This window comes from Synchiropus splendidus, chromosome 5, assembly GCF_027744825.2.
Source record: "Synchiropus splendidus isolate RoL2022-P1 chromosome 5, RoL_Sspl_1.0, whole genome shotgun sequence".
Lineage (NCBI taxonomy): Eukaryota > Metazoa > Chordata > Actinopteri > Syngnathiformes > Callionymidae > Synchiropus > Synchiropus splendidus.
In genome coordinates, this window is record NC_071338.1 from 15,036,083 (window position 1) to 15,157,130 (window position 121,048).

General features: G+C 41.3%; 4 protein-coding genes across 7 annotated transcripts; 3 read left to right on the forward strand and 1 right to left on the reverse strand.

The window, feature by feature from the left end:
- The first annotated feature begins 253 nt into the window (after nucleotides 1-253).
- kcnq1.1 (potassium voltage-gated channel, KQT-like subfamily, member 1.1) lies at nucleotides 254-67,939 on the forward strand. Its single transcript, XM_053866298.1, has 16 exons — nucleotides 254-535; nucleotides 16,130-16,220; nucleotides 26,405-26,531; nucleotides 26,834-26,912; nucleotides 29,673-29,769; nucleotides 38,974-39,099; nucleotides 41,155-41,265; nucleotides 41,876-41,971; nucleotides 42,068-42,178; nucleotides 44,325-44,451; nucleotides 53,025-53,127; nucleotides 60,796-60,871; nucleotides 62,374-62,468; nucleotides 62,556-62,602; nucleotides 62,675-62,736; nucleotides 63,839-67,939. The coding sequence occupies exons 1-16, from the start codon at nucleotides 261-263 to the stop codon at nucleotides 64,046-64,048; spliced, it is 1,833 nt and encodes a 610-aa protein (XP_053722273.1). The 5' UTR covers nucleotides 254-260; the 3' UTR covers nucleotides 64,049-67,939.
- Nucleotides 67,940-69,579: 1,640 nt separating this feature from the next.
- Nucleotides 69,580-94,510, forward strand: trpm5 (transient receptor potential cation channel, subfamily M, member 5). The gene is made up of 26 exons (XM_053865914.1): nucleotides 69,580-69,629; nucleotides 70,718-70,785; nucleotides 71,582-71,738; nucleotides 71,805-71,985; nucleotides 73,068-73,234; nucleotides 73,352-73,529; nucleotides 74,878-74,942; nucleotides 75,325-75,510; nucleotides 77,559-77,658; nucleotides 77,782-77,900; nucleotides 82,648-82,995; nucleotides 84,056-84,199; nucleotides 86,067-86,190; nucleotides 86,311-86,456; nucleotides 86,886-86,998; nucleotides 87,072-87,182; nucleotides 88,774-89,032; nucleotides 91,260-91,378; nucleotides 91,454-91,586; nucleotides 91,657-91,831; nucleotides 92,043-92,211; nucleotides 92,297-92,475; nucleotides 92,553-92,685; nucleotides 92,765-92,837; nucleotides 93,599-93,689; nucleotides 93,774-94,510. The coding sequence occupies exons 1-26, from the start codon at nucleotides 69,603-69,605 to the stop codon at nucleotides 93,839-93,841; spliced, it is 3,633 nt and encodes a 1,210-aa protein (XP_053721889.1). The 5' UTR covers nucleotides 69,580-69,602; the 3' UTR covers nucleotides 93,842-94,510.
- On the reverse strand, nucleotides 93,753-98,903 carry traf6 (TNF receptor-associated factor 6). Of its 4 annotated transcripts, none has more exons than XM_053865910.1 (9): nucleotides 98,796-98,874; nucleotides 98,642-98,715; nucleotides 98,104-98,432; nucleotides 97,816-97,966; nucleotides 97,490-97,648; nucleotides 97,339-97,410; nucleotides 97,106-97,183; nucleotides 96,644-96,955; nucleotides 93,753-95,458 (listed from the first exon to the last, which is right to left on the reverse strand). In XM_053865910.1, the coding sequence occupies exons 3-9, from the start codon at nucleotides 98,430-98,432 to the stop codon at nucleotides 94,841-94,843; spliced, it is 1,719 nt and encodes a 572-aa protein (XP_053721885.1). In that variant the 5' UTR covers nucleotides 98,642-98,715; nucleotides 98,796-98,874; the 3' UTR covers nucleotides 93,753-94,840. The 4 variants fall into 4 exon arrangements, with proteins under 4 accessions (XP_053721885.1, XP_053721886.1, XP_053721887.1 ...); XM_053865911.1 differs by having other exon boundaries at nucleotides 98,642-98,729; nucleotides 98,796-98,838; XM_053865912.1 differs by having other exon boundaries at nucleotides 98,642-98,711; nucleotides 98,796-98,829.
- A 205-nt stretch (nucleotides 98,904-99,108) lies between these two features.
- On the forward strand, nucleotides 99,109-113,405 carry ttc17 (tetratricopeptide repeat domain 17). The gene is made up of 25 exons (XM_053865070.1): nucleotides 99,109-99,284; nucleotides 99,677-99,766; nucleotides 100,339-100,508; nucleotides 100,596-100,707; nucleotides 101,155-101,286; nucleotides 101,476-101,585; nucleotides 101,687-101,834; nucleotides 102,451-102,590; nucleotides 102,834-102,994; nucleotides 103,728-103,840; nucleotides 103,931-104,080; nucleotides 104,211-104,326; nucleotides 104,437-104,593; nucleotides 104,927-104,998; nucleotides 105,564-105,788; nucleotides 105,863-106,082; nucleotides 106,765-106,875; nucleotides 108,083-108,372; nucleotides 108,469-108,622; nucleotides 108,709-108,829; nucleotides 110,344-110,503; nucleotides 110,576-110,659; nucleotides 110,821-110,940; nucleotides 111,012-111,155; nucleotides 111,239-113,405. The coding sequence occupies exons 1-25, from the start codon at nucleotides 99,123-99,125 to the stop codon at nucleotides 111,368-111,370; spliced, it is 3,594 nt and encodes a 1,197-aa protein (XP_053721045.1). The 5' UTR covers nucleotides 99,109-99,122; the 3' UTR covers nucleotides 111,371-113,405.
- The last annotated feature ends 7,643 nt before the right edge of the window (nucleotides 113,406-121,048 follow it).

Below are 121,048 nucleotides of genomic sequence, written 5' to 3' on the forward strand. Positions count from 1 at the left end.
TACTTTATTATTTATTATTATAAGTACTTATTTATCATTATATTATTATTATTATGTATAATTATTTATTTAATAAATACTTTGACACGAAGAAGATCACTCATTCACACACGCAGCTTCAGTCGAGTTGGCTTCAGTTCGGAGCAGAGAGGGCAGCTGCAGACCCTGATCCCCATGTGGGCGTTCCAGTCCCAGTAGTTGACCGAGCGGAGGATCCGGGGGCGGACCGTGTGTATAAGAGCGTGTTCTATCAAGTGACCATGGAGCTGAAGGAGACAACTTTTGAAGTCACCGATCGGACTTTCAGCAACGAATCGCATTCCAGACGAGCTCGGATGGCAGTGGACAAGACTCCCCCGGCCACTCACGGGGTTTACCTCCACCCCTACTTGTCTCATCCGCGAATGTCCGTCCGCACGTCGGTGTACAGCACGGGAGCGCGTCCTCCGCTGACCTGCGCCTCCATCCAGGGACGAGTCTACAACTTCTTGGAGAGGCCGTCAGGATGGACGTGCTTTGCCTATCACTTCCTCGTGTGAGTGATCTTCATTTGCCTGACGACTTTGGTCATCGCGAGATTGATTTTAGACACAACTGTCTGTCTCACAGCACAAGTATATTTGCCCGCCATCATGTTCACGTGTTTGCAGTTGGTGTTTTGTTACTTAGCTCTGTACCATTAGTTATTCTCTTTGAATTGCATTTGCCTTTTTTGTGTATAATAATAATAATAATAATAATAATATATATATATATATATATATATATATATATATATATATATATATATATATATATATATATATATATATATATATATATATATATATATATATCATTATTAATAAACAGACTGGCAGTGAACAGGTGAATGGCATTTATCTTCTCAAGGTAATGTGATACCTTGGGCCAAGGGCATCAGTTTGTTTTGAGAAGAGTGGTTGACAAACACTAATAGCAAAAGGAACTTTTTAGAAGAGGTGAGGAAGATGATTATAATAGGTTCTTACTTACGACCCCGGGTTGTTACATGTTTCAAGTGAAATATATGTTTACTCGTGTGAATATTTGTCCTCTCTCCTACTTTTTGTCCACTTCAGGCCACCGTAGATCAAGCTACTTGTGCTACCTGTTTCTGCTGATCAGGCTGAAATAAGGGAGGAATATGTTTCTTTTCCTCGTGATGGTCTGCGGGAGAGCGCACGTCATGGTGCTTCCGCTCCTTGTCGCCATTTCTTTCTCTGTTTCGAGCAAAGTGCTGGCCTGTCGGGTGTGTGCGGATGATGCATTGGATTTTCAATAGTTCTGAAAATATCCAGGACTATGATGGCTTTTAGGATTTGTGTGTGGTGAAGCTTGGCAAGAGAAGTCCCTCCCTCCCCTTCTAAACTGACACTTTGACAGATGGGTTTATTTGGTTTGGTGACTGAATCATGACTCAACTGGTTTGTCCTTGTTGTTGGAGCAGCCCGAGCTTGTGTTAAATGGCTTTGCTGAAGAACCCGAGTGAGGGCCTGGGGTCTGTTGCAGCAATCAGCACATGTGGCTGGCGGCGTCTAATACACTGTCATGACACCTCCTGCAAGCTGCTTCTCTGTCATCCACACCTCTATCTCCAAGTCTGTTTTTCAACGATTACATCCTTTAATTAAATGGCCGTCATCCTGTTCTTCTTGGCTGTCAATCTCTTCGGGGACTGTGGTGAGGAAAAGTGGATCCAAACTTGCTAGCTGGCTCAAAATGGCCCAAAAAACTGAATCGCTTACTTACTTCCAGTTAGTATCTTGGGAGTTATTAGACCTGCATGTAACTGTTTAGCTCGATGTTAATGTCGCGGCCTACGTAAAAGTGCACACACCTCTACAGGAAGGAGTAACAATGAGCATATGACATAGTAGTAATAATTGTATACAGAAGTTATTTTCTTGTTCGTCGTGACTTGGAGTGATTCCTGCAGTGGATACACAAACCTGACATCAGCTGTGTTGTGAATTGTGATGATGCTGATCTGCAGATGTATGGATTTGGAGCTTAAAACTTCACTCAGGTCCAGTTATTGGCTGTTAGTTACAGTATCACAAGCAAGGTTTGTTGGTTAAAAGAATGGCATACTACTGAGATTAGATAATCAAATTCAGACACAGTGGCGGTTCTAGCCAAAGTTTGACATGACAATAAAACTATATTAAACAGTAAAACATTTATTTATCACCAACATGCTGTGAACCACAGAACAAATAAACGTCAAAACTCTGCAGTAGAATGTGTCCAAACTCAATCATGTGATAGATACTACCTTGATCAAAGATATATAATGTTACTTTTTTTTAGATTTTTGTAAAAAGGCCATAAATTGAAGCTCAAACTTACTCACTAGTTTTTAACAAGTAACATACCTCACAGTGAATTGACAATGATCCCTTTTTGATGCTAATATGTTGCCATTTGGGTTTGCATAAAATGTCTGACTTAAATGACTTAATGAGGATCAGCAGTCCAACAGAATTGTTTACATGTATAATGAAATTACATGCTGCCATATATTCATTCATAGAAAATCTGCAAAATGGATTGATTATTTTCATTTATTTGGAGTTGTGGTCCACTCAGGTTCAGTGCGACCACAGGTCCTGATTCTGTGGGTCCTTTCGAGGCTTGACTACCCACAGACATTGTGGTTTACTTCTGCTGGTAAAATGTCTGTGTTCGTGTCACCTCATGTGAACTGGTGGTCTGTGAAAATCTACTTAAAACCACGTGCTTCTAATTTGTCAAACTACTATTCCACTGTCTCTCAGTAGTTCTGTGGCTCAGGCATTTTTCCATTTGATACAGTCAACATGCGCTTCATGGTGGAGGGAACTATACAGTATATGCAACTAAAACAGGCAGAAATAAAACAATGACATTGTTTACGCTGGATGTTTTATTTGTTGTTTGAAACTTTACTCATTTAAATTAATCCAGGATGTTGAATACATTGAACCATTGCTCCGATGTACATATTCTGGATCGATTTAGTTAAGTGAGTTGTGTCTTTTGGCAACCATTGTGTAACAAGTACAATAAAGCTGTCACAGAAATGCTCCTCACTGGCTGTTAGCACAGTGATCCTTCTGGCAGTTCAGATATTGAGAGCTGAACTGGAAGGACTCAAGAGATCGGGGCCATTTTTTCAGGGTGTGCCCTTGTTTTTGTTCTAAATTTTACATGTATTTTACAAGTATTGATGTGAAGATTTTGTTTGCCTACTAGGCGTGTTGCACTGCATCAGATGAAGAGCAAGTGTATGAGACATGGGTCGGACTTTTTTCGTTACAGTCCACTTCACCTCTTGCGATCATCACGCAACTCTCTCATATATATATATATATATATATATATATATATATATATACACAACACAAACAGAAGACAATAGTTAATGCACTGCAGGGTTCTGCGACATGTTAACAAGTCAGCAAAAAAGGGATCTCTTTTTAAAGATGAACCCTCACGTGATCAAACACACTTACACAAAGTGGAAACATCGGAATAAACTGATAACACATAATGCATCATTATGGACAAAAAAGTTATCATGATGAATGTTATAATTTCGTTGATAACGGTAATTATCATGATAAATACATTTTCATTCTATTCCATGTATTGTACACTCTACAGTCTCTCTTGAAAATGTTTTATGATTAAACTTATGGGTGGAGTTAGTCTCCAACATCATCATTTGTTTATGTTTAAATAATAGTTAACTGAAGTTAACTAAAGTGTAGAGATGAGAAATTCAATGTTTCACGTCTCAAGTAGAACCGTGTAGTGTCTGACCAAAGGTTATCATAGGTTCTCTGTGTTGAAAATAAGTTTAAAACTACGTTTGTGAACCAAAAACAACCACACTCTCCGCAACTGTCACACGCCGGTGTCGGCTGTCAAATGCCGTGGAGCTGGAGAGCGCTGTGCTATGTTCATGTATGCAAGTCCAATGCAGCGAGTGAGCTGGGCGTTTATCAAATTTATCGTGAGATGCAGAATTGTCATTGTGGAGATTGTGTTTGGAGGTATATTGTGTACTATAGGTTATCGCCCATCCCTACATGACATGAGACCTTGATGGTGGATTAGGATTCTGGGATCAATGGATGTCCGCTTAAAATGTTTAATCTACTGTAAACGTATTTTGAGCTGTCTTCATTGGGCCACTCACCAGTTTAAATGTGGTGGATCGGTAGAGTCCATTTATACCGTATCCTGTCCAAACCACGTAACCCTAGTATTGTCTACCAGCTCATTGACTTATAGTAAAGATTAGGGATGTCCCGATACCGACACCAGTATCAGCACTCGCTCCAATGCTGGCCTATTTCGCTGTAATCTTACTGTTCAAGTACTCGTTCATGACAATACCCGATGTCTACTGCTCTGTTCTCTCACCATATTCCCCGGATTCAGTGCATCGGGTTTTACGGGGCGGTCTACTCTCACGCAAATGAGGGTGGTTCGCTCATGCCTCACTCACCCTCTCTGATGCGCGTCACGGTGACGGACCTTGCTCCGCTTGTGATCAGCGAGGGTTGTATTTCTATTGAGCACCACTGGCACCGGGTGTCCCTCTGACAGGAAATCAGCCTGTGAAAAGTGACCCGAAAAGGACCCGAATAGTCTTTTACTGTAAAAGAGATCCACCGGTGCGTCTGAGATTGGTGACTCGGCCTCATCTGATTTCTGCCCAGCTCTGGCTCTGCTGCAAGTGAAACGACTCAGATGCGTCAAGTTGTTTAATTCAAGAAAACGATCAATAAATTCCATCCAATGACATTAGTAGTTACAGAGATTCTGACTTTATCGGATGATCTACCCCGCGCTAACATGGTGTTACATCATGGTGCTGCTACTTCCTTCCATTGTGGTGCTTCAAAGATAGCGTGTGGTCCCGGAACATAACCCCCCAGTGATAAATGAGGGAACAATCTGCAGTATATGTAAACCAGCTAGCTGCAGCATATTATATATCAGCATATACACAGATAGCCAAGGCAGAACTTGAAATGTTCAAAGTGAAATCTGTGGCAGTGGGGTTTGTTCACGGAACATGTGCGGAAAAACATGAAACATGGTTGTTATAATAATATTAAGCACTCGTATCGATACTCAGTATTTCAGATTGTCAGTACTCGGTCTGCACAAAAGTGGTATCGGGACATCCGCAGTTAAGATGGTCTATTGATTTGTCGACTGTCAAAGTAGGCCAAGTAAGAAGTAAGACAGAAAAAGTTGGAAATTGCTGTTTGTGTGTCTGAGAGCACTGGCATGTGAGTGCTGTGTGGATGCGGCGTGCATCCCGAACCAATTTAGACCATCGCTGCACCAGGGGGCACCTCATGTGGAGAGGCAGGACACGAGGTTAGGGAGGCCAGACTCAGAGGGTTTGGACACATAAAGAGCAGAGATTTAGGGCGAGAAATATTGCTAATGCATGTACCAACTAATAGCACTGAAAACCAAGGGGAAGAGAACAGAGAAAGAAGAAGATTTCCACTTCGGACTTGAGTTATTGAGTCTTGTTGGCTGTTATTTCATCCTAATATACAGTAGGTCTGTATCGTCCAGAACCGTGACTCTTCTGCATTACTGTGAGGGCAGCATAAATCATACCTGCTGAATATTTATCACTTTCCTCTTTGATGGTTTGGGATGAAGGCTTGGATCACTGCAGCGTTCCCTGATGGAAGTGGACGAAGTGTCAGGATTTTCTCTTGGGGCAGGTGCAATGACATAACAGGCATTAATTATATGTATTAAAAATACACTTCCCTTTATGAGGATCAAGTAGATTTGCTTGGTGTGCATGACTCTGTAACAACAAAAAAGATTGGATTACAAATACTACGCTCCAGTCATGCGTTTTGCCTGTTATCAGCCGCATTTTAAACGTTTGACAGTCGAGTGGCTGCAGCCTGAATGCAGCCAGCGCTTTGGGAATGTGGGTTATGATCCGCCAGCTCACCTCGATGCGTGCTGTCTCTCTCTTCTCACTGGTAGTGATAGCAGGCAGCTAAACTTGGCAACGTGCGCGACTGTATGTGTGTGTGTGTGGCACTGCCACCCAGTGACCCCGCAGTGGTGGAGGGAGACGTAGGGGATTGTAGCCTGTCGAAGCGGGTTTGAGTCTTGGTGACTCAAGGGAGAAGTAAAAGCATCACGGTCATCTCTCTGTGATGTATGCAGACACCATGTGTTTTGATTTTAACGCAAATGTAACCCAACATAATATAATGTGCGTCTAAAACTCTCTGAAGATACATATACATGTATTTTTTTACATAGGAGTGTTAGCGTGAGAGAATACCATGTCTCTTTTGTTTGTTAGTAGAGTTGCGTAGAAAACTTTCTATGTAATAAATATGTCCGAGTAGGTAAAATAGCTTACAGTTACAGTCACAGTGGACTTTTTTGTGAATGTGATTTTAAATTGTGTTTCTTATTTATGTGCTCCACTGGCTTCCAGTGGTCGTCTGTGACATGCTAAGTTGTTAAGTCAGTTATTAGTCATTGCCATTGTGTCCAGGGGATACAATGTGTAAAGTAGTGGTTATTAATCTTGACAGCTAACGCTAAATAATAGAGAAGCAGCGGATTACTTGGACCTGAGCGTGTGCGGAGAGACATTGGCGGAGTTTGTCAGCACAGGAAGCACCTCAAATCATCCAACAGTTAGGATACAGAAAGGACAGGAGGAGAAATACATGGAGATTCTAGGAATCTGCGATTGGCGACATGGTTGACAGGAGACTGCTTTGTCTCTGAGATTGACATTGGAGTGTCATGGCTGTCCGTGAAGGTCTGGCCTCTGTGGAGTGTCACAGCAGTGAGAGAAGAACTGCCAAGGTGTCTGGAGCTTGGTGTGGCTGAGGGCACCGTCTGGTCATTCTCATCAAAATGTGTAGACAGAAAAGTCATTGACCTGGACACTTTCTATGTGCAAGGTGCCGATGGTGACGGCATAGTCGTGGTTAGTCAAACACTTTTTGTTTTTTCCGGACATCTCTCTGAAGTTTAGTGCTAAATTTATTTTGCACTTTCTATTCCTATTGTAGGTTTAAAAGTCACTTCTCAACTGTCTCAGAAACACATTGGCAATGTTAACACATAACATTACCAGATTTCTCTTCACCTATTCACCAGTACAATACCTAATATTATGGTTAATGGGTCAATGCCCATTAACCCGCTACCAGGCAACGGACTAGGGGATATGGATGGATGGATGGATGGATGGGTCAGCGCTCTGCAAACAACCATTTCAACTCATATAGTGTACACAAAATATGTATTTAGATAAGGTCTGAACAATTTCTGATTAAAATAAACATTCCTTTCATGGCTGTCTATGGAGTCAGAGATGCAGTGTGATTGCTGGCTGACAGAAAACTCGAGAGAGCAAGGTTAAATTCAAAGATTTATTAAACACAGACGAGTAAGTACAAAGACAAACAGGAACGGAGAACCAAGAGCGCCGACAACAGAATATGGAACGGGAAATACGCTCAAGGGCTGAGGAAAAACCTGGTACAGAAAATAGGTGAATTACTTACTCAAGCCTGACAAAAGGGGGACAACACAAACACACTCGAAAACTAACTCACGGGGCCCAATAAACAAAAAGTGTACGGTGGTAAACACACACACGCACGATAGCGAGAGGAAAACGAAAGGTAAGTTTTACAAAACACTCACACGCGATCTAACTAAATAAAATAACATTTTTCACATTGTGATACATTTTCAAATTATTTAAAGATATGGAATAATCATGAATGCAAAGACTTAAATGATATTATTGTATACAGTAATATAATTTACTGTATACAAGTAAATGATATTATTGTATACAGTAATATAATTTACTGTATACAAGTAAATGATATTACTGTATACAGTAATATCAGTGTAAATTCGTTCTGTCAAGTAGGTTGCCCGCAGGGACTTTTAATGTCCAGCAGGTGTCATTATTCAGTGACACAGTCAGTCAACACAGTGTGTTACTGTGTTGAAACACTTTATGATGCCTCATTTACCTATCACTGATAACTAGAGAACGAACAAGGAACAGAAATGGAGCGAGAAGAATGAAACTAAGGCGGCGGCTGAAAAGGAAATCAAGAACTCAGGGAGACAAAACGATGGAGTCGCAGGAGAGTTTAGGAACGCAACACAGAAACATGGAACCAAATAGGAATTCACACAAATAAAAGCACGAAAGAAACCAACATGACAATTTCAATGCAATAGAATGCACTTTCAGAATTGCAAAGTCTGCTGTGTAAAAAACAAAAATGTGCTAGAGAGCTGAAGAAAATTTGACAATCCGTTCCAGAAGAAATCTAGAAAACTAGTGGTTTCAGCGGTGACACCACCATCTGATGACCAAGCAGGAGCGGCTCAACAACAGTCAGAGATTATCTACACTGTCCGACCCATGTCACGTTTGCACTTTAGTTGATCCCTTTCCCGGTTGCCTGTGGTGTCAAGCATCAAGCGCTGCCGGCTCAAGAAGGAGAAGCCCCAAGTTTTGTGGACGGGTGTGTGTCTCAACACTGTGACCAGGGTTGGATTTATACATTTATTTTCATGTCATGCAGTACTTCCTTCTTTACTCTGATTTACGTGAATTATTATTATGCTTGATGTTTACAAACCATAAAGTCAATATTCTGCAGTGACTAAAGTTTTTTTTTTTTAAGTTTGATAGTTAAATAAAGATAGCTTATAAATGCATTATGTATACATTGTAACAATGCAATAATGTGTCAATTCATCTCAATCCATCATAATGTGCAGCCCTGGGGTACAGAGAAGGAGTGTTTATTTGACTGGATTTAAAAAAGAATTAGAATTAGAATAGAATTAAAAAAGGAGAAAAGAAAAATCACGATACGTTTAAAAGTACATTTCAGTCGACGAGGCAATGAAAGATGTCAGGTTGTGCCATCAAGCTTGTTGTTAAACCTCACAAATGGCCTCCGTGGCCATCAACTGTTTTATTGGCTTCCCATCATACAGAAATCAGTCTTCGGAATAATAGCCGTCTTTGATTTACGATCTTGCTCAGGAGCAGTTTGCCATCTGCCCAGTATCTTCCTCACGTCAGCGTTGCCTGTGTCTATAAAGAAGCTGATGTGTTCTTTTGTCAGTCATCACTTGCAGTGTTTGGTTAAAGTCTGTAATTTGCGAGGCTGGTATGTGATGCAGGGCTGTGAGGATGGTTTTGAACAGGAAACGTTACAGTGTAGTACATGGTGCAGCACGACTTTTTTATGAAATAATTAATGCTTAAATGATTCCAAACACCTATTTTGGGAAGAGAGGACTTCAGGGACTTAACAGTCTTTTATATTTTGAGCCAAATTAAAGTTATTATCCTTTATGCCTTCTCTTGAGGCTTTTCTATAATTAATAAATCTCGGTTGTTTTTGCACACTCGAAGTCTGATAAGAGGATTATATACTAATTAATTAAAAGGCATTTTTAAAGTACAGTTTTGATAAAGAAAGTTGATCTGAGAAACCGAAACGATAACAAATTCATAGGAAACAATGGCCACCGTGAGTCGAGCCACACAATAAAGTCTGTGGTCTACAAACCTGCTTTGCATACAAACAGACCACACATTGAACTGAAAACTGTCAGAGTTTCCAGGTGTTTATTGTCACAGCGTGCTATTAACGTATACAGATCAGCAGATACATCCTTCAGCTTAACTTGTGTAACATTGATAGCGGTCAGAATTGTACTCCAAACATAAGCACAGCCTTATTGATTACCTGTTTTCTTATCTGTGTGTGTGGAGCCAAACATTAGAGAAGCCAGTGGGAGTTGTACTGCTAGCCATCTTAATCTGACCCTGGATACAGCACATGGTTATGGGTTATACATAAACCTACAGGCCAGTTTTTGTTTGTGTATCTGTTGTCTTTTTATTTATTTATTTTACTTTTACTCCTATGTGAGTCCACAAATCTTTTGAGGGATTTATTACCTTCTGTCAAGGTAATAACTGTGAGTGTTGGAGCAAAATAAGGTGGAAGTGTAGCTTGAAAAGAGATACACCGATACACAAACCCAGGGAACTTTTATACACAGTAATTGTATTTTTAAACAATTAAAATCCAATTACTTCCCACCCTCACCTATGGTCTCGAGCTTTGGATAATGACCGAAAGGATGAGATCGCGGATGAAAGAGGCTGAGATGAGTTTCCTCGGCAGGGTGGCTGGGCGCACCCTTAGAGATAGGGTGAGGAGTTCGGTCATCCGGGAGGAGCTCGGGGTGGAGCCGCTGCTCCTCCACATCGAGAGGAACCAGCTGAGGTGGCTCGGGCATCTGATCCGGATGCCCCCTGGACGCCTCCCTAGGGAGGTGTTCCAGGCATATCCTACCGGGAGGAGACCCCGTGGAAGACCCAGGACTCGCTGGAGAGATTATGTCTCCAGTCTGGCCTGGGAACGCCTCGGGATCCCCCGGGAGGAGCTGGAGGAGGTTTGTGCGGACCGGGAAGTTTGGGCTTCCCTGCTCCGAATGCTGCCTCCGCGACCCGACCCCGGATAAGCGGTAGAAGAAGGTGAAGGTGAAGGTAAAATCCAATTAAACGTGAACACTGTTTTGTTTAGTGGCATGTAGTCCCACGGCGTGAAGCCATTACCCAAACATCTAGCATGACAGAAACCAAAACTGTCTGCCATAATCTACTCTTATGGTTTTATCCTGTTTAGCCTGTTAATGGCACACACCTGGAACAGAATCAGCAAGATCACCTGCTCATTCTTCAACTGGATGAGTAAAATTCTCTCGACTTCTCGACTGCCTCATGCTTTCTCTTTCTTCCTATGACACTTAACACTAGTTTGCTCCCGGTGATTCAGATGGTCCACACCGTTGTGTTGGGCTGTTGAAGGAACTAACAAAAACGCCATACCAATGCTGAAACATGTGTCATGATGGGACCAATGTAAGGGTGTTGTTCCACCAACAGGTCGATGAATACGGTCAGTGCAGTGGTCACACCATGTCTGCTGGTGACGCATGGTACCGAAGGTGGTGCCGAACAGTGTCTCGATAAGAGGTGGTAGCACCTTACTCGTCCCCTGGTGGTTGCAGTTTGATGATACCTGTTGACAAGGGTCAGGATAACGGAATGATGGCGCCCAAATCAACAATTCTGCTTGATGTTCTGACCCGAGACATGCCCCCGGTCTTTATAGGGCTGCAACGAATGATTATTTTCATTGTCACCTAAACTATTAATTTTATTTTTTTCAAATAATCGTGATCATCTTTGTTACCACCCATTTTGAATTTGTGTTTAAACTTAAGTTGCTTAAATTTTCTTGTCTGTGAAAGTGACTCAGACAGCATACATTAAGAAAAAGGTCAACATTTCTCGATACATCACACTCTTGACTCTGTATGTTTGAGTGTCTGCCTCGCTCGCTGCGCTTCTTCCCAGGAGGTTGTCATTGGCTGACTTCAGCTGTCAATCCATGGCAAACTTGATAGGAGGTTTGTGATTGGCTGGTTGCAGCTGCACATTGAAGTGCTGGCCCAGTAACAATGGTCATGGTTGGTTTTACATACTTGGTTTTACATTGCAGGACGAGCAGGGGAAGATTTGATATTGTTTTTAATTCTTCATATCGATATAGACATATAGATACAATAATATATTGTTCAGCCCTAATAAGTATTGTTTAATTTGAGCCATTCCACGTCCAGTTCTACTTAATGAGACTGGTTTGTATCCGACAGTTTTAAAGCATTAACTCAGGTTCTATACTGTTATAGAGAAAACATATTTCTAAACTTCTCGGTTTTCTGCTCTACTTCTTTCACATCGATCTTGTGATTCCATCCCCTCCTGACTTTACACCTTCACTGGCTAACGCACTGCTCAAGAACGAACCTTCTTAGTGCTGAATATCATGTGTCTTAAAAATAAAGTAGAAAAAAAGTAATGTATCACATGGCTTTAAGCATGTTTGGGTCTGTGCCCCAGTACCCCACTGGCCGACCTCCTTCGCTGAAACTATTCTCATTTGGTTTGGTCCTAGTCTCTGTCCTCTCTTTTACGTCTGACTTTGTTCTACTAAAACCTGGTTAGAAGGCAGGGTTACAGTCCGCAGACACATTTTGAAGAGGCTCAAGACTAAGAGGATCGAAAAATCCAGGATTAGTGCCGAATACTGGGTGTGATTGCGTTTTAGCCTGTGAAAAGTTTCGGAACCACTCAACAGTTAAGTGTCTTGAAGGTGTGTGATAAGAGAAATGCAGCACCAGCTTCGTAAGCGTCTGCAATGTGATTACTGAAGAGGGACCTTCCACCATTATATAACCTGGAGCGTTTTTATTCCACCTCTGATCAGTTACTTTGTTGCGCTTAACCCTGCTTTGGTTATTCACTGCTGTGGTTTTGGTGAAGTGAATAAGATTTGGACTCCACTGACAAATATTTGATCCGTGAAAACGGAATCTAAAACGGAATTCATTTAACCAGCAACATGAAAACAGTCTTTTATAGGAAATAATGATCAGCCTGGGATGTAATCTCGCCACAGACCCCAGGGTCTGCCCTGTGGCTTTCTCCGAGGTGGAGAGGAAATGGCATGGAATGAGAAACAGTGACCAAATATAGAGCAGACACATGAGACGTGGGTTGGACTAGCTGAATAAACTTTTGCTGTTATTTTCTTTTTGTTCCCTTTAAATCCCTGTTGTGCAGCAATCCTGGGTGGATTGAGAGTGCGAGATCATCCAGCCATGGCGGAGACAATGGTGCTCCTGGTGGGTCAGTGTCACAGGCGTTGTTTGCTAGTTTGATGTGGCAGAGATGGTTTCAGCGGAACCAACGGGTTGCATCTGTCTGCTGCCCCTAGTGTAATATATACTGTAGTTTCTTGCCACAGTACATTCTCAACTACCCATGGTGTGAATGGGGTTTTCTTTAGATTGATCCTTTTATTGCCTGGGCACAAATATAAATGACATTTCTATATAGGGTTTAGTGACACCAAGAAGTTTCCCGCAGCTTTCATAACACATGTGAAGTATAACAATGAGACCATATGCCGTGAGATTCAATCCAGTGGAGACTCGCAGACTTGTCAGATCCAAGCATGTCCTTTGCACGTCAGCTCTCACCAATGCACGGCCATATATTGAAACAACCAAAGCAATTTGGTCAGCTGCATTATCAGTGACTCCCAGTCCGTCCTCTACCATGACTTTACTCTGACCGCACAGCCGGCTGCAAGGAATCTGTCCATCAATAATAGATGGCAGAGAAGCTTTGAGCTTTTGTTTAGTGTTCAGCTACGCCTTTGTAGCTAAGCCTGTGTATTATTGTGGCTGTTCGCAGTCCAAGCCCATGGGTGCCGGGTGTATTATCTATCGGCAGCCGGGTAAGGGAGGTGAAATATGACAGTTCGGTTGGCATCAGAGACAGATATCCTCAGATGGATTAAAGATCAAGAAGCGTTGTGTGTTCTGCATACTGAGTGTGTGTATTTAGTGGTATTAAAATGGCCTCCGTAATAAGTTTTTCACAATATCTTTGGCACATCTGACTGAGCTGTTCGGATACCTAAAATCCTTTGGCATCATCTATTGAATGTTTAAACCATGATGAGGCTCATGGCAGGAAAGTGTTGCTGTCAAGGCCATCTCTGGTGACGTGTGGCCTGAATGTACAAACCAGTGGCAGTGGAATTCAGACCAGGCCTCTTCCCCAAACACTGGCCGTTGTTTATGCTGATAAGAGTCCAAAATATTTCTCTGACATGTGGGCTACATGCTGAATTATGTGTTACTGTATGTGTGTCAAGATGATAAAATGTTACCAAATAAAGGGCTTCTTTTTTCTCTGTGAATGTTGAATGACCTAATATTTCTTTGTAAAAAAATTCATAGCTATCTTGCCTTTATGTTTTCATGTGATGTCTTGTCACATGTGCTTATGTGGTTGTTAGATGCTCATCATAAATAAATAATCACACTGCTAATGTGTTATATACTCCATGAGTTTGCACAAATCAAAATTACTTCCTTGTTCCCCTGAGAATGAATTTGAAGGCCCAACCATTGAATAACAATGAACCAATTTCACCAGGTAGATACCGACCTCAAAATCATTTGCCGCACCCCTGCTGAAGCAATAAACCTGGCTATTTGTGGTGACACTCCAACAGAGGAAAAGTTGTTCTTTATCAAGTAAAAAGTATTATAAGCCTAAAGTCAGTGGGTGGTGAGATGGATATACTGAGCTTTGCTCTTGAAGTGTAGAAATGTGTTAACCTTAATTAAAAGTGCTTAAATGATTGAGATTGGAACCTATTTAACCTTTTACAACAGGCCACTGAATGGAAAATGACATTCACGCTGTGTTTAATTCCAGTTTAAAAATATACCCTGAATAAATAGTCGGAGTTCAGAAGTTTGGAAAGCAGCAGCATTCATCTGGGAGCTCAAGTAAGTTCAATAATTTAATACGAGAGAGAAGCTCTGCCAGAAGAAGGACAAACAAACAAATAAATAAGAACACATGAATTGTTAAAGGTTTTGGTAAGCATTGAAAAGTAAATATTGCTGAGAAAGAAAAGAGCAGCTGCGTGTTGTCAGAGGCTGAAGTCTTCATTCTGGCAGGAAAAAAAAAGGAATGTCAATGACGATTTCGGGGTCAAATACATTACAAAATTTGTTTTTAATGATTTGAATATGTCAGAATTATTAATACATCAAACTCCTAAAATACCAATAAAATAGCAAAAGAAAAATACAAATAGAAATGTAAAGCTTTGCTCATGCTTCTATTCTAATCTTTGCTTCTTAAGAAAAAACAATATGCATATACAATATGTAAGGATTTGTAATGCATCTTATGTAAAATATTAAAGATGACATTTTTACCTTGGTTGATTTGTGGATGAAGATGGCGAGTAAATCTGCCTGCGGGGGAAAATTCATAAATGGAAATATGCTTCAGAAAGAGCAGAATATATGGAGGATGTGGCAGATTTGGTGAGGATTACTGATTCGTGTAATGCCAAAGCCCTGGAGTTGGATAAAAAAAAACTGGCGAACTGGCAAAGTCAACATATATTATCATAAAGAAACTACAAATTCATACTGTATGTGTGTTACAGTAGCAGCATGTGTGCCAGTTATTAATCATCGTGAAGTAGTTGTTTATTATTATTGTATGTTTATTAGTATTTTACACGGTAAATATCCAAGGTATAACCATTAAAACATATTTTTTCTTATTTTGCTGAATTATCAGACCTCAGAAAAATCTACTCTAAAATAGTCATGTCAGTATCAACACAGGTTGTAGACTCAACAATCCAGGAAGAATTGACATCTAAGCATAGACATTCTTGAGCAAATAGCAGTGCAGCATATGGTTTTTGATCTTGAGAAAAATGGGACATTTGCGAAGAAACTCCCTCCATCCTGAGAGAATTGATCATAATTATTAATGTATGACACGTTTTGAATTTTTCATTTTGTCAGATTTTATTTTTTTTATTGGTTTGTTTAAATGAGAACCATAGAGAATAAAAATATTTCTCATCTCTACCGGAGATAAAAATCTTTTGACCTTAGTGAGAATACATTGGGACTCATTTGTCTGTGGGTTTGTGTGTGTCCTCTAAAGTCTGTGCCGACACATTTGTTTACTGTTACATGCGTTTATCAACCGCGTGCATTTTAAAAGGTGAAGTTCAAAAGGCCTCAGCACATTTCATCTGTCGCTGGCTGCTTGCTGAAGCTGACTTAGGTGAGGATACATGTATCAAGTAGATTTATGCTCACTGGAAACTTTATTTTGGAAGTTACAGTTCAAACCTGCGCCAGACAGCGAAGCTGACTGAAGCTTGACTATGAAATCAAAGACAAAAATATTGAGATATCGTGGAAGCAGGAATCTTCTGGCAAATGGGGAGGGAATAAATAGAGCAGGTTAAATATTTATCAGGCTGATTCATGCTGCAGTGACCTTTGTTGCAATGGTTTCAAGGTCATCGCTGCAAAAGAAAAAAAAAGCCAAAAGTCATTTTCATGTTTTGCTCTTTTCCAGGTTCCTGATGGTTCTTGCTTGTCTGGTTCTGAGTGTTCTCACTACAACCCCGGAGTTTCATGTACTGGCTCACATGTACCTCTTCTGGGTGGTAAGTGCCAAAACTGAGATGAAATACTTAACCAAAAGTACAATAACTGACTGCATCAGGGTTTGAGTGTTTACTGTTCTGATTCTCAATAGCAGCCGTCCCTTTTTTTTTTTCATTTAAATGTAACACTCTGTTTAGCGACTAAATGGAGCAGGGAAACTGTTACGTGTTTTTTTTCTTTGCTTACATTCTGAGCTAAGTCACAACATGCTCTTGTTCCTGTATTTTAAAAATTAATCGCCCACTGTGTCAGTAAGCCCACAACGAAACAGACACACCAAGTACCAACTTGTCTCCCAGAGCAAAGTAAAACCTTATCGAGCGTATAATACCTAGCCTTAGCCACCTCTCCAACTTGACATTTTTGTCTTGTTGGAGAGGTGGTTAAGGCCTTTTAATATTGCCATGAAATAAAATTCAATTTCAGTTCATGGTGAACATTGAAGAGAAACTGCATCTCACGCAATGCATGTCGGCTATGTCACCTTGAAATGTTTTGCAGTTAGATATTAAATCCAGAAATGGAAATTGTGTCAATGAGAGAAATAGATGTATGTTGGTGCTTCAGGGAAAAGGAAAGGGGAAAGTGCTGAACTTCAATGTGTTTGTACATTTTGACATGGTTTTAAACACAACTCTCTATAACAGTGGGGGTTGCTGAGACACTGAACCAGAGTCGGGTTTAGATCGAGCCGTGCCGATGAGTCATTTCTGATGTCATCATCTGACTTGGATCTTATCAGCAATCACATGATATAACATCACTTCGTTCAGCATTTCACGTTGTTATCTGAACTAGAATTGCGGTACTGTAGTGTGTAGTATTTTTATTCACTGTAGCAGAGACTGCGTCAAACCCCACGGACACACGGCATTGACAGCCTTGCAGATATTAACAAGTCTGTAGTCTGTTTCTGGTCACTGAAAATGCATAAGAGTCATGATACGTCATTATAAGTTGACCCCGGAGTCCGCTGATGTTACACACGCGTGCAAGTAAGCGGCCTCTTTTTCCCCAACATAAATCTTCATCTGCTCACGACTTATTATGCAGGCTGACATGAAGGGACCTGGTTTAGACATGACATTGTTCCAAAATGTTTGGTGAGGTTGATCGATGTTTCCAAGAGGAAAGAAATCCGTGCAATTCAGTCTTTCTTTCTTGAAATAGAACCTACATGGATCATTTTACTTCTCCCTATCCACAAATAAGTCTAAATTTTGTTTTCAGATTTTTTTACAAGTCAGTATGTGAGGTGACATGCCACAAATCAATTAACATCAACACCTGTCCATTTCTATTTTATTTATTATTTTTTTACAGGGGGTGGTCGGGAACAGTTACAGAGAGTTCAGTATACAGTATGTCTGTGTGTGGTTATGCTTTTTTTTCATGACCTATATTTAAGTCACTCAATTCAAGCATTCATCTTGGGCAAAAAAAACATGTGTTGTATCTTGTACATTCTGCTATCTGACCTATTCGCAAGCTTATAAAAGCCCTTACACCCCCATGTTCTGCGACACAGCTTAGTTTAGCCATGACACATGTGACGTCTTCCTCACAGTTCACAACTTGCAGCAGCAAAACAATGCAACAATTGAAGTCCTATGATGAACCCACTGATGACCAGTTGGGCAAAGAACTAAACACTTATCCACATCCGTTTCAAATACCGTGACAATACCGTTCATTCATGAGTGTGTTAGAGACCTTCTCATGGATGACAACACGTCGTGTCATGTCCTCTCTTCACTTTTCATTGACATATATTGAATGGGGGACCCTGATTCAGTGGGATGTTGTGTCCAATTCTGGCTCAAAGGTCAAAGTGTCAGGCATTTTGGAGTGATTGTGCTGAAATGAAAGGTTTCCATGGTAATTACCCCCATCACTGACATCACTGAATGGCATCATTATATGACTGAGCTGCTCTGAATACATGACTTGAGGCGTTGAGAACGTTAAGATCAAAGTGGTTTTAATATTTCAGTTTCCAAGCAATTGCTGACTGCAGATTTCACAGATATCCCGTTTTTTTCTTTCAGTAAGTTTGATTCTGACAGAAATACAGACTTGCCAGTGTTTTGTTGTGCTGTCGTATTTGCAGTAGTCATGGTAACGCAGAGCTTGATGGAACATCGTGCTCGCAAACACGGTCCCACACGCGCGCACGGAGTGACACCTTCGCACGCCATTATTACTACCTGCTATATGAGTTGCAGGCTGTCTCTGTGGGCAGCAGTTGTAATTCTGCACATGATGATATAATCGTAAAAACAGAGTGCTTTCTGGACTCGTGCAACCTTGTAATCTAATTCAGACCTCTGCTGTTGGTGGTGTGCATCAGAATGATCACATTTTCTGGGAAACTGTTTTCTCTAATTTGATCTTCACATCAACACATGATCGACTATTGCTATGGAAAGCTAAATTTATTGCTTCACTGGAATTGCCCATGATAGTTTGATTTTACACGTATAATCCTCATTCTACATAGCCCCAACCTACAAAACAAGAGGTTTTAAAAGCTTTCATCATGCCAGTTGTTGTTCATGAAGTGATCTCGTGTTGGACTGGCTGTCACCAAGGCTGAGCTCCAAAGTTTGTCAGCCCTCCTGCTGCAGTGAGCTTCACTTTTCACCATTTTTTTTTCTGTAAAAGAGTGAAATATACCCATGAACCTCTACTCTTCTTTGAAGTCAAAGTGTGGGAGTCACAGTTTCTGCCAGACATGCGATTATTACCGCCGCCAAGGAGGTTATGTTTTCGACGATGTTGGTTTGTCTGTCTTCAAAATAACTTGAAAGGTTATGGATGGTTTTTCATAATATTTTCTGGAAATGTGTGAAATGGGATAAGGTACTAATTATTACGTTTTGGGATTCGTCTGGATACTTTTTTTAGCCACCAGTGTCCCCGGAAACGTTTACTTGTCTGACACACATTTGTGACTGCTTGTTTTGTTTTTCAGACAACTTCTCATGATTATTCTGTTTTTTATGGTTTTAATTTTGGTTTTCCCTCTTGTACTATAGGCATTCATTTACTTTAAAGAGCTCAATGTGCCGTTTTCAGCCATGTGTATCACCGGCACTTTCTGCACCTGCCCTCCTGGAGCGCCGTCAAAACTTTTTATTGTGAGGTTTTATTGTCTCTCAGTGACTTTCTCATGCCATTAAAAAAGTCAAAGCTGCTCTGTGAAAAAGAGAGCTCACCCTTTCCTTTCAGCATTTGTTTTCCCTATTAATTGCAAAATCTTGAGCAAATCAGCCGCGGCTGAAAACATTTAAAATACGGCAGTTCATCTTTGAGCTGTCTAACAGAAGACAACAAAGACCACTTTCTGGGTTGATAGTGGCCTTTAAGGCCAAAGGCACCACCCGGGAATCAATATTAGATGGGATTGACTTAACCCTCAGACCCCAGCTGCTGAGCACAGCAACTGCATGGCTGTCAGCTGAATCATTCAAACTGAGAAAAAAGAAAGATGAATGGGTCTATCGGATTTTCTTTGCTAAGGAGTGGAGTGCGCGGCATGTGACAAGTTCACCTTGGTCTGAATGTAACGGGATAAAATGGTCGCGGTCTTTGTAAAACGTTCAAATCTCACCTTCTGTGTGTTCCTCGTCGGATTTAAACAGATTGTGCTTCGGCCAGATGCTCCCACCATTCACGTAAACCTGTTTGGAAAAAACAAAAACAAGCATCAACCAAGAAAATATAAAATACGGAATCCTTGTTTTGAGCTCTGCCCCCCGATACTGTTAATCTTCTTATTTTTGCTCTTACACAGATTATAAAATCAATAGTTCTTGCATCAGAATACTTAGTTTCCAATGTTTATTTCTACTTGTCATAACTCTAAATCTTAAGTGTGTGCCTCTAACTTTTAATTCATTGAGCAAACAAACCCAAGCTGTAATGGATGTTACTTATTCTTGTATAAAAAATCTTTTGATTTTTTAATCTTATCTTGAATGTTGACTTTTTGCATTTGCATTTATTTAAACATGTTGGGAATTACATTTGGGGACAGTCAGATGGGCCTCCTTAACCGTCTGCCTATGCCTTGTTCCACTTCCTGTCTGTCTACTATGAACGACTTCACCAGAAGCCCAACCGGCTGAGTACAAACTTCTCAAGATTTGATTTGTACATAGCTCTGGAAGTGACAGGCATGTGTTTATTTTTTTTTTTTTTATCCTGAGATAAGTTATCTGGAGATCATTTCAATCTCGAGAAAACTGTTATCTTGTGATAATTAGTATCTCAAGGTAATTTTTTTATCCGAAGATACAATCGTACATGTCAGTGCATGCGTAACTGCCTCTCTGGCAAAGCATTTTGTATACATCCTCCTGTAACCACTATGTCTCCCATGGTGTCGTGACTGTTTGTCAACGTTGTCAATCACCGTGTGCAAGTCAGAATATAGAAGAAGTGCTATCTGCTCAAAATAATACCATATGTGGCTAAGTTATATAGGCTCTCTGTCATGGCTTGTCAATGGAGGAGAACCCAATAGCTAGAGTGTTTCAAGGTCACAGAGGACACCGGAGGACAATGAAAGTAAATGAACAATTTATTAAATACAATAATGAACAGAAGGACGGACAGGAACGGCAACTGAGGGCGTCACACCAAACACGGAGTGAGGAAAACACGAACAAAGGAAGGGAAAACCTGAAAATAGAAAACAGGCGATTACTGCTCAAACCTGAATAAGGGGGACAATGAAAGACGCATTTGGAGTTAAAGCTCACGAGGCGGAGTCAACAGAAAGCACTCGGATGTGGATCTAAATCACACAAACGCAAGGAAATAAACCCAAACGCAGGGAAACAGAAAAGTCAGTAATACTCGCACGCGCACAACAGCGGATCACAACAATGAAAAACGAAGGAACGAGATGAACTAAGGAGGTGGCTGAGAAAGTCGTCAAGCACACACGTAACTTTTAGAAACAGGGCAAAGAGAGAAAGCGAGGAATCGATAAGTGTTTACCGTATGTTGAAAATCAACCATCTGGCCTCGCAAACTGGGACTCAGGTGGTGGTAAACAAAATGCTTCACCAGAGAGGCAGTTACGCATGCGCTGACATTTCCGATTCTATCTTGTGATAAAAATTACACAGGAGGACACAGTCTATGTGCAAAGAAGACCTTGAATTTCATGGTAGTATGTGTGCAATGTGCAGGCATTGTAAGTGGCGTTATGCAGGATTCCAAGAGGTTGATGGAGTTTGCTTTGACTGCTTTGACTCACGATCGACAGGAGACGATCTCACACACACGGTTATGAAATGAAAATTAGGAGTTTGAAAGACATATTGAAAGACATATTAGACAGAATTATTTACTGCCTATGCCATCTATACTGTGCACCCCACACTATCCACTTTGCTCTATCAATACTTAAGACCAATTTGTCTACTAGTCTACTCTATCATAACTATCTCTAGTGGTAGCCCTAATACCATAATGTAAATCTTCTCTGCATCATGTGAAAACCAGCCTTGTAATAAACAAACCAGATTCTGTCTGCTTTTGAAATAAAAAATACCTTTTGACAATTTGATATTTTATTTATGTTCTCCCATTTGGTTGGATTGTAGATTGAGACTCTTGAGAGTTTGGTGTTCTGTGGGCCTTTTATAAAAGATGTAAACAGCTGGATGGTCCAAAGCGCCTCTCAGGTCAATAAAATAAAATCTGAAATCATTGTGTTTCAACCTCTAAGCTCCACTCCTGTCGACTTGGCCATCCTTTACAAGACAAAATTGTTTCATCAATACAAAGATTAAACTCACTTGCAAGGCAGAACAATTGCACGCAGTTATCTTTCCGCCCACGCAGTGACTCGATGTGCACACATTCGCTCCATGACTGGAGTGGAGCACATGTGTTTGGCTGTGATGGGTTGGTCAGGTTTCATGAAACGGTGTCCTGATTTTCAGTGGCCACTAGATGGCGCTGGCTGCTGTTTAAACTACTTGTTTGAAAGGCACACTCTAGTGCCACCTACTGAGCTCTGAACTAGGACTCTATTTCATGAAACCTCCTCGACCCATCAATAGCATGTGGTTACAAATGACATTTGTTTTCACAGTGAAAGGTAAAGGTCTGGGGTAACCTCAAATCAAAAGTTCCATATTGTAGCTAACTAAAGCCAATGTCAAAAAGACTCACAAGCGTAGTATTTCCAGCTCCCTCTTTTATATTATGACACGAAAATCTCTCCCTGGCCTTAAAATGGTTTGGAATTCTGCTACTCCACTATGAACAGATTTCAGCAGATGACATCACATCACTCTAGCTTAAGCTTCACTCCATTGATTTTCCGATTTTCCTATTTCCTTTTAAATCCCATCCATGTCTGGCCCACAGCTGATGAGCTCATCGCCTTTTATCCTCGGGTGGGTCCTTACCAGACGCTTCAAAGTCGAGGCTCAAATCAAAACAGTATCGAGCATTTTCCATCAAGGTGCCTTTTTTTGGAACAGTCTGCCCAAGGAGATAAGACTGCCATCCCTGCGGAAGACTGTGTCTCCTCACTTCTACTAAAAAGTTTACGTTTTTGTTGACTCCAATTTCAAATTTATGAGGTTTATGGTTGTGCCCTACGAGTGCGGAGATAGGCAGGATAGGTGGGACATCGGAAGATGATCTTTATCCGTGGTGGGAAATGCGGTAAAAACACATAAATGAGAATGTATTATTCAAGAAAGTGTGTGTTTCATGACAGAAACTGTTTGCAGAAAAATATAATATAATTTAAGTTCTACTGGTCCGAAAATAGAATACCATGCGCCAAATCTGCGAGGCTTTTTCCTTTTTTTAATGCTAATTTAGCATAAAAAAATTTATTTTTTAATGTGCATAATAGTATTTCCAGACCTTGTTTTGCTCTTTGAAGCACAAACATCCATCTGCTCATCTTCTTTTTCTTTAGTTTTTACATTTCAATTCTGCTTTCTATGAATCAGCATGCTGATCGTAGTGAGTCACAATATTGATGTGCATTGGAGTTCGCTGTAATTTCTCTTCAGTTAAATTTGAAGCAAATTGTACCTCATTGACTCTGATGTACCGTAGTTTCTGGACTATAAAGCGCACCGGAACATTAGCCACACCCACTAAATTTAAGAGGGAAAATAGATCTATAAGGTCTATAAGTCGCAGGTGCTGTCTGCGCTGTTGAGAGGTCACTTAAACTAGTTGTAAAAATGGGGTCCAGAATCGAGACTTGCTCATGAAACAAATTTACCAATGTTTGGAACTCAAAATGAGCTCGCGTGTCTGAAGTTCCGACACCACAGCTGGTCTCAGCGGCTTCTTCTCGTCTCCGGTGCAAAATAAAATGGCTGTGATTTCATCAGTTTGATGTGACAATGCTCAATATTTTGGCAGCATGATGCTCTTCAGCCTGGAAAAAATCCACGGATTACCCGCATCGTCGTATAAGCCACAGACTTCATGCCGCTAGAAAAAAGTAGCAGCTCATGGTCCGGGAAATTACGGTACATGATGTCTATGTTTATTCTTATTCAATTATTAATTGAAATGATGAGAGCAAGGGTTTCGTTTTTTGGGCAAAGGCAGAATGAGAAAATCAAATTTTACTTGATATAGTCGACAACCGTGTCACACAACCCTGAGTGTTTGAGCGAGAAACTGTCATGGAGACCGCATTCCTTCAGTTCTATGGCCGTTCACAGCTCATGAAATTTTCTCATGCCTCGTTCGATATGCTGAAGCTTTCATACCAATACTCTCAGCAAAAACATTCTAATACTTCACCTTAAGTCCCACCACATTTAATGTTTTGCTCCCTGAACGTTTCAATTTCAAATCTGTAAAACACTATCGATTTGGTGGAAGACAGCTCAGATGTAGTGCTTTTGAAAGAGTCGTGTGAAGGCTCCTGCATTTCCATTCACAGCGGCCTTATTAATTTCCTCAGCGTCCAGTAAAGTATGATTTAGCTGATTTATTTTTAAATCCTCTTGTCCCACAGACAGATCAGAGACACTTTCCAAATGAGCTGAATGTGTGATGTTGTCGCTGGAAAGACATGAATTAAGTGGATCCAAATGTTTATTGGCAAAATGGATCCTTTTGATGGGCACTTCTGTTTGTCAGCCCGCCCCCACACTTTCTTTCATTTATATTTCATTTGATGTAACTACAGCCAATCACAAAAGAAAATGAGCTCCTCAATTTTATTTCACCAAAGAGCTTAAATCCTTGTTAACAGCAGTGAGATCACAGCCTTCCGGCTCATATTGCTTTGACTGACTACAGCAGATTGGGAAATCTGGAAAAGTTTGTCTGTATTCGACACAATCCCCAACCACTACAACCAACTGCAGAGAGTCTTTTTCTATTTTTACATTGTCACCTTACTAGGCAAAGCCATTCTGACAGAGAGTCTTCGAGGAACGTTTTTTTTACCCAAGACAGCTTTGTTAGCTTAGTGAAGCTTTAAGTCCGGAAGCACTGTTTAGTTCTGTCAAAAGAAATCCGAATCAGTCTGAGCCTTTGTGGGCCTCGAATGAATCATTTGTTTCCTTTTTTAACATTCCTTCTGTCTCTTTAAGCGGTCGCCATTTCTCATTTTGAGTCCCCTCACAGTGGCCTGGTACGTCTTCATCTTGGTTTTGTGTCGCTTGCTTTAGATGCGCATTCACATCAATATGTGGATTTAACTTTTTATTCTCAACACCGTCCATGTATTTTGGGGAACATACAACCACCATTCACAGAAGTTTTTAACCCTTGTTACAACATGTTTTCCTGCATTTCTTCTGCAGTCATTGCATAACTTATACTTTTATAAACAATGAATTTAAATGAAATGTGTAATCATCATTCATAAACAGTGGCAAACCTGCAGTCAACAGTGGCTTCACACTATCAGATATGTTTGACTAGTTTCAGCATCTCCTTGTAATGATCTCTATTTGGAGTAATGGGAACACTCACTGAGATGATGACATGCTCTTTAAAGGGTCCTGTCCTGTTCTCCAAATTTATAAATGTGTATGCGTGCTGATTCATGGGAGCACATTTAAAGGACGCCTGCGATCCCCATTTCAGGGGATTGTAAAATGATTTTGGATACCAGTGCGCCACACTGGCAAGTTAATTTTTATGCAAAACATTGTGAATTATATTCAAGGCAAAATAGCTTTCTGGTACTTCAACACTCCTGTATTGGTGGGATTTTGAAGTCGTGTCCCCGTCCCTGCTTACTTTGTTGAGATTTGTCTGAGGCTGAGTTTTGGGCCACATAGAAGAGCTCACTTGACCCTCTACCCTGCATGTGACCTCAGCAGACTGCAGCACTCTGTGAGAGTGCTGCATTTTTAAAAAATGTATTTTGGGTTCCAGCAAGTAGTGTAAGAAAATATTGTATAAATATTGTATCAATCATATTTGCTGAAATGTTGCAATATTTGTGTGATACTGTCTTGATTTAATATCAATATTTATGACATAGATACTTGGATCTGCTTTTGCATTTGTGACACGTTTAGTAATAACGTTTAGTTTGTTGTTGTATGTGGGAGTGTGGAATTAAAACCAACAAAACATGTCGACTGTCTCCTGTGACTTCTGTAGAGGATGAGTCCGTGTGCTACATCGTTCAGTCATGTTGACTGTTGTGGCTTTGACTCTTTGACTCGGGGATGCACATGCTCATTGTTGTTATACTTGGCTGTCGGAGTTGTACATACTCACTATCTTGATGGATAAATATGTGATCACTGTCAGCAGAGTGATGAGGCTATAGTCTTTTTGACAGAGCTTTTATAGCTGTTATATGAGGAAAGCTGACTCTGGAGCTGAAATTCATCAGTTTAGTGTCCATCTGTCTCTGGTGTGCACGTCCCGTAAACGCCACCAAGTGTCTCAAATGGACCAACAGCTGTAGAAAGTGCGTACGCATCTTTGATATGTGAGGCCAAGGATAGCGTGTGTAAACAGATGGCAGGGACCACACTGAGTAGCAGTGACTGTCACTGTGGAAAACTGTAGAACTGGTCACGTTGGTTCTTTTCTGTTTCTAAAATCTGCTAGAATTAATGGAAATATAAAATTCAGTTTCAGACTGTTTTTTCACTAAAAATTATTCTCCTTGTTCTTTGCCACATTAATATATTCTCTTTCCTTGTAGGAGGTCTTCCTTGTGGTCTTCTTTGGAGCCGAATACATACTCCGTCTCTGGTCAGCAGGTTGCCGCAGCAAGTATGTTGGCTTATTGGGACGACTGCGCTTTGCCAGGAAGCCGATTGTCGTAATTGGTAGGAGCACAGCGGACGGCACACACTGGGAAGGGCAATTCGTTTTTGACGTGGGTTATACACTAGTTATACATATTCATCACTACTAAGGAGAGTAATAAAAAAGACATTGCAGACTATAGGTGCCTAAAATCACAGTGCCCAAAATGCAGTGTATGTCAGGGTATGTTGACGTTGAAGTGTGGAGAGTAAGTCACCAACCTCTGCAACTAGCCTGCTGACGTGACATCAAACGTATTTAATTATTATTTTTTTCACATCAAACCAGAATTCTAATTTTTATCATTTTTACTCTCTCACAGACCTGATTGTTGTCATTGCCTCTTTAATTGTGCTGTTAGTCGGAACCAATGGACAAGTTTTTGCTGCGTCTGCTGTGAGGTAAGAGTTTGTGTGAGTCCTGTTGAAAGCTTACAGCAAATACAGTGGTACCTCGGTTCTCAACCACAATCTGTTCCAGACGTCCGTTCGAGAAGCAATTTGTTCGAAATCTGAATCGATTTTTCCCATTACAATGAATGGAAAAAGAAATAATGCGTTCCAAGCCTTAAAATAGTCTTTTGTAGGAGTGAATGTAGAGTGTCTGCTGCAGGTGCGCTGTTCCTCTATGTGTGTGGCCGCTGCATGTGGGAGGGGTTGCCGAGTGAGTGACGTCTCTCCAGAAGTGAAGAGGTGCCCGGTGCGTGTCCAGCTCTGAATGTGCGCTTCTGTGCAGTTTGGCTGTGACAAAGTCATAAACCAAGTAACGCTCTGTCCCAGACTCGCCTCATCCCTGCCTGAGCTCCAGCTCACGACATCAACAGGACATCAAACCCTGGAGTGCGCGCTCCAGCCTCGGAGGAAAGGTTTTACACCTCAGTATGAAGAAAAACAGTCAGTAAATGTAGCTAACGGGGCACGTCTGCATACAGAGGCTGCGTTATACACAATAACAAAGCGCGCCGTGGGTCAGCTGATTGGTCCGTGCACGTTATATTTTTTCCGGCTTTTTTCGGGGGCGTTCAAGTTCTGGATTTTCGTTCGAAATCAGAAGCAAAAAAATCTCTGAATTTTTGTTCGAACTCCGAGGTACCACTGTATATGTGAACTTCCTGCCTAGGGTCACGACGAGGGTCACTGTTGTATTTCTATTTATTTATTTGAGCGCTACTGTGCCATGAAAGGAGCCGGACAAACACACATGCTTAGTACTGTGTTATCATCAATTGAGTTAGCTAGTTCGATTATGACCTAAGGTTAAGTCATTATTGATATATGTCTTTGGCTGCAAAATAACCCCTCAAAAAACGAATGAACATATTTTTCTCTTTTGAGACAAGAAAATAAAGAAAATGTTTGTTCAGGAAGCCCTAGATTTCAAGTCCTAAATATTTATTTAACCTAATGTTGGCAGAGGTCTTGTCACTAACTGTAGCTACTTTTAAAATGCATGTCAACAGCTTCGCCCGAGTACTGGAGAGAAATCGAATTTCTCTTGGTCGGACTACACAAGCAGGATAATGAACTTAAAATCACGACGAAGCCTGCATGTAGCCGTTTAGCTTGACTATGACCGGACTGAGCTGTGTGCGCCTCAGCTATGCAATGGAAGTGCTCCTCAGATGTAATGACAGTCTGACAACATTATATACCATGTAGAGCTTCTTTGGTATTTGTTGGTATTGTCTCGACGAAGCTGACCTGCAGATTTGTCTTCAACTTCCTTCACTCAGGTCATTTTTCTTGTTACTTCTCATAAGATTAGAAGATGTGTTTTGTTGGTTAAAGGAGACAACATTAGCCCCATGTGAGCAACCGTTGCTAAGTCAGTCGAGGCTCACGCTTACATATTTTGTTAATCCACGTCCATCATTAATGTGATACATAGAATACATCATCTCCAGAATATTAAATTTTATTCCAAAACTTGCAAGGTAAGTCCATAAGCCTACTCAAGACAGCGTGTTGACGATGACGGCATTGAACCATTGCACTGATTCCTGACCACTGAAGTTAAACTAGTGAATAAATCATCGCGATCACCGATTAATACGAAGTTCAATAGACAGTAACAGTCTGAAACGGCTCCTCGCTACCTGTCAGCTTCGATTGCTCTTCCCCTACAGTCACAGGAACCAGAAGGACCGTAGACATGACAGTGCCACCCCTCATTACGGAGGTGAAGAACTCATAGTTTGATTTCCTCAGCGCTGCATGGCATAGCTATTTATTTGTGCATAGGGGGGAATGGATTGTCAAGTCAAGTGTTTATTGGCAACTCATCACTTTATGTGTCAAACTGCCTGCCTTGTAATTTCAATGTGTTCAGTTGTAATGGTAGAAATGCATGTAGCATGCTTGAAATGGAAAACATACTCATTACAGTGACATAAAACTGGAGCTCCCTCAAGCAAATGGCAAGGTGACAGCCTCCAGCCCTTAGACGGCAGCCTTCGATCTGTTTTCCGACAAGCCACAATTATAAATATCAGGAATTCATCACCAAATGCCTGACAAAAGCCGCTGTGCAAATGGAGAAGTGAATCATAAAGCTCTAGCATTGAATGCATTTTGTGCTTCAAGAAGAAATTGTGAGCATTTGTTTTTTGTCGGTTGTGAAGGATTTTTTTTTTTACTTGAACAAAACACAAAGTCCTTTGATGAAATTAAATATCCACAGTATTTGGAGATGTTTCAGAATACCCCTAAATCATTAAGAATCAAATCTAAAATGGTATTTTTCATTTTCTTCTAAATCAAGAATATTGTTGTTTGAAATACCTCTGCCACTCTGTCTGCGATGGCTCTATCAAATGGATACTCCAGACATCGAAGTGAGCTGTATTATGTAAGATTGGTTAACATTTTCAATCCACTGCAGTGATAAATGATGTCCCAGAAAAGAGGCAAGTTGCAGACCCATTTCACTATCACCACCGTAAGATGAGTCAATCGACTCCTGACATTGCCAACATCCATGAGTGAGATTGTGTCGGCAGCACGGCGAAGTCTAGACGGTCTGTCCAACTTTCTCTCCCTCTTTAGCTTTGCTTTTAAAAATGTGGAAATGGCAACTTTGACATGAATTTCTCGAGTCTACCTTCACGAGTGTGTGCTACAATATACAAACAGAACAGCTGATTTTTTTTTTCTCTTCCCCAGAGGGATCCGTTTCCTGCAGATCCTGCGGATGCTTCACGTTGATCGACAGGGGGGAACATGGCGTCTTCTGGGATCAGTTGTTTACAGCCATCGGCAGGTACATAAGTCGCCTATGTATTATTTACGTGATTTTTTTTACTTCATTTGAATACAATCATGAATCCTTATTTAGATGTTGAACCACAACTTTGATTGACTTAAGTTTCATTTAAAGGAGCTTTTAATTTGAAGTGTTGCTGGAAAGCTGGACAAACTCTGAAGGGCACCACTGACACCTACCATCAGAGGGACTTCAGAAGTCTGTATCTGTCTCACAAATGCACACCTTTCATCTTTAACCTGCATGCTGAGGCACCACTGGCACAAAGTAATTTCCATCTACCATTCGTGTATGCATCATGCACATCTTTAACTGGGGCAACAGAAATCTTTCATTTTGCTTTAATCGAAGAAGCAGTGTAGCTCTGTCAACTGAAGTTTATCAGATACAAAGATGCAATGGAAGTAGCAGTGGTAATAAAGGTCACATTAGGAGATTAAAAGTGTAAGCAGCAAAAAAACATCCATAATATTTACAGGTTTTACATCACACAATCAAATTAAATCGAGCAATGAGCGTCAGGGCTGTCTATATTATTCACTCAGGGTGTCAGCGTCTCAAATAGGAGTTGAAGTTGAGGGCTGAACAAAATGGATCTCTACTGAAAAGTTTATCGTTGGCACCACTTCAATAAGAAAAAAACACGTTTTAAATTGAATTTGGTATCAGTCCACTTTTTCATTCTTCATGGGCTACGTATTGCTTACTTATCTGCGTTACGTGATGTAGATCGTCCTCCTTCACCACCGACTCTGGCTCATGACATAACAGAAGAAAATATATATTTGCTCACAGAAACATACATCTACCTTCCATCTTTAATTCCCTTCCAGCTACATCACTTTTGCAATAAGTTTCCAGATTTGTCAACAACTCCAATCTCCTCTTGCTGAAATCGTCTGTTGAATCGCAAAGTGAAAAGTTTTATGGCCCCAGAAAATGCTGAAAAGTTAGTCACCGCAAAATAATGATGTATTTTTTGTTTATATTTCTCCACGTAATTGTCTTTTTAAATGCAACGGTCTTCATTTTTCAATGGCAAATATTACTGAGCTGTTCCCACTTCTTGCTTTTTGAGATCAGCGGTCACATTGCAGGCTCGCGCAGGTGCCACGAAAAGACTTGGCGAGCTGGATTTAGCACCTTGGCTTTGGGTTTGACACGTGCTCTAGAGGCAGAAATTCAGAGTGTTATTAAGGCACTGAATATTAATGAGGTTCATACATACATGTTGAAGTATTCTTCAGTGTGACTAGTGTGGTCATGAATATTTTTTTAGTTATTGTCACAGAGTAAACACTATCTTGTCGTCATTTAAGCAAGTCCCTGGTTAGAAAGTAAATATCAAAATTCTGGAAATCCCCTTTGTGCCATTAGTAATGATTCTCAAAACAGAAAAGCCTTTGCTGTCCCCTTTTTGCCGATCATTCATATTCAATAAAAAGATCCTGTTTCACATATGCTTCTGCTACAAGAGTGAAGTACAAATTCAAATCCCACTGCAGCCTGGCGTCCCACATGCACTACATTCAAACATGTTTATCATTTGAATTGAACACAACCCCAAGGTGGAACTTCACATTAAAGGAGAGATAAATATGCAGGTGTAAAAGTTGGTGTGCTGGAGTGTGGGATTATAAACTCTGCTGACAAACAGGGCGGCTGCTTCCTCCAGGGAGTCATTCATCTGAGAGACAGCAGTGGCTGCGATTATCTCCTATGGCCACAACAGTTGTCTTGAATGTCGCTGTAGAGAGTGTGATGAACGCCGCACCAGCATATTTGTGCACGTAGCGTTGTCCGCTGTGCTTGTTTTTATTGCCCTTCACTGATGATCGTGCTGCTGCTGGCCGAGTCTGGCCATCAACCACCATTGACCTCAGATGTAAGGAAAGACAATGTTGGCCGCTTGGCCGGTGAGCGATTGGCCTCTTCTCTCAGAATGAACCCTGCCAGCCATTTCCTCGACTGCCTCCATCCATCGGGTCACTGTCGCAGTTGTGAAGGACATCAACCAGAGTTAAAGCACGGTGGGATTTTTGGTACACAGAAAACAGTTATTCTCCCAAATGTTTTCAAACATGACAAGTTCTGAAATGATCTTGAGTCAATTAGAGTTGTTTTAAATTCCAAGTTCTCTCGAGACACATCACAGTTTGGGGTCAAGGCCCCCCTTTTAAGAGGCTTCACTCCCATCAGAGGCACCTTTTAGACAGCAACACAGGAGAAGTGAAAGTCTATAGACACAGAAGAAGGAGAGTGGAGGATCTACTGAAGGAGACGAGGCAAAACAGGCCAAATGAAATGAGATTAAAAGAGAAAACAGATAAAGTAGGAGGTAGCGACCAATTGAACTCCAGACGTTTGCAGGGATTGAATTAAATTAGACTCTAACTCTTGAAAAGTTGAAGATCTAAAAGCGAATGAGAAAGCGGAAGGGAAGACGGTGGCACTCGATTCCCTTCTGGGGAAGAAATATACTCAACTCCATTGAAAATATCTTTTATCCGAATGAGGTCAAATCCTTGTGATGGGTCAGTCGTGCAACCCAAAGAAGAGATGAATTTATGTATAACAGAAACAAATGACAAATGACATTTAAACATCTTTAGCGGATACTATTTTTCAGTCGCCAATTCCAGGTGCACCACACTATACTATCTGATATAATAACCAAAACATCTGTGATGAAGGCGACTGAAAGAGTAAAAAATAAATCATCGCTCGAGTGCTTCCACCTTGGTGTTATAGCTTATGCGTTCATATTCAAATGAAAATGAATCATTCTGGTGTCAGTGATTATAAAAGCTGCTCTTGTTTCTATCCAAAAGACATGTTGAGGAAACCGTCACTTTTTAGTTTGTAGTACAAGTCTGTGCTGTTGTGTAATGTTTCCGCTGATGCCCCCCCTCTTCTGCCCATGGTTCTTTTTACAAGATAGTTCTTGCAAAAACTTCCAAAAACTCAGAAGGTTTCTTGTCTGTGTTTTAATATTTGCATGTTAAAACTTAAAAAAAAAAAAACATTTTGCCATTCATATTCTTTTCGATGCTCATGCTGACCTTGGCATCCATTGGAAACTTTCTGATATATAATGACAAGATAAATATGGATTGAATTTTAAAGTGCAAAATGAATACACATTACAAAGCAAAATGAAATGTGTTTAATCACAGTATTACTTATTTGATATGCCATTAAAAAGGTAATTTGAAGGTTATTGTTTGAATGAGCGGAATTCTGATTTGAAATATATAAAAATTCACTCTTTACTTTTTTAAGATTTTCACCTTGTTATGTTGAAACAAAATGTTCTATTCTATTTTCATGATGTCAGGAGTTTACAGCCGCTTTGCATATTTCAGAGGAGCACGTAGTCAGCACAAAATCTATAGTGCACATCTCATTTAGACTCAGACTCAAACAATACTGTGATGGTGAAATGATTAAAATGCTGCTTTAAGAGCCACATTCCTCTCCCACACCAGCTGATTATCTTTTTTCGATGCAAAGCACTTGACATTTTAATTTCAGACGTGATCTGTTTTTGCTTTGCCATGATGAATCTGACAAGCACTCCTTAATATTAAGATCAATGGGATCTAAGAGAGAAACAACTGAATACCATTCTATTGTTAATAAAGTAGAATAAAACTCTAAGAATGACGTTTTATGTTGCGATGTGTTTTATCCTGCATAGGCGGCCCTCATGGCTCAGTGTGAAGTGAAGAGACAGGTTTATGCTTGAATGTGCCAAGTGCTGCCCCAAAAGTCCGTGCTCCACAAGGAGAGCGTGGGTTTTGATGTGGATAACTTTAAAGTTAAAAGTGTTCTGCTGGTTTGATGTGTTAAACGGCATTCTGGATAGTGGTGCTCATTTAGCTGCTCATTTTTCAATTCAGTCTGATCGAAGTTCATTCTTGGTCTTCGTGACATTTAGTCATGCACATATTATTTTTTGCTAGATATGTTTCAGTCGACTTGAGGTGGCATCATTTTACTCAAGTTTCTGTCTGACATTTTAGTCTCAACATTTTATTCCGGAGATAATTTTGGTGTATTCACTCCAGTTGACTTGTGTGCCACAGCTAAAATATTGATCAAATGTCTAGAATGACAAAGAGGTTGAATTAATTGAATTGAGATTATCCTCCCGAAACTACACGCCACTCCAAGGTTCCTGATCAGACTCGATCGGAAGGACGTCATCATCAGTGACCAATCGATCGGAGCATTTTTAATTACTTTGTAATTTAATTTAATTTTATTTAGCAGTTTGCTCTCCAGACAACACAGAACCTTTTTCGCATGCAGGAGTTCCTGGTCCACTGATCACACTGATGCACAAGACACGTGGCAGCTAGGATGATAACAACAACAACAAACATGGAGGAATCCCCGAACAAAAGCAAACAAAAGCATCTGTTTGCTTTTGTTCAGGGATGTTTTTCACTACACAATGGCCAGGGTTTCCATTTTTTAAATGAAATGAAATTGAAATTCTTGTACAAATATGTAACACATTAAAAGCGCTTTACTTTAAATAAGGTATAAAAACTTCAATATAGCCACCATCCTGATTTATTGTCAAACTGATACAAAATAAACAATATTTTGTTGTTTTTGTTTAAATGTGTGTATGGGTCCATCATTTTATTCAGTCATATACCAAATTCATTCAAATTGAAAAATGTGGCTTTTGGTGGCAAAAAAAAAAAAAAATATATATATATATATATATATATATATATATATATATATATATATATATATATATATATATATTGATATTGATATTGTTCATTCATAAGTAAAAAATGAGAGCAGCACAGTTTTTAGCAAGGCAATCAGAGGGGACGACAGAAATGAATTTGAGCCTCCATTTTCCAGTCTTAACTTTTTGTCAGCGGCTCTGTGTAGTTTAACCACCACATTTTTTTTAAATTTCTGGATTGATGTTTCTCTGTCGTTTCGGATGTTTTATCAGCATGACAGATCCAGAAGAAGTCCGCTGCTGTTCACTGGTCGACTTCTCAAGCTGCACCATAATTATGTGCACGTAAACCAGATCAGTCCCATGTTGACCAGTTAGACACTGTTTGCTTAATCGGATTGTTATTTTGGGCCATTGTGGTCTCACCCTGTGCATGAATGATGAAGTAAACCAGTACAACTACTGAAGTTCTCACCAGCAGTTCTCACCAGCGTCTGACAGCGGCTGTCTTCCCTGCGCATGGACAAATCAGCACAATCCGCTGTAAGAGAAAAAAAAAAATGGCTGAAAACATATGGATACACCAAAGTGAGATCCAAATTTGCCAAATATTTAAATTTCTTTTCCCTCCTCTTAAACCGGACATGACACTGTTTTAATCAACCTACACACGTCAGATGCCGACTAATCGTTTAGACATTCTATTTAATTCTATTTTTTGCTGCACATTAGGTCACTAAGTGTCTACTCTTTTGGCGACCAATCGCCACAAAAGTAGGTGTGGAGAGGTGTCTTTGCTAACAGTATTAAAGCCTTTAAATTGAAATGAAAATAATGAATTTCAGATTTCAGGAGTCTTTTACGAAAAGATAGCTCCATTTGAGCTCGACTACTTCCAGTATTAATTTGAAAACCCTTGAAATAAATATGACAGGGGATATTGTTTGATCTGCCTCAGGACACCGTGGTATAGTCTTTCAAATGGAAATGAAAAACTACGTATATCTTTGGACTGCGGTTAATCTAGTAGCAGTTCAAAAAGGATCTCGACATGTGCAGCCATGACACTCCTTGTGAGGCCTTATTTTCTTTCAAGTCATAACAGCATTTAAACGCACTCTTGGCAGCATTCCATGACTTGTAGATGTGAAGACTCGCTGCTCCTGGCAGATTCCCTAACAGGTGGGTGGCTTTGACTTGTGAATGCTGTTGCCAGGTCACAGCAGCTATTCAAGGCTAAAAAAAAAAACAGCAATTAAAGGAAATGTACCTGGATTTCTTCTTCATGATCCTCATCAGTGAAGGTTTATCGGTTGATGTATAAGCGTGGTCTTGACCTCTGATCTTTGTGCAAGCTAAAGTGTTCAATGAGACCTCAGGATAGCGCAATGCTGGTGAATCATTGTGTAGATTGAGGTCAACCAATGCATGCGCTAGTAATTTCTTTTGAACAATGAATGTCTTTGATGTTTACAGACAATAATAAATCAACACAACCAGATAGACTTAACCTCCTAACATCGAAAGGACATCAAAACGTGTCCAAAAGCTAAACCACATCTTTACTTACTGGAAGCTATCGATGTTAAACAATGTGTCTCAGCTATATTTTTCAGAAGTAGAGGTAAAAATGGTTGACCCTTAAGGATATTACTGGGGAAGGAAGATGCCGCTCCTTGGCCACTGTTGATGACCTTTGTCGAATAAAATACCCCATTAATAAAGCAATTCTCACCTGTCAAAGGCAACGTGAACCTTCACCATTGTCTAGTACGAGTAGGTCTTGGTTACATAAACCCATATTTGCTGACATTTCATCCCGGTCTTGTTGACTAAATAAAAGGCCGACTGTACCTGCGCTCTTTCGAGAATAAAGTGCTTAGTTGCCTGAAAGGCCATTGCAGCAGTTACCAGGAGGGTTTTAATATTTCAGATCAAATTACATCTAAGATCTTCAATCGCCATGATTTGAGCTCAACTGCCATTTCACAGTTGCTCATGTACCCAGAGAAGCTGTTACATCTCATAGCAGGTAAGTACATGACCGGCAGCGGCCGACATGGCTTGTTCACTCATCAGCAGCACAAATAAGCACAGCTTGAGCCAAAAGCAATTAGAGCCTGAGAGTCACTAGTACATAATTTTATCGAGGCAGCAGAGTGACTGTGAGGAACAAGCAGTTGAAATATGGATTTACCATGGCATAATGAACACACAGGAGGCGAAGTGTGTGTTTACTCTCTGTAAACATTTCTGATCAATTACCTGTGTAGTTCACATTTCAAAATAGTGGCAATAAATTCTTGTTCTGTGAGTGAAAAGAATGTACTGTCTAAATAGGTACACGTGGTGGTTATCATTGTCATCTACTGTTGCAACAGCACTTTCATCTGACCATACGAGAGAATACCTTGACTCTTGGTCACGTTTGTCATTGTTCATGACCGTAGATGAGACACGGAACATACAAAAGTAGGAAGCTGTGCCGTTTCTCGTCTGGGACAATGGCGCTGTGAAGTGAGTCGAACATCCCGTTCTTCACAGGATTTCAATGGTAAAGACAGCGTAAACGTGGACTTTACTATCCTGAAGAGAACCATGGTCTCACTGTTGTACATACAAGTAGAACGGTGTTACAGACAAGAGAACCACTAGTTTGGAAACACTTTTAAGGAACATAGCTGGGAGACCCACATGCAGCAGAGACAGAAGGTTGAGTCCAGCAGTTTAATAGAACTCACTTCTAGTACTAAATCCAAGTACAGAAGGAGTCAAACAAGACCGGTAACAAAGAACAAAAATATCTAATCGAAGACAAATCTACGCTACTGCTACAGAGTCCAATAAATAATGGCAGAGAAAACTGAATAAATTCAACAAGAGTCCTTGAGCGCGACAGAGTCCAACAAAAGGTATACAACAACAAGCGTCCATGAGCGCGTAGCAAGTCCAGGAAGGCGAAGCAGGTCCACAGTTTTGGGGGGAAGAGGAACCAGGTTAACAGGCACAGACACACTGGAAAACAAGAGATCAATCGGCAAAACTCACAATCGAAAAGCACATGGCAAAATGTCCATGGTCCAGAAATGAATCATTCAGGAAGTCGATGCGACCACAGATGGTTATACCAGGGAGAATCCATGTGACCAACTGACTCCAGTTGTCATCTGGCCGGCGTTCAAATAGTGAGCTGGGATGTTTGCAGGATGGGCTTCAGGTGTGTGTGTGTCTGTGGCGGGAAAAAGACCCCCAATCCTGGAAGAGAGGTGGAGAGAAAGGCGGGAGCAGGAAGCAGTCCAAACCAAATTGAACAGACGGAGGGGGGTTCGTGACAAGACTACTACTTATCTGGTTTATGGGATTCTCAACTCTGACTCACAATAAGGAAAAAAATGCGAACAAAACGAGATGATCCCCAATCTTCACATGAATCAGTATCTGGTTTGTTTTCCAAATGTCTTTGTGGACATTGGCAAACCAATGTGATGGTCATGACGCCTGGTGGTAACACATGGTATATGCCAGTTAGCTACGCTTCCCAACTCACGGAAACTGTTCTGTAATTCTAGTCACCACGTGGTCATGCAACTTGTTGAGCACGTGCTGTTGACCCTACAGAGAACAAAGACAAAACATTCCAGGCTGTCCATACCATGCATTGCATTTCTTCAGTATATGTTCAGTTGTAAAGCAGCACAAAACATCTTCCCAATGAAGAAATCTGCTTGTGTAAACTGCCATTTTCTTTTTTTCCTGTTGAAAAGTGAAGGCCATCACGTTTATAGAGTGGAAAAGATGGAAGAGAAAATTATTCAGACCGGCTGATTTGAAGTGAATGAATAAATAAGGAAAGGGGCTTCTTGATAATCTTTGACTCCAAATGTATTCTCACTCATATTTTGGAAGGGCCATGTCGGCTGCTAGAGAGCAGCACATGTCCAAGCTCTTCACTCCTCATGAGCTCTGTAGCACGTGGCAGGCAACGAGATGTAATCTTATCTCCATGATGTTCAGGAAGAGCAATGTCAATTTGTGTTGGCATGTGATGAGAACTTCAACACATCACATTATATTTAGCTTCCTTTTTGTCAAAAGTAACAGCTGGCGTTGAGAGTGCAGGTGCGCGGGAGGCTTCTGATTTGGGAGCGTCTTGTTCAAGGTACCATCAGGCCCCTCTGGAATTCCACCTGAAAAAGATTTGCTCCTGTTCATCACAAACATTGCTGACTATTACACACAAATAAGTATTGCTCTTTTCCAACGTATAATTTAGCATTGTCTTTTGCTATGGATTCAGTCACATCTGCGTGACATGCTTGAGTGTGTTTGCCAAGAGATTTAAATGTTTGTGCTTCTCTGTGCCAGCGAGTTGGGTTGTTTACAGAATGCAAGAGAGAGATTTGGCATTTATTTGAATTTGGTTGACAGATGTCGTTGATTTGTCTAGTTTTTTTTATTCCTAAATCATGTGTTTACCTGTTTTTCAGGAGCTCATCACAACCTTGTACATTGGCTTCCTAAGCCTGATCTTCTGCTCATACTTGATCTATTTGGCTGAAAAAGAAGTGAACAAGGCCTTTGTTAGTTACGCTGATTCACTGTGGTGGGGAGTGGTAAGTATCTGTGCGCGGTATCACTGTGTATATGTCTTTATTTTAATGCATAGAAAACATTTACTTTCCCAACCATGTAGAGCTTTAATCGAGTACATCTGGTGCAGAGGCGAGTCCATTTTTCTGCACTCCTTCACCTGTGCACTGCCATCGTGTGCTGGCTGTGTTTTTTGATGACGTCATCACATCTTGTTTCAGCAGTTTTGTTTTGACTGGAGCTGAAAATGTGATTCTGCATAATTCCTGGCAGCTCAATTTTCTGTACATCCCTATTAAATACATTTATAAATCTTTCCATTTTATACATTTGTTTACTTGCTTTTGTCTGCGGAACGCTCTTTGACTAGAGTTGAAGAGCGTGACAGAGTCAGACCACTTCTGCAACGCAACACTTTCAGTGGAATCTAGGGTTTACCGGGGCTCTGCAGCACGTACTGTAGAGTCTTCGCTTTCCCTGCTGAAGCATTTCATTCGTCAGTTCATCATGAAACAGTGTTGAAGGGCCATGTCCAAAACATTTTACAGCAGACAGTGCCATCTGGTGGCCTACGAAAATGAAAGCACTGTTTCATGAAACCTCATCAACCCTTCAATACTGCCATGAAACCTCACCTTCCCTTCACTAGTACATAGAGAACAGTGTTTACAGCGGCACATGTAGCATCTGATGATGTTGAAAACACTGAGACACAAAGCTCAATATAAGCTCAACAGAGCTCAATATAACATTATGAAACACTTGTGTGTGTTTGTGAGGAGCAAATAAATACTGTGTGAACAGCTGCCTTGTCATCCATAGATGCACACATCCAAATAAACGTATGTATTTGCGCTCCGATTTAAGGCTTATTGCAGGTCATCCCTGAATGTGCCACCTGTCGTCTTCTTGTAGATATTGAGTTGTGGGTAGTGTAAAAGGTCAAATATAGACGTTTTCATGATCCATCTTGTTTCAGTGGGTGTTCAGTGACAACTCCTGGGTATTTCCTGTGGGCTGCTTGCACAAGTGGCAGAATCAGCAGTGTGGAGAAGACAGGATGAAATTATGTTTCAAGATAATAAATCACCGCCCACTCTTCTTCTCACAAAGTTTGGTGACACAAGCAAAAGCGCACACACGCAAACCGAGAAAAAAAAAAAAAAAGAGTAGAGAAACAAACACAATCTGTCTCACTCCCGCCGAAAGATGTCGTCTTAGACATCTATCTTTTTAAATGTTGGCAGGAGAATTGAGGAGATTGACTGATAAACAGGTTTGCAATGTCAGTTGATGTTTTGTAATTGAAGTTAATATTGAGATTGATTTTTGTTTCAGATCAGATATGAGAGTCAGAGTTTGCACTCTTAAGTTTTGCTAAAGTTAGCAGCCTTGGGGAGGGGCTATCCCTGGGGGAGCACCCGGGGCGTGCTCCTCCTGAGAGAAACTTTTGAAAAACAAACCATGAAATGGCACTTTCTGGAGAGTTTTGCACAAATAAATTAAGATGTCATTCCTCATGGCTGCAAAAGGAGGAGGTTAAGAGCTGATAGTTTGCATTGGACATTTTCACTCTCACGGTTTGATCACAATTCATCTGCAAATATTCAAGTTATTCTCTTGAAGAACACATAATGAATCCATTTGGAAGCCCTTGGAATTCTGGGGACCACAGGAGGTTGCCAAATGGTGAGTCCACTCGTGTAAATGTGCCCACTAGTGAGCCAGGGCTGAGCCTGGAGGGCACCTGCTTTACCTTAAGGACTTTGGCATCTGAGTTCCGAAAGAGGCCTCCTTGGGTTTGTGGTATCACGGTTATTTGTTGGTGTTTTTCTGGTCTTAGAATGGACTCACGACTTGTCGAGGGTGTCCCGATTTCTCAAGCTTGTTTCAGAGCAGAAATATTCGGCACAATGTGAATGGATGTTTGAAATAAGTTGCTTCCTGTGCTTTTTACCTTTCTAATGTTGGTCACGTTTTATTAGTTATGGTAGTAATATGTGACGTCACTTCAAACAAAAATAAATATGATAAATTCAAATTATTAGTTCACAGCAGTCACACTGTTGTTTTTCCAGATAACTGTGACCACCATTGGTTATGGGGACCTGATTCCGATGACCTGGATGGGGAAAGCCATTGCGTCATGCTTCTGTGTCTTTGCCATTTCCTTTTTTGCTCTTCCAGCTGTAAGTATAAAAGCTCACTTTCTTACTCGTGCTTTTATTCTCTGCTTTCTACCCGACAAAGCTAAAATTGTTTATTCTTGATCCTGAGTGGAAATGTAGGAAGTCAAATCTGGTCTCATTTATTAAAAACCCAAGTTGTACAATAACTGAATAAGTTGTGGATCAGATTAGAAATATTTGTCATCAACTTTTTTGCTATTTCTGAATTTGCATATTTCTCCAAAATGGTTGCACACTGCTAGCTTTTAACCTGTAAAACAAAGTATGTTCAAAAATCAATCACTATATCTAGAGTACAACTCTCGATATCCTTTTCTTACACAGCACAAAAGGGACGTCAAAAAACAAGACAAAAGCACTCATTGCGAGAAAATATGTACTTCAGCGTGATGATTTCATGTAAGATCTGGAATATCTAGAATTGAGACGTACACAGCAGGCAGGAAAAAAGCTAAAAAATAAAAAAAAAAACACTTAAATTATTATTATTTGTGAATGGTTGACTGGTTTGGAGACAATTCCATCATCCAAGCTCCTCATTTTCATGTTTGTACCCCTTGAGTCATGCTGTTCTGGGGTTGGAATTAACAAGCAATGTGTTTATTCACAGGGAATCTTGGGCTCTGGCTTTGCCTTAAAGGTCCAGCAGAAGCAAAGACAGAAACATTTCAACAGGCAGATACCTGCTGCCGCAAGTCTCATCCAGGTATTTCTAAAAACAACACACCACAGCTCATCATCCTCGGGGCCCCTTGTTATCACTATCATAAGTCATGTATTTGTGTTTCACCTGCGTGTGTAGAACGCCTGGAGATGCTTCGCTGTGGAGAAACAGGATTCTGTCTCACTCAAGGTGTTTTTAAAGAGACGGTCTAACTTATCAGCTACATCCATGTCAACGGCAAAGAAAATGGTGAGTTACCATCGTATGAAAATATCCTTCTCTGCTTTAACATTTTCAGTTGAAGAGATGCCAGCGAAGTGATATTTTTTAACTGTTGTGGTCTTGGTGATATTGTTAACTGTGGCCCAGAATAAAATCATTTTAAGGACAAAAATAATGGAAAACCTCAAATTGTAAAATCGTGTTGTACCACAGACAGTAAACCGGAAGGATTAAACGGCATCTGAAGCACCAGGAGCAAACCGATTAGTGCAGTGTTGAAGGGGAGCATGTGTTTCATGTGTAAATGTTCTCCTGGATTATAGACATGGTAAATGAAAAGCATGACAGATCATAGAAACAACTTCTGGTCCTCAAATACTGTTCCCATCAGTCCTGAACCCTCTAACCTCACTCTATATTAAATTGTGTTGCATACATTATATGTTTACAGTGGGTTTTTGTTTTGTTTTCAAACTACCCACATTTAGGGCCCCTGGCTGCGTCAGCTTGTGACAATGTTGCACACTGTCAAACGACTATTCCTGACAGAAAATCGAGCAAGGTGAAAAGATTATGCACATTTTCACAATGAAACTAGCATACAACGATTTGTCGAGTTTATTTTGACAATAAAACTTGTCATGTTTTAGTTGTAGCAGGGTTTTTTGAGGGGCAAAAACAGCTGCCCTTTAGGTTAGTATTTACTCTTTTCAGGGTCATTTTTTTTAATCAAATTCTCATTTCTGTGGCATCAAATATCATCTCTTGTGGAGTGAAAGTCTGTCGTCTCTGTGGCATGTTTATGCATTAGGTTTTCAATTGAATCTAGTTTCCCCCTCCATATTCTAACGCTGTAGGCACCGTGTCTACGAGCCAAATTGGAAAGTGGTGGGAGCAAGGGACAAGCCATGGGGTGGCGCTCCTTCAGCTTTCACTCTTGAAATTAGGTTAATGTCACACAGCATACTACATACAGCACCTCATATGATGAAGCGCTTCATTTGCATCAGGAGTGAAACACCTGGCAGTATACAGTACTATATATACTAAGTACACAAGTGAAGTAACAAGTTTATAATGATGTACTGCAACGGGAGCTCCTTATGTGAAAGGAGTGAAAATCTGTTCTTATGCCAAATAGCAACAAGAAAAACTCACAGAAACCTTGGGTCTATGTGAAGTTAAAACTGTTTATGCTGCATAATATTCAGTGTGATTTTAAACCTAATGTACCATTTCAATGTGAGCCAATAAAAAAAGAAGCATTGAGCTTTCAATAACAGAACAAAATTTACAACCCAGCAGGGTGAATCGAAGAGCTTCATTTAATCCATTATTTAGTTAAAACTCCCCTTGACTTTGTTATCTAATATCTGAATATTTGGTACGCTCCAGTGCTCTACATATGACAATATCTCTGTGTTTTTCATTTATTTAATGCACAGCTGGATGCTTTTGATTTAGACGGATTTAATTTGTTCTGTACGTTTCGCAAGCGCACAGTAGGGAATTATGGGAAATCATTCGGGTTTGAGCAATACATGCCATAGTTTTGCTATATTCCAGAGAGTCAGTTTTGGCTGAGCTGATGCTCTCAATGCGCAGACTGAAAACCTACTTCAGTTTTGACAAGTTTCAAAAGCAATTATACTTCATTTCATAACTGCTCAAGGCTAAAATAGATCTGTAAGGCCAGATTTCATCTCTGATTGTCAGAGGGGTTCATTGTTTTCAAGCGGTGTAGACTGTGCAGTCTTTTGATCCCAGTCACAGCTAGACTTCATTTGAACTTCATTCTGAGACATCCATAGTATAAATGTGGGTGAAGCACGGTCAAGGTCAAATGTGAAATGAGATTTGTGCCGCCATTTTGTTTGCAGCTGGACTGCTGCACAATTTGAGTGAACTATGGCCGGTATCATGGAGTATTAAGCGTGACAGGCTCCCGTTCCTGCTACAAATTAAAAGTGTGCTCAGCTTCTGAAGTACACGCTTGCATCACCTCTTGGAACAAAGAAGTGCCAGAATTAGATAACAACTGCTAAATGTTTTAAATGCTGAGGGAGAACAGCATGAAATTTGTGTTGGGGCGCTGAAGTGTGAGACTGAAGGTAAGACATGCTTTCTGGGTCACTTGGCCTCGGCTGAGACGTTTGCCTGCTCTCATGTGCAGGGGAAGTCGAAGAACAAGACGAAGACAGTTGAAAAGGACAACTGTCCGACTGCTCCCGTGTATCCCGGCATTGCGCTTGATGGACGGTGGGAACCACGCTCTGATGTCAGTGGCTCGGTTGGAGCAGGTATTTAAGAAATATTCACCGGCGGCAATACATTGTAAAGGAATTATTTTGTGTTATATAGACCATATTGGTTCAATTAAGATTGAGGTCTCTAACCCTGCACCCTATAAATCTGCAACAGCCAAGAAGAGATGGGCAATATGGCAAAAAATACAAATATTTAACAAGAAAAACAGACAAAACTAAACCATGTCGACAAATAACCAGGAATGTGTTGAAAACTGATAAACAAAAAAATAAAGAAACGTCATCATATTATTTATTGTTATATTTCGGTTGCCGCTTAGCAGAAGTTTAAAAAAAAAAGTAAAGTGAACTGTTTCACATCAGAAAAATTTAAATAAATAAGATGCATATAATAATAACAACAACAATAACATAAGCGTGAACTCCTCACAGCACATTGAAATTGAGTCGCAGGAACTGACAGAATGCCGTGCTAATGGGTTAGCTAATGCTACGAATGGACCCCACGACCCTCAGTGAAGGTTGGCAGAAATGCCCGTACACAATCACTCTCAGTGGTTAGTGGAATACATTTATTATTTTAGCACCAGCCCTTCCAGGAGAGCTGACTCCTGGCACAACCAAGTGCATATGCTTATTTGGAAGTGGTGCTTTTTGCAGTCAGATTCTGTACACCACCACCTCTGGTGGTCAGGGACGAGAGGATTAAGCATGTAGATGGTGAGAAACTGGGTGATCATGGAGCTGGACCAGAGATTTTCCATGATCATTAATCACGATTGTCGAAACACGAGAGTTAAGGGTGATCTGCGACAGAAGAGTGAAAGGGCAGCCTTCCAGGACAGTCGCGAGGCCTGGCATGAGGTTTGATTTAGGGACAGCTGCTCACAAGAAGCGGAGCTAGAAGAGTCACAGTCAAAGATTTACAGTGCAGTTACTGGATGTTATCATTCAAGACATTTTGGCTTCACATCTGTGGCACACAAACCCAGTAACAAACACACACACTCTGGAAGGAGACACCGTTGCAGATGTGAGACACCCACAAGTCAGAATCTCCACGTTCATCCTCACAACAGCCCGACAGCAATCCCTGGCTAAGATGCCTCCTCCCACTCAAGTAATTCAAGGGCGGTTCCCTCCAGCATGCCTCCCTTCAGCTGTTGTCTGTCTTCACACTCTTCCACTGTCCAGCAATGTCCGCCACACCCATTCAACCTAGCCTACTCCACCACACCTCCCTCAAGGGAAAAGTGGAGAACATCAACTGCGGCCACCTGATTCTCGCTCATGTGTTTACCATGGATTGTGCTGTAGCACGTGTTGGGCGTCATCAGAGAGTGGAAACACATCCAGCCTTGAAGATCATTTTCAACACTGTAGTTGGGATTCCTTTCTCCTCTTGGTCACATGCTCCAGACAGTCACTGGCATTCACCCACGAAACATTTATTTTTGCAGTTTGTCCATGAAGAACTCAAACTGACAGCTTGCTGTGCTGGAAATGTTTGCTCTCGATTCAAATAGGTGAATATTATTTACAGAAAATAATGTAGTCTCCATAGAGGATTTTGGTTCTTCATGAGAAATTGCATTTTTCTTTCACTGCTAACTGACTAATGTCTGCCAAAGATAAATGTCATCAGGCTTCATCTGCAGATACGGGAAGAGCACAGAAGACTATCTGAACCGTAAAGATCAATGCTGTGATATATTTTAGCTTGATGCACAATGAACTACTGAGCTGAACATCAAAGTAATGGCTGATCAATAGTTGGCAGATGACAGCGATGTCGGAGTTGAACTACATCGTACAAAAGAGTCGCCTGTCAATTGGGGGCATGTGTCATGTCGTTCTTTGATACTTCAAGTGTTTGTATTCCTGGGGATCGTGCTTCATCCCTCAGCAAGTTTTGACTCAGGAGTGCTGTTTACAGTCTTCTATATCGTGGAGAAAGTTTTAAATCTGTGTTTATGGAAAATCAATACGGTCTTGATTACGCAGCTTCACAGCTGCATTAGATGCCATGGTTCGATATCAATCTGTGGTGGTTCACTCACTTATGTTTGGCTGGTAATTGTAGAGACGGCGGTCAAGTTGGACGGTGCTTTGAGCCGCTCGTAATATTGATGATATTCCCAGCTCTCCGTCTTTCCCCAAAACTGCATTTAATATTTGTTTTAGAATCTTCTCTCTTAAACTAACAAAATGCATCTCAGAAGCCCCAGACAGCTCTTCGCCTGGATCTATTCCACCTAAAGGAGCAACAAGTTTCAGTTGTGACGCACAAACACTGGTCAGTGATTCCATTCAGGTTCATTTATTATTTGATTAAATTTGGCACATTTTAATACATGTTACGTTTACTTTTGAAGCTCAATGATATGTTAAATGTTGAATGTTTTTTTTGCACCTATATTTGCTACTTATAAAGAAAAGATTTTAACTTCACTTTTAATTTCAATTTTAATTCTGACCTTGTTTTTGTCTACTTGTGACTTTGGAATGTCTCTGAAACAAAACAAAACATTTTTTGGACCCTCTGCCTGCAAATTTAGATGAGATACTTGAGAAGTTCAGACAAGAAGTCAAACTACTAATCAGTTTTTTGAAGGGGTCCTTTTCGCTTTTCCCTGTTTTAACCTTTTAGGTGCCATTGTTGCAAAAATGTACAAAATTGTTCGCAGCATTTGAACAAGTCCAGCTGGAGTTGTGGAGCCTGATGCAGTTACTGCTTTACGCAAGCAGATGGCGGACACCTGTAGCTGTGCCAAACCTGATTGTGCCGTCGGTGGCGCTGTTTCACAACCAACACAACCACGGTGGACGAGACATTCAGGATCTTGAATGACTTGAACGATCAGCCGTTTCCCAGTCCACATGGTGACGACTGTATCGGCACATGTTCTGTGTCGAATAGACGTTTACTCTCCCTGTAACACATTCAGTAATATTTAGTGTGTCCGTAGTTGTTTAAAACCGGGTCCAGAATGAAGGCATTTGTCTCCCTGTTGATGGCTGATCGGCAATAGTTGAAAAGATCAGATGTTGCCATTCTCTCGTCTCTCTTCCAGAAATTTTGTTGGCACTTCACAACAATAGTGGACTACAGAGCAGTGGTCATTCCTAAACAGTTTATTGTAAATATTAATACTAAATATTGAGCTAGTCTTTCATTCCATTGAGCTCAAACACTCATTGTGTACACTCTGATGGCCGTAACAGCTAAAGCACACACTCCAGAGATACCTGTCACGAATACGAGTTTAATATTTTGAGCAAACATGTATTTTCAAACATACTTAAGAAATGTATACAGATTACCCTCTTGCTGGTGGAACATTTAGCAGATGACCACATATCAACTGAAAAGATGAGCACTGGTGTGGTTCTGTTTGTTGTAAAACAGTTCCGTCTGTTCTTTTCCCAGTGGAACTTTTGGCACAAACACGTGACTTTTGGCAGCTTCGAGAGCATTTGGAGCTGAAGGTGAGCGGCTGGAGCTCGAGGCGAGCGATGGCCAGATTTAATTTGACGTATGTCGTGGAAAATGTGTTTGTCACTGGCAATGCGTTTGTGAAATGCGTTCTTTTGCATAACGCCACACACTTGTGAAACTGCATCTGTTCTCAGAAACATAGCCTGGAATGTGAAAGAATGACGTACAACCATTTCAGAGAAATTAAATTAAAAAAAAAAGCCTACTCAATGACTCAATGCTTCATTTTGTTCCCTATAGATTATTACCCATTGCAAGTGAGCTACTGAGTGCTTTGAACTTCAGTGCTGTCACCTCAGGTAATAACTGAGGGAGGGAGACAACGTCTCGACAGAAGCGTCTGTCTGTTTAGTTGGTGTGATGCCACGTGGTTTCCAGTTCACATGTGTGTCAGATTTCTTACTGAGATGACGGTTGAAAGTGAAAGAGTCGGAGGAACTGTTCATCAGCCATTTTGTTTAGTTTGTTGATGTTTAGGCACCAGTGTCATTTCAACGAAATGTTCCACTTTCGCTATTTCATAAGGATGTAACTTGAAAACGGCAAGAGACTAAGCGATACTGTAAAAGAGAAAAACCTTCCATATGACACAAAGAGATGGTCTTACTCGTCTTTGAAGCAATAGTAAGAATCATGACTGGGCATTGTCACTGCCGTAAACATCATTGCCGCTGGATCTGTTTACGTTGTATTTTCTCCTGCGGCTTTGGCTGTTTTACATTCTCACTACCTCTATCAAGGTGTTTAGACCATGAATTGGCTCCAGTATGTGCCTCTTGTGCACTGTCACAGTGAATCGACGCGCTGTCGCTCCGCGCACACGCAGCTCTCAGATGCTTTCGGCCTCACTGCACTAGCCTTTATGAGAGTATGAATACTCATCTTCAGAAACTGTCAAATTCGCTCTCTTGCACTTTGTTGCGCCCCTACAGTGTAACTACAGTCCACCATCTGCTTGTGTAAAATAGTATCAGGCTTGGCTTAAATACAGCAATGTTGCCTGTCACGATTTTGAGACCTTGGCACTTAAAGGGTTTCAAAATGTGTTCAGAGGGTTAGGGTAATCTTCTCATTACAGATTTGAGTGCAATGAATATTTGCCTGAAACAAGTACGTACCCTTTTCTCAAACTGATTAAGCTCATGAATCCATCTACCATGAGCCGTGTTTTTTGTCCTTTGGGCCACAGTAGTTTCAGATCACTGGTGGAACACTCCCAATGGAAGTTGTTTTGTTGCGTTAACCAATGACCACATTTGGTGTGCTGTTACCTTCAGGGTTCTCAAGGCTGTATTTGCACATGGTAATGAAGGAAATGTACTGAACGTATACACAGAGAGCGTGTTGAAAGTAGCTCATTTGAGTTTTCTTTAAGCATGCCTGGAGGAGAGCTTAGCTACCAGATGAAAATGAGTCGAAATGAATCTCTCACTATCGCAAATGTATGAGGCAAGCGTGCCGGTGCATCCCCAAAGACTAAAATGTGCTCCGGCGCCTCAGTTGTAACTTCCTGAATGATGGCCAATGAATCTTCATGGAATCCATAATGCATAAGGTTCTTACATTTCCAGAATGGAAGTCAGAGTTTTATCGTCCAAATACAAGGTGAAAAGCAAGCATGAGGTCTGAGTATATTCTCTCTGCTCAGTGTGGCAGGCTAGCTGACCGTAACACTCAAGTCAGACATTCATGCATGAATAGATAGCCGATCATTTATTTTTGCTCCACGGGATGAGGTCAACAGAAAAGGGAACATGCGGAAAGAGGCAGAGCGGAAGGCTCAGAAATTAATAGCTCAAAGCCAAAGTGCCCTTGAATGCTCCTTTTGGGTTTTCTCACTTGTTATTTGTCAAACAAAACAGATCGCCGCTCCACAAATAAACTACAACTGGGGCCCAGACAGAGTTGTGTACTGATCTCTTTATGACAACATGAAACAAACTGCTGCGGTCTGCAAGGCTAGTATTACAAAAATGTTCTTTGACTTCATCTTGTTTTACATTGGATATGTTAACACTGTTTATGCACAATGCCACAAGTCCATTTGTGGCCTTGTATTGAATTAATTCATACATTTTTTTTAAACTTTCCTCTGACACTGGGACATTCTTAAAAACTAGCAAGCAAGTACCACTTATCTTTAGTTTTCAGTTGAGTTTAGTGCATGACAACAATAAGTAATTATTATTACATTAAAAAATACATACAGTATACAATAACTGTCAGTCACCAATAAGGCAGAGATGACATAAAACAATAGTGGCAATGTTTGATCCCCATAATGACCGAGCACTGCACTGGATTGCATCATGGTTTAATACACGGTTAATGTATGGAAACATTTTATTGAAGTATTTAGTGTACACAGACTGAATAAAGGTATTTATTAATTCTAATTGGTTTGGCTTGGTTGTCCAAGGCACATGCACATTTTGGGGTGGCCGGTGCTCAAGCCAGACAAAATGGCACCCATCACAAAAAATAAAAAATAAAAAATTCTCACTGTTGTACCTAAATTGTTTGTTGAATGCAGTAGTGGGAAGGGCAAACAGTAGGTAGGAATGATTCTCAAAAGTACCAACATAAATTCCCTGACAGATCGCAAAATGCATTTGGGTGGAATCGATGAGTCACATTTTTTACTCAGGAATTTAACAATGAAAAAGAAAATAAATGGGTGCCAGAACTTTCCTCTCTCAGGGAAAAAGGGCTGGTACTCGAGCACCACTAGACTCTTTCTGTACATGTCCCTGTGACAAACCTTTAAGATGTGTTCCCCAATCTAAAGAGCAGGACAGGGCCACTTCCAAAAGGGCATCAGTAAATTATTAGGCTGACATGTCGAAGGCAGCTTCACTAACCATATTAACAAATTTAAGGAGCTTATCAATGTTTACATTTGCACTCTGCGGGAGTGCCTGGAGGACAACCCACACATGTACTGGAAGAGCATACAAATGGCACACAGTAATCTTTCATCTTCTTTCCAAATCCGAGCGTTGCCTCAGTCCAAAAGTTTCATACTGTGAGCTACATTACTAGTCACCACTGCTGCCCACAACCAAACAATCAATCTCAAACTGTCAAGTTCATATCCAGCATAAGTAAGTCTATTATAACATTTGCATATGGACATACACATCTAAAGATAAGGTTGAAACACCTCCTGCTTCTGTGTCTAGTCAGGTTACTAAAACTAAAACGTCACGTTCGGTCACATTGTGTACAATAGGACACCAATGTGGAAACAAGGTGGCTGGTTTGGTTGTAAAAACGTGTTAATATGACAAAGAGTCCTGAGGGTTGGCGGTGGTGATGGTGCTTCCTGCTGCCCGTGCTGAGGATTCAGATGAGTATGGTGGTGCTGGAAGTCAGTGGGGCAGAGCAGCAGAAGAATCAACAAGCAAGTACACTCTGTGATTTCCCACAAACCGGTTTGGTAGTTTAACAGTCTTACTGTGGATGTGAACATTTTATGCTTTAATTGTGTTACTTGCTGACTTGATAGATTATCCAAAGTTTCCTAATATAAATGAGATTCGTTGTAAGATTTCAAATGGCTAATATCTTGGTAACTGAACAATGGGTGAAAGATGTAAAGAAGATGTTGCAAAGACAGTTTTCTCAATATCTTTTAATTGTTGAGAAGAAATAAGAAATGCTGTTGAAATGACCCTCGCCATTTAAAAATACTTTATATCAACATTTGAATGGTGAGGAAAAAAGTTGATTTGAAAATTTATTTTAGTTTATTGTAGTGGTTATTGTGGTTTTGCAATGACCTCGGTAGGGCTGCGTAAATGCCCATGTCTGGTTTAGGCTGGAGACCAAGTCAGTTTAAATATGGATGGCCAAAATACACTGCAAAAACTCAAAATCTTACAAGGTTTTTTCTTACAAACTTATTTCACGGTACTTTTTAGAGCCGGGGTCACCAAACTGTTCCAGCAGATTTTTGCTCCAACCATTCGAGCATACTCAGTTGGTTAGGCTGTGTGTGCTTGATTGAATGGAACAAAAACCTGCACCCACTGCGGCCCCGGTGGTGACCACTGTTTTAGAGGATGCATGTACCTTTTTGAAACAAGTGAAAAAATCTGCCAATAGAGCAAGAGAAAAAACATCAAATTGAAGATTGCATTGTCTTCAAAGAAGTCCCACCATCTTGCTGAAAGGTCATTTATCAGGTCAATGTGTCTTAAATCAAGTAGGATGAGACATTTTGACTAAAAATAAGGCGGAACAAACTTGGTTAGATTTGGACTTTTTGCTGTGTAGTTGGATGACCCAGAACTTTTTTTTAAGTCAAATAACTTTTTTGGAATTTGTGTGTAGTTTCTAATCCCTTGTGTTCTTATACCATAATATTTACTCACTGTGGTTTGAGAGAAACAGCAGTACTAACTGGCTTTCCTCGCCACCTCGATCCCAGAGCATGTTCGCCGACATTTGCATATCACTCTCTTCAAGTTCAATGAAAATCAGTGTCTTTGATTTACTGCTGAATTGATTCTGTAGGCTCAGCTGCATATCTGCAACACCCGCTTTAAGCAATGAATCATTTAACTTAATTTCCTCACAGCCATCTGGTGTGTGGTCGTAGGAACTTGATGCGCACGCAGGGTGCTCCGGAAGAACCGCCAGTCTGTCTTCAGTGTAGAAATGCGCAGTGCTACTATTCACCCGTCAACTCTGTCTCTCATCACAGTGGCTTCATCACTGCTGATCAGTGCCCTGTTACAGGTATCATGCTTTTAAATTCCATTACCATGTAGCAGGTCAACAGCAGCCTCCGTCTCCGTCCTATCGGCTTCTCTTGGCAACATCTGGTAATATGCTGGCGGATCTTCTCTTTTGTCAACACTCATTGCATCATTTGAATTAAAACAAAGGAACAGCAAACCAGCTCAGCCCTGCTACTTCCGTGATGTGATCCAAAGAAAATCACCATTTTCAGGTCTTTTTATAAGAGTATGAATAAAAGGTTCTTATTCTGTTTTGCTCCTGTAATGCAGTGGCTTATATTTTCAAAGAAATCCAGTGTTGTCTCTGCCATTTCAACGGCCCTCCGCTCCTACTGCTTAACTTCACTTGTAATCCCTCTCAGGACAAAGGAACAGCGACCTGCTGGATCCTCAGAGCTTTGCTGAGGACCTGGAACAGGAGTGCGAGCTGGACAGCCAACTTACACCTGCAAGCACTCTGTCACAGTGAGTTTGATTCGCTCCTCTGATAGATGCCTTTTCATCACAGCTGTAATTAAGCGTTATCGTCACTTAGACCCCGGAGCGGTTTCAGCGCTGCTGCGAGAGGACCTCTCATTAGGGAAAAAGCAACACTGTTGAAGCATTTATACAGCGTGAGATGATTGTTAAATGCAGCTGTGTAATGCACAGCAAGTGAGACAAATTGGACGTTTGACCCTGTAGCACTTTATGTAATGGTATGGTAATAAATGAGGTCAGTGCAATTGTGGAACACATTTTTAATTCAACAGCTTTACGATGCCTCTGAGATGGTGCCGCAAGTCGTTTCAAACACATAAAACCATTATTTACTTCAATATTTAATGCATCTGGATCAAAATTGTTAAACTGGGGAAGCTGGTCTGTCTTAAGAGAAAAAGCTGTGACCCAAATCAAGATAAAATGAATTGTATTTGTTTAAAATTAAAACATATATTGCCCGTAAAATCGAACCCGTGGTATAAACATGGCCAGAGGCCTGTTAGGCTGCGGAAGCATGACGGCGTCTCTTGATCTTGCTCTTCGAGACAAAAGTGATTCACCGCCTCAGCCTTAAACACACAATTCAATTTGAGATAACGCTTCATGAATCGCGACTTGACAGTCTGAAAAATACCACATGAGAATATCATATGCTTTATCTAAATACTCAAGCAGTGATGGAGGGAGAGAATGCAGCAGATGAAAACAACAGATCCAAATTTGAGCGCAGACATGATTTGCCCTGCTCTTTGATATGTTTTAGACGTGCTTAAACAGATTGGAAGTGATGCAGCTGAAATCTAATTCACTGTGTCAGGTCTAAATGGAGAATGTGGCGAGTAGATTGCGCTTCTGAGATTTGAGGTTTGAGCAGCTGTGCGCTGATAGAACGTTCCTTTAATGTGTTTGGGTCTGTTCCATTTCCATCATTTCATTATGTTGTTACCTTTTGAAATTCAGTCTTTATTTGAAAAAGGATTCGCTGATGAGATTTCTAGACGTGAGTGGTGTGTGATTATATATATATTTTTTTGGACCAGATGGAAGGTGGCTAATAGAAAATATCCCTGGGTTGTGAAGATTTCATATATGCCTCAAAGTATAAATGTCTAGCTAATTAAAGTACAGGAAGTTTGTTCATGTTTCACTGCGGCTGTGTCATCTGAATTGGTCTAAGGGGAATGGATTTTTTTAAGGCTACATAATGTACACAGATGTTGAACTTTCTAGTCTTGTGTGCAGTTTCTTGGGAAAAAGTTTACTTTTTTGTTCTAGGAATGTAACTATGTAATGGGCATTTCTGTAATAGTGAGATAATTGCTACTGTTTTTTCCGCATACTATTGTATAGTAGTAGTAATACTAATTACTGTTAAAGACATTTCAGAACCCAGGGTTACATTTAGTAACCATGGTTCTCAGAATGTCTTAGCCCCTTGAACCACATATCCCAGCTGGTCCACTTCCACTCATTCACTTGGAATGGCTGCTCCAGTGGAAGTAGAGACCTTTTATAGCCACATAGTCTCTCCGCCGAGGCAGCGCCTTGAGCGAAGACCCTGTCCGAGGTCACAGCACTCGTGAAGTAGAACCAAGTTTAGTTAAATGTATTAAATAAATGTCAATAAATGTAAATGTATTTTGAGTTATTGTAATAATTTGTCTGGACAAATGTGCTCGTGTGTAAGTCCAGCGTTTACTGGCACTGTTTCAGTTTTCCCGGAGCACCACATCCACTGCCAGTCTCAGCGCAGAGCAGTGGGAACACCAGAGCAGTGGCTGAAAGTGACTGGTGAAGTAGCGGATTGGGCGTTTTAATGTCAACAAAGTGATGTGGCTTGTAGACTGGTGTGTCTTATCGTCGCTTATATTCAGGTGCGTGCAGTAGTCCAGAAATTATAGTAATTGATCGAAATCACGTACAACCTTTTTTTTCTCGTGGAACAGTTTAGAGTGCAGAAAATCCTGGTGCACTACATGATACATCACGATGGCTCTGTTTATGGAGGAGACCCAACAGCAGGAAGCAAAGGAAGGCGACACGAAAATAAGCCAGAATAGTTTTCATTTAAAAAGATGACATAAACATTAACACAACGTGGCCCAGAATAATGAGAAATGAAGACTCCAACGGAGCAGGTACAGTGAGTCCAGAATAATTTCCCATTAAAGTCCCAGGAAAACAGGACAGGTCAGGCCTGCTCAGGAACTGGAAAAAAGCCAACCCAAATTAGAACAAAACTCAGGGAAAAGCTGTGCTGCTGGCACTGGGCAGAAATAAGGGAGTGGAAAACGCATGACAAAAGCATAATCACCGCAGTTTGGAGTAACCAGACGAACTGCTCCTGAAGAGAATGGAGAGGTGGCGTCGCGCCCAACACTGTCAAGTGACAAAACGGAACCGGGCACCTGAAGTGATGGGACAAATTAAAAGCCTCAAGAATGGGTTCAGACTCATCTATGATGAGGTCACTAAATGTGACTGTGCCGATAAATGGGAAATTTTGGTTTTTAAAACTTAAGGATAAAAGTGCAAAAAAAGTTCAACACCAGCACCCACTGCTGCCGTTTTGTGGACCAGTTTGTCACCCCTGGTCTAGGCTGTCCTTGGCCATATTCTGATTCAGATATTCAGCCATATTTTCTCTCGGCAATTGAGAGCTCAAACTGCCAGTGAAACGATGCAAGTGCAAAGCTCATCCTGTTCAGGCACCTTGGTTCTCCGGTTCATTTCATTTTTCGAGCATGAGGAAAGACAGAAGCAGTGTGTTGACCTAGTGAAGGAAGAGATAAGCCAAAGGGCTCAGATTTCAAATTAGCTATTCACCAATGCAAACAGAAACTAAAGTGGGACCTAAGTACCTGTTTTGGTTTTTAGTTTTGCCATTCATTAACTCTGGAGCAAAAAAAAAATCGAGCAAACTATATTGTCAAAATATCCACTGAAGGATAAAAACATGCATGATGGCAAAGTCATTCGGTTCAGTCAAAGGAAATGCTTATTCAACATTATTGACTGATGTGTTACATGATCATAACACAACTATTCTGTGGCCAATAACAGCACGCTCTAATTCCACTCAGACATCACAGTATTGTGGGGAAATCAATGGATTATACTGTATTTATTTATATATTTAGCGTGTCATTTCGGCTGAAGCTAGTGGCTCATTCAGTGGAAGAACAGACTTTGTTCTGATGGAGATTAACAGCTCGCTTTCACATCCGTTCCGTTGCCATATCTCCCGAGTGACTAACAGCTCCTGAATAAAGATAGCAAGAAAGTTAACCCTCACTTTGGATAGGCATTCGGTTGAATATTACACACACACACATCTATTCTATGTAGTTGCCTTAGATATGGCTCATAAAAAAGCTTAGTGTGAACCCCTCCCCTCCCCTCTGAGTTATCTCTATGGAAACAGCAGAAGTGTTGTCAGTGGTCTCCTGCTGCATCAAATCAAAAAGAAAATGGCTCTGTTCAGCTGCAGGAGGACACTTGCAGTCAGTGTTAGGACTTTGGACCATCCATTGTAATGAGCAGAACTAAGAAAAGGTCTGATGTATCTCAAATTCATGAATCAAACCGGCGGCCTCCGGGTCACATCTGGGCCACCCACGCCCTTTTTGTGGCTTGAAAAAACAATGATCTTGAACATTGACCATACAAAGTACATCCACTGCAATGCATGTTGATTTAATAATGTGTCGCCCTGTAAGATATTGGATATTATTGATCAACCCAATGTAGGGATGAAGAGCAGTGGGTGATTTATTGATTAACCATTGCTGCTATGATGCCACACTGTTCTTTGAACGATGACCTCCCTCTCAGTTTCACATTCCATATACTGGCTCTAATGCATACAGTTTGTTGTGTTTGTTAGTGACTCTGTTTACACAGATACGCAATACAGATTAAAATTAAGTTGTCAAACTGAGAAAAACACTAAAATAAGTCAAGTAATTGTAAGGTGTTCCTGGACCAAAACGTGGGTTATGCTGTGGTACAGTATTTAGAGTATGACTGCTATACATGCATGAGTTTGTTTTTGATGATACATTATCTTGCAACTGTGAGTTCCCCTCAAAATAGCACGCCGCCATTAATGTCTTAACAGTTGGCAACAAGTGTAAATTTGCTTTTCACACTCTCTCATGCAAAAGTTCAAATGGAAGTTCAACCTGGCAGCTCATTGCAAACAACTCTCCAACTGTCTAACAAACTCAGAAATAAAATTATTGTAATATAAAGTAAAATAATTCCCGCTGTACATAAGGACGTCTGGGGCTGCTAGAAGACAACACACAGAGCTGTAGGGCAGTGTCCACAATGATACAGGGGTTCAACTGTGCAGGACAGGACATGGTAGATCAAAGAAGTGTAGTGCACTCAGTGCCAGTGGCTGTGTCTTGAAAATAGATGTAGCAGTGCTGCCAGCATTGCTGCAGAAATCAAAGGGGTGTGAGGGTCATCCTCCTCAGACCATATGCCGTATGCTGCGTCAAAAGGAAGCCTCCTCCAAAGATAGTACACAAGAATACCCGCAAACAGTTCACAAGGGCAAGCAGACTAAGGACATGGCTTACTGGAAGCATGTCCTTTGGTCTGATTACACCAAGATAAACATTTTTGGTTTCGATTGTGTCAAGTGTGTGTGGCGTGTGAGGACTTCAAAGGCAAGTGTGTTGTCTTGCCTGCAGTCAAGCATGCTGGTGGGAACATCGTGGTGTGGAGCCTCATGAATGTTTCCTGAATTTTTTCCCCTTAGAATGTATTTAGTACTAGTACAAGTAGTTTTTGCTATCACTATGAAGTGCTGTTTGTTTTGTTGCGGCTGTGTTCTTCATCCTTGCTTGAAAGGATCTGGAGTTTGCAAAGTGCTCTTAGTTTTCTTACCATTCTCGCTGGCTGCACTTGGCCCCGTCCCCTCACTTCCTCGCTCACCTGCGTCACCGCCTTCTAATTCCTCCTTGCAGAGTTTCATCAAAGCTCTGTTGCCCTCACTCACCTTCACCAGGAATTTGGCAGGCAGGAGAACGTGCAAGTAGATGTGTTTCTCTTGCATTGTTTTTGCTGAGTGGCAAAAGTTTCCTGCGCTCTCTAGACTTTTCATCAAAGTCATGGTCGATTAAGATTCCGATTCTGTTTCAGCTATTTTCCTTGACCACTTTTGCCTCCCAGGCGTTTTTGACTCTTTCCTCTTTGAGACTAGCTTACATCTTATTCGCCTTCGTATCCCTCAATCGCTCTGATTATCTTTACTCACAAATCCCTTCAGATCGTACTTCTCAGCCTTTTCAGGAACCTCATGGTCTTTTTTTTTCTGTACAGATTACAGAAAGTCAGTTGTTTTATCATTTTCTTCTTTCTGCTCTGTCCGACTTTGTGGTTAAATTCACGCTCATTCAATCTGTCAGCGTTTCCTCACTTCACTTGCTTGTTTGTCGTAGCTATCTCCATGTTCTCCTCCTGAAGCAGACGTCCTTGCCTGTCCCTCTTTTGCTCCTGGAGCAGATCTTGAGGTCCCGTGCCTCCCCCTCCACCCCCCGTCTCCATCACGCCATCATGCCAGAGTCCTTTTTAAGTTGAGCTGCTGTCTCCTTTTTCAATATGACATTGTCTTGTTTCCTCCTTCTGCAGCCCATTCTTGGGCATATTGTCGTCATTCTCCATTTTCAGTCCCACCTTCTTTTTAACTCACTTCACCCTGTCTTTTATAATCAATTAACGCTGCACAAAAATACTTAAGTAATGCTTTCTGAAACTTTCCTGCTTTATTGCCACTGACTGAAAAGAGGAAACGACATTAAGTAGCCTTCTATCCATAATAAAATCCCTTCCTGGCTCACTCCATAACTCAACAAATGTTCAACAACATGCGTCGCCCCACTCTTCGCCTTGCTACCTGTCAGTGAACGCATCACAGGCAACATCTGGATTAAGGATTTTGCATGCAATACACCATTGAAAAGTTCCCATTTGTGCTTGCATAAACCCTTTTTTTTGCTGTGGCTGCCGTGGAAATGATAGATTTTCTATAAGCTGCATCGAAAATAAATGTAACAGGCATAATTTTGGTGTTGTCTGCAACAATACTGATTTGAGTTTATTCTCAACACTTGAATGGTATGAATGTGTGAGACATTGTCAATACCAGGGATGACCATGATGTCGATCACGATCTAGCGTTGGTAGATCGCAGAGCCAAGCAGTGAACGTGCGAGACTGGATTGATGTGTCTGTTTCAGCACTTTTGAAACTACTAGACAAATTGCTCAGCGTATGAGGTGCCATCACTCTCAGCAATAAACTCAGTTCCAGTGACTGCTATCCGAACAGTTCCCATGATGCTCTGCAGCACAGTCAACCAATCACAGTCACAGTGGTTGGTCAATAAAATAGGGACTTAATGGGCAAATGAGCGTAATGTTGCCAAGATCAAGCCTTGTCACATCAGGCCTCCGCAGCAGGCTGTTAGCGCAGCTGAGGTTTAGCAACACCCACCGGTCTAAGCTGATGCCCATGAAATAGTCATTAATGTCACCAAGCTAGATGACCAGCCTTTCTCAGGTGTCTTTTATACGTCACCGGAGTGACGAGTCAGGTATGTAGAGCCAGTATGTGAAGATTTCACGGACAAAGCAGAGTCTCCAGAGACTCACCAAACTGCAACGTCTCACATCAGATTAAATGATTTTCAGTTGACCTTTTGGCAGAATAGTTGCTGCATTCTGCAAGGTTTCTTTTTTTGCCTTCTTGAAGAGGTATATTAAAATGTGTCTAAATTAAAATGATTTAATGGTTGGTGTTTTCACATCATGTACTCAGGAGGTCACGTCATTTTGACCAGAAATTCATTGTCAGTCCATGTGATCGGTATCAGTGATCTGTGGTGATCGGCACTCTGGCTGATCGATATCTGTGATCGGCAGCAAAGAAGTAGTAGTATTTTATTCACCTTAAACTGCTCTAATGTGTTGACTGCGTGATGCGCGTTTTGAGTTTCATCACCTGTCTCAATGCTGGTCCCTGTGATGTCATTGATGTCAAGGCTGGTAGATGAAAATCACTGACCTTTCGAGGACATAGACTGCACCGCAGCTTCTAGACCAGTGAAACATGATCAGGCTTGTGTCATGTAATGTGGATTTTATATGCAGTCATGCTGCGATCAGGCAACCTCCTGTTTCGAGGGTTATGTGGAGAAATGTAATGCCATATTCCTCTTCTGCTACACATGGAGAAAAACCAGAAATCCCAAGAACAAAATAGAATGCTCTGTATATTTTCTAAATATGTATTTGTTTTTATGGTAGGTAGACCATGGGTGTGGATTGGTCAATATAGGCCAGTCTTCTTAAATATACATCAACTGCATGAATCGATTTAAGAAACTGAATATCTATGTGGGCAGCTGCAAGATTCCAGTGCCTGAAAGGTATTACATTTCACCAATCTGATGCAATCTAGCAGAGGGATTATGTAAGATAAGAACAGTCCATCATCAATGTAATACACGACCACTTACGAACCAGCTTGTTACAGCTAGGAGACCTGGAGTGAGGCCGGGCCAGGCTGGATCTCAGTAGATGCCACATTGTGCCAGGCTCATAGTTTGTTGCTAATTATTGCTGACATGTTTCACAGGTTGACACATTCTCACCGGAGCGCCATCAGGGTTATTCAGAGGATCCGTTTCCACGTGGCAAAAAGAAAATTTCAGGTAACGTAATTGTACATTTACGTCAGTCAGGGGTCTCAAGCCGGTCTTCAAAGGGCCCCGGCGGGTGAGAGTTATTGTTGTAAATAAACAAGTACATGAACGCTCGCAAATCAGGTGTCAGCTGAAACAATTGACTGAAAAGGTGATTGACTGGAACAAAAAACGGCACCCACCACAGCTCTTTGAGGAACAGTTGGATGCCCATGACTTAAGCTGAGGATAGGTCAAGTGTCTTCCATGTTATAATCATAAACCCTGAATAACAACCTATGTACCTGAGTGTTCTTCATTGAAGACAGGGCATTCTAACAAAGCATCCAAGAGACCTTGGGTGTAGGAAGTGAGATGTGAGAGAGCAAAACCAAAGTGCAAAACCACAATAAAGGCTGTTGTTAGCTGGAAGCACTCATGATAGGTGTTTTGTATTCCTGCAGAAAAAAATACACAATTTTTTTTTCTGTTCCTGTTTCAGGATCGAACAAAGTGCAAACACTTTTATAGGGCGACAGCAAGTTCAAATGATGAAACATAATAATGTACTGAACCTCTATTTTCTCGAAGACCTTCGTCCAGTTGAGGAGTCCACAAGATTATCAAAGGTTCATGGGTCAAAAATAAAGACCAATGAGGTGTGCTGTCATGCTTTTTGCTTGCTGTAAATTGCAGTCCAAATCCCTTGTCACTCTGAATCACTGATCAGCCTTCTAAAAGGTAACCTCACTTCATTGCAGATTTTACTTGGCACAAGTTGCGACAGTATGTAAATCGTAGCGCCTTGGATGTGATTGATAATTGTCCTTAAATGGTCTTTCTTTCAAGTCGGTGTGCTTGTTTGATCGTCATCATTTTGACGCCTGAATGTGTGTATCTTCACAGCAGTCGATCAGTCCCACCAGGATTTCACAGACTTTTTTTTTTTTATTGTTATTGTTGCGGCCTAAAATGCCTGATTCTGATTTTAAATATTACAGTGAAAGTTGATTATTTATGGTGCTGGAGCAAGATCAAATGCATGGATAAAAGTAGTGTTAGTTCCGACAAAATGATTTTAACACTTTATTTGAGAAAGGCAATGAGGAGTCAAGTGGAATTTGCGAGAAAGTTGCAGCGATTGGACAATATGGCTGCGACTTGTAGAACTACCAGGGTTTGGTTGCGATTTCTTGGAGGGACTGGTCGAATGTTTGGTTGAAAGCAAATAAGAACTTTTTTATACAATATTATTGCATTTATTTTTCATTTCATGTACATAATTGAGCATTTCTTTTGGCATTTAAAATATCATTGCTAGTAATTAGCTCAATAAGACAGCAGGTGGCAGTAGTCGTAAATAGAGGTGTTTATAAACAAAACGCCGATTGAATGAAAACTTTAAAAACTTTGTCTTCTTCACTACAGGACAAGGAGTGCAGAACATATTCTTTATCAAGGAGATTTTTCTTCACTGAAAAGAAGTCAGCCCTAAATTATTGAACTCACCTGTATACTTTTTCATCTCACAGCAAGCACGGAAACCATATGACGTCCGGGATGTGATTGAGCAGTACTCCCAAGGTCACCTCAACCTTATGGTGCGAATCAAGGAGGTGCAGAGGAGGTAAATAATAAAAAGACACAGAGCTTTTTAGTTCTTTGACTCCAGCCATGAAGTGCATGAATAAAATATGAATAACAACTCTAACAGACTGGACCAGTCTTTAGGGGAGACATCTCTGTTCCAAATAAATGCAGGTAAAAACAAATATCTATACCGTCAGAGGGATTCTTTTTATAGTCTCAAGATTTATCTCTTTATTGTTCAAGATCGAACCAGTGACCAAAGCGGCAACTCCATTGGATCCAGACTCAGTCGAATGGAGGACAAAGTGAGTGAAATGTAACACAAAGGACGAGTTTGTCAACACAAGATGCTTACAATGTTAGGCTTTTGGCATGTTTTTGAACCTCTTCAGTGCCTCTGAGGTTATTCTAAAGAATGTTGTTGACTGCATCTGTTGTGTTGGGTTGTTAAGTTATGTTTAGAACAGATTCAAAATGAGTGATTCATTTGCCATGAATCGCAAGTTTACACTAGTGCGATTAATCGAGATTAAAAATGTTAATTTAGAGCCCTAGTTTTACTCCGTCTTCCAGAGACAGACATTTCCTAAGGACTTGATTTGTCAGATATCAGAGCATCGAATGACCTGCTGATCAATGCTCTTCGACAAAACCTGAAAAACAGATGAATAAAGATTATGGTTTTCATGTTTTTAATTTTGGGAGTTTTTTCAGAAGAAGAGTAAAGTTGGATTTGGAAACAAAATAGTTGTCATGATGTAACAATATTGTGATTGTTGTATTGGGAATGTCTTGAAGAATGGCCTCTGGCAGTGCCTTTTTGAGCAAATAGCCTGAGGAGCCCCAAAAGTATCTAAACCACATTCTGTATATGACATTCTCACAATAGATGCGGGAGAAGTGGATGAATCAGCAATTTTTACTGACACCGCTGCTGTTTGTCAACACTCTAAAGAAAGCAATGTGGTTTTTACAGGAGACATTTTTGACAAAATCCCTGATGACTTCTTTTGTTGTGAATACAGCAGCATATGCTTCTAGTAAAAATGATTGAAGATGGAGGTATGAGCCGAGAACAGAAAAGTAGCCATCACTCGCAGCACTAAACTCTAAAGGACAAGCATATAGCATTATCAATTTTTCAGTTTATTGTCTTTCAGCTTTCAACGGCAACATTCATGATGACATTACTTACCAGTAAAGTTTTTAGAGCAGGGTTTGTAAGTGGCTTCAATCATCTTGGCCATATGGATATACTTTAACCAGGTGTGTCGGTCCATATGTGCTGACGTTGACCATTAAACAGCAGCATAAAATACACTGAGGAAAAATATGAACCGTTATACTATCTCAATCAATAATCTTGAAATATATCTTTGTCATGTGGCTTGTTTACATTTCAAACAGATGATACACATGGAGAACATGCTGAGCAACATGTCGAGATCACTCTCAGTCCTGTGCGGTCGAAGCAACATTGCAGAGATCAGTGCAGAGGGAAGGACGCAACTCCAGCCGGGACAGTCGCCCGATGACCACAGTCGGGACAGCCTGCCCAGCTACAGCCAGCTGTCATCTTTGCCCTATGGCATGGGGAGCAACAGCGCCATCCATTAGAGCAGAAGCTGATAACATCTGTTTAATGCTGACTGAGTCCACTGGATGAAACTGTGCTGAAATCCTTTTTATCAGCATGTTGTAACCCTGATAGTATGAGAAAACACCTAGGAGATTTAACCTCAGTTTCCAAAGTACATAACGTCCATCGACAAGAGAAAACTTTATTATCCAGTTATGAATGTGCCTTTTTTTTTTACCTTTTATATAAATGTTGCATCACTATTCAGCAGCGTCTTTTATCCCACTGACTTATAAATAACAAAAAGCATGGCTATTACCCTGGACTATAAGCATGTGACCTGAGGGCAGCAGATGGTGACCTTTTCCTTGCAGGCCATCCACAGGGTGTCCATACATTCCTTCACACAAGTGGCCCGTGTGGATAAAGGCACAACTGACCATCTGCCTTCTGGTGTCCACAACAATGGACCCCACCCTTCCTAAAGTGTGCTTCGCTCTCTTGGCCTTTGTGCTGTTTTCGAGGAGGGTCTGACTTCAAATGGGTAATTGGTGCTGTTGCTTCGGAATTACAGGATACCACTGCAGCTGTCATCCGTTGGCAAAACAGCCAGGCCAAAGACTTTTTCAACCAATATGCACCTTAACATGCATTTATTGTTATTGGAGTTTTAGCGTAGGAGTCTACCTGACTGTTGTTTTTAACACATGATCATCGATGACCATCTCTAACAATTTATTCATGGAGTTTGTTCATTTTGGAATCAGTCAAACATGTATAAACCAAGCAACATCTTTCCCTTGATACGCTAAAATGTTTCACCTTCCAGTGTTATTTCGTGATGCCCTAATAGAAATCCCTCGGAGCGTGACGTCGTGGCGCTGAGGTGACTAATGAACGTAAAAGCATGAAGACACGCTCAAGTAAAGATCCTTAAAACATAGCCAGGGCTCGTTCCAGTATGCATTTATCGCCTATTAATCAATCTGAGATGTAAACACGTCTGAAGAAATATTGATTTCTTGCTAAATTGATTCTTCATTTGTGGTTGATGAACTAAGCAGCTAGTCATTTTCTTGTTAAAAGAAAAGCAATTGCATTAATGGGAGACTAAAGACTTGGGTGGAGAGGAGGGGGTTGGGCCCTTGGGGAGCTTGGGAAATACATTTGTGTCAACTGTTACATGATATTGATAAATGAAGTAGAAGGAGCCATTTGAGATGCCATGAGAGCCGAGTTTGCATTAATGTGGAATGTAATGTGGAAACTTGTTTTGGTGGAAACAGCAGGTTTGGTTCAGGCACATGCCAGTGACATAGGAAGCTTAGCGTAAAAGGGCTGACTCAGTAGAAAGTCTTGTAGAAAAGACCTGGGGGGTGGAGAAGCCCCCGGGCTGATTTGCAGGTGAAATAAATGGCACACTCTGCTTTTGTGGCCATTGTGCTGCACTCTGGCCAGATGGCCTCTTGTGATTCCTGATGGTTGAATGACGTGCAAGGGGGGTGTATTTATCAATCGGTCAGCCTTCATCCCTCATACTTGGCCAAGTGTGCTGCTTTCATTGTGGTCGGTGTTGATAATGTGTGTTTTTGGGGTTGAATCTGATGTGCTTTATGCCCATTTTCTTACATTTGACTGTCAAACTTAAAAAAGGTTTTTTAAAATCAAAGACAACACCTGACAACAACTGGAATTAAGTGTAAAATGTGGGCTTTTTAGAGCACTGAATCGAATTATTTTACCAGTAATAATAATTGTAGGAATAATAATGGAATGTAAATTTATGTTTTATTGTTATATAATAGCGCGAGCATAAAAATGATTTTTCGAAGTTCTTTAAGTCAATAAACATATCACATAGTTCAGATAGTGTGTGGGCAAATAAGCGGAAATGAAGCAAAAGTTTTTGAAAAGACTTTTCTTTTTTTTTTATTATTAAAATAGCAACATCTCTTGTTATTTACAAGGCAGTAGCTCAAAATAGTGCTTTATATTTGCTCCATTATAATATGTTTTCATCAACAGACAAGAAACAAATACGAACACCAAAACAAAATAGTACTATAAATTAAACAAACAGAAACATCCAATGACTTTAAATAAAAATAAGGATTTAAATAAAATAAATAAATCAGAAGGGCAGACGTTAAGAAGAGAAATGAGCATCCAAGCATTCACTTTGTTGCACATACTTGCTAACGTTGAACATCTAATACATGTTCTTATATTGTGAAAAGACAATCAGACAAGAAAAAGAAAACAATGAAAACACTAAAAAGAAAGGAGAGGAAGTCTGAGTTTGTGGCACATGATGCAAAAATAGTGCAGTTTACATAGCAGGGTCCGTTGTAGTTGTTGAGTTGAGTCCAATAAGTGTTGTTTTTCCAGGCGTTCATCGGATTGTTTTGCACAACAAAGCTTCAGTTGAACTTGTGTGCAGGAATTTTACCTTCACCTCTGAAGTCTTCCTGCGTTTCACAAAGAAATCTATCAAGAAAAAAAAGAGAGGTTATTTAATTATTCAGGTTTTTCTACTGGTCCGTGTTCATTGTTTGCTTCTCTCTCTTACCTGTAATTCTGGCATTGTTCCTGGACACGCTGGAGGTTTTTGTTAGCTTCCTCTTGACACGGAGCGGGGTCACTTCTGTGTTTTTCTTTGGTGTGTTGGAGATGCTGGAGCAGTTCTCCTGGTTGGTGGTTTCCTCACAGCGGATCAGAATTTCAGTTTCAGCAGCCTCATCCGTCTGTGATGACTGTTGGTAGAAATCAGCTGCAGAGCCTCCCTGGATTTCCACCCACTGGAATCGGCCCGGCAGTGGAGTTTCTGTCTGGAAGTCGAAGTTCCAGCGCTGGTTGTCTTGCTCAGAGATCTCCTTTAATCTTTGCTTTAAGTCTTGACGCAGTTTATCATGGTCTACTGGACCAAACAAACTTCTGCGGACTGACTCCTTGTGTCTGAAGCTGGCCATCTTTGAAAATCCAAGTAGTTCCTCTGTCTCGTCCTTGTTGCTCTGGAATCTTTGCATCTGCAGAGACATTTAAAGGCTGCAAGCCACAGTGTCTGTTTGTACACAAAGAGTGGTGAATGCTTATTGGCTGAAGGTGGCTGAATAGGAAGGATAAGGTGTGGAGGAGGGGTGGTTCAGGGGGGTCATGGATTTTGAATGGGAGACAACTGAGGACTCAACAAAAGGTCATTTGTTTGTCCTGGTTTGTCTTCAAGTGAATCGCCAACGATTGCTGAAGAATAACTTTTTTTTCATACTAAATGGTCGATTGGATTTCCATTTTTTCCGTTAAATGATCTCAGATTGATCTAAATCGTATGAAAAATAATGGTGTTTAGTTGCTAACTGAGTGGAAATGGACCTCTAGCCATTAGAGAAGCACGATGGTGGTGAGGATGAATTCACATTACTTTTTCATTTTGAAAAAGAAGCTGAGATGGATTCAGCTACACAAAAGGCGGAAAGAACTACAAACTGCTGACGGCTCATGCAGAAAAGAGTGGCCATGAACGGTGTGTCCTTCAATGAAATACTCGACAATTCTAAGCAGAGATGTTTACAATTCTATTAAGAATGTGTTTGTGAATGAGGAAGAACAGAATCCCATTTCATTTAAATAAAATACTCATCCTACAGGGTCTGTTAGTAATCCTTGATACCAGACGCTTTCTATTGTCCAAGTGCTAGAATGATCTTTCTTTTTTCTGCAACCATCCTGGTCACACAAGTGTGCTGTTTACATCAACAGGCTTTCTCCGACCTGATATCCAGGTTGTTATGCGACACGTTCTTGTCTGCAAGGCTGATTCTTCAGTGAAGTTTGTAAAGTTTGATGTTTATATAAACCATTGGAAGGAACAATCTGGACCGAAGGAGGTGGGCAACTTTTCACCACTATTGTGCATCACTATAACATAAAAACATTTACATATGGAGGCTTTAAAGAGATAGTCAACAGTAAAAACCTAATAGTTGTTACGCATCAAAAGAGATCCAGATTGTTATTTCTGCTGGGTGTGTAACGTTGAGTCGGTTAAAGGGAGAGAAAGGCTCGCGGTGGAAGAAGGCCAATGTAAATGTTAGCAAGTCCATGAACAGTAGGTGAGTAGGCGTGACGGGGCTTGAAAAACAAGACCTGTCATTGGAAGTCCTTATCATGCCTACTAAATGTGTATAACCTCCCCCATTACTTTGCATTTCACTGCTTGGCAACATGAATTCCACCTATCAATACTAACCTGTCTTATCAATTGTTTAGCCTCCATAAGATTTGTGCACCAGAACATTTCTTTGCTAACTTCATTTATCAGACAAAAAAGTCTTCTTACTAATGACTATTAAAAAACAGTTTATTTCTCCCAATACCTCTGTTGTATTTAATGTAAAGATTGCCTTTGTCAGATTAAAAATCAGATTACTGATAAAACATTGTTTTCTTTATTCAGTGTTTGATGAACTCTCTGGGACTACTGCAACTCAGGCAGGACTTTAGAACCTTTCGACAGTTTTATCACACGATGTCAATTTTTTTTTGTCAAAAAAAAAGCATGAGATAGAAAGTGCTAGTTTTATAGAACATATGTGGTATGAATCAATAGAAGTCATTACACTAGGGTTGTCTGCTGTTCCACAAAGGGCTGCAGTGAGTGCAGGTCTTCCTTCCAACCTATCAAGAGGAGACCCTTTTACCAACCAGGTGTCTTAGGGGTGTGATTTTCAGTCTGTGTTGTTTCATCTGAAACTTCAATGGTTAAACTGTGCGCTTCAACCTGCACGACCCCGGGGCTTTGAGGACCAGCCTGGTTGGGGATATGCATTCTTCATGACGCAAGGCTTCATGACACTGAACTTGACTGCAACCTGGTTATGGTCTTGATTGTAACAAAAATATGTATCTGCCCCAAATACAAAATTTGAGAAAGAAAATCAGTATGTCTATCACCACTGTAAACAAGAAGGGGCTCACCAGGGTCTCACTGTCGTCAGTTATGTGCTGCAGAACCTGCCCATGCGTCTCTGATGTGCCTGACTTCCTCACACCATACCGTTCTTTCTCACTAGGAACTGTCATAGGCTTCCTGTGACCTTCCCTGTGTTTCTCTATCAACATCCTCAGTGTAACACCTCTCTTTTTTTCCCGGCATGAAACCTTACTGCTGCTCACTGATGCTGACTTCTCCTCTCAGCCTGGACTCATTACATCTCCCCACACCTCCGTGGTGTGACTCATCAGCTTGATCCCTCTTAAGTTTTGTACAGTTTGTAGAATCCCTTTTGTTGTCAAAAAACAAATCGACACTCGAACTCTTTTCCACCTGCCAGGCATCTTCTCAGCCTTACGGCCGGCATTGAACCGTCAGGTCACAAAGTCATGATTGAAAAACAATCATACAGAATCGACCAATGAGGTGACAGTAATCTTTGTTGAGAAACACTAAAACACCTGCAGACTAATGAGGATTTTGAGTTTCTATGAGTGTCTATGGCCAAACTGAGTGTGGTGACGTGGCTGACATGCAAATGGCCACAGGACAGTGATTTACCTGACCTCCGCTCGAGGGAGAAGGTGAGCTTTACTGCAACTATGGAGGAGGGACAGGACATGTCTATGGTGAGTTTGCTGAGTATTTTGAATAATACAGCCAATTTGGATGTTATGTTGTCGCTTTGTAGCCTTGAAGATTTTTGTTCCCAGTTACCTTCATAGATTTTTATATGTACAAAGACACAGCTGAATGCATCACAAGTAAGTGTGGAGGAGTTGTTAATCATAGTTGAATGCTATTGTTAGACACAAAATGTTATTATTGTGATATTTTATTGTTTTTTTTTTTTTTTTCGCTCATTGTTTAAGTGTTCCACTAGGTCAAACCTGCTGTCAAAACAAATCTCATTGTGACTGCTGTGAGTAAAAAGAGTATTATCATGGTGTAAGAGGGAAAAAATGTATTGTAGATATTTTATTCTACTTCGTCATTTCCATTATCATACAGGTAGCTTTTTTTCCACTTATTCTTCGGTCTGTATAAAGGTCACCTGCCACCTAATTTGCAAGTCAAATATGACATTAACGTAACTTTAACCTTAAACGACACATATTCAAAAATATTTTAAGTAAAATCATCAGGACATGATTTGTGTGCCACCATTAGTGGCGCACTGTACAGTAGAGGCCGTCGGAGGAGTAATGAGTCACCTACTTAGGTTAGAACACAGAGGTTTTTGCATATGCTCCCCTTCAAGTTTGCATGTCACATGCCCTTCCTCTCCTAAACACCAGCCGGTAGTCAAATACAGACACCCACCACAGGCTCCTGTCTGGAAGTGAAGGAGAGGCATCGACATGAATCGACTCCCCGTCTCCATGTCAGCCTCCAAAGGGCCCTCAATTGGAACAGACTTTAATTCAAAAGGTCACTCTGGTTTAATGAGCTAATCCTTAAAGTTAAAAGGTCTATGCAAATGGACGATAAAACATTGTTCAATCAAGCTAAAGAAATGTCTTTTTAAGTTATTAGCAGCCCCTCCGCCCTCACTGTATTCCACCCATCTCCATTATGTCATAAGTAATTCCAAGTGTTGTTAGTGTTTCTTTGAGTTAGTATTCACAGAAATGACATGTCAGGCAAGTACTGAGCATCAGAAGCACGGTACACAACTTTTGTCTTAGGGATGTGGATATATTTGCATCATTTTTAGGGAGCCATGCAGCCGCAGACAAGATGTTTGAGATGTGGCGACATGCTGGAGTGGTCAGAGGAGCACAGGTGAGTTTTGTTTCCATCAGACATGGCCCTTGCACCAACACTTGCATTGGTTATGGAGTAATAGACATGAAATGTAATGATCTGGCAAGTTATTATATTATAATAGTATCCCTGTAGTCACTGATTTACAGCTACTGAAGTTAAGAAAAGAACATGTCAGTCTTCTGTTACAGATACAGCACTGGTCTTCAACCTTTTTTCTTCAGTGGGATGAAGAGAGTGTAGTTCCTTTATGCCTCACTCACAGTTTGCATCTATTCTTTGTATTCCTACTGCCCCAGACTTTTCCTTTAGTCCTGATGATTTAAAATCGTGTAACTCCACAGGGCACGAAAACCAGGCATGAGTTATTTGCTTGTGATGTCAGCGACATTCTTGGACGTCCCAAGTTAAGCCCAATAATGCAGTTTCAGTTTTGATACAGTGGATCCTGCAAAAATAAAAATACAAAATCATCCCACTCTCCTCCTCCTTCTTTACTCTCCTCTGATTCAGCAGGGAACCACAGCAGCGATCATAAATTAATGAATACGCTGAGTTATGTCTCTTACAACCATGTAGAACGAGTGCCACAATAAATCCGATGGGAGGTAAACAGAGCTTTCCAGTTTCACATAAATAAAGGTGACCGTATATTTCACCGTTTCTGTAAGGCCAGTGGGAGGTAATTAGAGTCAATAGTTCTATAATTTTTTCTTTTCGGGGGACAAGTTATTTCTAGTGGAAAAAAAACATTTTGCTGAAATTAATGTGTTTTTTTAATAGTCAGAAAAAAATAAACTTTGATTTTCACTAGTGCCCTGCTGGGTTGCTCCTGCTGCTCCACTGTGGATGAGACCCTGGAGAATGTAGCCCGAGGTCTGACAGGCAGGATGAAGAGAGGGAACAGTCACTGGGCAGCTGGACGAGTGGGCGACATCGACTTTGTTGGCCCGACAAAGACACGAGGAAAGGTAGTTGACATTTTGTGATTTTCACAAAAATGACTTTCTAATACCTAGAGTTTTTTGGACTTCCAGTTTGTGAGGGTCCACAGCAGCACGGATCCAGTGCAGATCTTCCAAATGCTAACAGAAGACTGGGGTCTGGCCGCCCCTCATCTGGTGGTGGCCTTGGTGGGTGGAGATGAGCTGGCCCAGATGAAGCCCTGGCTCAGAGACACCCTGAGGAAAGGTCTGGTGAAGGCTACACAGAGCACAGGTGAGCAGAGGCCAGGATTCAGTCAAACACATAAGTATTGTGTGCCTGAAAATTCCATTTTGCTTTACGACATACTCAATTAGAGTTACATTTTTATTCAAAAGGCGGTGCGTCACATATCAGCATGATGCCTTTAGCACTGACCTGTGGGAACCAGACAACAATTCATTCCATTTCCCTTGCAATACAGAATAAAAGTCAAGAAAATGCCTGCAAAACAAGTGGGAGCAGATCATTTCCATGCCAATAAACGTCATGTACTTTGCTATGGCAAATGTACAACATGAAAAAAAAAACTTTTATTAACTTTGGGGCAGTGAGATGAGGCCTCACAGTAAGAAGGTTGCAGGTTTGATTCTAGCTTGAGGGAACTCAGGTTAGGGTGAGCTAGTGTCCTTTCTGTGTGGCGCTTGTTTCCACTGTGCTTGCGTGGCTGACTCTAAATTGTCTGTAGTTGTGGGTGAATGTATGAATAAATGCGCGCAGTGACAAGCTATCCCCCGCTTTTCACCCAAGCACATCCAACTCCCGGCGGCTCCAGCAGGAAATAAGCGGAAGAGAAATATAATCTTTGTTGGGAGAGTGGTATTTTTATTATCACCGACAATAAGCATCAATCTCTCTAAAAAGCAAATTAGCTTGAAGAGCACCAGATTAGAGTTTGACATCTGAACTGCTTCTTACCAATGAAAGGTTAAGAAATACTTTTAAATGAATAACAAAGCAAATTAGTTGGACAGAAGAGGAAAAGGATAAGTTTAGTCATCATTTTATTACTCCAACAAATGAAACAACAAGTATTTTCTTCTTCATATGCAAAGTAGTTTTAGTCTAGACTGAGTCACTGCTGTCTCCTTTTCTTGGTTGAGCTGCACTTATCTCCCACTCGCCAGTGGAACTGACTTGACATTGACAAGAGGTGCGCTAGCATGTGCAGCGAAACTGTTGTGCTTCAGCTTCTGGTGACATTTTTAAATTTGAACTTGAAGACAGCAGGAGACACATCTTCATGTGCTGGAGCATAAATGAATGGACGTCGCGCAGTCGCTAGCAAAACAACTCACTTCTGATCGATCCACCAGGTGCATGGATCTTGACAAATGGCTTCCGCTTTGGCATCACCAAGCACTTGGGCCAAGCAGTTCGTGACCATTCTTTGGCAAGCACCTCTTCAAAAGTCCGTGTTGTGGCCATTGGCGTCGCTCCCTGGAATATGATCCACAACAAGGAGGCGCTTCTTGCGGCCAAGGTTTATATACACAATAAAAATCTGTGAACAACAACAGTCAGCAGAATCTAGGGGCAGATGATGAAGCTCCTCTGAACCACACGGCTGCCGTCTTCTCTCTGTAATTAACTGCTGTAGGTGGATGCGCCAGCTGTCTATAAGCCCCAGGATCTGCCTCATGGGTCAGTGTATTCTCTGGACAGCCACCACTCTCACTTCGTGCTGGTCGAGGAGGACTCCAACAGACCAGGAGCCACCAGTGAAATCTGGGTGAAGCTGCTCAAACACATCTCTCTTCAGCGCACTGGTTATGGAGGCAAGAATTGACAACTTCTCACCTGTAAATCACATGTTATATGTCTCCTGGATGTGTCCTTTGCAAACTCAGCTTATTGATTTCTATGTGAAAACGCACTGTTTTGCCTGACTTAGCTAAATCGCGTGTGTTATTTAGACCAATTTACATCAGACATCAAGTGTTTCCTGGTCTGCAGCAAGAAAACCAGACCACAGACTGCACTATACAGGGTGATGGCACTTGAGGCATGAAAATAACACAAAACTAGTCATGCTCAAGAAGCCTTTGGCAGCTGAATGATCCGTTTCAATGTTTTACTCCCGGCAGTTCATCACTTCAGCAGCGCGCTGCACCTCTGTCTGCCAGTATTTATATGAACCTTCTCACTTCAGATGCTGTTTGCTTGTACCTTCATAACCTGCTACATAAAGTCGCAGTTTCTGTTCTTAAAGGCTTGCCAAGTCAGATGGTTGGCTGTTAATTAATTTGCATTTACTCTCCCCTGAACATGATAATCTGCATGCAAACGTCCCAAATTGCATATTCATTGCAGCATCAACACTAACTGGGACACACACCGTTGCACACTCTCTTGATAAATCACTTTGTACGTTTTGTAGCAAACTGGTTAGCACCGCTTTCAGTACACGCAAACTGCTTATCTGCCCTTGACTTTCAAGAACGTACCAAGCTACTGATTCATTCCATGAACCATCCTTCTTTGGAAGTCCATTCAAATGGATTTATCATAATATGACTGGCCTTCTGGGTCACCTGTTTACTGGTATAGATAAGCACCACACCGCCGTCATATTTGAAGAAACCTGATTCAACTTCAGCAAAGATTTATAAAGATGTCTGTAATGAAATACTGTTGAAAACAGAGCTGATATAATCTCTAAAGCATTCGATAAAAGTGATTTACTTGTCAATATATAGTTGCTTAAACTACAATTTACAACACATGAAACTTGACTTTAAACAACCGTTTCATGTCAGCAAACTCAATTAACTCACATGGTGCAGTGCAGTGGAGTAGTTAGTGCTGTCACTTCATAATAAATGGGTGCCGCGCTCAATTCCCACTGAACCTCGCCGTGTCGAGTTTGCATTTCCTCCTCTGGTGTGCTTTGTGTTGTTTCCAGACAGTTTTAATCCCACATTTCTCACACGCTCAGACTAGTAATCGCCACGTAGCTTTGACATTAATGTGAGTGGTCATTTCTTCATATGACAATTGGCAAGCATTCACTGCAGTGTTCTTCAGAAACAAAAGAATCCTGTATGATTTCTGGATGTTTCTTTTCACTCCCCATCTTTGTGAGTCTTTTGCTGCCAACATCAAATTCTGCTTTGTCTCATGAAGGAGCTGGAAGTTTTGAGATTCCTGTCCTGTGTCTGTTGGTCCACGGAGAACCTAAGATCCTCAAGGTTGGTTTTACAAGATTATGCTGGCTCAAAATGTGACGGGATTTAAATACAAAGCTTGAAAAAAAATGAAAAGGATATCTTTTGAAGTCACACTCATATTGGCTCGTTATTTGAGCTTTTCGAAAGCAGCTCAGACTTGAGAATTGGGCTTTGAGTCAAATCTTTGTGCCACTTTGTGATGCTGCAGCCAAAACAAGACAGAGAAAAACAAATTATTTCCTTTTCTTTTTCTTTCTATTTTTCCAAAACAATCTCGCCGCCAAATGTTTCATTGGCAACACATTAATTTACATAAATCACTTGACAGAATAATGGACAATAGGTTAAACAGTCTCTTCTTAAACTCTGAAAAGGTTTCATGGTCTGAGTGTTTTCTCCGCAGAGGATGTTTAAAGGCATCGGAAACTCCACGCCCTGGTTGATTTTGGCCGGATCAGGAGGGGTCGCAGATATCCTTGTCACGCTGTTGAACAGAGGCTGCTGGGATGCTGACTCGGTTCAGGAGCAGCTGCTGGACACCTTTCCCAGCGCACACCACAGTACAGACATCAGCAACTGGGTCAAGCTTGTGAGAGCAGAGCCGCATGCACAATCACCCACAGCCACACACACTCACAGACACATCAAGACTTCATTGTTGGCAGGAAAATGGGGCAGGTTGGGGAAAACTGTGAGAAGCTTAAGTCGTCATTACTTTCAAATAATATGTGATGCCCTACTTAAAAATATTAGTGCGAATGAATGAAGGGATTCACACTTTATGTTTGGTGCCACATGAGTCACTGTGTCTGCGGAATATTTTGAATTGACTATACATCAATACATATAATAGCACTTAAGTAGCAACTCTCCGAACCAGTGCGTATTTCATAAATATGAATCTACTAAATGCTGTTATACAGAATAAAGTAGGACAGCAATTCTGCCGCTACTCTGCCCTTACAGTGCCTCACAGCCATTAGCTGCTTTCAAAGAAAACAGGAGCAGACACACTAAACTGGAAAATGATACTTCTGTAACCACAGTATTGCATTAGTAAATACAAGAAGGTTCACAGAAGACCTCAAGAGGATGGTGAACTGGCTACATTTCGAGCATTTAGAGATGGAGGGGTCCAACTTCACACAGACATTGCCATTAAATTTCAACTCTCAAACTTAAAAAATGGATGCTATGACCTGCTATGACTGAAAATATACTGAGGCTATGTGAGAGTCTAAGACACTTAAAAGAATAAAACCTATTTGGATAATTAAGCTGAACAATATTTTGATCATGTCTTTATTTTACTGAGGCAGTCTGGTTCATTTTTGGATCTTTTTTTTTTAAGGTGTAGCGACCAAGTGGATGGAATGTGCATGTGCACACGTTTCAGCCCAAAGGTGCACTTTGTGTGGATTTACTACTTTAATCAAGGTCAACAAGATTATTAAGCAGAAAGCCGTTTCTAATGGGTTTTGAAAATTATGCTCATCCACGCTGATAAGATCTTCCATGGTTCATGTATCAAAACCCAACTGTTCACTGGTTCAGAAAAAGGGCAGTGGAACCGGAAAAAAATATTAAATACTAAAACCAGCGGGGACAATACAGAGCTGAGCAGGGGTGAAAAGAAAACGGCAAAAAACAAATGACTAAAATTAATTACTATGATAGTCTAAACATCCTACCCCAAAATAGTATGACCCCAATTATAGTGAGGATACCAGTAGGACCCGGAGGCAGCCTGGTTTGATCATAACTGATGAAGGGAACTCGCTCCTTTCCTTTGTTTACCGCAATTGCTGCAGGGCCTCGATATATTAAGGAGCTCTGAATACAGCGATGCTGAAAAGAGTAGCTGCAGCAAATCCTGTTGTACTGAATGTTATCTGCAGATCTCTGGTTCCTGTGAATGGCAAACTAATTCACGGCATTGCACTCGCAGGTACGAGTGCGCAAATGTACTTAAACATGGCCACCAAAGTTAGGCCTGTAGTGGCAATCACAGATTCATTTCATCTGCTTTCATCGCTCACGTCTTCGTCCTGCCTAGCTACTTTTTGAGCAACACTTTTCAAAGCCTGTAGGCGGCGCATTAAAAAATATCATTTACCATTCCATCACTGATAAAAAGCACTCCCGCCATTAAGACGGGTGTCCACACTTGGCATGATGAAGGCAGGATCTGTTTCTGCTTGACTTTGTTTGAAGCTCATAAATAAATTGCAAATAAATACATTGGCACGATAAAACTACCAAAATGTATTTTAGCTCTGAAGTTCTCAGAACATGGAGAGAAGCTAATATGGAAGCATCTTTTCAGATATATATATGGAATAACAAAAACCAAGTGTGAAACCAAAGTGCAAACTCTTCACTTATTAGATGAACCTGTCAACTTCAATTGAATTGCAGTCACAGTTTTTGAAATGTTGTCTATTAAATTCTGTGGTTCTGTGGAGCAAGCCAATGCATGCTAACCTGTCAGTGGCCTCTTTTGTGATTGATAGTTGACTATAGCTACTAAACTGCAGACGACAGTCATAAATGAAGCATGATTTTAGAGCCACCTTTACAGACTGATATGTATTTTGTCAATGTTGACCAATAAGTACAGACTCATTCTGCCTGCAGATTCAAAAGATACTCAATCATGGTCATCTCCTGACGGTTCACGACCCAGAACAAGAAAGCTCTGAGCTGGACACTGTTATACTGAAAGCTCTTGTCAAAGGTAAAGTTTGATTTGTTCCATGTGTTGAAACAAACAATTGCTGGTGCAAGCAGTGACAGCTATCACACCTTGACATTCAAGACTTTGTGTTGTGACATTTTCTCCGACGTCTTCCCATGACAGCGTGCAAGAGCCAAAGTCAGGAGGCTCAAGACTTCCTCGATGAACTGAAGCTTGCAGTTGCCTGGAACAGAGTGGACATTGCTAAGAGTGACATCTTTAATGGCGATGTGGAATGGAAGGTCAGAAAAAAACGTAAAAATCAGCTAATAAACACAACTTTTCTGCATTTCTCAGCAACCTCACCCGCCACACTAGTCACAACTCCTCCTCTTCTTGTTCCTCCTGCCCTCTATTCCCTCATCCATAAACCTCTATGGTTGTCAGGCACATGCACATGACATGACATTTTGGGGTGCTGGTTCTCAAGCCAGAAAAAAGGGAACCCATCGCAAAAAAAAAAAAAAAAAGGTTCAGTGGCTGGTTTTTCACTTCAGTAATCAAAATTAATGTCTGTATTGTTACAAACATGTTGCTTTGGAGCACATTTAAGTGAGATTTTGTGGTGGCATTGTGGTAAGTCTGAAGGACGTTGTGTTGCTGGTTCACCGTCAGCTTGATATTAGGAATTAAGAAGTATTCTCATACAAACTCGAAAGAATAAATACCTCATCAGATATCAAAATGCATTTGGGTCGAGTACTCAAAAATGTATTATTATTAGCAATAATAATAATAATAATAATAATAATGTGTGGTGCTCGGGGGTTACCACTATGGGGTTGATGTGTCATGTCTGTACAATAAGGTTATATGTTATCTTGACATGCATGAGTCTTTCAATCCAAAGGAGCTCACACAGAGAATGATGTCACTTTTCCTGAACCCTTGCTTTACACCACAAACATCCTGTTTTTTAACTGGGAATTTTCCATATACTTTCGCAAAGCCTCAGCTCGAAATTTCAACCAAAGTGGATTGCTGTAAATATCTCGAAACAAGCATAAATCAATAATGTTTTGTTCATTGCTGCCGAGAAACAAAGGCGTGAAGGGAAAGAGGGAGGATGTGTGTCCACGTGTTGGAAACCAGGCCGATTGGAAGATGTCCTTCATTCTTCTGTGGCTGTGTGTGTTTCACCATAAGACAGCGAATGGCAGTTGAATTGCATCGGTTGTTATCCAGCACTAATGTCCTCTTGCAAAACAAGCGGAAATGATGTCTCTGCAGCAGATGCAGTAGTAAGCATGAAATGAATAATCCAAACAAAACAAACAACTATAGAAGAGAAGCTTGAGTGCAGAATGCAATTCATCATCGTCTTTCACCATCTCCCGTCAGGCGTTATTAGCTTGATCGTCCTCCCTAGTCACACCTATCCTCTTCTCGGCCTCCTTTATCACATCCGTGAACTTCAAATGTTGTATTCCTCTTCGTCTGCCCACTACTTCCATTTCTAACATGTCCCCTTTCACCTCGTCTCCAGGCGTCCAATAATCTGAGCCAGGCTTCTCTATGTTTGTTTTGAAGCTCTCCACAAGCAAACACATCCATATGAGCTGTCTCTCTGATGTACTGATTTGAAACCTTGTCCGTCCATGTCCAAAGAAAACCTCACCATCTTCAACTCTGACACGTTGATGGCTCTGATTCTGGTCCTTGTTTGAGAGTGACTTTCTCTAAACCGTACATCGTGGAAGACCTCTCTATGTTATGCATATATTTTCGGTCTGTGCATTAACACTTTGCCTGCTCAGTAGCATAACAACCCGAATTGGGAAATGTTGGTGTGGTCTGATACCAGGTTGAGCTGTTCTTACTAGTCACACTGCACAGCAAATCAACAGACATGAAGGGGTGGTTTGCTCTCTGTGTTGTCGGGGTAGGATAGTCAAGTGCTTGTTTGCTACTGGTTTGGTGGAAATATTGAACTTGTGGTTTTGACTAGCTTCTCTGTACGTCGTGCTTTCCATGTTTTGTCCACAGCCCACGTCTCGCTGGTCTTTTGATGCTCATTATACTGAAAGAGTGTCTGAAGATTTTGTCTTAATAATTCCTATAAGCTCAACAGCTGTTGCCGAACGAGCACTGCTCTGTCGTCTGCTGTCATTGTAATGAAGTCACGACTTTTGAGGAGAAAAACAGGACAGATGGGCCAGTGATGTTGACGTTTACACAGAGTAGTGAATCAGCTGTGCAGATGGAGACACGGCTCTGTTGTATTAAAATGTTTTCTCTCTGGGACCCGATTACAAAAAAGGATCAGATCTGCTGGATGAGAATTCCGGAACTGTGTGGATGGAAGGCCTGTCCGACACGGAACGTGCTGACACAACCGACTGTGTCATCATGAGGATGCCCTGTCCTCTTAATTCTTATAACAGATCACTTTGTCATCAGCAAACATCATGGTCTATGATGTCCACTTCTCTGATGCTACTGACCTCCTCATACAAGACCATACTAGAAACACCTCTCTGCCATACAGTAGGCTTTCTCAAGATGCACAAAGACTGAGTGTAACTCCTGACATTCTCTTCACTTCTCTGACTACTTCCTCCAAGCAAACAATGGATCTGTAGTGCTCCATGTAGTGACTTCTCCTGAACAACTCTTTCCCACACCTTCATAGCGTGAACTTCTTCTATCTATAGTTGCAACAGTTCAGAGAACCCTTACTGCTCTACCAAATGGGAACCAGAACACTCATTCATCAGGAATCCTTTCAGCCTTCAAGATGCAGCTCAACGGTCTGGTTGGAAAGTTGTCTGGGCCATCAGCCTTCCCACTCTGCATCCAACAGTATTGAGAGCTGCCCTCAGTTACACCCAAGTAGTTTCTTCAATTACCTGATCAATTCCCTGACCTCTACTCCTCATTCTATTCATTGAGCAAACTGTTAAGCAAACTTTCCATCTTTCTCACATACTCACTTCCATACACATTTCCATCCTTGTCCTTGATCAGCCTAACCTGTTGCACATCCTTCCCTGCTCTCTCTCAGCCTGGCTGTCTGGAATCCATCCTTCTCTCCTTCCCTGCTACCCAGTCTCCCATCCAGCTCACTATTAGCCACTGCCTCATCCTAAGCGACCTCTCTCTTTGCCTGACGTCTACATTGTAAAGACTTACTGTCTGCGCTAATCATCTCTTTGCTCATCCCTTAGTTTTTTCACATCCTTTTTTCCCTAATACTCTGCTGAACCTCATCACTCCATGGCTAAGCTTGTCCCTGGCAATGCACCAAATACTTTCCTTGCAGTTTCCCCTCAAACACATCTACTGTATTTTCCCGTTCTTGGTAGTTCTTCCCCACCATCCAGTGCCTTTGTTAACTTACTTCTCCCTGAACTCTGAACAACATTCTACTTATATATATATATATATATATATATATATATAGATAGATAGATAGATAGATAGATAGATAGATAGATAGATAGATAGATAGATAGATAGATAGATAGATAGAGAGATAGATAGATAATGATCAAAACAAAATGTAGTCTGTTATTCAAGGACATACCAGAGGCGCAAAGGTTTATTTCATTTAATAGAATGTTGCTTATTTGCAGGGTTGTCAGATGTGATTAAGCAAACACAACAACAGCTATTAACATTTCCTTTTCTTTGAACAAGTTTGTTGAGGTTTGACCACCAATGAGTCTTGTCACCAGATGGATGTGTGGCTTTGTGTGATGTGTAGCAGAGCTAGAGAACAAGTTCCATTATAAGTAGCTGCCAGAACGATCCCTCACCGAATGCATCTGCATCACCTAGGGAGGCACGGCAGCACCGCAGCCTTGACACCTTGTCACACCAGAAGCGTTTCAGAGCAGAGCGTCACGTGGGACCACTCCCACTGGAGTTGAAGCGATCTGCTGCGGTGTTGTGGTTGTAGGAAGGGATGAGGTTTTGATAAAGCAAAAGTTGTGTGTAGCTATTGTGGTGAGAGATAGTCCTGCCGCAGCTCTGCACCAGCCCCCGAGGGAGTATGCCCTTAAAATGGGCATGATGCGTCTCCCATGCAGTGGTAAAGCAGAAATGAAACAACTTATTGAGGATCACTGTGATTTGGCAAAAACTAGTAAAGCGCTCAAACAAACAAAAAATAATAATTTAAATAAAACTTTTCGTCATCAATATTTATCTGTAATGATACGTTACATGTTGCTGTTTGTTTTTCTTCTCAAATGAGTATTCTTAATACACCAACCACTGTGTAATGCATCATTTTTAAATCTCTCATATAGTGGTCTGAAATATTTCATTACGTGACATGGCTACTATCGATGCTGTTCACACTAAAAAGATCATTTTTAACATTTTCTGTTTAAATTGAAAGATGCAAATGGTGCGATGCTGCAAGAGCATCCAAAGTGTGGTAGTTGGCAGAAGGTACTTTACTTACTGGAGCCCAGTGGACAGCAGTAACCATGATGCACCGGTAGATGACAGCTGTCATTTTACTGCAGAATGTGTAAATCAGTTTGTCAAACTTGATGCTTGCTTAATTGGTCTCTCTAAACTACCTTTTTTGGGAACTTCTCCATCCGAAAGTCTTAATATACAAAATCTTGCGATGAATAGTAAATCATCACACTCCATATCCACTGTCCATAATGGCATACATTTTTTAGACAGTTCTACTTGTTTCATGACTAGCACAACCTAAGAAGGACACATACGATTTCATCCCAGTTTTTCACACTTCCCAGACCGAGGATGGGAAATGCTAGTGAGGTTTATAAGGCATCATGAAACAGTATTGCAGGTTTGATGACACTATGTCTTAATACTCAGAGGCCAGTAGGTGGTGGTCCTGGTGTAGAAATGATGTGAGGTTTCATTGAAGTAGTAGTTCATTGCAAAACATTATATATCAGACAGTGTCATCAAGTGGCCTCGGAAAATTGGGACGCTGTTTCATGAAACCTCATCCAAAAAATAATAATAACAATAGTACATTTTCTGTTTTGCTATTCGCAGGCATGCGACCTTGAAGAAGTGATGATGGATGCGCTGATCAATGACAAACCTGACTTTGTGCACCTCTTTGTGGACAACGGCGTGAACCTGGGTGAGTTCCTCACCTACGGTCGTCTGCAGGAGCTGTACTGGTCAGTGTCCGAGAAGAGCCTGCTGTACAACCTCCTCCATAAAAAGTATGAGGAGAAGCAGCTTCTGCTAGGTGCGGCCCGCTCACACGGTCCTCCCGGACACCACCCACCGGAGCAGGGGGACCGGAAACCGAGATTCACACTGTATGAAGTTGCAAAAGTGCTGAAAGATTTTCTCCATGACTCCTGCAAAGGCTTTTACCAAAAGATTCCCACCGTGAGTAAACACACTGCCGGTATCGAATCAACTTCACTGAAGCTCATTTTGTAATAATGCATAGAACTCCCAGTGGTGCGGTTTCTATTTGTCTAGCTAAACATTAAGGTGATACACTGCCTTCATTAGTCAAATGCACATTAAACTGTTCACTGATGATACATTCTTGTATCGGATTTAGTTGGGGCTAAACTCACACTGACATCGTTCTTGAGTGTATTCTCATCTTTCAATTGTGTATTTTGTTGCCTCCACCAAGGAGGTTATGCCTTTGTTATCTGCCTGTCAGCAAACTGACTGGACATGTTCTGAACGTATCTAGATGGGAGGTTGATAATGGGACAAAGAACAGGGGACTACATTTTGGTGTTTTGTGTTTCCTATTTGCCTTGAGCTGACACAATTTTCACACCATGGATGTTGTTTCATTGATTTTCATTGAAGTCATGTGAAGTGCTTTTCTTGTTGTCACTTAATCTGCCGCAGAGCAGCTCATTCAGAAGGTGTTCTAAAACGGAATTGAAGAAACATTATGCTAAGGTGGATAATGTTCAGAACACTTGTATGAAACCGCTGCAGTCACTGAGCCAGGTACACGGAATTGCCAAGGACTGTGGCGCTAACTAAAACAGTGACATCATGCGACGCATTGAAACCAAGAGAATAGAATACGCTCCGAAAAATGTAAAATGTGGAACAGTTGAAAAAATACATTTCATGGTAGATGGTTTTAATTAAAGAAAACATCACTGTCTTTAATCACTGTCAGTGTTTAACTGACTGGCACATACTGTCATTTACAGTACTTGGGCATGAGCAATAAAAAAGTTGAGTTAAAAAGTAAGTTGTCGAAGTTAAACTTGTCCTTCATCTTCCTTTCTTCCTGCTCTTCTTACCCCTACAGTATCTATGTCTTTGGTCACAACAACATTGATTGTTGTAACTGATCATCCAATGCAAACACAACGCACATCAAAATAACATACATAAGTAAATTGAGTCAATTTGCGGTGAAACGCTGTCGATTACTAACATTGTAACATGTAACCGTGTTTTCTAGGAGAAGCCAGCAAAGGGTCGTCTGTTCCACCAGCAGAAGAACCTGGTTGATCCAGAGGAGCGGTGTGAACATCCCTGGAGAGATCTGTTCCTCTGGGCGGTCCTGCAAAACCGACAGCAAATGGCTAACTACTTTTGGGCCATGGTCAGTTTTCGGGTCGCACTGATGAGCTATATGATTCAGCTACCTCGAAATATATATATCGGAAGAGCTCTGGGTTTAAGTGAAGCATGGAGTGTTGATCAGTTCTGCCAGTTTCCTCTCAGCAGTCTAGTTTTCTTCCTCAGTCCAGACACATACAGAAGTTAATTGATGTGAGTGGTAATGACCTCAGATGAACCTCACCTAACAAGATCAAGCAAATTCGCAGCATTTTCAGAGCTCAGCAAGAGGGAACATCAGTTTAAAAATGATGTGAGGATCCTCTGAAGCGGCACTTATCCACTCCATAGACATATATATACTGTATTTTCGTTTCTGGCTCTCCAAAAGTAACTGCAAACTGTCATGAAAACTGCTCCTCCTGCCCCGCCTCCACAGCGTGGAATTCTTTATATTAGGCAAGAAAGGTGGACTCATCAAACGGTGAACTATAAAGTTGCGAAATGAACTGAAGAACTGTGTTTTATCGTTTTGTTCTATGGGTAAACATGGCCAACGTGGGTAACAGTGATTTACATAACAGTGGTTATGTGAAGAGAGAGTGCTAATGTCCAAGTCTATTCGAAAGGAAACCAGTAAACACAGAAAATATGAAGAAGAAAATAATGTTTTATGGGAAAATGTAGTAAAAATGACTCCTTGACGTTTATTAGCGTCAGTACAAATCTATGTGTAATGATCAGGGATCACTGAGGTATGCGATTAGTCCAGAAAGAATCATCTTTCATCTAGTCTTCTTTCATTCATGATCTAAATCTATTAAAGATTCTGTACCAACATCTTGTTTGGTGTTGCACATGACAGTCAATGCATCCATAGGAAATAGCAGGACATGCAGTGTCCTCAACCATTCAGTTGTCCTGCCTTTCAGAGAGCAATAATGTCCAGCACCAGTTTGATAAAGCAAACGTCTCTTGCTACATGCACTCTCTGCTCCAGGCATGATAGTTTAAACTGGTGATGGGCTGAAGAGCATTCATGAAACAGTGTCCAAATTTACAGAGCTCAGTAGGGGGAGCTGTTGGTTCAAAAACAGTGTGAGGTTTCATTGAAATGGTGGTTGAAAGCCAAACATTATACGACAAACAGTAACATCTAGTGGCCTCTAAAAAAGCATCCACTGTTTCATGAAACCTCACCGGCACATTCCTGGTTTAAGCCAATCTTTACTTTTTTTTTCTTACAAGTCACTTGTTATCCTCCTAATACCAGATTCAACCCTTCTTCATGCTGTGCATTGTCTTCTTCAAGATGCCTTTGCAATTACGTGGAGTGCGGCTGTTTATACGACACCAATCAACATCAGCTCTTGACTGTCATATTTATAGAGGGCTTTTGTTTGTTTGCTTGAGCTACGGGAGCTGATAATGCCTGTCTCGAAAGTGGTCACCCTGATGTCCCCTTGTTTTTGCTTCTCATATCAAATATCATTTGAAATTATGGTAATTGCCTTGAGAGTGGACGTTCCCCCGCTGCAAATCATTACCATTCAACCACTGGCGGGGATATAGCTGCATATATAATGTGATGCTTTGAAGTGTCTCGCATGATGCGGTCTCCATCAGTGTTACGCCTCTTTCACTCATAATTATTATGTACATATGCATGTGTTAGAGAAGTGTGGGGTCATCTATAGTGATCATTCATAATTTCACTCAAGACGTCTGGATAGAGAGGAGATTTTTCCGATTTCATGGTGCTCGTGATTTCATAGATGGATATGCATTTTTCATATCCTCCAGACGCCGTAAATACATTTATTGCAAAGCCACAGAGCAAATCTTAAAACTCATCTGAGTTTGTTCAGCTCCTTTTATGTGATTCAAATATCTCTTTATTTATTCTGCAGGGCCCCGAGGCTGTTGCTGCAGCACTGGCGGGTTGCAAGATTCTGAAAGAGATGGCACGTCTTGAATCAGAGGCAGAGTCAGCACGAAGCATGAAGGAGGCCAAGTACGAGCAGTTTGCCCTTGGTGAGTGGAAAGTGGCTCCAACAGGGTGAAGTCGGCCCCATATTAAAAGAGACTCAACAACCCTTGAGATAAAAATGTATGAATATTTTTGAGCTAACGTCTGCGTTTGCATCCGGGCAGACGTCTTTGGCGAGTGCTATTCCAACAGTGAAGACAGAGCTTATGCGTTGTTAGTGAGAAGAACACACTGCTGGAGCAAATCGACCGTCCTCAACCTGGCCACTGAGGCAGACGCCAAATCGTTCTTTGCACACGACGGAGTCCAGGTAGGGATTGATGCTCATCTGGCCTGGCACAAATGTTGCCCATTTTGTCGGCCATCACATGTCACTTGAAAACCAAACAAATATCTGTAATTTGTCAAGTGATCAGGCAACGTTAAATGGCATCTTTGGTTTTTAATTGTAATAATAGAAATGCCTTGGGGCACCACTCACAACGGGCATCGTGAAAGCCTTAAATTGCATTTTCCATTAAGAGATAACTGCAGCAGCAGTTGAACGGTAAATGAATACGAGAAGCTTAATTGGGAAATGATTTAGTAAATCACCTGCAGATCTTATCAACGGATTGTGTGGAATTATAGAAAGGCGTATAGTGCCCCCTTGTGGCTGGATCACATGGCGCTGTTCAATGCAGTCAAACGGCGCTCTTCTGACTGACGCGTAATAACAACGGCGTGTTGTTGGTTGCAGGCGCTCCTGACAAAGATCTGGTGGGGAGCGATGAAGAGAGACACGGGGATATCCAAACTTGTGGTGTCTTTCTTCTGCCCGCCTCTCATCTGGACAAACCTCATTAAATTCAGGTGGTTGAACTGTCACGGGTCTGTTGTGCCGCGCGTCTCCACGCGATCCTCAATCTCTACTCTGTGTTACAAGTGATGAGGAGCTGGATAACCGCAGTGGCAGAGAACAGTTTGTGGAGCTCGACAGTCTGGACACAGAAAAAGCTCTGCTGCTGACGGATGATGATCATGACGATAACCCGCTGTGAGTGTGTTGCCACATCTCGGAAGGATGGCGTCTATTTACGCGTGATAGTCAGCGCTTCACGTCTTTTTAAACAAGTTCAATGACAGACTGTCTTCAGTTTAACAGTGTGACTTTTATTTGTTACAAATGTAATATGTGAGTACCTGCGCTTGAATACATTTTCACTCTTGCTTTTCTGAGTGTGACAGAACTTCAGGCTGAAAAGTTTCATTTCAATTTGCTGCTGCACAATATCAACACACACCCAACACACAAGTACTAGACTTATGCTGGACGAGTGATGGTTTCATGAGGTTTCATGAAACAGTGTTCTCATTTTCAGAGCCACTAGATGGTGTTGTATGCCGCATAATATTTGGCTTTAAACAACTATAGCGACCAAACCTGTCGTCATTTTTAAACCAAGAGTGCCACCTACTGACTGAGCTCAGAAAGTTAGGACACTGTTTCAGGAAACCTCATTCACTCGACTGAAATCACATGCAAATTCAACACGCTGGAAGAGATACAGTTATTGATCAGGAGTGCGTTGGCTTGCGTCTTTTAAGGTTGTGAAGTTGCATGTTTCACAGAAAATCTAAAATTTAGATTTGATGCTGATCTGATCTGATTTTTTTTTTCTATGCACAAAAATCAACGCAGCAATGACAGAAGACACATTTTTTCCGTTTTCTTTTTTAATCAGTATAGTGAAAGACTGTGGGAACACACTAAGATGAATTTTATTTTTCATTTCTTAAATTTTCCACATTTGATTTTGCAAATGATAGGTTGTTGTAGTGATAGAGAAATGAGATTTAGTGAAGCACTGCCCTGTTGAAGCACTGCCCTATTTTCAGGGCTGAGTTCAAGGCTTCCATGGTTTAAAAATGATGGAGGGTTTCAATGAACCGGTTGTTCAAAACAGGGGCTGAAGGGCCTTGTTCATCAGCACGTCATGCAGCTTCAGCGAAGAATTCACTTTCATTTCTTGTTTGCCCCACAACAAATAAGCCGATCAAAGCTGTGAAACATCCAAACTGTGATTTGTGACCATCTGTTTTAATTTGTGCTTGCAATCTCAGTAAATCTGTGGTTCCACTTAGGTTGTGCATTAGTTACTTCAGAATTCTGACTTTTTCCTCAGAATTCTCACTTTAAAGTCTGAATTCTGAGAAAAAAAAGTAAAAAACTTTTTTCAATCAAGTTCAGAATTCTGCCTTTTTTTTTACTGCCTATATACATATAAGAGAAAGCTGCACAAACGTATCTCAATAACATGTACTTATTCCTCTTCATACCACTTTTCTCTTGGAGACAAAGACACTTTCTACTGAACAGACTTTAAATGGGTGTTTAGTGTGCGGACACATATATTTGTTCCTTTTGATGAACCAGTTTGTTTGTTTGTATTTGTGTCATTGATGGTCATATGCTGTAACAGCAGCAGGGATCGGACTTAAAGAACATCAACAACGTAGTAGTGTCCTTTTAGTTGGAGTTATGTTGAGAAATTGGTCATTCTGAAGCGGAAAAAATGGCGAGAATGTTTATAGTGGACCTTCAAGTGACTGCCAAATCATTGCATTCCTTATTGTTGTTACTGCAGGGAGACTCCGTCCGGAGGTCCGGTGGTCCAGAGCTGCGCCTCTGTATGGTGGCGATTCCTACTCCGTCGCTGGCGTCGCTATTGGAGCGCGCCTGTCACCGTCTTCCTCGGCAACGTGATCATGTACTTCGCCTTCCTCTGTCTGTTCACCTACGTGCTGCTGCTGGACTTTCGGAGACCACCCCCATTTGGCCCTGGGGCCCCAGAAATCATGCTCTACTTTTGGGTTTTCACCCTCGTGCTGGAGGAACTCCGCCAGGTAAGCAAGATAAAGATGGTCTTTTAAAACCAAATGAGCACTTGATGAAGTAGCACTTTTAAATTTCCTCAGCATCCAGACCAAACAATTGTGAGCGTCTGAGTCTGAAATGGATTTATTCCTTCAGGGGATTTAAAGAGCTCACACCGATTCCCTGCTGGTGAACTAAGTCAGTCAAGCATTATCTTTTATCTCAGTGTTCTCGCTGAGCTTTACCTCTCCTGGGCCAGAAACCCCAGATGTGTCCCGCTTTTGCTCTTCTCCTTCAGCTGACTCAGAAAGTCCTCTCGCTGGAAACAAACATACGGCGCAGGTACCCAAAAAAAAAGGAATTGTAGCACTCGCAGCACATCCCGAACATGACCAAGCTAAGAGATGTCTTCAAAGAGATGACCTTGGGATAGATGAATCTCTTTCAAGTACGCCAGCAGCTCAGGGGGTGATGAATATATCATGCACTGCCATTTTGATAAAGTGTGTTCTTTCTAATGCTCAATCATCGCAATTGGCTATTTTACATAAAGGTTCAGGTGCTGTTAAACTTTACTCAAATGCCAACAGTATTCCAGATATCTTGACCTATTTTTGGTTTACCTACTAACGGGATTATGCAAATATAGCGAGACAAATTGGATAAAACATGCTTGAGGGGGTACAGCATAGGAAGAGCTCATTAAGGCTCGGTGAATTTCTGATAACCCGACACGTATCTCAAATGAAAGTCCTGTGTCAGCTGCCAGTATGTTTGCTTGTCGAACTGAACACAGTTTCAAAACAAGCCTGGTGGTCATTTTAAACTCAGCTGTGCCAGCATGCCGCGCCGGCCCAGCAGCACAAGGCTGTTATTTATGCCCTGGTGGTTCGGCTTTTATCGTTGGGAAAACATCCGCTGTGGCTTTTAGAGGGTATTCCGAATGCATAGTGAGTTGCAAATGTGAGAATCGGTTCATTAAAGAAGTTGGTCTCGTGTAGTACAACTGCCTGAACTCGGCACATACGCTTAATCTTTTGCCCTCTTGATCTCGCCGACACCAGGGTACACTGGCACCAACGGAGACAACAGATGGCTGAACTGCCAGCACATTGTCTTTCTTTCTTGTTTTTTCCACAGCTGTCTGGAGTTCATTTTTCCTTCTTTCCATTGATGCACATGCATGTCTCAAAAATAAGAGGATACAGTTGTGTTTCAACCTCCAGTGCAGGTGTGTTTGTGAATCTCCCAGCTCTCCGTCTGCAACCAAGCAATGGTAGAATTGGAGGATCCATGTCCTGTTGGGAGGTCATTTCCCAGGTGGCTGTATTACATTTACACCCAAGACTTTCGAGTAGAAAATTGAATTCATGGTATTTTGCTCACGTTGGAGATTCCCCTCTACCATAAGGAGCCTAGCAACCCGAGGCCAGAGCTGACCCACCACCGTTCTTGGGTTCTAATCTTCATATGCTTCTGCATCCTTATCTGGACGTATCATTGATCCATTGGCCCAAGGAGCCCTCAATGTTGCTCCAGAGAACAGTGTCTGGTTTGTCCTTGTGTTTTTTGGAAAATAGGAGTCAACTTTTGGTGTCAGCAGATGGGTGCACCTGGGAATTCTGACCCCAAGGCCTTTTTCTGGCCATGTACACCGTATTTCCAGGGCTGAGATCAGTGTACTGCCTTCTGACAAATCCAGTTTCAGTTCCTGAGCTGTCACGCAGGGATTATTCTCCACTGTTTGTTTGAGGAACTGGACAATATGTCAGAAACTATTTTAACAAAGAGTCACTGCACTCAGACGTGTGCTTCCATTTGAGTCTCTTCAAATGGAACATCTGATTTAAAACACGATTGAAACCTCTTTTTAAAAAGTGGTCAACATTGAGGGGTGGAATAATAGTGTAAGTGATGAAATCGCCAAAAAGTCTTGTTGTATTTGTTGGTGTATTAAAAGAAATATTGTTGTAATTTAAGTTGCATTTGTTTGTAAATCCTTATTGACCAGGCTCCTTATTGTTGCTGATCATAAACACGATCAAAAGTCAATTCGGGACTTTCTAAAACACTTTATTGCAGTGGGGGTTGATGGATTTGGGACACCACTGTCAAACTAGGAAAGCATTCACAGCGGCACATTTCCACCAGGTGGGTTAGGTCCCACCTTAAACTGAGGTCCTGGGGTTGTGGAGTTCACCTGCTTTCTCCAGTTTCCTCCCACCCCCCGACACATGAACTGCTGTTTAATTTCAGAGCTTTTTCTCTGACGAGGAGATGAACATATTGAAGAAGTTCAAACTCTACGTGGAGGACAACTGGAACAAGAGTGACATGGTGGCCATTTCGCTGTTTGTTGTAGGAGTGTCATGCAGGTGGGTGCGACCGTGCTTCAGTCGGAAACCACACACTACTCTTGTTCACTGTGATGGATTTGTGATCCTGTCAAGGATGATGGATGGAACGTACGAGGCAGGACGGACGGTGCTGGCCATTGACTTCATGGTCTTCACGTTGCGTCTGATCCACATATTTGCCATTCACAAGCAGCTGGGCCCGAAGATTATCATAGTGGAGAGGATGGTGACAGAAAAATGCCTTTCAGTTAAACTGTCCGATCATTTCAAGTCATCATTTTGCTTTTCCTTTCCAGATGAAAGATGTCTTCTTTTTCCTCTTCTTTCTGAGCGTGTGGTTGATTGCCTACGGTGTGGCCACTCAGGCGCTGCTGCACCCTAATGACCCGAGAATTGACTGGGTGTTCCGCAGAGCACTGTATCGACCCTACCTGCACATTTTTGGACAGATTCCACTGGAGGAAATAGATGGTGAGTTTCAGCTTTATCGAGCTTTTTAAGAGTGATGTTGTGCCACGGTTCAAATGAGTAATCTGTCAAAAACAAATAAATAAATGCTCAACAGCTGTGCACCAAACTGTGTACTAACTGGTTCTATGAGAATGATTTAATATAAAAGTAAATTCTGCAACTGCTTTCCAAAGGTAAGGGTTGATTTAATTTTTTTTTCCCACGCATGAAGCTGCTCGAATGCCTGAGATGAACTGCACCAACAACTCTGAGGAGATTATTTCGGGACTGCGACCGCCTTGCCCAAATGTGTACGCCAACTGGCTGGTCATCCTGCTTCTGGTCATCTTCCTCCTTGTCACAAATGTTCTCCTCCTCAACCTCCTCATTGCCATGTTCAGGTAAACAACCACAGCTGCCTTAGATGAAACATTGACAGACCATCTGCTACTGGCGCCTGAGCAAAGACGTCTTTCGATTTTGAAGCTACACCTTCCAGGTGGTGCAGGGGAACACTGACATATTTTGGAAGTTCCAAAGATACAACCTGATTGTGGAGTATCACAGCCGCCCCGCTCTTGCTCCACCTTTCATCATCATCAACCACACGTCTCAAGTCCTGCTGAGCCTGGTCAAACAGCCCGAGTCCAAACAGGAGCATCTCGGTGCTGTTTATTTCCTCTAGTAAACTACAACAACAGTACTTCAGTTCTAAAGCTGAGTTTCCTGCGCCTCTTTGCAGAGAGAGAATTACCGGCGGGACTTGACCAGAAGCTGATCACGTGGGAGACAGTGCAGAAAGAGAACTACTTAGCAAAACTGGAACGACAGCACGGGGAGAGCAGCGAGGAGCGACTGAAGAGCACCTCGTCCAAGTGATTAACATTTCCTCTAAATATAGAGTCTGACTTTGATAATGCTGCATGATTTATGTGAGTCTGTCGGGTGTTGCAGGGTCCAAAGTTTGTTGAGGATTGTGGGGGGCTTCAAAGATCAAGAGAAGCGACTGGTTTCCATGGAGGCGCAGGTAACATTCAATTTATAATGGCAACATCATGCCGACTGCTGCTGAGCAAAACCTGGATGTAATGTCTTATCTGCTGCCTGTGGATGCACTGATCAAGAGGGAAACGTCTTACTATTAATGAGGGGCTGAAAAAGCCGCATGGATTCTAGTGACTCCAACAGATGTTCTGTTTTTAAATGCTATTAAAATAGTTGCGAGCAGGATCTGAAGTTGAGGATGCAGCTTCATGAAGCTTCACCAGCCCAGCACTAATAACTCTGGCAGTGGCTGGGCGCCTTCGCAGACTCAGATAATGCCTCCACAGAGCGTAGCCATGAATAAAAACACTTGTTTACATGCAAGGCAATATTCCGTCTCTAATGAAAGTCCCAGTTAACCGGCCGCAGGGAGAGACAGGCACATGACGTGTGGCTCTCATTTGCAGTTTTAGACATATAGTAAGAACAATGTTTATTCAATTGTTCAATCCATTATTGTTTATTATGTTATTCATCTCTGCGACCGACGTTCAGTTATTTATCCAAGAATGTTGTATTCAAATTGCTTGCTTCACAGGTTGGTTTTTGTTACAATATTGAATGACAGTGAATAATGTCTGAAGAGGCACTATTAATAAAAGTTTATTATCAAATTGGACCAAAGGTGTTTCACATTCAAGAAAGAGCAAGGGCTGGGTCGGTTTATTTGATTCAGATTAAAAAAAGCCCTGAGCCCGGGATAATAAAATGATGTGACTTATTAACAACTTTGATTCTGTTTAGGTGAGATACTGTGGAGAAGTGTTGTCCTGGATGGCTGAGTGCTTCGCTCTGAGTACACTCAAGTGTGAGAGAGAGGTTCCAAGAGCACCGGGTAAGTCAGGCAGAAAAGTTGTTAATGCAAAATTCGGAATGATGGTAATGTTGTTTATTTAATATTTGTACCATTTCAATGCAGCAACTTTGACAGGGCACTCAGAGCGAGAAGAGAAAGTGAACCAGGACCAGCAGACATCTGGCAAATGAAGCAGGTTATTGTGCAGAAATAAACAATAAAAAAAGAAAAACAATTATAACAGAAGAAAATATCTTTATTAAAATTGTTTCTACACAACAAAAGGCACAGATGATTGGTCAACTAAATATCTGCTAAAGCAGGGCTACATTACTGTTGTATTTTGGATCAGGTCAATTCGGTGCTTTGTGGTTCCTCTACTGGACTCACAGTTTTGGAATACGAAGACTTTCGCAGCAGCATCATGCACCACTGACCAATTCCATATGTGACACATTTTGTCAAGCTCTTTTGAGAATATACTCATATTGACTTTAGTAACTTGACTACAGTGTTTTTCCATGATTAGTTGACATTTGTACGTGGCATTATTGTTAAATACTTAACTTTTGAAATGTTTCACTTTTAAAATTTTGACATTTATGGTCACCTTGACGCAATTCTCAAAACAGTCGTTTACTAAATGAAATTGTTGTGATTATTTTTGTCCAGTTCCATCAGAAGTCATCTTGTGCTGAAATAGGTTTGTTTCCAGACAGAATAAAAGCATCACCCAAAAACACAAGTAACTGTTGTATTTGTTCTAAAGAGGTTTATATTCTGTCGATATTTCTACCCTGTTTATCAGGGTCAAGGCATCCAAGCATGTATACAGAAAAACCATAATGATCAAAATTGCTCGACAGAACACAATATGCACTGGGCTAAACAGCGTTTGTTCAAAGTGACTTCTGCTCACAACAGAGAAAGAACATTAAAAGTCCAGTTTTAAGTTAATAAATAACTCACTCAGTACATAGAATCCTCAAGATAATGAAATGCACACAAAGAGAAAGAGCAAGTAGACCATTTTATCATGAACTGTACCTTTGAATTGATAAGACTCTCCAGAATTTTAATGATTGTAATCTTTTTAAAAAGTTGGCACACAGTGTAGCGGAAGCAACTACAAGCGTAAGTTCATATTGATATGAGCAGCAAGTGAGATGTCTGGATCTTGGGTAAAAGCTTCAGTTTGGCAACTCAAAATTTAGCGGTTTGACCTCAGGCCCTCTTGGCTGCATGGCAGGCCCCTCACGGTGAAACATATTGTCAAAACGCGGCGTGACCTCACAGCGGATAAGAAGCGTGTCATCCTTCACAAAGGCCCTTTGACTCAACTGATGCAAATTCAGAAAAGTCACATAGCCAAACCCTTTGTTGTTGCGATACATGGTGGGCTTCCGAAACGCTTGCAGCTCCGGGTTGGTTTCCATCACCTCCATGTGGTGCTGACCCTCCGGGCCTTGGTCGAGGATGGCTAGCCGGATGGTGCCCTGAAATGGCCAAGTAAGCAGTCCATCAAAAGCTCCTTGCATAGTGTGAACAAAGAGAGAGATGAAGTTGGAACAGCGCGGGGCATTTGGAGTCTGCAGGTGTAAACGCAGACACAATTTGTAGCCTGGGTGACCAGTGTAGAAGCCTGGACTGTGCTCCACGACAGGGTGGCCGGCTTCTTGGTTCCTCAGCAGGGCAGAGAAACTTTTCAAAGGCCAGATGAAGACACCATGACACTGCTGGGCCTCCAGCTCCTTCACAGTCTCCTCAAGTGCTGACACTTTTCGCTGGAGCTCTGCAAGCTGTCCTGCCTGAGGAGCCGAAGGAATTCATGTATTTAAAATAGTTAGAAACAGAGGAGAACAAAAATGTACTTGAGAGAGGACAGTACTTGAGTACTGATCAGTTTTATTAACAGAGAAAACATGACTTTCTATTAAGGAGCAACTATTAAGTCTTTTGAGAATGAAAGGTACAATGGCCGTAATCGTAGAAGAGATCTGGTGAAAAATTTAAAGAGGAACTAATCTGACAGTTTGGGTGTCTTTTAAAATGATGTTGGACCTCTACTGAACATATCAGTATGTGTCTGTTTGCACAAAACACACTGGGATTTGAAATATCTACATTAGAAAATGTGCATAAGCCCAAACCATCCACCAAAACGCTTTCCCAGTATCTGAAAGCTTGTTCTCCCTGGCCACGCCCACACTGCTGTGATTGGTCAGGGGGAAATCTAAACCCGCCTCCACTGGCAGCTACGGTCAAACGGGAGCGCCTGCACTCTTAAACGCCATATAAACTCCACATTTGTCCGTAAAAATCACTCAGAGCCAAAGCACCACTTCCTCTTTGGTGGTTCCTCTTTGATGTCTACCGTTCTGTCTGCGCTCTTGGTTGTTTACAGATGAAGATACGCGGAGCTCCTGCTTTGGTGGACCAGAGGACACTCACCGGAGTATCTCCAGACTCAAAATAAACTTACAACCGTGAGCGTGGAAGGAGACCTCAGTGTTGAATATGGAGTCTGTTGGCAAAACCAATAAAGACTGCTTTTGAGTTTATTACAGATTAAACGACTGAGACATGGCTCCATTCTGTCTCTCATTCCCGTGTCTGCCTGACAGACACAACAGATTATCAGAGATTGCTTCTCCTAGTGTCCCCGAGTGTCTAGTTCATCCACGCACATAGCAGGTGGAAATTAATAACTAACCAACTTGAATCACATATTAAGGCTCTGATCTGATGCAAAGCAGACAAGCCTCTGCCAGGTGGGCGGGGTCAGAGTTGGGCCCAGTGTGACGTCACAGTGGGCTTTGTTCATTTGACCCATCCATCACCAATATTTCAGACAGAAGGGGAACATGCTACAATAACTACATTAGCTTGCTCTGTAAATTCTCTCATTGTGTGGACTTCAACATTTGAAACACATGAGTGAGTGAGAAATGTTTAAATCTGAGGGGATGGATCGAAACCAATGAGGAACATACCTGGTTATCTTTCACGATGATGAGCTCCCGCAGCTGATGATCCTGTTTAACTAACCGGGCATCCATCTCACGGATCCTCAGCATCTCCTGGCTCTGCTGACCCACCGCACAGTTGCTGTTGCAACTGATGGACTGTCTAAAGGCTGGTACAGACGCCGCCCCTTGGTCTTCGCAGGACAAAGAGGAACCAAGGGCGCGGAGTGACCTGGGCGCAGTGCTGCTCAGATTGAGGCCACTTAAGAAGTCTGCTATGTAGCGCATGTGCATCTGAGTGAACTCCTGCATGTGTTGAGCCAGATCATGGCGCTGCATCTGGGAGGAAGCAAAAACATTCTGTAAAGTTTTAAGGGCAACTTCGCTTAGTCAGTGGAAGATGCCAGAGCTCATTTGTACATTTGTATTCATACACAGAATTCAACATGAAGACACATTGATAGCAACGGTTTGAATAACCCAACTTACCCTTTCTTTGCAACCAAAGTCACTGAAGTTACACATAATGGGCGCTTTTGGGCAATCTGTTTCACAATGGGACTCCATCTGTAACAGGACAAAAAGTACTTCAGTTAACATTTTCTATTCTTTCCAATCAGGCACATTAGATGAAGATACAGTCGTAGTGAAATACAAAAATGGCATAATATGTCAGCATTCAGTACCAATGCTATACTTTGAAAACAACCTCACTAGCTGACCTGGTCTCGAATCAAATCCAGGTCACAGTACTGGCACTTAACATTGGCAAAAGGACACTGCTGTTCATGAAGCTACAAACACACACAAAAAAAGAATCAGAATTAGCACCCACAGAAACACATTTAAGAAAGCTCTGTTTTGTCTGCACACCTCCTTCTCTTCATAAACAAAGCAGGCGACACAGTCTGGACACGACACAGGTCTCCTCAGACACTCTAAAGTTTTATGATTCTCCAGGTCACTTTTCATCACAGAGTGTTGGCACTGTGGACACTCTGCAGTCGCAAACTCACATTGTTTCAAATGATTCTGGCACAAAAGACAAAGCAAAATGAAAATTGATTAGTTATTGACGCAACTGCAAAGGCATAGACACACACCAGCAGAAGATGTTAAACTCAACTACATGTGGTGACACGTGATAATATCGCGATGGAAATAGTTTTGTTTCAAAACTACAGTGTAAAAAATCTAACCTCCAATTGCCGCAGTTCCATCTTGTTTATACAGCCAGTGTTCGGGCATCGGACTGTTAAGGACAGAATTTCTCTGTTGGCAAAATTGTCAAGAAATAGTTGGTCTTCTAACAGCATTGCATTGTCCACGGGACACCTCTGTCCTGTATCCCTGTGGTGGAGAAACAACAACAGATTTGAATCTGTCACAACACAAAATAGTTTGTTTTTCTGGGACATCTCATCTATTGTAGACTCACTGCATGGTGTTCAGCACGGTGTCATGCATCGAGCGTGAGAATGTTGTACCTGATCGACTTCTTAATGCAGTTCTTGCAGAAGCGGTGGCCACAAGGTGTTTGAATGGCATTCCTCAAAGCCATGAGGCAGATGGGACACTCATATTTCCTCTCCAGAGGTGGGTCAAACTCTACATCGTAACCTTGTGTAAGTTCAGCCGTTTGAAGACTTGAAGATGTGTTGCTGACGCTGTTGCTGAAGGCTCCAGGACTCTCTGAAGGACTTGGCAGGGATTCTCGTTCCCTCGCCATCATTGCCAAAGCACAGCTGGACAACTCTGTCCCGGCGGTGAAACTGTCTTCTTCCAAGCTCCTTTTACTCCCATCATAGCACGCCATCTACATGTGGCAATGTTTTAGAGAGAGAATGCTCATAAAACCAACAACGCAAAACTATCAACTAATACTGCCAGTTACAACATTGGGCAAGTGTTTAGTCACCCCCCCAAGTACTTGCAGAGGATGTCATTAAAATGAGAGCACAATCTGGTGTGCAAATTTAACAACGAAAGACAAGCATAAAGTCGACATCAGTTTCCGATACTGACCGTGTTGACGACAAGGAATACAACTGCAGACACCTCGCCGTAATTCAAGCAGTTTATCCTGGTAACACACCTTCCTTAAGGATTAAAACTATATTCAAGACTGAAACAAGTTGTCAAACATTTATATGGTGTTCCGGAAACACCGAAAACTTACTTTCCCCTTTTCTTCCTCGATCCAAGCTTCTTGCTCGTTGATAGATGTCAACTCCGTTTAGCTACATATCGCCACCTAGTGGAGTTGAATATTGTAACGGTTAAAATAAATAAACGAGGGATCCAGCAAAACTGATTGAGGCTCAATATGATTTGTATTTTACGATAATAACGTATTGATGCTAATACCATGATGGCTTTAAATCATTCCGCAGAACGACATTTTATAAGGAGCATTACTAAGTGTGGAGTATGGACTCTTGCGCCCTCTCCTGGTTGGTAACGTAACAGCGACTGACTTGCCGCTGAAAAAAACAGATACCGAAAAATGGCGGAGCTCAGGAGGATCTGTCCTGAGTCTTTGCCCTTTCGTCCACGAAAAGCTTCATTTCAAGGAAAGCTTTTCATCCTGCTATGTATCCTTATAGTCGATTCTGGAGGAGCTACCACGCATTGGGTCGTTACCGAGGACGGGAAGATCCAGCAGCAGGTAATGACAGTTAGCTGTTAGACCAGCTAACGTTTACACCAGCTTTTATTTGTATTAGCTCTTGTTTTGGAATTCCGAGTTGCATTTTAGAGCGTTATGATGAATGAAATGACTCATTTGATATTTTCCCTACTTGTCTTTTTTAGAATGTGCGTTAAAAGGGTGGTACGGAGTGAAGTTGTGAATGTGTTAGCTTTCGACAGCTACATTAACCCTGATGTCAGCAATACACGTTTGGGGTCAAGATTGCCATGCTACGGTCTGCTCACTGCTATTTTGAATATTTGGAATGTATCCGCAGTACGGACAATACAGTGGCTTTTCATTCCTTGTGTTTACTTCGCGTGGTATGGAGGATAAATAGACTAATTTAATCTCATAACGTGCTTCAGGTTGACTCTCCCCTGAATCTGAAGCATCCACATGATGTAGTGATCTTCATGAGGCAAGAGGCTCGTGTGAACTACCTCAGGAAACTCGAGGTGGGTTTGATGTTTTTGTTTGTTTTTACATGCGATATCTCTCAGTTTAAGATAGGAAGCTAAGAAATGAAACAGTTGAAACGCTCAACCGTCAGTGGCAGGTTTGGGCAGGGTTCATGAGGCTATTCATCCCAGTTCTACTTTGACCCAAGGTTGTACAAAATATGGCTGTATCATCAACCTTATTTTGTTATTGATATACTAATCATATCAGAACGTTCTTTTGTGAAATCTAAGTTGTTATTGATATACTAATCATATCAGAACGTTCTTCTGTGAAATCTAAGTTGTAACCCGTAATTCAAAAGCATTTTAAATGGTCTGGCTCACGTAATGCAAAGTAAAAAGGACAGCTTGGGTTTGCATGTGAAAAGCTTTCCTATTCTGTTATATAAAGAGGATAAAATAAATACTCAAAAAGAAAAGGACTTTTTTTACACTGATTTTTTTCCCGCTAGAGAGATGAAACTAGCTCCGCATTCTAATTCATAAAAGAACTTTTATTTTTTGTTAGCCACTAAATGAAAACGTCCATTAATTCCAAGACTCATTGATAACCCACAATCGTGCAGAAGCAGCTAGTTGCCCAGAAGATTCACATTGAGGAAAACGAGGATCGGGATACTGGGCTTGAGCAGCGACACTACAAAGAGGACGTAGACTGTGTCATGGCGAAGGTTCCACTTGGAGACCTGGATCTGTACGATGGCACATACATCTCAATGGAAAGCAAAGACATAAGGTATTTTGAGTGCAACTGATTTTATTTCTTTTTAATGTAAGTCTTGATGTCTCTCACTATCTCTATCTTTCTTCTCACCTTCTGCAGCCTAGAAGATTTTGTGGACTATAGGTCAGCTCTGCCTCCAGATCTGGAAAAGCCAGAGTGTGCAAAAGTGTTGGAACTTCCTTACAGTGTTCATGCATTCCAACATCTCAGGGTGAGAGGATGCTCAAATAAATCCACTTCTTATTTTTTAAAAACACATATGCATGGATTTCTACTTTTGAGGTGCTTCGACAAGCGAGAGTAGTTGAGTTCTCAGAGATATTTCTACCTTCGTGTCAGCTCACAGGTGCTGAAGATTTTGTGTTAACATCAGCGTCTAATGTTTTGATGTGAATGACAATATTTTTCCCGTTGGTAAGGTAGTCGATCACAGAAATCCGTCTGAAATAACAGCCGTTGAAAAATATGTAAACATGGTCTGTGGCATCAAAACCAGTCTGACTGTCTACTTGTGATCTGCCATGCATTGGTCGGCAATGGAGTAAAATGTAGAGAACAAACTGAACAAACTAATTTTATCTTTTGTTTGCATTACTTTTATCATCTGCCATTTTGCAAATACATTTTTATTGACTCAGTACCTTTGTTTTCTGTCAAGGGTGTTCAAGAGCGAGAAAATCTTACCTCCCCGTTGTTGTCGAAGGAGGACCCCATTTTTTCCTCACTGTCCCATAAACTGGGCCGTAATATTGATTTTGTGGGTCATCGCATCCATCAGGGCTTACTAAGGGTAAGTCTTGCTGCTCAGATTTTGAACTACGTATTTCATAAGTCTGTCCCCATTTTGCCGACATTGTTTCCTTTGAACCTTCCTGGCACTCTTGTGTATTCTCATGCTCATGGAAATGCATTGATCGAGTGTTTTTAAATTTTTAATTAGCCAGTAACGGAGACTAAGTATTCTCCTGTTTCACTGCAGAATTCATCGTCCTGGGTCCTGTACAACATGGCGTCCTTCTATTGGCGTATGAAGAATGATCCGCAGAGGGCTTTGGACTGTGTGGTCAGAGCTCTCCACTTCTCTCCGAGGTATTACCAGGCGAATAACAAAAACACACGCTTGAGCCTCTAGTCTTATTCACACAGGTGTGAACATTCTTATGCTAACTGTGTGTGTGTTCTGCTATCAGGCAACACAAGGATGTCGCCTTGATAAACATGGCCAATATTCTGCACCGCGCCCACTTCTCAGCAGATGCTGCCATTCTGGCCCATGCTGCTCTGGACCTGACTGCTGACCTCTTCACCAGCCACTACACACTGGGCAACATCTACGCTGTAAGATGATCTTCTGAGAATTCACATAATGATAAGGATGATAATAAAGCTTTATTTATATAGCACTTTTTAGATTGCTGTTCACAAAGTGCTTTAAAGGCAATACAGTGAAACTGCGAAGGTGGATGGCCAGACTCCCAGTGAGTTAGAAGTAAGAAAGTGTTCGGATGGAGGATGTTTTATAAATGCAAGCCTATAACAATAACAGAGGTAGGATCAGCATTACGGCAAAAAAATCTTGCTATCTTAAACTATATTTCCGAATAATCTATACATTTCATCGAAGAACTCCCTTATACTGGATATAATTTATTTATTGGAAGAAATTGCCATAGAGATATTCTGAGAGAGACCTTTTTTGTCACTGGCAGCCTTTGGTGCTCAGTTTCCCTAACATGCGTTATGTACATGTTAGTTATGTACAGTGGCATTAGCACATCAATGAGGGTTATATGTGTGGCTATGTTTGTGCTTTGTTTCTCACTGTGTTTGCCAGATTTGACATTGATTTACTTACACTTATAGGGCAACTGTGGTGATGCATTTTTTTCCCCCAAATCCCTGACTTTTCGCTCCACTGTAACTCACTGTCTGTCACCTGTCTTTCCCTGTCCAGATGCTCGGGGAGTACAACCACTCCGTGCTGTGTTATGAACAGGCACTGCAGGCTCAACCAGGCTTTGAGCAGGCTCTGAGGAGAAAGCATGCTGTGCTCTGTCAGCAGAAACTCGAGCAGCGCCTTGAAGCCCAACACAGGTAGATGAAATCTTACCCTAAGGAATATCTTAGTCAAACCTTTGCCTGTTCGTATTTTTATCCCCCTGTATTTGTCCTTGGTGATGGTTTTTGTTGATGCTGTATTAAGGTCTGCTTCATGCATTGTCTTTAAGGTTAAATGTTGCATTGAATCGTAAAAGGTGTTAGTTTTCATGTTGTTTTGCAAACTGGATCATGTCATGAACATGTCAACAACATGTTTACAATTAAATTATTGTGTAGGTCCCTACAACGCACATTGAATGAGCTGAAGGAGTACCAGAAGCAGCATGACCATTACCTTCGCCAACAGGAGGCACTCGACAAACACAAGCTGCTGCAGGAAGAGCAGATCCTTCGCAATATTATTCATGAGACACAGATGGCAAAAGAGGCCCAACTTGGTATGAACTTGACTTCTTGAGTATGGTTTGTTGGTTCAGTTTCACTTTCTTTTGGGATGAAAAAGGAAGCCTAAGTCTCTGCCCCTTCTGATCGGTCCTTAGGACGTACTCTAAGATCAGAAAAAAAACAATCAGTGGAAGTCTATGGGGAGATGAAAGTTATTTTCTGTTCCACTTTGGCTCATCCCCTGGACCACAAATCAAATCAAATCAAATGTTCCATATTTGACATCACAGCAGAATCTTATTCGGTATTATGTGGTGTAGCAACCTGCTAAGCTAATGGTAACACTGCATGACTTCAGCTGAAGGTAAATCAAACATGTTAACCAGAAAAGGTCACAGTTCAAAGTACAAGGAACATTTTTTGCTTGCCATTAACCATTTTCTGCAAGCATCTGTCAGAGCTTGACAGTGACGTCATTTTTTACGACGAGCATTGTCGTTTGTTACGTCACGTCAGACCAAACCTAAACTTTTACTGCTGGTTGAAATGTAGTGGTTTCTCAACATTGAAATATATCTTTATAATACACAGATATCATATGTGAGATCCATGGCATATTTCTAGGTAGATCAAAAAAATGACTTGTCTCTCCATTTCCATTGTCTCTCATATTTTTTTGGTGACTTACAGTAAGTCCCATGAGGCAAATGTAGAGGGGCGCAACTTAGGTTTTCTATAGGTCGCTTGTGTTAACATATTAAGTGTTGTGTATTTTCTGAATTCCAGGGAATCACCAGATGTGTTTACTGAGCCAACAGCAGCGAAGTCTTTACTGCCCCCATGATCAGCCTGTGCGTTATCACCGTGGTGATTTGTTTGAACATGTCCACTTTGTTCAAGTAAGTGATGACCCTGCAGCAACTGCAAAGGAATTCCCAGTCCAAGACTTATTTTTTTATTATTATTTTGTACGCTATTCTCATTTCTAGTTTGGAGAAGATGTTTCAGTAGCGTCTAGTGTTGCGCTAGTCTCGCAGCATAGCTCCAATCAGACATCTGCAAGTCCTCAGCTGCACCCCTCTGTTTCTGGAAACCAGGACGCTGTTGCTGCTCTCTGGGGTGGCAGTGATCACACACAGGCAAGACCAAATGACTTAACTCTTATTTCAAAAGATATTTTATGTTTATATATCCGACAGTACTTTTTTTTGACTCCCTTTAAATTGAGTCTGGAAAATCTATTTTTTTCCGTTTTGGATCTTGCTCTAGGACATGCAAAAGATGTTGTGGCCTCAGAGGGCTGACTGTGCCAACAAATTTCCAAGTGTCCCTCCTGCTGATCAACTGCCAACATTCTACTTGTCGCCCCAATCTCAAGGCCTCAGGTAAGTTACACATCCCTTAGTGTCAGTAAATGGTTGTTGTAAATATATATCCTATTTTGGGATGTGCTTTACACAAATAAATAACCAGTTTCAAATTCTGCTTTTTGTAGCACAGTGGCATCTCTCTTGTATAAGAGTGGCAGTCCCCCGACCACCATGGATCTACCAGAGTGTGGGCCTGTCCCTCAATCACATCCCACTCTTCTTCCAACATCACTAGACTGGCTGCTGGAGGAAAAGGAGCTCCAGGACGCTTTTGCCGTTGAGGTATTTTTCTAGTAGAGAAATGCTTATAATATGAATCAATTTCAGCTTCCACCTTTCATTCAGATTATATATTCACAAGTTGATAGAGCATTGTAGGTTAGGTCATATCAAGGTCCTGGGTTTAAATCTCTTCTGTGAAGTTCATGTACACAGCTGCTTTTTCCACTGAGTTCATAGGATGACCTTCAAGATGCCAAGTAACAGGAGTGTATGTGAATCGAGATCAGCTGTCTATTTCAATGAATTATGTGAGAGTCTCCACATGTGTAACTGTAGCTGTGTCATGCAGCAATGACTGGATTCATGAACACAATCTGATTGTCTTTATTACAGATCCTACAATCACGCAGTGGAGGATGGACTTTGGAGCAGATTGGCTCCAGAATATCTCAAGTTATGAAACAAGTAAGTTACGTACTTTTTTTTTTTTTTTAACTTTTGATTTGTTATCTAGGAGAACATCTTTTGATGGTGGTTTGGATTAAAGTGATTTTGTGATTTTAAATACTTTGAAAGTCACTGCAGAATGGGAGACGATATGAACTAGAACAGCTCATTTCTACCCACACTTTTTCAGCCATTGTCACTGTCCTGCATTTAATGCTCTCCAATGAGGTCGTAAATTGCTCGATGCCAATCTTGATTTAGCGTCACAACCCTCTGGAAGATTTTAACTAACATTTAGACAGGTAAATGACAGCAAAGTATCATGTCCTGGCAGAGGTAATAACTTCAGATGAAACAGAGTAGATGCTTGCTTCACATCCAACAAGACAAAGATGAATCCAGTGCAAACAAAAATGTGGTATAATAAGACAAATCATAATTCTGATCTTTTTTAAATCATGGACTATCATCAGCAGCCAGTTTAAGTTCTGAAATCCTGTTTACGTTTCCCTTCGTCATCTTTCCCTTGTCTTGTGCAGTTAAAAACATTGTTAATGATAGATTATTTCATCTGTTTCTTTAGGCCACTCTCCCCAGATGGCAAGTCTACAACGAAGCCTCTTTATACTGGCGTGCAAAAGGCAATAGTAGTAATGCCCTCCAGTGCCTGCGCCATGTATTGATTTCAGCCCCGTCCACCCACCGAGTAGTGCCGCTCACCAACGCCGCTAACCTGCTGCTCCATCACGGTTTCACAGTGCAAGCACAGCCTCTGCTGGAACAAGCTTTGGCTCTCAACGCTTCAGAGGTACAGTTTAAATAGTTCTATTGCACTTCCGATGCAGAAATGATCAATCACATTCAATATTGTGTCTGCTGCAGCCTCACATCCTGCTCAGCCTGGTGAGTCTGCAGTTGGCCCAGGGAAATGTGACAGGTGCTCTGGACTTGTTCCGTGACATCTTGCTGACTGCCGTGTCCTCCACAACTTCCTTCTCATCCTTCGCTGACTGTGAACAGTGTCGCACCAGCATCCCTTTGCTGCGTTGTCTGCAGTTCTACCCCTTTCTTTACAATCTGCCACAGCGTCAGCCTTGCTCACGTGAGTTGCAACCGTCACTCAATATTTATTTTCAAATGTTAAATAAACAACCTTTGGCACATTAGTTACACTTTGGTGTTATGACTTCTTTTTGTTGACAACTTAACATTACTTAATCTGGTGTCTGCATTCAGCACATTTTCCTTCACAAATCTAATGGTAAGCTTGACAAAGAGCGCTGTGACACTCGTACTTGTTTAGTCAGAGGACGCATCTTACTAAAGTAGAAGTGGCACTTTGTCCATAGCAAAATGTACTTCCTCTGTTGAACTTTGTGTTGATGTTGATATACATTTCAGTCCCATATATTGGCCCTGGACCATGCTATGCACACACAGTGTAGCTGTAATTATGTCTGGGGTAGACAGTGTTTCATGTGTTCCTGAGGTGAACACAGACTGTACACATTGTTTTATTCAGATCGGCAGGAGTGATGTGGAAGTGCTTTGAAGCGGAGAAGTTTTCCACTCAATTATTCAAGCCTCTGAAAATAGTTCCTGCCAAATTTAGAAAAGGTCTATATTTCACCCTCCCTAGCTAAATATTGCTCGCGCCGAGCACACCGAGTACTAGTTGAAACATGTCTCTGGAAACAAAGTTGTGCTTGCTAGCCTTGCAGTTAAACAAAAAACTTGTGCTGGTTTGGATGATGTTTAATATTCTAAAATTCCCATCATTGCAGAGGGCACCACCTGTTTGATCGATGAGGATCTTGGAATTCAGTTAGAAGAGTGGGAGGGAAGCGATGAGAAACTGGAAACACCTGCCATTGATGACTCACTGCTGTTTGAAAGTGAGTATGTGGAAAAGTGTTCTTAAAAGACCTGAGCTGGCGCCACATCACTGCCCACTGCATGTTATGGGAAATCAATCTGAATCTATATCAGATGGCATGACTGCAAGCTTCATAAAGCTTTAAAGGGGATTTCACTGACAACTAAACCTGTATTGCTGTGCGAGTATGTGTGTGTGAAAAGCTATACAAGGGATGGGCAATATGGACATAAAAAATGTCGATAATTATCACAATAAATACATTTTCATTCTATTCCACATCTTGGACACTGTCTCTGTTGAAACTGTTTTATGATGAAACTTACTAGTGGAGTTTGTCTCCAACATCATCATTTGTTCATGTTTAAATATAGTAGTTAACTAAGTGTAGAGATGAGAAATTCAATGTTTCCCGTCTCTCATAGAAGCCGCTCGTGTCTGACAGTCTGCTCTGCCAGCTTTATTTTGGGGTTAAATTGAGCCGTCGGTCTGCTGTCCCCAATGTATCTCTTAACAGTTTACATAAACTATGGACCCATCTGGACACATGTCCAAGATGCTATGAAAGGAATATTAGAAATAATGTGAATTCATGATAATTTCCATTTTAACATTTGTTGATAGTCCCTAACTGATGCCGGGTTGTAGCATTAGTGCTGCCTGTGAGAGTGTGTCTGTGATCAGTGAACCCGGGGACACGGAAGAGGACGCTGCCGCCAATACCGGACCAAATGTCTGTTGAATATCCAACTATTTCCTCCACGGTGTTTCACCTAAACGCCAGCGCAGTGGGAGTCTCTGCCTGTGTTGATGTAGAACCACTTCATCTAATAAAATAAACACGGATCCAGAGACTCAGAGTCGACCAGTGTCATCACCAAAGTCCACCACACTCTCCACAACTGTCGCAGGGCGGTGTCAGCTGTCAAACGCTGGGGAGCTGGAGAGCGCGGAGGGCCATCTTGGTCTCGTCGTGTTCATGTATCCAAGTCCAATGCAGCGAATGAGCGGTGTGTTTATCGAAATTATGATGAGATGCAAAATTCTCATTGTGGACATATCGCCCATCCCTATTACCTGACCTTTGTCCTATAACAGTCAATCATAGCTGAACATTTGTTGGTGCTCACTGATAAAACCTCCTCTATAGTGTGCACGTGATTTGAATCCTATTATGCACTTTTTCTGTGATCAATTGTAATAAAGCCTGTATTTTCCCATGTCAGAGGTAATCCTGGACAGTAATGGCTCTGGAGAGGCTGCTGCAGAACCCCGAAATTCTCCATCCCCAGCGTCCAACATGGCCTCTCCATTTGTCAGTGGAGGTGTGGAAGTGGAAGAGGAGTGGCAGCTGAAGGAAGACCTCATGGGTGCTTTTGAAGGAGCCTTGGACGTGGGGGGTAAACAGGGAGATTTGCGTGGCATCCGTGTGCTGAAGAATGACCGCGTCATGGGGGCTCGTGCTGGAGGAGGTCCCTGCTTTGGAAACTGTGAAGATGACGAAGGAGCTGAATGGGTAACTTTTTAAATTTGTATTATTAATATAGGTATATTTTCATGGATATATGTTTGCGTACTTGGCTATTAATGTTTGGGTGTTTTTTCATCACAGATTACCTTTCAAGTGAAACGTGTCAGGAAGTCAAAGGGAGATGGGACGGAGGCTGTTTCCACCTATGATGAGGGCCAGAGCGTGGAATCCCTGCCAGGGGGCCACTCTGTATTAGAGATCAGTGGGCCAACAATCCCATCCCCAGGCCCTTCTGGTATGGTCTTTCCACAATTCTAAACTCACACTCAAAAGAGCTGGACCACAGCCAGACTGATGCTAATTCCAGTTTTGTGCTTGTAGGACGCTGGAGGGATTACACAAGTCTTGGCTGGCCCGGGCCAGAGGAGTGCCAACGCACACGCAGAGTGGACCTCACCACTGTCGCCAGCACCTGGTTGGCTGTGTCTGCTAAGAATATAGAGTAAGTCTTGTATGTTGTGTACGTTTGTTCAATGAGTTTGAGAAGCAGTCTGCAGTTGATGGCTGCACAGAATCATATGAATATTGTTGTAAGAAAACGTGATTATTTTATCATGCTTAGGTACATTGCTTTAAGTATATTGTAGTATAACAAAAACAGGAATGCTCTAAATGCTGAAAGGATTCTTGTCAGAAACACACAGATTAATGGAGGACATATCATACTTGCACACACACACACACACACACACACACACACACACACACACACACACACACACACACACACACACACACCTTTGTACTGTATCTCTCGTTTTGTGGGGACCTCTCATTGCCATAATGCTTCCCCCAGACTCTCAACCTCAACCTAGCCATCTAAAACAAATGGCTAATCTTAACCATGACTCTGAACCAAATGATGATGACCCTGTTATTTTGATGTTTTCATATTCAAATTGGGGCTTGGACTTGTGGGGACCAGCAAAAATGTCCCCACAAGTAGGTGTGCTTCCTAGAATAGGTCCCCAAAAGGTACAAGTATGCCAGAACATTTCAAAGCATTTTATTGTAGGAAAGTCAGGTTTTCTAGAATGAAATGACGCTTATTTAGAATTATCACCTTGGCATCAAAAAAATCTATTAATAGACAGTGGCTACACCCTGAAACACCCCACTAACGTGAATGGAGAGTATTAGTAATGGCATATTTTCAATGGAGCAAATGACATCTGCACTTAATTTCCTAACCAACAAGTTTAATCATGTGCTTAAGCAATTGAGAAATTTCCAAAATAAGAAGTAGGCAAAATTTACTGGTCTGTGGTCTGGTTTCAATTATCAAAATTGTAGTCTTTTTTTTACTTTCATGCATCCCGGCTCGACGGTTCAAATTTATTACCATTTGGATTAGAATCAGAATCAAATTTATTGCCATTGTCAGAGGGGATCCCACCAACTAGGAAAGTGTTTTGGAATAAAGTGCTGACAGAAAATAAAAAATAAAATAAAATACATTAAACAACAGAGGCTGTTCACGAATTCAACAGTCATTTGAATTTGTAATTCATCCTGAGCTTCACACTTGCTCTGGCGTAACTTTCTTCAATTTTTGGTTTATTTTTATTTCCTTTTCTCATTTTTCCCCTTTTCTTTTAGTAAAAATTTGGGCAGAAATGAGTTCTGGTGTGATAGAATGTTTTAGTTTTTTTTTATTCATGAAGTTCAGCTATAAGTTTATTAGTAACAGGTCAAATAAAAATTACGCTGCAATTCATTGTACGTGGAGTATTCATTCATAGTTAATGTGTCCTTTTGCTTCACTGCAGTATCAACAGTGTGTCATTTATTTAAAGTGTTTCACTTGGTATACACATAAAACAAAAAGACATATTTACATTTTTGGGGGGAGAAAACTCCACATAAAATTGTAGCTTGCTTTTTGTTACTTAAGTGAGAAACATGAGAAAGGCTTTTATGTATTTGTTTTTAATGAGGTCACATTTTGTCATGTAGTATTACAGAGCACATAGACTTTGGCACTCCGCTCCAGGAGCCAGCGGCTGAACCTTTATGCAATGCCAACCTGGCTGCCAGCATGCACACCCTGGATCACCTGGCTGGCATGGCCAACAGAGCAGCCATCCACTACACAGGAGAAAGCCAACTACGTGAGGTAGAGATCTGATCAAACTTCCAGCTCAGGTATCAAGACCAGAGCAGTTAAACACCTCCACTGTCCTGTCAGGTTCTGCAGAACCTTGGCAAGGAGAAGTTCCCGCCTCAGTCCTTTGAGCAAGTTGGAACACGTATCGCTAAAGTTTTGGAGAAGGTATGTTTTTGATATTCTTTCATGTCAGGAAGTTTCACTGGAATTGATTTACCAACAACAAGGAAATCAAATAATAATAATATCGATATGTATTTGATGCAATTTTATTAGAAGTAAAACAATACTAAAATCATCACTGAACTGGAAAAAAATCCCTGCAGAATCAGACTTCGTGGGTTCTATCCAGCATGGCTGCTCTCTACTGGAGGGTCAAAGGTCAAGGCAAAAGAGCAATAGACTGCTTGAGGCAGGCCCTAAACTACGCCCCACATCAGATGAAGGCAAGTCAATGGAACACCTTGTTAAGCTTGATAAACCAGGTGTCGTCACTCTTTATGTTTTCTGCCGACAGGACGTGCCTCTCATCAGCCTGGCCAACATCTTCCAGAACGCTCGCCTGTGGGAGGACGCGCTGACCGTCGCCCGCATGGCTGTGGAAATTGCACCACACTTTGTTGTCAATCACTTTACCCTCGCTAACGTCTACATAGCCATGGTATTTTCATTTAGCTTTTTTGGTGGTCGAATCCCCTGCCACCATCGACTCGTCCATCACTGTCAACACGTTCTGTCTTGCAGGAGGAGTTTGAGAAAGCAATGCGCTGGTATGAGTCGACTCTGAAGCTGCAGCCGGAGTTCGCCCCGGCGAAACAACGGCTGAGGACCATCCAGTGTTACCTGCTAACCAAGAGGGAGCGTCGGCAGCCGTGACACGCTTCAGCAGCGCTGGACCCCAGCAGTAGCCCGCAGTCATACACGTGCACGCTCTCTCCTCTGTAGTTTACTGCGATACTGTTCAATCAGAAATCAATACTGATATTAAATTGATGCTCATTCTTTGCAAAAATAATCTGCAATTGAAACTGTACACTTACAGTTGCAACAGGAACTTGAACACAAAGCGGTGCCTCTTCTTGCTTACTGAGAGATACATAATGCGATACTGTTTGTAAACTCACGCTGAGGTCGACTACTGCTTGGCTTGATGCAGACAAAATCTTTTGTGGGTAGTGGAGACCCAAACGCTGCACTTCATATTGAGATTCTGCAAACAGAAGTACGGAAGTATGCACACTGAGTCACATTTTACAAACGTTTAAAAGGGAAAAACTTGATCTACTTTTTATCTCGTAGGAACTTTGATAAGTGGAAATGGAATATGAAATATGGGAAGCTGATAGAACTGGTCACATGATGTGGTCTCCAAATTGAACTGTGTGTGATGGTGTGAAATCGTAATCCGCTTTATATGTTTTTGTCCAACAATTATGAAAGTGACTTTCTTAAATTTCATGGTTGGAAAAGGTTTTTGGCGCGAGAGGTTGAACAACAAAAATCCTCATCAGTTCATGCTTTATCAAATAATACGTTTTTATTTGCACTTTTTTTGTCATTCCTATTTATGTGGGACCTGCAAAGTGAAAACTGCTACGCCATGTGATGCTGGAGAGAAACCAGAAGGTGGTTTTTTAATTGCTTTGTAACTTAAGTCAGTCTTCAAGCACAACAGTAATTTATCTTTGGTCATCTCTTAAAAGTATATAATTAAAGTTTTATTAAACGTTCAGTATTAAGGCAGCGATTCTCGTGTTTTATCTATGTCTGAGCGGTGGAATCGGAGGTTTGAACCCTGGGTTGTATTTTCGGAATCATCCACATAGTGGCAGTGTTGTGATGGAAAACTGTTTTTCTTTTTCCTTCATGGTCTTACATTTAAGAAAAAAATATTTCAACGTGCTCTCAAGTATGGTTTAATCATTGGGTGCATACGAAATATTCCTTATCACCTTAAAAATAATATTGGTGAACTTGAAATACTCGTTTTTACATTCAAAACAATTCACATTGCTATTATTACCATGTGATAATACTTCTACCGGAAGCCAAATAAAAGCTTTATTGCCATGACATACTCCAGGCTCAGTTTTCTGTATCAAGGTATTTATCAATTAGCTTTGTTATATTTTATGCATAGTTCCCATCAGGACTTGCCAGAGCAAGTCAGCCTTCATCATCCTCCCTGTCACACCAATCCTCTTCATGTCCTCACTTCCTTCCTCCATCACCCTCAGTGGTTTGCTTCTCCTTTCACCCGGCATCTCTATCTAGAACACTGTAGTGTTATCTTAATCATTACATTATATTTATCTTTTCTATGTGGCGTTCATCATGTAGCAGTTAAAAACAATGAAACCTTTATTCACAGAAATCATGAGAACAGTTTTGGTAATGTAGATTTTCTATTGAAACCTGAGTTGAATCTGTTGCAACACAGCGTCTTCAAGTGGGATCTGTACATTAAATTTACGCACTTGTTTGTTTTCCACCGCAATTGAATTGCAGTTCAAACATCAAGGGAAAACACATCCTCACTTTTTTGCAGTGATTATTCAAGCATATGCGTAAGTCGTCATATGAAGACATGGATGTTGCTTTACTCTATATAACACATTCTGGCTCTTTTAAATGGCCAAAACTGGACACAGTGCTCCTGGGACACGCTGATTCCTTTCTTTCTCCTGTCTCTCCACTAATGTCAACACCAGGAAGTCAGATGTTTTTTTTAAGCAGGTTCCTACTGAGGTCGGCTTCTCAAGTTTGACCACAAATTGATTTGAATGGGGCCAATGGCAACCCATGTCAGGGTCTGTTATTGGTATTTGATGACAAGATTGCGCTGATATTTTATGCTCCTTGTTCCCATTTGGTCCCATGGAGTGTCCCTTCCATTCCAGAACAGCCTAACCTGGACCAGCCTTTTCGACACAGAGACTGCCTGTGTCTTGTCTTTTTTTTTCAAGACCATTAAATGTTGGTGTCAACCATCCAGGACTCCAGTGTTCCTGAATTTTGCAAGCCTGTTTTTGAAGCATCACATCTTAATTGATGAGATTCTTTTGTCGATGACCAATACCAGAGGAAAAAATAGTAATAACAATTAACAATAAGTCTCTTTTTCTTGACACTATAACGGCTACGGCGCAGATGATCTCGTCAAGACCAGAGCATGCAAAGACCAAAAGGAATACAGAAGCATACGTCTCTTAGTCATGTAGACTCACACATGTATTTCTTACTGCAGAAGAAACAACAATCTTTTTTTCATAAGGACTGAAATGAAGTCATTGAAACAAACAAATGATTTGTTTAATATTCAGCTTGGTCTTGGTCTCACGCCCTCAGTGGTCTTGACAATGGTCTCTGTATGCGCCGGACTCGAGACAGTTCTGACACTTCCTCCTGTCTGTGTGTCTGTGTAGAAAAGATGCGCTCACCAAGTATTTTGTCCATGTTCTTTTTTGAGGTGATCGGTAATAAGGCAATGATGAACTTATCAGGATGTTGAGAGACAAGTCGTCCATCCATGTGGTGGCCTTGTAGTCGAGACCACCTCAACTGAGACAGAGACCAGAACGTTCAGAGACCAAGTTCAAGGCCAGAAGGCCTGAGACAGAGTCCAAACCAAGACCAAACTGAAGCTAGAACAAAGTGTTTTGTTGTCTGTGTCTTCGACTGCTGCTCCTCATCTGCCTTGTTCTTGGGCTGACAAAGTCTTTCTCTTGGACTTGATCTCCTCTGGTTTCCTCTGGTCGAGGTCTCAACTCGGTCTGGTCTCAGGTGGTCTCGACCACCTCATACTCGTTTATAAACAATACCCTGAAACAGTTTGGTACTTGATTGCAACCATTTCTTCTGAGAAACTGAGTTGCATCTACCTTCCCAGCAAGTGATAAGTCTTGCACTACACCGTAATGCCTGGAGAATAACATGCAATGATCCAAACGATAAATTTAAAGTCCAGTTTATCTCTACTTTACTTTAGCTGAAGTGCAGTCAAGCGAACCCCCGTAAAACAATGATGGAACACTTTGTTCATTTGTGCACATCCGCATAGTATCAATGTGAAACAGCACTTTTTTTCCCTCCCCTCCCTCGCCACTTGCATATCAAGACCTAAAAATGGCACAAGCACAGTGCGGATTGCTATTTTTAGAAAAGGAACAAGATGGTTGCGGAGAGTCCTATAAATACAATCACACGAGGGCAAATTTGCAGCTACGATCTTTCCTTCTCTGCAGCTCCAGCGCCACCGAGGACAAACAGTCTGCTGCATCCGTTATTGTTAACCCCTCGGTTTGTTCTGTGCAGCTGAACCCGCATCAACTCTCCGAATTGGGAATGTTTCTCAATGAATAATTGACTGGGGAGGTATTTTTGACCAGCCCCGTCTTGGGCGCTGTGTATAAATAGCTCATGTGCAGCAATGTGTGCACGGATTGTCAGGCGTGTTGGGCTGGGGAGTAGGAGTTGTGTTATGTAACAGGCATGTGAGCTGGCACACCTCGGAGACACTGCAGTGAATGAGAGTGTTGGAGTCTCTGCTCTCATTGAGGCTTTTTCGCTGTGATAGAATTATCTCTGGGATCCTCTGTCAAGTCTGTTGCAGCCCATCGAGATCAAGCTGCACCACCCAAATATGCATCCGACAATACACTTCATTTGCATTGTGTCAGTTTGCCTGGGATTGAATTGTGCATTGGTTTGCACTGCCTGAAAGGATGGTGTCACTGTCCGTCATTAATACATTCAGCTGTTTCGTCCGCTCTGCAGTTGCTGGGCCACGCAGGTAACAGTTCCGTCGGGGAACTTCCCATCGTTCCAGGGGAACACCCTTCCAGCAAAGACTGACTGATGGATGCAGGATGATCCAGAATGATAATGAATTCTCCCCCTGCTTGATTTCAGTCTGGCATCCTGCTAAGAGTCGTGAGCCTGACGCCTGAGCAACTCTTCCTTTGTTTCACAGTCTTGTTTCACCTCTAATCTGAGTCTCTATAATAACAAATAATTACTCTACTGCTTCGTTCTATCAACTAAGAATAAGGGCCTCTGAGACCCTTTCTGGATTAGTCGTGTACAGCATCTCGTTTCTGGCACTTAGCAATGTAAAGTTATGCATCATAGAAATAATGGAAATTTTTCATTCCAATGTCATATTCATATGAAGGTACCATCTAAATCAGGGTTGGTTGCAACGAAAACCTGCTACTGTGGCCCTTTGACCAGTACTTGGTCTGTCTGTCTTTTTAAGGTCTTGTTTTGGTCCCAAATCTGTTTTTATTCCGTCTTGTCTCGGTCTCGGACTGGGTGGACTCAGGATATTCTATTCTATACCGGTTGACACCGACTGAGAAAACTCTCATTACTGGTAAGCATAACTAGTAAAAGAAAGATTCTGGCTTTTGTGTTTTTTTCTTTGATATTTATCCGATGTCTGAAACTGATCCACAAAAGGGCCACAGTAATCTTGTCTGGAGGATACCCAAGCACCAATAAGGACTGTAAACTGTCTTCTTTTTCAGCTGACACCTGATTGGTCAGCCAATGTGCGCTAGTGTCAGTAGAGCAAAACAACAACTGCAACCGCTATGGCCCCTTTGTGGATCAGTTGGAGACTCCTCATATATACTGTCTGGGTCTCGATACTCTCATGTCTCACTGACGTCTTCAGTACGATACTACCATTCAGGACCAGTTTGGACAGCCCTAGTCGAATCATTCCTTTTGAAAATGTGTCAGCTGGGAATGAGTTCCTGTGGGGACATTCAAGTGGGGTCTTGCTCTTGAGTGATGGAAGGATGGAGCGTGAGATGTCATCTTCGTAATGAGGACGACTTATCGGTCTGCCATGGTGAGGGAAGGGCTTAAAGGACAGATTCTCAATGTGGTGGTCAGTATACATTCCTACCTCAAATCATGGGCTTTTGAGAGACTTCGCACAGTTGGCCTTTGACACAGTGCCATAAACATCTGGAGCAGGTGTGTGGAGGGAGGAGCCATGAGGCTTTAACCTTGGACTTCAGGTAAATATATGCACGTATATCTTCTTTGAACTGACGGCAGTATTGCAGCACCTTTGGAGGCCTAGTCAACGTTTCTTTTTAATTGTAGCAAAGATGATGATTGTGGTGCTTTTACCTTTATGTCATATGGTGGAGGAGGAAATACATTATGTCGGAAATTCATTCTGTCCTTTAAAATATCTTCTATAAAAGTGATTGATGAGATACCATAGTCGGATTTGGTTATTGTTTGTAATCTCCTTGCGCGTCTGCAAGAGAACGACTGTGTAATAACAAGGTTATTACATCACAAATCTAGGCTGCCTTAAGTATTTCTTGACTGACATTCATTACCAATTTCATGACTCAATCCTTGCTGTCCTTTCATTTGCTGCAGTAATACAGTGGTGAAGAGACTTTGAGGACATCCAGTACATTCCCATTTGAGTTACGCCAAAGACAGACACAAGTTAGTTTGAGAAAATCCCACAGGATCTTTGTGAAGTTTACATTTGTTTTGTCTTCAACTTTGATTCACTTGGCCATGTTAAAAATGTTTTCATGCACATCACAAGTGTGTAGTTATATTTGGCTCCTCAATGCTGAATATAGAAACACTGAATGGATGCTGCAACATATTACATAAGTGCGTGTTAGTGACATTTCAGTAGCTGCAGCAAAATAATCCTGAATGGAAGCAGATCTGACAGTGCTATGCTTTGAAATATCCCCCGAGTGTAGTATTATGTTAGCTACTATTAATGGTGAGAATTATTTTTTATAATTATTAGTGCCAGTAGCTGCACCGTGGCATTAATGTTGTGTTATTTCATGAGTAGCATTTTAAAGGAATCACTGAAAAGCGGAACGTTTTGTGAGGAGAAGGAGAGAAGGACAGTGTTTGAGAGAATGTGCAGAATGACCTGAACAACATTAAAATGAAGTGTAAGCATGTGAGGAAGTCATCCTTCTGAAGTCGAACATCTGTAGGTGAAGAAATGATAAACAAGCAAGAGTCACTAATACTGGCATCAACTGCAGTTGAGGTCAGCTGAGGACCTGCTCCACGTGTGCAACACAACAAACCTAAAAACAGAATCGATTCAGCCGCTGTCCAGGGTGCTGCTGTTATGAACAAGGAACCCGGACACTGGGCTGTACGGCTCGCACCAAGATCTAAAAAGCATAGATCCTTTCTCTGTGATGAATGCAGCTCAGGGTGTCAGATTATTAAATGGTTCATGAATCTATGCCCCTCTTTCTTTATACAGGAGGTTTGATTGACAGAAAATGGCAACTCCATTTCCTTAACAGGCAGATTACGGCACTAAGACATAAACAATTACCTTAGTCTCTTGAAACCCATGCCAATGTTTGAAGAAATATTCACGGAAATGTATGAGATGTAACAACTGTTGGGGATTAAAGCCATAGAGTACAACTAGTAAACTTTTACTTTGTAGAGAAAGTAGTTTTTGAAAAAGCAAACAGTGTCCATGTCTGTTGACAGCCGGTTTATGGTAGATAGTTATTGTCTGTAGAGCTTTCAAAGAATTTTAAAATTTGGATGCCAAATGAAACTTATAGATAGAGAGACGTCTATTTGGTATCTGCGATAGAACTTGCTGACATTCCTACTTCTCACTGTAATGTTATCATATGACACAATAATGATAATAATAATAACAACAGAGGCCAAAGATCCACTCCCCATGAAAAAGAAATATATTGGAGACAATAGCAATCTACAGTTGGGTGTCATCTGCAAACCTGGTGATTCCTAAATTAACTGAGTAATGTGATGCAGAGTTCAGAGATTATTTGTATCGGATCCCAAGATTCAATCCACTTCAAAACAAGATGAGGAAGTTGATGGCTTTGTGGGTATTTTTGAAAAGGTACTATTGGATTCCCTGAATCAAAATCGGTGCTAATAGAAAAGTGTGTGGCTTGTATCCACAGCTTAACAACCAAGCTTATATCATTCAAAAACATTTGTGAAGAATTATTTTACAGGGGCCCTGTATACTGCTTGTAAGAGTACGATGTACGGTGTTAGCAAGATATGAGACACGCCACCTCACAATAAAGTGAAGTTTAAAAGAACAGTATTCATCCATTTGACAGTAATATAGTTTAACAACTATAGTTTAACAAATATGGTGCCGCCGTTCTCAGATTCCTGTTGCCTACAGAATTCACAGAACTGACTCATCTAACCCGCAAAGCATTATGGGATTGATGACTTCAGAATCAGAATAACTTTATTTATCCAGGGGAAATTACTTACTGCAGTGGACAAGTTACACCACGGACTGTTTTAACAGCGGCTAGCAATTGTCTTAAAGAAGACAATAGATGATAGTGTGACCTCTCGTGGAGTTGTGTGTTAAGATGCAGCTGCCAGCGTCTTGGCAACCTGTTAAAAGCTTCAGTGATTGATATTTTAGAGCAGTTGAAACCAGAACAGAGTCACAGACACGGAGCACCTGATAAATCTGTTGATGTACTGCTACTTTATCTGCATGTGAGCTTCCATCAATGAAGAAATAACAGCATCATTATCAACCGTTTCAGCATCAACTGCTTGAAATGGTGGCTTGTTTATATGTAATATATATTTCAGATAATGATGAAGTGGCCAACCAAACAACTTCTGAGCTCAGGGAATAATACAGCAAAATGTGATGCTTTTTTCATTCACACAGTATCGCTTCAGTTCGACTGTATCCAGGGTGATTCTGATTTTCCTGTTGACTCTTATCTATCACAAAATCATGACATCCTCAGCCACTGAAGGGTTCAAATGAATATTTCCCACCAGAAGATGAATTTTTTATGGCGCTGTTTTCAGATTCCATACGTTTGGTCTAAGAGGACGATAAGCGTGTGTGATCGCTCAGCACGTTTGTGGGGGCTGAGGGTGAGTGCGTGGGGTGTACCTGGGTTAGAGAAAGTCTGCAGTCAGCTGTAGGAAGGCGTGGATGAAGATGATGATGATGATGATGGTGACGAGCTCACATGTTCGGAAGGATGGTGTGGTGCCGAGGATCATATTCAAAACAGTTTCGTGGTTTTAAATCACTGTTCGCCATGGACAGATGCATTGAATTGAGAAATACTCTTGTCCTGTCTGTTCATTCTCCACATTCTACACATGTTCTGAGAGTCACCTCTGAACATGGCGCTGACCATGACCTGATCATAGCAGAACCTGACAATATTCATGAATTTCATCAGCAAACTTTCCTTCCCTCTGTAACACACACCACTTTACTCCTCGACCAACTCAAATGTTCACGTTACTATAGTAACCCAGAGTGAGCAATAACAGCCGAGTGCATTTCTTATTCAATATAATTAAATATGAAAATCTTCTGCACAATGTAATTTATGAACTATTTCACAGTCCTGTCATTCACACTCCCATGCCGTGTATCTGTTGGGTCTCCTGCTCCCGTAGTAGGCCACCTCGAGCAGAGCAACCCGTAGCAGCAGCAGCAGCAGGCATGGTGAGTTAAAAATAGCAGCATCAGTCGGCCAAGCGCTGCTCCGTTACTACGCGCTTCAGCATTCTGCCCTGTGCAGTCTGCAGGACTCAGAGAAGCCTCCACCTCTTCTGCTGCTTTGGATCGCCACGTTGCTTTCCTGCTGGAGATGCATTATTAAGATGGCAATGCACATGAATGAGATTGTATTAATGAAAGAGATGTAAGTGCTGAAAACGGCCCGAATAATCCCCAGCTGACATGTTGTTTTTGTGAGGGGAAACAGATTGTGCTTCCTTCTCTCTATATTTCTGCCATTGTTCCATTGTTCCTGGTGCGTTAACCTCTGAGGCTCCTGATTCCTAAGTAGGAGATTCTCTTCTTGACGTCATTGCCTGCTGACGGAGGCAGCCTCAATCTGTCTGTCTGTCTTTTCATTGGTGGATTTCCTTTCATCCATCCACCTGGTTATCCCGCCATCCTTTCATTATTCATATACAAATCCAATACCCCATCTACCTACCCACCATTCTCAGCATTTGTTTTATCTATCTATCATCTATCTATCTATCTATCTATCTATCTATCTATCTATCTATCTATCTATCTATCTATCTATCTATCTATCTATCTATCTATCTATCTATCTATCTATCTATCTATCTATCTATCTATCTATCTATCTATCTATCTATCTATCTATCTATCCATCTATCTATCTAAACATCTATCTGTCTGTCTGATTAATGCAAGTTGAAGCCCTTGATATTTGTACTCAGAAATTTCAAAATGTTTCATTGTCTTTCATATATATATTGGCTATTATTATAAAATGTGTTTCTTTTAACATTGATTCTGAGCTTCAATATGATGAACTCAGCCAAACACGCGTCAATATGTCTGAGTCAGTCATGTCATGTCATCTCAGGCCATCTGTCCATCCCGCGATGTATAGAACTATTATTCCTAATATTTTTCCTTTCTTTATTTTGCGTCCCCACATATCTTCACGCATGCATGGATACAACAAACGCAAACCAAAGCAAAGCCATTCAAAA

Bases quoted from the DNA above. Each gene is read 5' to 3' on its own strand.
- kcnq1.1 (XM_053866298.1), top strand. From the start codon at position 261: ATGGAGCTGAAGGAGACAACTTTTGAAGTCACCGATCGGACTTTCAGC. The intron at 60,872-62,373 runs GTAACGTAATTG...TTCATCTCACAG, and splicing joins TGGCAAAAAGAAAATTTCAG to CAAGCACGGAAACCATATGA. The intron at 62,603-62,674 runs GTAAAAACAAAT...TTATTGTTCAAG, and splicing joins TCTGTTCCAAATAAATGCAG to ATCGAACCAGTGACCAAAGC.
- ttc17 (XM_053865070.1), top strand. From the start codon at position 99,123: ATGGCGGAGCTCAGGAGGATCTGTCCTGAGTCTTTGCCCTTTCGTCCA. The intron at 104,594-104,926 runs GTATTTTTCTAG...TCTTTATTACAG, and splicing joins AGGACGCTTTTGCCGTTGAG to ATCCTACAATCACGCAGTGG. The intron at 111,156-111,238 runs GTATTTTCATTT...TCTGTCTTGCAG, and splicing joins CTAACGTCTACATAGCCATG to GAGGAGTTTGAGAAAGCAAT.
- trpm5 (XM_053865914.1), top strand. From the start codon at position 69,603: ATGGAGGAGGGACAGGACATGTCTATG. The intron at 73,235-73,351 runs GTTTATATACAC...TAACTGCTGTAG, and splicing joins AGGCGCTTCTTGCGGCCAAG to GTGGATGCGCCAGCTGTCTA. The intron at 86,191-86,310 runs GTGAGTGGAAAG...GCATCCGGGCAG, and splicing joins GTACGAGCAGTTTGCCCTTG to ACGTCTTTGGCGAGTGCTAT.
- traf6 (XM_053865913.1), bottom strand. From the start codon at position 98,432: ATGGCGTGCTATGATGGGAGTAAAAGGAGCTTGGAAGAAGACAGTTTC. The intron at 97,967-98,103 runs GTACAACATTCT...TCTCCACCACAG, and splicing joins TGCATTAAGAAGTCGATCAG to GGATACAGGACAGAGGTGTC. The intron at 95,459-96,643 runs GTATGTTCCTCA...TCGGCTCCTCAG, and splicing joins TCATCGTGAAAGATAACCAG to GCAGGACAGCTTGCAGAGCT.